The sequence below is a fragment of the Schistocerca cancellata genome, chromosome 8 (genome assembly GCF_023864275.1).
Source record: "Schistocerca cancellata isolate TAMUIC-IGC-003103 chromosome 8, iqSchCanc2.1, whole genome shotgun sequence".
Lineage (NCBI taxonomy): Eukaryota > Metazoa > Arthropoda > Insecta > Orthoptera > Acrididae > Schistocerca > Schistocerca cancellata.
The window spans coordinates 167,249,822-167,394,000 of NC_064633.1; positions in this window are offsets into that span (position 1 = coordinate 167,249,822).

Here is a 144,179-nt window from a genome sequence, read left to right on the forward strand (position 1 = left end):
GGGTCGTGAGTCGTGCTTGGATAGGTCAGTGATGCGAGCACAGTAGCTCAGCGTGTTCGGTCAGATGGTTAGCTACCCTTTGAAAAAAAAAGAACAACTGAGTGAATGGACCAACGGGTATAATGGATCATGGGACGTCTGCCCCGAAAAAATACAATGAACAATATAGAACAAAATGGGAACAGAGGAAAAGTAGTAGAGCACCTGTCCGCAAATGGCAAAGGTCTCGAGTTCGATTCTCGGTCCGGCACACAGTTTTAATCTGCCAGGAAGTTTCATATCAGCACACACTCTGCTGCAGAGTGAAAATTTCATACTTTCAAGACCCTTTATCTCTAATTACCCGTTGCTTCTAGATACCGAGGCAAGCAATAGGCAATCAGTATCAGCCCATTTTATTAAACTTCATAGAAACAAACACTGGCCGAACAGGAGTTGAAGACCCAACGGTACTGACCGGCCGCCGCGTCATCCTCAGTCCTTAGGCATCGCCGGATCGGATACGAAGGAGCATGTGATTGGCTCACCGATCCCGCAGCAGTTGTCAGTTTTCGTGACCGTTGTCGCTACTTCTCAGTCAAGCAGCTCCATAATTGGCCTCACATGGGGTGAGTGCACCCCCTACAGCACTCGGCAGACCCAGGCGGTGACGCATCCAAATGCTTATCAAGCCCGACAGCGCTAACTTCGGTGATCTGATGGAAACTGTAATTAAAATGAAAGGAGACAAGCCGTCGAGACTTGCAGTCTTTCAACGTCCACCCCCCCCACAACAGAACTGCTTACTCTGGTATTAATTACCGTGGTATCCACATACTTCAAACGCGTCTCGTCATTCTTCGGTACTTCACCATCCTTTCTCCTTCCACATTGATTCTTTCGGATGGTTCTTGTAAAGTTCAGTCTGCTCTGCATCATTACTAAATTGCGATGTGAGTCTATATCTGCACCTGGCGACAACTTACAATCCAGTATCTCATCTCTGATTTTCTGTCTGACAATGATGTAATCCAGTTGGAATCTTCCTGTGTATCACGGTCATTCCCAAGTGTAGCTCCTCCTCTTGTAATCCTAAATTGCATTGCAGAACTCAATTAGTCTTTCTCCTCTCTCATTTTTCTACTACCAAAGCCAAAATCGCCTGTAATCCTTTCTCATATTCCATCCCCTTCAACAGTGTTCCAGTCCCCCATGGTTTTTATATTTTTATCTCTTTCTACATATTGGATGAAACGTTCAGAATCCTCATGTACACTACCTTCACCCATGATAAAATCTATATACTTTATTTCATTATGCAAACACTTCGTACAAACTAAGTAGACTAATAAAATAAATATTTTTTCTCTGTATCATTACAGTATGGTTTCGATTTTAGCCTCTTCAGAGTAACACCTTTGCGCTTAGAACACTTGTACAAGCTCTTGACACTCTCCAGATGAGATTTTATAATGTTTCTGCAGATACAGCAGTCCAATACGTCTGCATATTTTCCACCGATCTCCAACATTATTAGACGACCACAATTTTCTGACCTCGCTATCACGTTCATCCATTAAGAGTCCAATGGGATAAAAGTCAGGTGTCTAACATAACCAAATCTCATTCTTCAATCCCCTACATTTCTATTTCCTAGTGAAATCAACTTTGCACAATTTAAAAGCGTGTATTGAATCACTGTGCCAATTCAGAACAAACCAACGACAAATGAACCTCTTGCTAGATGGAGCTTCATTTTCTCACAATGCAGTGCGATAACCTCCCTTCTTCAAAGTTTCAATAATTCTCGCCAGATCACCGACTTTATCATCCGCAAAACACTCCCACACCATGACCGACTCTCCATCCTGCTCCGCTATTGGCCTGACACACTGACTCTTCTACGTTCTCTACGATCTGGACGAACAAACATTCGACGATGGTTTCCAAATACTTGAACCGTAGATTCGTCGGTGAATAATACATTGGAACATTGCTGCACGCTCCAGCTTTTATGTTTCTGTGACCATTACACTCATTCCACCTTATTTTCTATGCGTAATAAAAGGTTTTTCACCGCTATGCACCCCTTTAAACCTTGTTCAGGCAGGCGGCGTTGCACTGTTGGGACCGGATGGGAGTTCAGGTACGCTGTTTAGACCCTCGCAAATATCAGGTGCAGTGCGAGTCCTCTGACGTTTACTTTGGACACATATGAACTGATCTTACCTGTAAGTTGTTACTGGGGTCTTCGAGGTGGGGAAACAGTCGCTGGGGCACGAATTTGCTCGACCATATACTGTGAATGCACCACTACACATTTGGATACGCATACTTCTGTTGGTAATTATCCTATTAGAAGAGCCTTTCTGATGCGGAGCTAGAAATACAGTTACTTCCGCCCTCTTTAGTATGTAATATTGAAACATATTGCAAGGCGCACCCAGTGTACTGTAAACTATTGTGAACTCATTGCTACTTGGTAGCTGAAAGACCGACATCTACTAGGCAGAAGCACCGTCAGTGTTGTTACAGGTACTCATCAGAGCCCATCTATGGAAACAGTCAGTGAGTTACACTACAGAGGTGATTATTTTTTCTTACATATTTATACTTGGTTTATCATTAGAACGGAGATACGATAGAATATTCGAAAGGAAATCCCTGTTTTAATCTCAAATCCTAAGACATGGTATGTGATGGAGATCTATTGACCTGTAGTGTACTTTCTGTATTTCTTCACCTGATGTGAAATATATGAAATATAGTTCTTGGAGTTGTTTGGCTGTCTATCCCGGTGAAAACAACCTTGTCACTGACATGTTCATAGCCGCACTATCTCTGCCCTATCTTCCGATTCATAACGAGTCCTGTCCAAGTTAAACCATTCTCTGCTGCTGTTCATATTACCTGCTATTATGTGACCAGAAATACTGTTCTTCTTTCCATTTTACTTCAGTGACCTAACTATATCTAGATTGAACCTATTCCTTTTCCTATTTTCTAGCTTTCCTATTAGTTCAGACTTACGACATTTCATGCTCCGACTACTGAAATGTTATCCCGTCGTTTATAATTCCATCTTTGTCTCATGGTCCCCTCCCCGTTCGAAGGCATCTCCAAGTCCTCCCAATGGAGGACTAATCTGCAATATTTTGCTAATGCAAAGATCATCATGACACTTTTTCAATTGCAGGTCTCGTTACGTGCGGATATCCGTTAGGTTTCTGTAATGTAGTGGTTCCCATTGCCGTCTGCGTCCTCACGCCATTGGTCACTGGTGATTCTTCCGCCTTCTAGGTGCAGTTTTCCACGCCACTGGGAATACAGTGCCCGGAAACTCTGTCAGTTTCTCAACCCTCTTTGAGAAGGGCGTCGGTAGAACGAGGGTGACTTATTATGCTGGATGAATTTTATTCATTATTTAAGCAGTAGTTGGGTTCTAAGCCGAGAAGGGAGAAGTTTTGATTAGCAGTCAAATCCAATTATTTTTTCTCGTCTACATTCGATCTCGGAATCCTTCCATTTGCCCGTTCCCGCTTTACCGGCTCCTTTTTTTAAAGCAGAATATGTACGAAAGCAAAACCCAAAAAAATAGAAAGCAGTTGGAGGCGAACCTATTATCTTTTCCTTCACAGCTCACGTCGCTAAGTTCTCAAGATAACTTTGGAATAACAACTAACGTTCATTAAAACGCACGTGCCTCTTCACTACACCATCCCCGAAATGCCATATATACAAAACATTACCACGTACACGAACGAACTGGAGTAGTGGTGAAAAAAATTTAAATAAAATAAATAAAAATAAAATAACGAGAACACACCACTAACCTCAACGTTAACCATTGTTTAAATTTCTTATTTTTTATTCGACTTCATTATTATTATTTGTTAAACTGAAACTATAGCAACAAACAGTTAAAGGCAAAACATGTCCCTAAAGACGTTTTTCCCGCCTATATATGAATAACAGAGAACACTGTCGGCTAAACCGTCTGCCAAAGAAAGATACTAGAAATGATAAGGATCATTTACCCCTAGAGGGCATCTCCATATCTCTATCAGATAAGGGCCACACCCACTTATTACTTCTACCAACACCTTATCTGGTAAACGTGAGATGAGGAAGCTTATCAAAACTGTTCCTATAATTGGGCAGCTGCAAATAGCATCTTCAGCGACTTGAGCTTCGATGTTGATGAAATGATGATGATTGTGACAACACAACACCCGGCCGTGAATCGAACCCAGGACCTTAGGACTGACAATCTGTCGCGCTGAACACTCAGCTACCGGGGACGGACATTAGTAGCTGATATATTACTGACAACTCCGTACCAAGAGGAGACTGACGTTTGTCCATAAAAACTTCCAAACAACACTTGATAACAGTTGAAAAGGACTGGGGTAGAGCACGCTATCCCCGCCATTGAGCAGGCATTGTAACGTGACCACTTGCCGACAATCACTGTCACGATTCGGACATACATAGGCACCTTGATTGTGACATCTGAGAGAGACAAGCCTCCTTCGGTACGCGGCCTCGCCAGAATCTCGGAATGTAATTATACGGCCTTTCCATATGAACCGACCTGGTAAGCAAGTGTCGTCATGTTAGAAAACGACCACTTCTTGCTTACCAAAAAAAAAAAAAAAAGGGTGTGAAATCTTATGGGACATAACTGCTAAGGTCATCAGTCCCTAAGCTTACACACTACGTAACCTAAATTATCCTAAGGACAAACACCAATGCCCGAGCGAGGACTCGAACCTCCGCCTCGATCAGCCGCTCAGTCCATTACTGTAGCGCCATAGACCGCTCGGCTAATCCCGCGTGGCTCTAACGTATCCCAACGGTGTTCCATTACGTTCAGGTCGGTGCTCTGGGCTATCCAGTCCATTTATGAATGTTATTGTTCGCGAAACACTCATTCGTTTAGTTGTGAGAGTTACTTCTAGTTTTATGTCCGTACGGTAGCTTCCTTTCACGCTTACTGATTTCGATTGAAACTGTCCATCGGCATGGGAGTAACAAGAAAGGAACGATGAAACGAGAATGCAAATGTAAGCTAATCATTTCTTTTTTATCACTCCATTTGTGCCTACTTTAATTACTACAACTGCATACACAAAAGACAATAGGGAAAGAATAAATGGGTTTGTGAATGTTTGAAAACAAGAACGACGTACTCCGTATTAATTTACTCTCTAAAAACATTAGTTAATAAAGTGTAGCGGGACAAAGTTCAAAGCATAACTGAAAATACGTTCACTAAATAGAGATAAGAACATCTATGATTGACATGTCATCTAAAGTCGACTTATAATTTTAAAAAGTTAGAAATAAGGAAATGAAGTATTACAGAATGCTTCGCTTGTAACGTACGTTGTTGTTCTACATTGTTTAGCTCTGGTATTTACAGGGTCACAGAGAAAGCATCTTAGGTTCTGGAGGGAAAAGCCGTTATTGTAATTATCTGCACTACAACAGAAACAAGAAGGACAACTTAAGGAAAAATAATGTAAGCTCACAATCGACTTTGAAGCAGATAGTTCCTGTGACTTAGTATGGGCAGAGGTTATATTCGACAACTGGAATAAATTAATAACTGGCTCCTTTTACCGACCCTCTGTCTTAGAAGAAACAGTTGCTGAACAGTTCAAAGATAAGAAAACTTGAGTCTCATCACAAACAGGTACCCGACTCATACAATTATAGTTGGCAGTTACTTCAATCTACCTTCCGCATGTTGACAAAAAATACATTTTCATACCCTATTGTAAATAAAAAAACAACTTCCGTAATTGTTCTAAATGCTTTTAAAAAATTATTTTTAACAATTAGTTGACGAGGCCATTCAAATTGTAAATGGTTACGAAAACACATTTGACCACTTAGCCACAAATAATCCTGAGCATCACGACGGATACAGGGAGTAGTGAACACGCAGTCGTAGAGACGCTCACTTCCGTAACAAAGAAATTCACCAAAACTAAATGCGAAATATATATATATATATTTATTTATAAAAGCAGCTAAAAATTCAGGTGACGTCTTTCTAAGAAACAGTCTCCAATCCTTCCAAATTATGTAAATGAAGACCATATGTGCCTTAAGTTTAAAGAAATAGTATCAACAGCACTCGAGATATTCATACCAAATAAAGTAATAAGAGACGGAACTGATCCTCCATCGTACACAAAACACAACAGAAAGCTGTTGCAGGAGCACCGCAAAAGGCACGTATAATTTAGACGAACGCAAAATCTCCAAGATTGGTGAGGTTTTACTGAGGCTCGAAATTTGTTGCGGATTTCAATGTGAGATGCATTTAATACTTTACACAAGAAAACTCGCTCTAGAAATGTGGCGGAAAATCCAAAGAGATACTGGTCTCATGTTAAGTAAACCAGCGGAAAGCTCAATAAGTACCTTTACTGCGCGACAGCGACGGTAATGTTGCTGATGACAGTGCCACTAAAGTGGAGTTAGTTAATGTATTTTCCGAAGTTGCTCCACCAAAGAAGACCAAGTAAATATTCCAGAATTAAAAATGAGAACAGCTGCAAACATAATTTAGAAGTAGATATCCCTGGTGTTGCGAAGCAACTGAAATTATACTGTCAGTGACAGAGGAAATGATCAAATATATTTTCAAAAAGTCTCTAATGTATAAGAAAAGTAGGTCTAATACATTTGTTTCTGATGTTCTTTAGTAACAATTAATTTTCAGTAGTAAGCTCCTTGCTCTTACTGACCTGTTTAAAGATAATCAACAATTTAGTAAGAAATTTTAATTTTTAAAGGACTATATCTAAATGTACTTAAGTAGATTTACATCTACTATAAATTTTTGCAGCTAAACTTAAATAAAAATATTTTGCGATGCCAAAATTGTCAACAACCTTAGCATCATATCAGTTTTGGGATGTCAATTTTAGGTGCAATTCAAAGGTTCAGTTCCCATTTTCTTTTACGAAAGCGGATACTATCAGTTAAACAAACCATAATATTTTAGGTGATAGTTGCGATTCTGAAGCTTCAGAAAATTATTTTAGAACTCACAATTATTTAATAGTATGGCCATAACATTGGAAGGTAGAAAAAAGTTATCTTAACGTGACAACAATAGGGATACTTTTGTGAGGCTTGAAACACTTTTTATTTTTTACATTAAAGGCTGATTCGCATCACACTTTGCTCAGGCTTTGGACCGTGAAAATGATAAATGATCATCTACCTTTCTGGCGTGTGTAAAATCAGCCGAAACACGCTGAACTAATGTACACTCTATTTACAATTACAGCTTAATATTAGCTCCGATAATGCTGCTTCAGTGTTTTAATAACTTTATCACAGTAACCTGCGAGGACTCAGTGGTCTTCATAGTTTTTAATACATTATTTGTAACGTAATTTAGTCCAGTTTCTGAATATTGGCAATGGATTTCAAGCAAAGCCTAATGTTGCCATTCTCTTCATAATTCTCTACGATTCTCTCTATCCTGTCGTCCAGTTTCAAGTACTTCTTCTTCCTCTTCTTACCTTCAAAATTCATTTCCAATTTCATGTACATGCAATTTGTGAGCTCTGCTTCCTTTCTCAAGCACTCCAGCAAATAGTTGATTTTAGGGCGAGGGTTTCCTATGATACTATTTATTTTCTTGTGCCACCCTTCAACAGCATTCGTCGCTCGGTGCATTTTTCCGTAACAGTTCCACATTTCTATTGCGATATCCTCATTGTCTAGCCAGTTATCCACAAAGTAGTCAAAAAATTGAGAGAACCTTCGGTTATCAGGAGCTTCTGCATGAATCTCAATCCGTCCATTGCTTACTTCCTACAGTTTTACAACTGCCAGCGCTGCGCACATGCTGACGTGAAGTCTTAAATCCCCGTTCTAGCGGTACTCGTCAGTTATACCGAGAACTCGAGTTCTTCTCCATGAACTCTTATTCATATGGAAATAGAATCCATTTATTTCAGTTGTGGGAAAAACTTGACGAATGGCCGATATCGCAGCTGCCTCGAAGTCCACCTTTACTTGTTTAGGACAACACTCAGAGACTGCCTGTTTTATCAGACGAAACAGACGAACATATGTGTCTTTCTTCTTATTAGGGAGCAGTGCAAATACAGTAGGAAGACTGTTTGTTTCTTTAATCGGGCCTCCTAAGTCTACGTGTATGGTGTAGATCTGTGCAAACTACTTGCTGCATCTCTTAAATTTTCCATCCATAAAAAAATGGGAACATCTTTTTAAACTTTCTTTTCCTTTGCTTCCACTAAAAATCATTATGCTTACCTCTAATCTATTGTCTTCCAGAAGAAAACTACTGACATCTCCCATTTTAATAGATCTTCATGAAGATCAATTTCATAAGAGTTCTTAGGCTGTTGTTGGTTCCCCCACTCTGGACTCCATCGACGACGCATGGTTCTCTTCATAGATTCTGAATTAGGCATCACTGTAACAAAGTCATAAACTTTATTATGTAGATTTCCCATTCCATCCGCGTATATCTCCGATAACTTAGTAGTTTCTTTTCGAGACCTTTTCTTCGCTCTTTCCACTTGCTTTCACACTTTCAGAGCTGCATCGTCAGGTGGTCCACAGAGATGTTCTAATACGCCCAACACTTCTCCGTTCCTCGAAAGCAGCTTTCCCTTGCAATGATCCGCTTTTCGGCGTAAGCACATCCATATAACAACACCATTTTTAGATTCCCTCTGTTTTAGATACGCGTGATATTTCTAATGAGCAGGAGGCCTACACTTGTTCGTTGTAATAACTTCCATACTGATGGTCATGTTAGGAACTTCGAAAACAAACTGGGCGGGTGGGTGAGGAGGGTGAGGATGAGGAGGGGTGGGGGGGAGGAGACAAGGGACCGAACACTTCGGAGCTGGTAAAACCGTGGCAAATGTCCGGCGTGGCAACTGTCCGGACACCTTCGTGTACTGCGGAGGTCCATCGTAGCTCATCGAACAATTCTTTATATAATATTGGGAGTCCCTCTCTAGCCCATTGCTTTGCCGTTTCGAGAGGTGTCAACATAGCGAGGATCAGTGTACGACAGTTACAGCCATTTAGTGGCTAGCGCTTTCCATTATCTTGGTAACAGCCTAGGGTAGTAATCAACGAACTACTCTCGATGTTTAGACTGCACTACCGCTATGTCTACGCAGCAAGATTCTGGCGCTGCAGATCGATATGCAGCGTAATAAGAGGTTTCGGCCGACCCCATTTACTGCTGACGTAAGCGTCACACGGTTCTTCTGTTATAGTGATAACCTTTATTTTATTTCTGTGTGCTATCTGAGGACTAGTCTTTATTCTGAAGACAGGTTTCTTGTACGAAATTGTGTACTTTCAACTTGTCCTACAGCTATTCTATAGCACGCCCAGCTGCTACAATCTGTGAGTGACCACTTACGGAAACTTGTGACGGGGCTACCTCTGTTTATGTATTTATTTTTGAATATATTTTTGATTATCGCGAAGTTTCATTGTCTGTAGTTTCCCTACTGACCCCTTTGTAAATCGATTCCTTACTAGGAGATTAAACACCTGCAGTAAGAAACGAAGTCGGGCGCTTGGTACAGGCCGGAAAGAACATATTCTTCTGAATGGAACCAATAACTCATCCACTCTGACATATTTGTAAGGAAGGAACTTTTTTGGCAACTGTCTCAGAAACATTTCAAAGAGAATCCTGATAGCAGTCAGTTTATCATGACGTCCTCTCGCCAGTCGATCATCATTGTTGTCAAATCTGAGATATCTGCTGACTATATGGGAACGCTGAACTGACATTGTTACTCGAAGACCTGGGCGACTATTCATGGTGTCCCACAGCTCTTTAACAGATAATCTAGCAGATCTGCACACAACATCTAATACTGGAAGTCCCAAATATGCCTTCAGCTGAGGAACAGTAGTGATTGTCGCATCTTTGACTTCCATACTCGTGTCATTTCTCTGATGGTCTCATCCAAAATCACTGTCAACATATCTTCAGTTATTAACAGTGTAAATGACGATAGTTTCGTTTCGTCACTCGGTTGAAGTGCAGATCGTATAAATCCTGGAGGAGGACAGGCAATGTTTGCAGTCCTAACATAAAAAATATATAAAATAAAGAAAAACCAACTAAACTAGAATTAAATACAGTGCAGTAAAATAAATTACAAAGAAATACAATGAAACCTATACCCCACAGTAAGTAAAAAGTAATGATATACTGCGTACAAGCACCAAGGAGTGATGTTTTCATCTTTCTAGACAGTCAGCACTGTGAGGACGTGTGCCTGAGAAAACCTGTCCCAACACCACATTCCCCACCAAAACAATTACCTATTGGTGGACCAAGTTTCGAACCCAGAACCAAACCGGTGACAGCACACTTGAAAATCAGAATCATTGGCAGGTTTTTCTATCACTTCATTATCCGACTCATTCGAAAGCCCTTTAAACTGATCATCGCTTAGAAAGAGACTACCCCTTTTGGCACACAAAATCGGACTAATGACGTCGTTGTTATATTATTACCTATTCTTGCAACAGTGTGAAATGCCTCTAAACCACTGTAGACCATACAGCAACAAATGCATTTATTTGAAATAAAATTTTGTTTGAATTCAAAGGAAATTACTGGCAGGGGCTAAACGACCCATTCACAATAAGTGTGTGAAAGCTGTGTGTCTCCCAACTTATTTTACATTTAGAAATAATAATTGAGAGCAACATAAATTATCACATTACTGATGTTTACCTAAGGTCCGGTTAGAGTATAAACATTAATTGCAGTTTTTTGTTAATTTTAGTAAACGAAGTTGGCCAGTTAGACACACTCACAATAGGAAGATTAACATCGCCAGATTTAACCAAACTACGAAGATCATCAGTGTCCCCTTACAACTCGCCTATGTTCATAGTGGCTAAGGCTCAAGGGCAAAGTTACCGACCGGTAGTGGACTATAGAGAGCTCAATAAAAAGGTGGTCTTTAAGTGTGTCCCGTTGCCCGGTTTGCGTAATTGTTTTGCTTGGTGTTCTGGGGCTAAGTATTTTTCCATCTTGGGCTTAAACCAGGCCTACCATCCAATTCCTTTGGCTGAATAATCTAAAGCGGTGACTGAATTACCGTATGAGTATAACCGAGTGCCTCTTGGTCTTTCCACAGGGGCGGCGGTGTTGTCTCGTTTATAAGATTCAGTTTTTGGAAACCTTAAATACAAATGTGTCTAGAACTATCTTGATGACAACGTGATCTATAGCCATACATTAGACGATCATTTTTTGCTTATTACCCATGTCCTGGAAAGCTTGTGTGGTACTGGGGTCACAGCTGAACTTTCCAAAGCCAATTTAGTGCTTAAGGAAATCTCCTTTTTGGGGCATATAGTTTCTGCCGAAGGTGTGTGTATCCACCAGTATCGTACTCAAACGGTACAGAAATTCCCAGTACCAAGAAGCAAGAAGGACATCGCTAGGTTTGTCAAGATGGCGCATTTCTTTCACAAGTTTGTGCCTTATTTTGCACGCACCTTAAGATACTGATCATCGGCGGCAATTTGAAAAGCTGCACATAGGTATATTCAATACCAGCACTAGGAAGGAGGAGAACTCTAACAGACCCATCCCTACGGCTGAAAGAATTTAATTGCCGTGCTTAGCCGTGAACTGTTCTAGTGGGGCGCTGGAGAACGCCAGGCGATATGAATACCATACATAGTATGTGAAAGGAACAACAGTTGGCGCCTGTGTTAATGGTAGTCCTCACTGAAGTGATACCGTTTAACGTGCAGTGTTGGATGTGGTGTTTCCGGTAAGATTTTGTGAGATAAAGAGAAAGAGGTCTCAGAATACCCCACATTAGTGTTAACGTAATTTCTTTTTCGTCATCTCAAATAGTGTTTTACGCGACTGAAGTCTTAGAGCACTTCGAAAAGAGCAAAATTTCAATGATAACGTAAATTCTTAAGGTTATGAGAGTATGAATGCATCATTTTTCAGAATGGCATCGTCGAAGTCATTAATAGGTGACGAGCTGGGAAGAACAGTTAATGACCCCGCGTTTTAGCAATCTAAGGAGAGCACAGCAGATAAGGGTGAGTTCATACTAAGTGATCATGATTCCACCTCTGAATTTACGTCGGAAAGTAGCTGTGAAGAATCACATGAAGAGGCGTGTATTACGCCTTCCACTGAAAAATATTTTTTTGGAAAAAGCAGTGCTACAACTGGTCAAAAGAAGCTTCTCCTAAAACTCGTACCCGTGCTAAGAATATACGGGGCTATTACAAATGATTGAAGCGATTTCATAAATTCACTGTAGCTCCATTCATTGACATATGGTCACGACACACTACAGATACGTAGAAAAACTCATAAAGTTTTGTTCGGCTGAAGCCGCACTTCAGGTTTCTGCCGTCAGAGCGCTCGAGAGCGCATTGAGACAAAATGGTGACAGGAGCCGAGAAAGCGTATGTCGTGCTTGAAATGCACTCACATCAGTCAGTCATAACAGTGCAACGAGACTTCAGGACGAAGTTCAACAAAGATCCACCAACTGATAACTCCATTCGGCGATGGTATGCGCAGTTTAAAGCTTCTGGATGCCTCTGTAAGGGGAAATCAACGGGTCGGCCTGCAGTGAGCGAAGAAACGGTTGAACGCGTGCGGGCAAGTTTAACGCGTAGCCCGCGGAAAATTGGCTCATTCCACAACTGGAGACCGACAGCGCCGACTTCATCTTTCAACAGGATGGTGCTCCACCGCACTTCCATCATGATGTTCGGCATTTCTTAAACAGGAGATTGGAAAACCGATGGATCGGTCGTGGTGGAGATCATGATCAGCAATTCATGTCATGGCCTCCACGCTCTCCCGACTTAACACCATGCGATTTCTTTCTGTGGAGTTATGTGAAAGATTCAGTGTTTAAACCTCCTCTACCAAGAAACGTGCCAGAACTGCGAGCTCGCTTCAACGATGCTTTCGAACTCATTGATGGGGACATGCTGCGCCGTGTGAGGGAGGAACTTGATTATCGGCTTGATGTCTGCCAAATCACTAAAGGGGCACATATCGAACATTTGTGAATGCCTAAAAAACTTTTTGAGTTTTTGTATGTGTGTGCAAAGCATTGTGAAAATATCTCAAATAATAAAGTTATTGTAGAGCTGTGAAATCGCTTCAATCATTTGTAATAACCCTGTAGTTAGTCGCCTGGAAGGCAAGCAAAAACGCTTGATTAAAGTGACATATTACCTGCTTGGAAATTTTTCATTACTGAAGATTTATTACAACTAATACTCCCCGATGCAAACTTCAAGATACATGACATGTCAACCAGAGCTCCGCAACCAGCATTCGTACAGCCTCCAGATATAATAGAAATGAGAGCATTTCTAGGTCTGCTTTATTTATCTGGAGTAATGAAGTTTAATCAGGAAAATGTTGTTGGAATTTTTGCTAATGATGAAACTGGTCGTGATGTGTTTCGAGCCACTATGAACGTTCATAGATTTTTACTAATTTTGTCTTATTTGCATTTCGATTTTGCTACTACCAGAGATGCTAGGAAGGCTTAAGACAGACTTGCCGCTATTAGAGATGTCTGGGAACACTTTATAGACGAATGTCAAAAGTATTATACTCCAGGAGCGAACGTGACCATCGATGATATGTTAGTACTCTTTAGTAGTAGGCACAAATTTCGCATGTATATGCCTCAAAGTTATGTCAATTTGTGATTCACGAACGTTTTATTTATGCAATGCATTTGTCTACACAGGAAAATGGACAAATAAAAGTAAATTATCAATCCCAATGCAGGATGTTTAGAAATTAGTAACATCAATTGAGGGAAGCAATAGAAATGTGACAGTAGACAATTGCTTCCTGTCAGTTGAACTCTGTGAACAACTGGAAGCCTAAAAGTTGACTGTCTTAGGGTCTCTAAAGCTAAATAAACCGCAGATCCCAGAAGAATTCGAACCAAACAGAAAGTGCCCAGTAGAATCTGCGTTATTTAGGCATAACGAAGGGAAGATAATTTTTTCTTAAATTCCTCTGAAATGTCGAGCTGTTATGTTACTTTCTTCTATGCACCAAGATCAGAAAATTAGTACTCAAAAGAGGAAACCTGAAATGATCATTGATCACAGTGCCACAAAAGGAGAAGTGGGCGCACTGGACCAAAGGTGCGCCAACTAGTCGGTATCACGGCGAAACACAGATGGCCAATGTCAGTATTTTATGACATTTTAAACATAGTAGGAGTCGATGCTGCTGTTTTACTTGAGGGCACCAAACTACTAGATCAAAGTGATGATTTAAAACGTAGAGAATTGCTACATAGGTCTGGAATGGATTTAGTAAAACCCCATATACAGCATTAAGATGTCCTACCCCTTTCTCGTGAACTGAAAGACGTTGTTGTTAAACTTGGTTGTACTCCTCTTGCCTCATCATCAAAGACAGAAACCACGAGGAAGATCCTACATGTGTGAAAGAAATGAGGACAAGAAAAGCAAAACAGTTTGTGAAAAATACTCAAAATCTGTTTGACCCGATCACAGATTTTCAGTGCGCCAAAATTGTTTGTAATCATATCTCAAATGCGTAAATAGTCCAAATGGCTCTAAGCACTATGGGACTTTACAACTGAGGTTATCAGTCCACTAGACTTACAACTACTTGAACCTAACTAACCTAAGGATATCACACACATCCATCCCCGAGGCAGGATTCGAACCTGTGACGGTAGCAGCAGCGCGGTTCCGGACTGAAGCGCCTAGAACCGCTCGGCCACAGAGGCCGGTTCAAATGCGTAAAAATGTTTATAATATTCAGTGATGAAAGTGCAATTCAAAATAAAATTACTTTAAATTACAGTTTCTTTAAACGTATTGTGTTACTCCGAGACCCTACTAGATTATTAGCGCATGAGCATTTCACTAGCGTAGTCAAGGGTTAAATAACAAGTTGTCTGTTTGGGGAGGATTTATGAATGTTTCACAGGAGACCTAAAGCTCAGTAGGAAAATACGCGGTTTGAATCGTGTCTGAAGTAATATAAAACGTTTCCACTAACCATTCACGGATGTCGAGGAACATGGCTGCACATCACGGGAGGACTTATCAAATGAGAAACTGACTGCACCTTTAAGCTGAATCATGCTGGACGCCATGGACATGGAAAAACACCACGTAAGGATTGACAAGACCGATTCGTTGACTCATGTACGCTCACAAACGAACACACACTAATGTAAGCGTTAATTGCTACATTCGATGCATTATGACGGAACTACGTAGTAAACAACTCCTACCGCTGTCTCTACACAAGCGAAGCTGCCTTCTACCCATTTAGTTTCTACTAATAACCAACACATGCACCCAATGTCCAACAAAAACATACTTTCTTCCTTCCACTACAACTCTTACTACACACTCCGCCTCTCCTAGTATTTTGGTGCATCGAATTTCAATGGGAACACCTTTAGGTAGATTCAGAGTTATTTCTTGTACATAACCTATCCATACCACCTCTTTGTCCGCCACTATGTGCGTTAACAAATTTCTGCTGTTGATGCCTTTCATTTCTTCTATATCACTGTGGATAGCGATATTGCTCTGTATTCGCCCTTTCTGCCCACGCCTGTAACAACACTTAGTGTTCACAGAAAACAGTCCCAAAATCTATCTCGTGCCCTAGTTGAAATATCAGTTGCTTCGCGCTGCACCACTCACCTAATAGCAGATACAGATCCTTTGGCGCATCTGTACACACCCTCCTTGATATGTTCGACGGCAGCCCCCACAGAAAAGAATCGAGCCCCCTTAGCTCGTCTTTCCGCAACAAATCTGGATTTCCTGCGTCATTGCGACCGAACCCGTACGTGTAATCATCACGTTCCTTTGTACTATCCGCAAAATTTTCTACAATTTCCTCGTGTTTCTTCACAGTATAGATCAACTGTCCCCACAAATACTTCGCACCATCTCATTTCTTAAATTTTTATAACAGTCCTTTTTCTAATTGCTCAAAGCTTGGTGCATTCCTTGATATTTCCACACATGTCATGTACATTCTTGCATCTCCCTCTAGTTGTATTGTTTCTCCCTCTAGACGCAATTTCGCTACCCGCACAACTGACTATCCGTCCAACCACGCATTTCCGGCACTTTTTAAGGTCATCAAGAGACGATCGGACATCCTTAGACGATCTTCTAGAAAAGGGAATCATCAGTACCTCGGCAGCTGGATCCACCTAATACTGTAGTACTTAATGCTCTGGTATCTGTTTGTGTGTAACTGCCAACTGCCCATGTAGCTGCGCTTCATTTGCTGATAGCTGTGCTATTTTTTCTAACGATATCCGTCATGCTAACAGCTCTGGTAAACATTTCGCATCTGACTCTGCAATTGAGGGACTATAAGTCACCATTACACACAATAATACAACAACAACAAAATAATTACAATTCCAAAAGATCACTACAAAATAGTCTGACTCGTACCATTAGTCCTCTAGATTCTCCAAAAAGCCTTGCCATTGACTATATTGATGACATGTATAACAGGTTAAATGCACTGACTCCATGCATGCCGTAAAATGCCCAATTGAGTGACACGGTGTATACCTTAAAGGCACCAAATACTGCTCTCTACCATTACCTTCAAACTATATCTGTCGGCTGCTCAGGCCTAAGCAACGTTACTTCCAAGTTAAACGACGGTCACACCTCGCCTCTACATCGGTTACTCCCTACAAAACATAAAAAATGGTTCAAATGGCTGTGAGCACTATGGGACTCAATATCTTAGGTCATAAGTCCCCTAGAACTTAGAACTACTTAAACCTAACTAACCTAAGGACATTACACACACCCATGCCCGAGGCCGGATTCGAACCTGCGACCGTAGCAGTCCCGCGGTTCCGGACTGCACCACCAGAACCGCTAGACCACCGCGGCCGGCTACAAAACATATCCAAATAGTTGATCATTCACCGCACCGTGTTAACACCGTAGGTCGTGGTCCATATTGCGTGAAAACGACGTCCCAAATTATGACAGCAAACGGTAGAGCCTCCTGGCGCAGGGTGGGGCAGCTACTAGCCAGGGTGTTTCAATCAGATGATGGAGGCGAGGTGTGAGCCCAGGTGCTAAAGAGAAAGACAGCTGCAAATATAATAATATATTTTACTGCCGAATCTGTACTGCTTGATATAATGGGCCAGTGGCCGACTGGCCGCAGCATTATGCTGGGCTGGCTGCCCACATACGCTGCATTGCTGACAGGGTGGTACTCCACGCCAGCGACATTGTCACGTAAGCCACCTGCGCAGCCACCGTGCAAGTAGTGTGTGAACTCGAGCTGCTGTGGCCGCTATGGCCCCTAGTGCCGTCGTGAAGTATCACTGCGGGGATTCCCTGAGTGCTGAGATGCCAGTAATTTATGGCCTCTGGTGTGCATGGGAAACTACTTGCTGCCTTCTGCCTGCTGGTGATGACTGGGCGTGCCTAGCTGCGCCATGGCAGTAAATCTGGGACGGACACAGTGCACAAAGTTGTTACGTTGTGGTAGTGGCAAACTGGTGGCCTCTACTGGAAGGTCCATGTGGCGTCCTCAAGAACGTGCTGTGCTGGTTGGGCTGGAAGACTCAAAGTCCTCAGTAGTGCGCTTGTTGTGTGTATATGCCACTACCAGTCACATATCTGAAAATACTATTGGCACTGTGAATGTGGATATCTGTCTTGCCCATTACTGCGCTAGTCTGTGCCGCATCCCTGAGTTCAGTGTTCCAACAAGCTAACCTGCCTCATAACAATGCACTGGCTCTGTTTAATTATTATATTAACAACATCCTGTGCTTTTCCACAATCAGTGCTATTGCAAAACAGTGCTCAAGCTCACAATATAATGTCCGTATCTGATCACTGTGCTACAAGATAGCGTACTTCGGTCAGATACTGGTGCAATAGTAAAATGTGGTACTTTGCTGAAAGTCGATGGTAACAGACCTATTGGGAGATCAAGGCAAAATTGGCTAATTACCATCCATATGGTTCGGAAGACAGTGCGTTTCCACTCTGACTGAACACCATTTCGTGTCAACTGGATACAGAGATCCAAAATAGCGGACGCATCTTCATTGGTGGAAAGAAGGTCAGAAGACGAATTCTACATTGTTGCACGAAGTCTCTCAAGAATTTTATAAATGTGGATAATATCTGAGTTGCTGCTATGTCACTTGGAGGTCGAAAAATTCTAGACATGTTGCAGATTTATATGCTGACTTGGGCATACAGCTTTCAAGGGTTACATTTTAGCTCGCGGGTTCTGCGTACAATTGTCACTAAAAGAGCGAATTTCAATTGGTTGACGCTTCACTCTAAGGTAAATAACTACATATATTGCTACTTCTTTGACACACCTTGTAAACTTCATTCTGATCTTGGAACTTATGGAAAAGGTTATGGCTACTACCGCGATCCCAGTTCCAAGGTGACACTCTCTAGTGATAAAACTACCGTCCAAGATCAGTTACATACGAATATGTCGTAGAATATTCGGACATATTCTGGGCTCTCTTAAGCCAACCACACCGATTCCTGGAACACCAGTAATGCAAAATCTTACTCCTGCATTTCTCACGTAACAATCGTAATCCCATGGGACGAGTCTTATCAGATGGGTGCAGTATTTCTAGATTTACGGGAAGTATTTCACTCAGTACCACACGACATATTACGAACGAAAGTGCTATCGTAAGGATTTAGAAAAGAAATTTGAATGTCCATATTTTAGTGGGGTACACGCCGAATATTATCTTCGAGGAACAGTCATCAGACTAACTAAAAACATCAGTCGTATTCCGGTAATGTATTTCAAGACTTTCCTTATTCATGTTGTACGTGACTGACCTGATGGACAATACGAATAGTACTTTAAGAGTATTTTTGACACATAATACAGTTCGTCATTACAATGTACTATACGGAGGAATCGACACAAGTAATCATTCAAACTTCCATCAGAATATGAAGTAGTGCAACGATTGGAAAATTGTTAATAAATGATGACACAGATTAAATCGGTGGTAAAGCATATGTCAGGCTGATTCATTGGTAGTATAGCAGAGAGAAGAAGCCTACAAATGACAATGCCTATAAAAACGTAGGGGCGCTAGAATGTTGCACTACTTTCTGAAACCCCTATCAATTAACAAGGGACAATGAACGTGCACAAAGAATGAGCGCCAGCATGATTACTTGGTTATTTGACTCATCCTAGAAACTACGGAAAACGTTGAAAGACATGAAGTGTCGAACAAATTATGTAAATTCGTTCTCGCAAGAAACTGTATTAAATGATAAATCTGGAAATTAATATGTTTTCATTTGCACATTGTGGTTCTTTAGTGGATACAGTATCGAGGAACAGATGTTGTTTATGAACAGAAAATTCAGATATTAATTTATTCCATATCTATTATCAAATAGTAAAAAAAAATAACTTTGTTGGTATATTTGCAGCGTCAGTTCTAAGAGTAGATTTTGGTGTAAAAATATATACAGATGCATAAGATTTATAAATCTGTCATTCGTCAACACAATGTCTGTTCAGAAGACGTCGAGCCCTGGTCACTATGAATGCCTGTAAATGTTATTCCACTGGTAGACATCCAAAAATGACGAAACTGCATGAATGTGTCAACTTAAGTACACCCACCCCTGGAGCTCCGAAGAGCGGAAGCTGGCATCATATTGGCAGGGACGTCATTATTCGTGGCAGAGACTTCGTGCACGGTGGCGGCTGTAGGACTCCCGGCGGCGAAACTGGCGACGAGCGTGTTTGAAAGTGTGGCCGACCAGATAACGGCCGATAGCGCACAAATATAGTACAGCACCCTATGCGATGATTACGGTAGGCTAACTATTGCACGCAAAAAACTATTAAGCAACTGATGCTGCGATGCATACATGAATATAATATGAAGAAACCCTGATATGTGTTAACAGTGTGTAGTTTCCTCTGCGATAGCAGTCAAAGCGATTTGCACAGTATACATGTTGACATATGTGTGGAATGTTCTCTTACATTAGGTTTGGTATATTAAACATTCAAGTCTTCGTAAATCACAGTGATAAGACATTAGTGAACTAATCTCTTTCTTTGTCTCCAGGCATAAGCGAATATGTTAGTACAACGATCTGCCTCTGAAGATTTGCGTGGATGGTTACGATTAACGCTGGCAGAATGAATGACCAGTTACTGGAATGAGTCTCATTACTAGTTATTCTGACAGACATAAATGTAATAAACACTTTTTTATGAAACTGATTTATTGACTAATTTTAATCCCGTCAGATCCTGAATATCACACGAATATTGTTAGAAAAACCTGACCACTGACTCTTCTAAAGCACTCTAGTGTAATAAGAAACCGGAAATTATGACGTCCTAATACATGTCTAAGCGTTAACGTATAAGACTGATTCGCATCACTGCGGTCATAAAATAACTCATGGCTGACGAGAGTTTCGCGCACAGAACAGTTGTATACTAAGCTGTTTCGTTGACATTATCCCTCGCGTTAACTAAAATCGATAATCCGCGTTAAATAGCAATTAGGAGGACGTGCACAGGGTGCTACAACATGCGAGGACAAAAAATTAAAATCTGAACTATGTATTAGCTCTCGATTGATCGTTACAAACTAGGTCACTGGTGTTTATCACACGCTCATACGGGCCATTCATATGTATGAGGTGGTGGGGTGTAAACACTGCCTCGAGCAAATAGTCTGCTTTCATTGTGAACACACGAACTGAAAAAAAAACAGCATTAGCATTTATTAATAAAAATATTGGTTTTATCGGTATGTTACAGGTTCACACTGATTTATTAGATGTAGCTATCGAATAACGAAATTTGGGTACTTAATTGTGAAGTCCACTGTGTTGTTATTGCAAATACAGGTGTCGACTAAACTGTGATGGTGAGCACCATATTTCATGATACATAGGCTGAAGGTTTATAACGGATAGTAATCTAGTTCATTTTAAGGCGCTAGTCTATATTAGATGAAATAGCTATTGGTAGAGTTATTCTCGTATCGACAATATTATTATTATTTTTATTATCTGCGATTAGACCCTGCTGGATCACACAACGCTTCTTACTTTTTTCCCTTTCTGTCCATAATGTTCTCATTTTTCTCTCTTCCTTTCCTCTTTCCTCTGCTCCTGCTCCCTTCGGAGCTTCGTTCTCTGCCTTAACTTCCCATCTGTCAACTTTCTGCTTAGATACCTTTCTATCCAAAATATCTGAATAATTTATCTGAGCTTTTCTATGGGTCCTTTTTGACCTCTTGTATCAAGGAAACAGTTTTAAGTCCTTCTATGTATTTAAGAATTTTGTGAGTAAGTCTTGTTTTGGGAAACCGAGAGACGTGCCCATAAAATTGTAATCTCCTTTTTCTAATGCCTGCTGGAAGGTTGGACGATTTCTTGGTTGTCCGATGAGATTGTAATCCTTATCCCTCTTCTGTTTGTCGGTCGGAGTGGCCGTGCGGTTCTAGGCACTACAGTCTGGAACCGAGCGACCGCTACGGTCGCAGGTTCGAATCCTGCCTCGGGCATGGATGTGTGTCATGTCCTTAGGTTAGTTAGGTTTAATTAGTTCTAAGTTCTAGGCGACTGATGACCTCAGAAGTTAAGTCACGTAGTGCTCAGAGCCATTTCAACCTCTTCTGTTTTCTTTGCACTGGTATCCTTCAGATGATTTTACGTACTTCCCTTAGTAAGTTTTCTAGGTCACCTTTCATGTGTGCGACAGTCCACAATTCATACAGGACTTCAGGTTTTTATACTGTATTATAGTGCCTAATCTTTAGCGTTTTTGGACAAGCATTTTTTATCATACACCGTGAAGGTTCTTCCATAGGCTCTCTTTAGATTTTGGAGGAGAATGTTTTGCGCTATTTTCTCTCACCCCGTAGGTTCAAGGACTTCACCTAAGTATTTGAATCACTGATTGTAGAAACAGCATCAGTCCATGCATGTTGATTTTGAGAAAAACGGAAAAATAAGTCTGTGGGCCTGGATACTCCATTTTCTTTGACAGCTCTATTTTACTTTGAACGGAACAGTTCCTGGTGATGTCCAGACACAATTTTCAATGATGTAATGATTAGATTACATAATGATTTAAGTATGCAAAGTTTGTGGACATGTGCTGTTTCTGAAATCAATCGGTTGCCAGAAATGTAAGTCTGTGTTATTCAGCAGTTTATTTGTAAATTTATTATGTTCAATACGAAAACTGTTATTATTAGGCTACATAACAGTTTCTGAAGATCAGGTATATTATTTTTCATTACCAAAATTCTTATTTTATGTGTACATAACAGATTCTGAACAACTACATTTAACTGCAAATTACAATCAAGTAAGTAGCAATCTTAGTGAAATATTGTTTGTACCTATGTCTATTATTCACTGTCAGGCCCTCTGCTGTCTACTGAAGGCCAGTTGTAGAGAGCTCTGTAAAAGGATAGGTACTCTTCAGGAATATACGGCTCCAATTTCTTGAGGTCAGGTCTTTTCGTCTCACTTAGTGGTACACGCTTTTCGTATGCTGGAGCCGTCGGTAGAGTTACTGTTGTTTGTAAATCAAGAAATAAACGAAAAGTGAGCGTCACCAGGCTTGCAATGTATGGTTTTGCAATGACTTTCCCACTACACTCACTGTTGTATTCAAATTCCATGAATTCTGAAACGGTGAAGGATTGTTTCTCATTCCTTGTGAGCACTTTATTGTTCGTTGTTTCCAAAGACAAGGTATTGCGTTTGTAAAATTTAGGCAACCATTGTTTGAAAGCCAGTACAAGCCCTGTTGAAACAACTTGAACCTGGTATTTGTTAAAGGTACTTGCAACAACAATACGTTCTGCAAACTGCATGGTGTTATAAATCCTATCGAATGCTCGAATTTTCCTCTTAATCACTGCAAAGTCCCTGTCACAGGGTAAGAATGACTGGTCTCTGAGCGAATGCTCGAATTTTCCTCTTAATCACTGCAAAGTCCCTGTCACAGGGTAAGAATGAATGGTCTCTGAGCGGGAAATAATGATAAACTCTCAGTAACCGCTGAGATACTGCAACTTCCATGAGGAACCTGACCATAGTATTATTCTTATTCTGCCCTGGGCAGCAATCTGAAAATAACAACAGGTATTTTATGTAATCCAGCAGAAACGTGCAGACTTCATCAGGACCCTTCTTGCCACACCATCTTGATAAATATAGAATGTGGCATATCCTGTCTTCAGGTTGTGTATATTGAATACTTTAACATTGAGTTGCCGAAGGTAGAAAACTTCCTGAAATGGAATGGTAGGAAGGGGCAGATTCTGCATAAAATCTATGGCAATACCTGCTACATCCTCGTCTTGTTGACACAATATTTGTACTTCATGAATACGAACAGATAACTTTGCGGCCCTGCGTTTATAAACCATCATTTCTGCAGCGGCAACCCCCTTGGCCGTTTCATTCAGTGTTTTGTTTCGTAATTTATTTTGAAGCGCTTCACAAGTACCACATGCGTCAACTTGTGATCGACCAAATATAAGTGAAAAACGTCATTTGAATATTTTTAAATAAAATTCGTACTTAATATTACTTGCTTGGGGATGTCGTAATCTGAACTGCTCGTGCATGATTTTGACATTAAGTTGGCTATTTAAATAACGCTGTTCTCTTGTGCCATAGTGAGTAACTTTTTGGGGATAGGAATTAATGTGATCAATTATCAAACTTATTTCTGCACCACCGATTTCATTTCCCGATGCATTTTTACCCCTCTGGTCACTAGGCGACTTTCCACAAGCAATCAGATTGCTTATCCTCCTTACCCTTTGATTTGTGACACCATGGATACTTAAGAAAACTTTCTTGCATACCTATGACCGTCCAGTGCTGGAATTAATAAAATACCGAAAATTGTGGCATCTTGGTTTGCTGTTGCCTCCTTCTGGTACTCTTCTTCATCTTCTGGAAATATTACCTACAGTAATGAGCCATTGGACATAAGAATCTTGTGTGTCCTTGGATGTCATGTTGTTGAAAAGTGAAAATACTTCATTTCTTTCCTCTTCAGGATATGTTCCACAGCAGTTTCTACGACATCTACAAAATTACACAAATATTTTAGTCAGCAATAAATCATTAGTTTACTATTTTACTGACGTATAAACTCCCGTATTAGAATATTACTTACTTGCAGTCCACAAGAATGCTTTTCTTTGAAACTAACTTTCCACTGTATTCTTGTCCTCTAAACCTTTAATTCGCGACCTTTTTAGGATTTCACGCTGATACTCAACATTCTTTACAACGTTTTTCCTCTTTCTAATTTCACCACCATCATGTACATCCATATCTTCCCTGTTCAACACTGCTGTGTTCCACAAAGAAAAACAATGCGAACACAGAGATGATATTACACAACAGGCTAGCCAACCTTGGCTGCAGAAATAGCACTAGTCCTGGACAAGTGTTCTTTCTCCTCTCGCTCATGACATTGAGATCTTGTTTGTCCCATTAAGAATGATGGATAAATGTTGTTTCTGCATTCATTCCATAGAGGGAGTGCCATAATATCTAAATCAGCTCTTAACTCAATTTTACCAAAAAGTGGACAAGTATTGTTTCAGCAATCAGCGATTCATTTGTAATATGGCACAATATTAATATGACCTTATTTTGTAGTAAAGTTTTGTTTGTCAGATTTTGTGGGTATAAATTCAGACTTTAGGGAAGGTATTTTCAAATTAACTTTCTCTGCAAATTCCTTAAGGGTGTCAACGTGTTCGATTGCCAAAGCTAAATGTGAAATTCTAATGTCATCCTTAACCAGAGGTTTCCAGCAGTTTTTGTTCTTCAGTTCCTTTTCTCATGCTCGGATGAACTTGTCCAGCACAAGACGGAATAGGAAAATAGACCATCACCTTGTCAGACGCCAGTTTTGATTAGGAGGGGCTCGGATATTTCGCCCATGCATTTCACATTGGAGGTTGTATCAGTCACTATTTCTTTGATGAGGTTAAGAGTTTCTGGATTTAACGCTTGTTCCTCAAACATATCAAAAAGCAACATTCTACTCACCATCCAAGAAGCAAGAAACATTGTGACAATGAACCCACAAGGACCTTGCCTTAGATCACAACCAAATAGCCACAAAAATGGGTCCACCATCGGGCCTATAATGAACGATAGGAACAGCCCAACATTCAAACTTAACAAAATGCTCTTCTCTCAAAGAAGCTTACACATTCAATAATGAGAGAACACAACAGAATTTACACAACATTTCAAACATACAGAAGTACCTGATGGAGCCAGACTTGCCTCATGAACCACATCCATCTGCATATTTTAAGGCATTAACCAATGTGTTTATTGTACTTAACGTTTGTAACATTTCATCTGATTATATAAACGAGTAGAAGTTTAAGCTGTTTTAACTTGTCAAAATCGGATTTATTTACCACCTGACATATTTATTCCAACACATGTATTCGACACCTCAAAACAAACATCTCCAAATCCTTTAAAATTTATTCTATAATAATGTTGTTACAATGTATATTCTTTGTGCTTTGTGATAATGTTTTCTCTTCTGATGAACGATTTTTGCACCCAATAGTATCCAGGCTCATTATTTGTTTACAAAATATGGCAATATAAATGTGATGTGTTAGGGCAATGAAAAGACCTGTGACCACTTGAGGTACCCTATTTTACTTAATTTATGTTTACCATTAGATATACGTTTAATTTTTTGTCAAAATAAATCCAAATCCATGTTCTGATATAGCGTTTTGTTTCTCCACTAGACAGCGCCACAAGTGCCAAAAATCGTAACACACACACACACACACACACACACACACAAATGTCATACTAACAACTATGAATCCACCTGATGATGGAGGTTTAAACCTTTGAAACACGTCGTGATGATTAATAAACACTGACTGGTAACAGTAAACTTGTTGTTTCATTTAATATCAAAATGTGCTTGACGGTCAGCTGAGTCTTATGCCTTTTTAAAGTTCTGTTTCTATTTCTGACTGCTTTGTATTTTATCACGGTCTTTAGATAGAAAATTTGTTCAGTGCGGTATTTACTGGTTCGAAAGCCACCTTGTTATTGATCAATTTTGTTTTCCAGTTGTTTTTGTGGTCTTTGAAGAAGACAGGCTGATAGAACAATGTATGCGACCTGCAGTACTGATATACCTCGATAATTGTTTACATCAGATTTGTCTTCTTTTTTGTGTAATGAATGAATTAGAGCACATTTACATTCCTGGGGTAATTTTTCTTTCTCCCAAATATCCACAATTATTTGGGGTAACTCTTTGAGTCTATTTCGTCCTAAAGTTTTCAGTACCTGATCAATAATCCCATATTCACCTGATGTTCTGTTGTTTTTAATTTAATAATGTGTTTGTGAATTTCTTCTTGTGTTGGTGGGGGTACTTCAGGGTGCGTGTAAGTAGGTCATTCTTTAGAGATTCTCAAAGGTGGTTCCGGACAATTAAGAAGTGGTGAAAAATAGTGTGCCAGTTACTTACAATTTTCCTGATTAGTGAGTGCAAATTTTCTGTCAGATTTCTTGAAACGTGATTTTGTGAGCTGTATCCGGGAAATTGTTTTTCAAAAGTTCTGAAAAAGTCTCGTCTATTGTAGCTGCGGAAGTTTTCTTCGATTAAGTTCAGTTGGTTTTTCGCCACTTCTTTCCTAGTTTCATAAATGTGTTGAAGATTTATGGTGTTTTCTTTCTGTCGTAGTTAAAAAAAAACTCTTTTCGTTTTTCCAAAGCTTTATCACACTCTGTATCCCACCATGAATTTTTGTGTTTTTCTTCTACGGGACTAAACATCTGCCTGGACTTTTTCCAGTTATTCTCCAAGCACGCTTTATTTTGCTCTTCTGGTGTCAAATTTCTGCTGGTGCACATTCTTGCCGTGGACTCTCTTTGGCATAAATTTCATTTTTATCCGTGTTAGATAGTGGTCAGAATCTATGTTTGCTCCTCTACGGGCATGTAACTCATGACCTTTCTTCTCCATAGGATACGAGATGGCAATATGATCAATCTAATATTCATAGAGCTCTTTTATTGGGGATCTCCAGGTCTTTTGTTTCCGGGGATTCTTCCACAATGTTGTTGACATACCATTAAGGTTTCGTTAGCACAGTTCGATAAAACTTTTTCTGTTTTTGTTAGTAAATTTGTGGGCGGGATATTTTCCTACAGTTTTCCAGAATTGTTTTTCTTTGCCTATATGAACATTAAAATCACCCAATATGATTTTGATGCCCTTCTTTGGAATTTTAGTCATTACTTTCTCAAGATCGGTCCTGAACTTCTCCACAGTCGCTGGATCCTTTGTTAGCAATCCTGGTGGACGCTTTATGATCAATGAAGGTATACTTCTTGTTAGTGCACTGAAAGCACATTGTCATAAGGCGTTGACTTATGGGACACCATCTCTAATGGAGTTTGTTATATTTTTATGTATGACAACAGCCATTCCCAGAAGCGGTGCGCCTTTAGCAATACGTTGTTCTGATTTACGCTTAAAGATTTCTATAATCCACTGTAGTTCGTTGGTAGAAGTCTAAAGTCTGATTTTTTTGTTGGTCTTACTCCTGTACTAGGTTGTGTAATTTTCACGCTTGAATTGGAGTGTTGACATTAAATGTGCCTATATAAGTGATAGTTTTGGAATGAAGTCTATCAGAAAACTCTTACTTTCTCTGTTTCCGTGACTGCTCTGGTCCTCAGACGGGTGCCACAAGTACCAGTGTAACTATTTTCACAAATGATGATATCTTATAACTGTTTGTCCAATGTTTCCAACGGGTTATGAGAACCAGGGATTGTTAGTTCCTGGAGCAATTACTGCAGTCACCCCTAACATGGGGAACAGACACTGCCGGCCGGGATGGCCGAGCGGTTCTAGGCGCTTCAATACGGAACCGCGCCACCGCTACGGTCGCATGGACGTGTACGATGTACTTAGATTAGTTAGGTTTAAGTAGTTCTAAGTTCTACTGGACTGATGAATCAGTCCTCAGCAGTTAAGTCCCATAGTGTTCAGAGCCATTTGAACATTTTTTTAACAGTCACTGAGCAGAGAGCTGCCGATTATGGGTTCAGACGCGTCTGGGTTTGCTATTGTCAGCTTTTGTATGAACCCTAAAAGCAGGGTCGCCTCTTCCGCCAGCTCCACCGTACTGATGACCTTCATCTCCGTCTTCACTACCATTGAGTTCTGCCTAGGAACCCTCACAACGTACTATTACCCAGACCAGGTGGACCAAGGTTTCCTTACGAGGTGTGACTCCTGCTACTCCACCTTTATCAACTTGTCTTGGGACCGGCTATGAAATTCGAAAAAAATATCTGATATCTGGCAGACAAGAAGCATAAAAGTGGTATCCACTATCTTACACTTAGGAAATCTGTACAAAGCAGCAAGGAAGCTGAGTAATCGGGGAAGAAACAGGGTGGCTATGCCGAAATGTTTTCTTTCTGTTGTCCAGTTAAGAGCGAAACTCTTAACTATCATGGTAATTTCGTAATACATAGCTGGATTAGTGGTGACTCGCTGTATGGTTCACATAAATATAGGTTTTTCTGTACCATATGTTCAAATAATTGCGTGATAGTGGAGAAATTTGAGTTTTCACAATTGGGTAGGCTGATTAACTGATCCTTGATACCGCGCTGTGTCGTTCTCGACCAATACGCTGACAGAAAAGCATTTTAAAATTCTTCTACTGAGTAACATTGTCTTGCGATCAGTCTCATTCGAATTCACCTTCTAAAATTCTGCAAATAAATTCTAGCTTGTGAGTTACAGGCCAAGTTAGTGGAAATGCAAAAGTAAGTTGCTGTATCCAGTCCAAGGGGTGAATTTGTGTTCTGTCATTCTTAAATGTCTTAAATTTCCTAACGGATAAAAAGTGCTTGTAGTCAAAATTATCGTCTCCAAATGTTTGACCAAGATCAGGGTTGTATAAGAACGTTTTTGTCTGCGTCTGTTCGGAATCTAAGTCACGTGCTCCCTTTAATCCACCTAAGTAGTATTGGCTATGGGAGTGTGACAAATATTCAGAATGTGGTGTATGCTGTGAGATATTATAGGCTGAAATATTTTCCATTTCTGTCACTTCATGCTGTAAAGATGGCAATTTTCGACGTAGCATATTACTGGATGTACCTAACTCACTGATTGTTTGCTGCATATTTCAAATTCAGCTGTCTGATTGAAGGAAACTGGTGACGTAACGTCTGATTTAATGTCATTATTGTTCTCCATTGCGTCAACTCTACTGGCTAATTGATCTAATTTTTCAGTTAGTGCTTTGCTTTTACCTGATTGTCATTTCTGGCGTCAGAAGCATCAATCTGTTTTTGTATTTTACACATGGTTTTGTTTAATTTCTTAACCTTTGCTTTAATTGATCGCGATCCTGTACTAATTCCAGTTGTTCAAGCCTTCTAGTAACTATGTGAAAGTCTTCTGTGTATTTGTTTTCTAAGGTGTGAATACTAGTGTCTGTTTTTATTTTCAGATCGGTAAGGTCTTCCTGTAGTTTTGTGTTCAATTGTTTGACCATGTTAATTTAATCCGATGCTGTAGCAATGCTGGTGGCAACGTATATTTTTGCTTTTGCGAACAACTTATGCTTATCTTCCTGTCTCTTTTAGTATTTGTTCGCATTAATTGTTTCTTGACTTTGTTCTGTTCTTGTATGAATTTGCGGTAGTGCGTTTCTCTGTTTTGTAGTTGGTAATTACAATGTTCGTCAATTTGGGTGTTCTGCTGTTCTAATTTCTCGTCAATTTTCGCATGCAAAGCGTGTGAAAGTTCTGATGATACAGCTTTAATCTCGTTATATAACTGTGTTGCGTTTACTAAACATTGTTCAGTTACTGCGTTGATTTCATATCTAAGTAATTTTGTAGTAGCTTCGTGTCTGTTGAGTATCTGTTGTCAAACGGATCTCATTTATTCACTGCTATTCCTGGCATAGGCCTTCGTTCCCTCACGTAATAGTTTTTTAGTTTCATTGCACGGGAATGGCTGTTATCTGTCCAGTAAGCTGTTCAATACAGGTGACAAGTTTTTCATTAATCTGCTTGAAATTTTCATTGCTTTGTTTAATCGACCTGTTGTGTTTTTCATCTGAATATCTGAAATTTTCGTTAAGCTGTTTGTTCGATTCATTAAGTTGTGGCAATATTGCCATAATTTGATAAACAACAAAATTAGCGACTCAGTTTATTATGCTGTGTGATAATGTATCTGCGTTTGATACATGTTTTGTAACTATTTGGTCATTGTCTGATTGATGAAAAGGTCTGCTGATCGGTTGTGCACTTTTGGTCACTACATCGGAATCAAATTAATCTGACGTAATTTGAGTAAATTGCTCGTTTTCATTCGTAACATTTAGCTGCTCGCTGTGTAAATTCTGCACATCCGATTTGTGAAACTGGGCAGCGTTCGTTGTAGTGGAACGCACCTCGTCATCAGTTATTATTACATTTACTGTGGACATAATTAAATCTATTTGCTCATCGTTTAAATTTGAAATGTTACTAGTTGTTGACATGCACTGATTGTATCAGGTTGGGGAATTAGAACTGTGAGACTGAATATTTCTAGTATTGTCAAATCATCGTTTTCATTCATTGCACTTCACGATGTACTGTTTGCAGTTTTTCGCGGCATTTTCATAAATTGAAGGTGGACTCAAAATGAAACAAAGACAAAACGGACACAAATTGGAGCAAGTACAATGACAACTAAGAGCAATAAATTGCCGGTGATCTAAGAAAATAATATGACAAATTAGCAAACGTGTTGCGCCAAATTCAAACTACACTTAACACTGGATACGTAAGAGCAAATATACAGCTGACTATTTCTCAAAAAATTCTCAAAATTATGATCCTGGCTGGATATCACCAAGAGTAACTTTCCCGCATAAAATTATAAAAATGATAATTTTTTTAATATATTAACTCACGAAGAGTGATAAATTTTGACGTTCGCAGCGCTACGCCATCACCCTACGATATCAGTCTGAATAAATTGAAAAATTCTTACCTCATGATGGTGTCGCCAGATAACGCAGTCTATATATCTGCTCGTCAATGGCACAGCGTAGTGCAATGCAGGCCTCTCTACTAATACTGGACAACATTTCTCTGAAATCTGTATCATTAGAAAAACTGTCTTTTCTTGTTGACACAGCTGTACGGCTGGTCGTCTGATGACTAAAGAACACATGACTATGATCTGAGAAAATTTTCGAAATACTTAAGTTTAAATAAATGACTGGATCGGGACTGGTAATGACTTAAGGCAAAATTATTCCTTCCTTTGTTTGTTGACTGGTAAAAATTATATTCTGAAAATCATTTACATTGTAGATAAAGACCTGCAATCTATTGTATAAAAAAACTGAATATTACAGATCTGTGTCAACTGGTGCCACGAATCACAAAAAGATTGAAACAGATTCATATTAATATCTCAGAGAAGTGACTAAACTAAAATAATAAAACTTACCTTACAATATAAACTGCGCTGTACCAGTGACAGACTAGAACTACACTGTAGCAGCGAGCGACTGCGACAACTGCCGAGACTTCTCTGACTTGTGATTCTATTGCAGCAAAGATATTTTCTGTCGCAGGTAGCTCGTGAGCAATGCATCAAAATTACGTTTGCTCCACCAGGGCGGTGAACCCCTTACAAGGTGTAGAAAGAGAGAGCAGAGAAAGACATGGTTCAGACACGGAGAAGGTGGACAGAGAGAGGGGGATGAGTAAATAGATACAGATAGGGGGAGGAGGGATGGGCTGGGACACTGGTTGAGGTGAAACACAGCGGTAAGGGGAGGGAGACGTAAAGGTGGTGGAGATTAACAGAGGGCACAAGAGGAGAAGGACAGAGAGAGGGGACGGAGGAGGAGGTGCTGGAGGCATATGGAAAAGGAAGAGTGGGCAGTGTGTACGACGAAGAGGTTATTCAGAGTCACGTGCAACAGGTGACTGTTTCAATGACGAGGAAGGAAAACATGTTGGCTCATGCCTGGAGCGTTTTAGGAATATCGCAGACAAAACAAATCTGAATGGCCAGACAGATGTGAACCGTCGTCCTCCTAACTGCGAATCTAGTGTGCCAAAAACTGCACCACTTCGCTCGGTGAAGATCAGACAGTAGATTTGTATTTTCCACGATTATTTTGATGAAATTATTTCAACAAAATATTGTATATAAGTAACTGATTTCTTTTCGTATAAAAGTAGTGTGGCAGTAAGATAGTGCTACTGCCCCTAGGGCTGGGATGCGGTTAAGGAGAAGATGCTGCATAAATGTTTTTAAAACTATATGTTTGTATTTCTGTCGTGTGTTTCGAAGAGTTTAACTGCTTTAAAAGAATGAATTCTAATTTTCTTTCTTACACAGTTTAGTTACATTAATTTGACGACCGCCTATGTTCAACGTCATAGTGCAGTAACTACTCACATACGGCACGTGGCAGCACCAGCAGTGGAGGGTGTATAAAGTGTAAGGCGACTAAAACGGGGTTGACATTGTGGTAACGCGGACCGGAACGGTTTGTTTGACTTCCTTAAAGGGTATGATGAGTGGTTTTCAGGCCAAGACTACAACCATTTTCCGAATTGCTAAATTTGCTAAGAGTAGCTTGCGTGGTGACATGACGCTATCCAAGACCGGGAAGGAGTGAAGTCTGGTGTACCCTGGGGCATAGATGACAAGAATGAACGACCGTTGCGGAGATGTGTACGGGCGATTAGACCTGTAACTGTTCAGAAACAGACTGCCAGTGCGAACCACGGGGATACCACTAGTATCTCCTCATCGTTGCTGCGTATGTGCCTCTGCAACAGGCGGCTGGTTCATGCACCCAGGCTGACTGCTGTTCATGGGCGACGGTGACTGGAATTTGCACAACATTACCGCAGCTAGTCGTTGACTGAGTGCCAAAAGGTGACTGTTTCAACTACGCCATGTATTATGCTCTATTGGTCAGATGGCTGTTGGTGTGTGTGGCGTGAAACATCTGAAAGTAAACACGCAGCAACAATCCTAAGAAATGTCCAGGCTGGAGGTGGGAGCGTTATGGTCAGGAGAATGTTCTCGCAGAAATTCCTGGGTCATGTCGCCTTTCTGAAAGACACGATGGATCAAGACAAGTACAGTCGCACCAAAAAGTATTGGCACAGTTACATTTTAGTGGTTGTAGGTTGCACGAAACATATATTTCAGAACAGAACCCGGACACGTGCCACCTTACATAACATAGGATATAAATATGTTCAAAGTACCTGTCCGTAAAGTAACATACAGTGTTATGGAAATATACATCGCTCTTATGCATCCAAAAAGTATTGGCACAAGCGCATAAACCGGAAAGTGTGTTAGTTTTTTTCATTGATGTTCACTTTCTAATAGCTACTGTGCATCTCTTTAGAAGCTATAACAGCACATAAACGCCTAGGAATGCTTTGTATTAAATTCCGGGTGATATCAGGGGTAATTTTCGACCATTCCTTCGGGAGCACTTTCTCCAAGTCGTTTTTACCGGACGGACGCCTTTCTCTGACATGCGTGTCAAGATGAGCCCATAGGTCCTCAGTAGGGATCAAGTCAGGGCTCTGAGGTGGTGTTAGAAACCTTCTGGGGGCATTGTACAGTAACCACTCCCGGGTTTTCATGGCGGTATGTTTTGGGTCGTTGTCTTGCTGGAAATGAAACACCCCAGTAAGGCCCAATGTCTGTGCACTAGCGTGTAAATTACCTCGCAACACGTCAATGTATCTCATATGATCCATCGTACCGTGGATTACAGCTAGCTTTCCAACGCCGTACGCTGCCATAAAGCTCCAGACCCTGATACCGGTCCCACCGTGTTTGACTCTGGGATGCATGTGTTTGATGTCGAGGTGCGTATTCGGCTTGCGCCAAACGAACTTCGATTCGTCGTTAAACCTCACAGTGTTCCAAAACTTCATCGGCTTGCTGTTGTAGACCTTAGCAAACTGCATGCGTTTCTGCCAGTTAATTTCCGATAATATGACTTTTTCCTGGGAGAACGTCCATGCATGTCAGCCTCATTCAACACATTTCGTATAGTTAGAACACTAATCGTCTTGTCGGACGTTGTGTGAACAACCTCAACAATATTTGCAGCACTTGTAGCAGGTTCCTTCCGAGCAAGTGCGATGATACGTGACGCTTTCGGGTTGTAAGCACTTTTGGACGTCCAGGGCGACACTTATTCACTGTTGATCCAGTCTCTTTATATTTATGAATGATGGCTCGTACCGTGATGTAGCTAGCAGACACCTCTGCTCCGATTTGTCGATAGCTTCTGCCTTGAGAATGAAACAATACCACTCTCTCACGCAACGCCACTGAATGTTCCTTCCTCTTCGGACCCATGCTGACCACTATCACGCAATACAGCAACATACTAGCGACTGGGCCGTCAACAACACGCAGTGTCTATTGCGTTAGCAGATGGCGTTCCGGTACCTGAAAACCCAGCAATATAACGAGAAGCCACGTTCTGTGCCAATACTTTTTGTGTGCAGAGGAGATACATGTTTGCTCTTAACCCTGCATTTCTTTGTTAATGGTAGGCACTGTGGGCAGAATTCTAATGTCTGGTATGTCAGGTAGCACGTACATGTGCTGTGTACCTACACTCATGGACTGCGCGGCTGATCCTGGCGGAGGTTCGAGTCCTCCTTTGGACATGGATTTGTGTGTGTTTGTCCTTAGGATAATTTAGGTTAAGTAGTGTGTAAGCTTAGGGACTGTTGACGTTAGCAGTTAAGTCCCATAAGATTTCACACACATTTTGCTGTGTAGCGGAAGGTGCGACGTTTGTAACCAGCATCGATATATACGCACGTGTGCCAATAATTTTTGGTGCCATTGTATACACTTATCCCTGGAGAGCGTGTTCACCTCTGATTTCAGTTTCTATTTCCTCAGCGCGATAGCATCTACCAGCAAGGTAATGCAACATGTCACTTTCTTCGTAGTGTATGTGCGTGGTTCGAATAGCAAGAGGATTAGCTTACCGTACTCCGCTGACCACCGAAGACCGCGATTAAACCCCAGAGCAGAATCTGTGGCACTCCCTCGATGGGACTGTTCGTTCCATAAATCCTCAACCGAGAAACTTTTAGCACCTGGCCGCGGCAACGGGGTCGGCTTGGCTCCACATCCCCGTCGATACCTCCTACAATCTCGCTGACTCTCTTCCTGCATGTCTCATAGCGGTTCGTTCTGCAGAAGATGATTCATCACGCATTTTACGTGTTAAACATGTTACAAAGAATTTTTTCAGTCTACATTTACACATTAATTTTATTAATTCTCATCATTAACTTTGTTTGTATTTAGTCTTCAGCCACTCCCGGACTCAATATTTTCCTGGATTACATATAGTAGAGGCATCGCCCGTTGCTTGACATAAGCCCCTGGAACGTATTTCAATCGGTCAAGTGTTGACAGTTCATCGTCATTTTAACACAGGTCAGTCCCGTTTTCGTCAGTTTTGCCACGTTATATGGGACTGCGCTCATCACTTTTTCACTTACCATGAGAAAAAGATTGAATAATCAACGAAAGGATAACGTTCTACGAGACGGGGCGTGGAATGTCAGAAGCTTGAACGTGGTAGGGAAACTAGAAAATCTGAGAAGGGAAATGCAAAGGCTCAAACTAGATACAGTAGGGGTCAGTGAAGTGAAGTGGAAGGAAGACAAGGATTTCTGGTCAGATGAGTATCGGGTAATATCAACAGCAGCAGAAAATGATATAACAGGTGTAGGATTCGTTATGAATAGGAAGGTAGGGCAGAGGGTGTGTTACTGTGAACAGTTCAGTGACCGGGTTGTTCTAATCAGAATCGACAGCAGACCAACACCGACAACGATAGTTCGGGTATACATGCCGACGTCGCAAGCTGAAGATGAACAGATAGAGCAAGTGTATGAGGATATTGAAAGGGTAATGCAGTATGTAAAGGGGGCCGAAAATCTAATAGTCATGGGCGACTGGAATGCAGTTGTATGGGAAGGAGTAGAAGAAAACGTTATAGGAGAATATGGATTTGGGACAAGGAATGAAAGAGGAGAAAGACTAATTGAGTTTTGTAACAAGTTTCAGCTGGTAATAGCGAATACCCTGTCCAAGAATCACAAGAGGAGGAGGTATACTTGGAAAAGGCCGGGAGATACGGGAAGATTTCAATTAGATTACATCATGGTCAGACATGGATTCCGAAATCAGATACTGGATTGTAAGGCGTACCCAGGAACTGATATAGACTCAGATCACAATATAGTAGTGATGAAGAGTAGGCTGAAGTTCAAGACATTAGTCAGGAAGAATCCATGCGCAAAGAAGTGGGATACGGAAGTACTAAGGAATGACGATATACGTTTGGAGTTCACTAACGCTATAGATACCGCAATAAGGAATAGTGCTGTAGGCAGTACAGTTGAAGAGGAATGGACATCTCTTAAAAGGGCCATCACAGAAGTTGGAAAGGAAAACATAGGTACAAAGAAGGTGGCTGCGAAGAAACCATGGGTAACAGAAGAAATACTTCAGTTGATTGATGAAAGGAGGAAGTACAAACATGTTCAGGGAAAATCAGGAATACTGAAATACAAGTCGCTGAGGAATGAAATAAATAGGAAGTGCAGGGAAGCTAAGACGAAATGGCTGCAGGAAAAATGTGAAGACATCGAAAAAGATATGATTGCCGGAAGGACAGACTCAGCATACAGGAAAGTCAAAACAACCTTTGGTGACATTAATAGCAACGGTGGTAACATTAAGAGTGCAACGGGAATTCCCCTGTTATTTGCAGAGGAGAGAGCAGATAGGTGGAAAGAATACATTGAAAGCCTCTATGAGGGTGAAGATTTGTCTGATGTGATAGAAAAAGAAACAGGAGTCGATTTAGAAGAGATAGGGGATCCAGTATTAGAATCGGAATTTAAAAGAGCTTTGGACGACTTACGGTCAAATAAGCCAGAAGGGATAGATAACATTCCATCAGAATTTCTAAAATCATGGGGGTAAGTGGCAACAAAACGACTATTCACGTTGGTGTGTAGAATATATGAGTCTGGCGAAATACCATTTGACTTTTGGAAAAGCATCATCCACACAATTCCGAAGACGGCAAGAGCTGACAAGTGCGAGAATTATCGCACAATCAGCTTAACAGCTCATGCATCGAAGCTGCTTACAAGAATAATATACACAAGAATGGAAAAGAAAATTGAGAATGCGCTAGGTGACGATCAGTTTGGCTTTAGGAAAAGTTAAGGGACGAGAGAGGCAAATCTGACGTTACGGCTAATAATGGAAGCAAGGCTAGAGAAAAATCAAGACACTTTCATAGGATTTGTCGACCTGGAAAAAGCGTTCGACAATATAAAATGGTGCAAGCTGTTCAAGATTCTGAAAAAAGTAGGGGTACGCTATAGGGAGAGACGGGTCAAATACAAAATGTACAATAACCAAGAGGGAATAATAAGAGTGGACGATCAAGAACGAAGTGCTCGTATTAAGAAGGGTGTAAGACAAGGCTGTAGCCTTTCGCCCCTACTCTTCAATCTGTACATCGAGGAAGCAATGATGGAAATAAAAGAAAGGTTCAGGAGTGGAATTAAAATACAAGGTGAAAGGATATCAATGATACGATTCGCTGATGACATTGCTATCCTGAGTGAAGAGAAGTAGAATTAAATTATTTGCTGAACGGAACGAACAGTCTAATGAGTACACAGTATGGTTTGAGAGTAAATCGGAGAGAGACGAAGGTAATGAGAAGTAGTAGAAATGAGAACACCGAGAAACTTAACATCAGGATTGATGGTCACGAAGTCAATGAAGTTAAGGAATTCTGCTACCTAGGCAGTAAAATAACCAATGACGGGCGGAGTAAGGAGGACATCAAAAGCTGACTCGCTATGGCATTTATGGCCAAGAGAAGTCTACTAGTATCAAATACCGGCCTTAATTTGAGGAAGAAATTTCTGAGGATGTACGTCTGGAGTACAGCATTGTATGGTAGTGAAACATGGGCTGTGGGAAAACCGGAACAGAAGAGAATCGAAGCATTTGAGATGTGGTGCTATAGACGAATGTTGAAAATTAGGTGGACTGAGAAGGTAAGGAATGAGGAGGTTCTACGCAGAATCGGAAAGGTATATATGGAAAATACTGATTAGGAGAAGGGACAGGATGATAGGACATCTGCAAAGACATGAGGGAATGACTTCCATGGTACTAGAGGGAGCTGTAGAGGGCAAAAACTGTAGAGGAAGACAGAGATTGGAATACGTTAAGCAAATAATTGAGGACGCAGGTTGCAAGTGCTACTCTGAGATGAAGAGGTTAGCGCAGGAAAGGAATTCGTGGCGGGCCGTATCAAACCAGTCAGTAGACTGATGACCAAAAAAAAAATGGGTCTGCGCTCATCTCTTTTCACTTTAGCTACTGTTCCTATAATTTTTAGTCAAGGATCAATTTCTGATTCCTAATACCATTCCTTCCCTTTTACAGACTGGTTTTGCACCATTAATGGTTTTACCAGTTGAAGAAGTCTGAGAAGTTGGACCAGCTAAGCTGTTACTGTGTGGCATTATGTAACAGCTCCCTGTTCGATATAACATAGCACTGTAAGTAACCATCTTTTGGAATAACCATTTTTGGTATGAAATTACAAATTTTATTTCTTATATACAAATAGGCCTGTTCTTTGGGTAGCTTATGTGAATTACACCTAGTTTCCTGCTAGATAAGTAATATTTTTGCCATTCTTAAAATCTATTCTGTCACTACTTCGAAAATAATGCAGATAACTTCATTTCCCTAATATAATGGTATGTAATTTCTATAAAGATATACATCAGAAGATGCAGCTTAAAAATTGTGAAGCCAGTTGTGTGACACTCTTAACGACTTCAACAAATACAGCTATTATTATAAAATGTTGCCTTTTCATTCAGTTTTATGTTTCAAATGTTTCAACACGTATATGCAAACACCTGTGTTATACTGTATGAATGGTCAATCAGTTGCTGCCCTGGTTTTATAATTATGTGTTTCATAGGTGGTCACAGGAATGTGAATGGATAGTATATTTATGTTGTCCAGCGTGTCAACAGGTCATGAGAATGAGCGCTGCAGTGACCTAATACTTCGGTGATGAGCTTGGGGGATAAAGATTATGCGACGGGATTGAACACTCCCTCTCTGGAGTCGTTGGAGTAGTACTGTGTAAAAACAGCGTATATACAGGGTGTCCCATTTGTCTTGACCACCCTAATTAACTGTTTGTTCAAATGCAAATTACAAAATGTTTCAAGCAAATGTTCTTTAGCCGCCAGGGGGGGTATCAATCAGTATGATTGCCTTTTTTGTAGCTTTGTTTTTTTACAAATATATCAGCAGCGGTATCTCTTTTTTAAATGGCGCTCTGTATTTTTTATTCGACAATTCATTTCCTCTCCTAAGGACCTATTAAAAATGTATCACAATGTACCATTCACTGAAAGATAAGTAACACAACAGTGACGTTGACGCTGCCAGCGCTCAGTGCAGGTACTCGAGGTAATGAAACACATCCACGTGCTGACGTTGACAGAGGACAAATGTAAACATAAGTAATGTGCACACCCGTCATTTCGTCAACCATCGTCAGTTGAAGAGTTGTGTGAGTAGAATGTACACCAACGAAGAGAAAGTAGAAATGCTACTCATCTATGGAGAATGTAAGTTAGCAGAACAGTAATTGCAATACTCTTTCCTTATGTACAGGTACATTTAGTGCAATAGTTTAGTCCTCTTAAATACTTTTATGTAGAGTAGGCATACAGTAAAGGCTGTCCTTTCTACAAACTGCATCGACATAACGTTTCTTTTATTGTTGTTGTTGTTGAAGGTAGTCGAAATGCTACGCAGGCGGCGGAACTATACAGAGAGCGATATCCTGACAAGAACCCACCTTCCCGGCGGATGTTTTATGGGCTTATATATATATATATATATATATATATATATATATATATATATATATATATATATATATATATATATATAAAGGGTGTTAAAAAAAGGTACGGCAAAACTTTCAGGAAACGTTCCTCACACACAAAGAAAGAAAATATGCTATGTGGACATGTGTCCGGAAACGCTTACTTTCCACGTTAGAGTTCATTTTATTACTTCTCTTAAAATCACATTAATCATGGAATGGAAACACACAGCAATAGAACGTACCAGGGTGACTTCAAACACTTTGTTACAGGAAATGTTCAAAATGTCCTCCGTTAGCGAGGATACATGCATCCACCCTCCGTCGTATGGAATCCCTGATGCGCTGATGCAGCCCTAGAGAATGGCGTATTATATCATAGCCGTCCACAATACGAGCACGAAGAGTATTTACATTTGGTACCGGGGCTGCGTAGACAAGAGCTTTCACATGCCCCCATAAATGAAAGTCAAGAGAGTTGAGGTCAGGACAGCGTGGAGGCCATGGAATTGGTCCGCCTCTACCAATCCATCGGTCACCGAATCTGTTGTTGAGAAGCGTACGAACACTTCGACTGAAATGTGCAGGAGCTCCATCGTGCATGAACCACATGTTGTGTCGTACTTGTAAAGGCACATGTTCTAGCAGCACAGGTAGAGTATCCCATATGAAATCATGGCAGTGAATCGAGGACATACAGTACATACTGACGAAACTAAAATGAGCTCTAACATGGAAATTAAGCGTTTCCTGACACATGTCCACATAACATCTTATCTTTATTTGTGTGTGAATATATATATATATATATATATATATATATATATATATATATATATATATATATATATATATAAGGCTCACCCGCCATTTCACCATCTTCTTTTGTACGGATGCACAAGCAGAGTTCGGGATAATAAGTTGCGAATGTGGATCTCACAAGAGGTTTGACAGAGATACGTCCCTGCAGTTGCACTATCCTCTGTGTCCTCGGAGGCTCAGATGGTAGAGCTTCTACCATGAAAGCAGGAGATCCCGGGTTCGAGTCCCGGTCGCGGCACTCGTTTTCAGCTGTCCCCGTTGACTTATATCAACGCCTGTATGCAGCTAAGGGTATTCATTTCATTGTAATTTTGCTCGTCTTGTTGCGACGTTTCAGGAAACGAAAGTTTCAACCCACAACAACGTAATCGCCGTCGCACTCGCACGGACGAAGCTGCCGAAGTTACTGTTCTCGCTTAAGTTGCTATGAATCCACATGTGAGCACAATGCAGCTTCAACACGAGATTTCCAAACTCAGTGTACATCGTATTCTCATACGTCACCGGTTCTATTCTTACCATGTACATCTACATCAAGAATTGCATGGGAATGATTTCCAGTACCGTGTACAGTTCTGTCAGTGGGCACTGCAGCAAATCCTCGCCTACCTGACCTTCTTCTCCTATGTACTATTTACCAACGAATATTCCTTCTCAAACAAAAGAACATGCATTATTGGTCCTGCGGCTACCCTTGATGGCTTAGACAGGTGGAACATCATCGTCAATGGAGAGTTGACGTCAGGTGTGGGATGCTTGGTACTACAACTATTATTCCATATTTCATCAATGGTAGTCTAAACGGCACAGCGTATGCCAACTTCCTCAGACGAATACTTCCTCCTCTTCTGGATGAAGTGCCGCTGAGAACCAGAATGCTTATGCGGTATCAACAAGATGGGTGCCCCGCACATAATGCGTTGATTGCACGTCGTGTTCGGAACCGAAGGTATCCTGCTACATCGATAGGTCGAGGAGGAACAGTTACTTGGCCTGCTAGGTCTGATTTAAAACCTCTGGAATTTTGTCTTTGAGGATGCATTAAAGACGTTGTCTAACGGGATATTCCTACAACTCCAGAGGACATGCAGGAATGTAACGAGCTTGCTTGTAAATCTCTTCAACAGGCAACACTGGAAACAGTAAATTATTCTTTCATTCAACGAGTGTACCGGTGTATCGGTGTTCAGGGTCACCACATTCAGCGCCTTTGGATGTTCTACTCCTGGACAATGGTACAGGAGAGTCAAAGTCAATTTTATGTTATTTTTTTACTTAGTTTTCATTTGTTTTCTGGCAACACCAGCAGCTGGACGAGTTTTGATCCCGGGCTTAAAGTCAGAGTTGTGTTATGTAATTAATAACGTTGTGTTTCAGTGAATGGTACACTGTGATACATTTTTAATAGGTCTTTAGAGCAGGAAATGAATTACGTTGTGTTATGTAATTAATAACGTTGTGTTTCAGTGAATGGTATATTGTGATACATTTTTAATAGGTCTTTAGAGCAGGAAATGAATTACCGCATACAAAATACAGGGTGCCATTTAAAAAAGTCATACCGCTGTTCATATCTTTGTAAAAAAACAAATATAAAGCGAAGGAAATCATCCTGATTGGTACCCCTCCTGACGGCTAAAGAGCATTTCCTTGAAACATTTTGTAATTTGCATCTGGACAAACAGTTACTTAGGGTGGTGGTGGTGATGGTGGTGGTGGTGGTGGTGGTGGTGTGTGTGTGTGTGTGTGTGTGTGTGTGTGTGTGTGTTTCTGCATGTGTAATGTAAGTGGCATACGTGTACATGAGTGATGGCACCGGTAGCTAGCTGGGTAGCTAGTTCCTTACAGTTTTGCATTTGCGTGTGGCAAGCTTTTCGCTTACTGTCTTATTTATTTGGAAGCTATACGACAATTTTAACTCTATGTAGCAGAAGCTAGCACTGAGGCAACTCGCTTTTAAACTGTGTGAAAATGACTGGGACAATTACAAGATAGAATTAAAAAGTTTCCCTTTGAAGGCCGTATAGTCCAGAATCGGGATAAAGGTGAGCATTTAAGTAGTCACGCCACCGACGCCCCATACTGGAGTTACCCTTAGTTAAACACCAAGTCCGTAACTGCATACTGCACGTTATCATCCGCAAAGACTTGTCGACCTTTTAAGACCTTTGTTTTTAACTTGAAAAGATTGGCTTATTAATCGCCAAAGAGTGAAAAGCGCTACTAAGATGACAAATAATGTGTGTAAACTAATACATTCAGTAGCATAGTACACGTGGGAGACAGTATAACAAGTATTTACACACTTTCAATAATCTATCAACAATGAGTATTTTTTCATATTCTATACGAACTATATACACTCCTGGAAATGGAAAAAAGAACACATTGACACCGGTGTGTCAGACCCACCATACTTGCTCCGGACATTGCGAGAGGGCTGTACAGGCAATGATCACACGCACGGCACAGCGGACACACCAGGAACCGCAGTGTTGGCCGTCGAATGGCGCTAGCTGCGCAGCATTTGTGCACCGCCGCCGTCAGTGTCAGCCAGTTTGCCGTGGCATACGGAGCTCCATCGCAGTCTTTAACACTGGTAGCATGCCGCGACAGCGTGGACGTGAACCGTATGTGCAGTTGACGGACTTTGAGCGAGGGCGTATAATGGGCATGCGGGAGGCCGGGTGGACGTACCACCGAATTGCTCAACACGTGGGGCGTGAGGTGTCCACAGTCATCGATGTTGTCGCCAGTGGTCGGCGGAAGGTGCACGTGCCCGTCGACCTGGGACCGGACCGCAGGGACGCACGGATGCACGCCAAGACCGTAGGATCCTACGCAGTGCCATAGGGGACCGCACCGCCACTTCCCAGCAAATTAGGGACACTGTTGCTCCTGGGTTATCGGCGAGGACCATTCGCAACCGTCTCCATGAAGCTGGGCTACGGTCCCGCACACCGTTAGGCCGTCTTCCGCTCACGCCCCAACATCGTGCAGCCCGCCTCCAGTGGTGTCGCGACAGGCGTGAATGGAGGGACGAATGGAGACGTGTCGTCTTCAGCGATGAGAGTCGCTTCTGCCTTGGTGCCAATGATGGTCGTATGCGTGTTTGGCGCCGTGCAGGTGAGCGCCACAATCAAGACAGCATACGACCGAGGCACACAGGGCCGACACCCGGCATCATGGTGTGGGGAGTGATCTCCTACACTGGCCGTACACCACTGGTGATCGTCGAGGGGACACTGAATAGTGCACGGTACATCCAAACCGTCATCGAACCCATCGTTCTACCATTCCTAGACCGGCAAGGGAACGTGCTGTTCCAACAGGACAATGCACGTCCGCATGTATCCCGTGCCACCCAACGTGCTCTAGAAGGTGTAAGTCAACTACCCTGGCCAACAAGATCTCCGGATCTGTCCCCCATTGAGCATGTTTGAGACTGGATGAAGCGTCGTCTCACGCGGTCTGCACGTCCAGCACGAACGCTGGTCCAATTGAGGCGCCGGGTGCAAATGGCATGGCAAGCCGTTCCACAGGACTACATCCAGCATCTCTACGATCGTCTCCATGGGACAATAGCAGCCTGCATTGCTGCGAAAGGTGGATATACACTGTACTAGTGCCGACATTGTGCATGCTCTGTTGCCTGTGTCTATGTGCTTGTGGTTCTGTCAGTGTGATCATGTGATGTATCTGACCCCAGGAATGTGTCAATAAAGTTTCCCCTTCCTGGGACAATGAATTCACGGTGTTCTTATTTCAGTTTCCAGGAGTGTACATTTTATACACCAGAACCGTTATAAGATGATAAGCCTGGATGATGGAAGGTATTTGTGATGACTGTAAAAACAAAATGCGTTAAGGTAGGTGACGAGTGATTATGCCATTATCGTATATACAGGTCACGTAATTCCGCCATTAGTTTCAAGTTGTAAGGCGTTAAGAAAGTTACTGCAAATAGTGATGATAAGAAATAATGAACATTAAGTGTGCTGGTAAGCACTCCACAATTTCTATAGTTACATTTAAAGTTCCACCTAAGAATATAAATATATAACTTCATAATAATTGCACGAAGAAACACATAGATGAGGATACTGTAACGTACATCATAGTTCCAAGGTGACTAAACTGATGTAGAGAAATTGGATTACATTATTTGACAACAAAGTTGACTCAACATTTATGAAAATATGAATCACTAATCACTGCTTGACATGATTTTGGAGTAGTACTTCTTATTGATTAAGTCAGAAATTCACAGTATTGAATTATGCGAATCACAAGCAAGTGTCTAATGCAGATTCGTAAGGGTACAAAGGTGAGTTACAGAAGCTTTGAAATCTGCATGCTATGCACCTAATATGCAGGACATATTACTCTACTAACGACGTTCGGTGCATAGAAAACTTTCAGAAAAGATGAAGAGCACTGGTGTTTTAAAAATGCATATATTCTCATACAGCACATAAACGCAAATTCTGCGTTTTGCAGGAGCTCTTGCACGTGTAGAAAGGATAATACTATTAAGGGGACATTGTACGTGAAATCTGACATTTTCTATTTTCTACTGCATAATGTACTTCGTACTTTTCCGACCTTTTTGGTATATAATACATTAAAATCAGACTACTGTGAGACCTTGAAATAAGATTTTTAATGTTGACGTGTGACTGTCAAGTTTCGCAGCTACGCATATACTGCCACAGTTGACCAGTCATATCATGGCAACTACACAGTCTAGAAGGCTTTGACTTGCTTTGCTTTGTGCCTAATGCTACATCTCAGAAGGTGGCATTACGAATAAACAAATCAGTCCTTCTCTCTGATACTATTTTTTGTTGAAATTAGTGTGATTATCGGGTTTTTTGTAGTAGCTAACTTCTACTGCTCTTTACACGTAAATAAAAGGACTAAGAGTAAAAGTGGTGCCGTGTGCCTATTTTTTGGCTCTATGACTGTAAAGTTAGCAGTGTCTGACGTTGTAATAACTTTTAATGGTGGCTACTATGAATAACTTAAGGTCCTGGAGAAGCTAGGGGTATGATTTGGACGGAACACAGCTAAAGGACTATGGGAACTGGATGATCTTCGTGTACGTGAAGCAGAGTTAGCTGCTCACCAAATAACATAAGAGGTAAGAAAGAAAAGGAGGAGGCAGGCACTGGGCTCTTGTGACACTGAAGAAGACACAGACTATGGGTCAGGACATTTCTTGTGCATAAAAGAGGCAGAAATGTAAGGCTGTTTAAGAATTTGTGATGAAATAATTTTAAACCTCAATATCTCTGAACTACATTTCTTTGCAGTAAATGACCTGTTTTCTAAAAAAGTGCTGATGGTAGAGACATGAAATTTTCACACCATGCCAAGTGTGAGGTTCAACAAATATGGAACTAGAATAATTAAAATCTCCAGAGTTGTTTGGTTTTAATGTTCGTTTATTTACAGAATTCTGTCAAAAAGTGGAGCATTTGAAAAAAGAAGATAGCATGCCCCACAGTACAATTTTAGTAATAATTCTAGTTCAGCGTATCTAGAAAGGTGCATTAATAATTATTGAGATTTGCAAGTTTGTGTCTTAAAACGTTTCCAAGATAATGGGTCACAAAATTCGATAATTTAACATTGGCGGCATAGGACATACTATGCCCCTTAAATCAAAATGTAACTCCCATATCTATTTTTAATATTGCATATCAAAAATATATAGGTTATCTGAAAATGAGCACCGATTGAAAGAAAACGCCACTGACTTACTTCCACGAAAATGCCATGAGTACACATAGACAAAGTAACATCTGGGTGCGGGAGGGGGTGGGTGGGGGGTGGGAGTGGAGGTTTCTTAGACCACGAATAGTTCTCTAACTATGGAGGAGATAAACGAGGAAAAAATTCAGCTTAATAAGAGACAGGTAGTGCTACCGAAAATGTAGGGATATGTATGTGATGAAGAACTTAGTAAGGATGCTTTGTGAATATGGAAGATTATGAGGGAAGCGCAGGATCAGTGTGAGGCTGAAGATACTCTAAAGTCGCAGACAGCATGTTCTGCGATTGCTCGTGAAAACACACAGGATCTGTTGACCCCAATTCTGGCGGAAATGCTGAATTCGGCGCACAACTCGCGGTGCTGAGAATTTATGGGGAAATTTGGTGTGGAAAGACGTACACAGTTGGTCACTGAAGTGTGTACCGAGTTCAAGTGGAAGTGCATGACTCAGAAGCAGAACTAATGTTCAACATTCGGAAATGATTGGCAAAGTGATACGCATATAGTGTAATAAAAGAAATAATCCTGTAATTATCGTCTATAGATACTTTTGTGGTGGTTATGTGATAATTTGTGTTTTTTTGTTCTTGCAGTTTTGAGACCTTGCATCATCATTTGTCATGCTAGTGATATTCCTATTACTTCTTTATTTCATGGCGTTCATATTTCGTGTGTAAATCAGATCATAATGTATGATTCTAAGAGTACTGGGTGGGATAAGGAGAATTTATTAATTAATTGTACTTGCTCATCGAATTTTTGGAAGCTATGTTCAAGTATCTTCGTTATAGTTTTGTCACATAATGTGTTCTGTGTGACTGCCCTGTGGTTATCGGAAAAGGTTCTGGCGTCTTGTTGTACCTGTTTCATTTTAAGGTTAATTATGGTGCCTTGCTGAATACAATGGCTACGTTGCATTTTGTTTCCTCTGACTAAAAAGGTTGACTGTCTCATTGCATCTGTGTGAACAAACTGATCGGCGGAGTGGATAACTAGTGAGTGTCAGAGTGCTTAGGGCCCCAAGGATAGGTAAACGTTGTGGTACTTGAGGAATTTTTGGCAGTGAAATATTTTTTGTGGGATGGTTTCACGAAGAATGAGAGCCACGATGGTGATATCAGGAACTGCAAAAACATACTAAGGAGGCGTGTTATTTGAATTCATCACAATCATTTCTTTCTACATCTATTTCGATGTGAAATAAGTGTCCAGTCTTTTGTATTGCGCTTTCCTTGTAAGAGCAGTGGCTGTAGGTAAATGTATTTTTGTGTCGTATGTGTTGTGTACCCATCATCTGTGGTGCCCTTGAAATCATTGTTGAGAAGGTTGATGAGTTTTTCAAAAGTGGATGAGCACATTGAAGGCGACATTTATTTCAAACAAAAGTTAAAAAGTAAAATACTAAAACTCAAAAGGAGCACTGATATGAGAAGCAAGCTAAGGTCTTAGAAAATCAAGCGGCTTCGGCACAGTTCAGAAGAGAAGAATATTTCGTGAATGCAACAGCCACTAATGAAACTAATGTTCGTGTACTATATATCGTTTAAGCATTAAAACTGCGTACATAGTCCTGGCTCTTGCACCACTCTGTGTACAGGAGATAGCATGGGAAGGATGAGAACTGGAAGGAGGGAAGGAAGACCATGATGTGGGTTAGCAAGAAAAAGAAACTGCAGAGGATCGCGAGGGACATTTATTGCAACTGGAACGAACGTGGCAGGAATGAATCTAACGTATCACCAATTTCCCTTGTGCGTGTAACAGGTAGTCACAAAATACCAAATATGAATGAGATATAATGACGTTACACTTCGAGGGTTATTTGTTAGATGTAAGAATCATAGCTGACTTCGTTTAGGATAATAATCAACATTTAACAACAGTGATAAAAATAAGCTTCTATTTTTCACTGGACTTGCGAAATAAACTGTTCTTTCTTCCTTTTTTATTTTTTTTCCGTTTATTAAATAAAAAACAAGCATATTGTAATATCCATAGACTGAGACTAAGCAGGATAGATGTAGTTTTCTTTTTTTTCGTTTTCGTATTGATCATTGCATGCGAGGTGATAATTAGCAGGAGAAATAGTTGCTCAACAATAGGAAACAAGTATATACTGAGTAATCTGAGGAAGTACTGATACATGTTTTGACTACCAACTATTATATTCCCTTCATCCTTGTTTTTAGATACACTTTGCAACTAGTGAATGTTTTTTCTTGTAGGAACGTATATCATGGAAACAGCATTGAATTTATATGCTTCCAAACTGATTTCAGAACATTTGTGTATGTAAAATTCTTTGTCACTTCATTAGCAGGAGGAAGACTTAAACTCTTAAAATATTCCATAACTACGTGGGTGCTCCTATAAGTTCTTTATTGTGCTGAAATTATGTACTTGGCTAAATGTGTATGCAGACAACGCGAGATAACTGGCAGCTGTAACAATTCTGATACAAAACTGTCACTAAATGTAACTGGGTTTTCTCTTTTGATGCTGTCAATTGTTAGGATGAGCATTCTAAAGCATTCTGTCAGGGTGAAAATATTAGATAAATTAATTTTTCTCTCTTAACAACATGTGGGCAGGGTGGGTTCTTCCTTGGCTCTGGTATGAGGTAGAATGAAACAGCATTTTTACATAAGATAACTTTTATTGGAAGTTTCGTACAACTGTATCTTACTGGGACGTTCTGGTTCGGAGAACGGCAGCCGTGTTGTTTGCGTAGCCTTCTGCTGCGGCAGCGGCGGCGGCGGCGGTGTCTGATTACGCGTAGCGGTGTGTATCTCGTGTGGCCGTCTCGCCCAGCTGACCGGAGACGCGCAGCGCGAGGTGGCCCGTTTAATTATTGCGAGCGACGTCGTGCATCGGATGGTGATACCTTGAATGTGGCGTCCCAGTGTTTCTCTTCTCTAAGCGGCCGCGTGTGTTGTGCGTCGACCAGCGGAGCGGCGCGGCGGCGGAAGGCCAGTGTCCCGGACTCGAACCACGGACTCCCGCTTGCCAGTCTTCGGCTGTCAGGTCTTCATCCCAGCTCACAGGTGACTGCTGATGTGAGGCCGTCTCCTTCCCGTCCTCACGAGTCACCCGGGTGCGTAAAATCAGACTTCAAATACCTTTAAATTCTGTCTTCTGGCGCTGAGGCTGCTGCTTGCTATTCCATTACAGCGGCGGACTTGGTGCGTCTGTGCATGATGTAGTATCTTCTTGCATGACGGTCTTCAGCACCGAAACTGACTTAAAACAACTGCTACGCTTCTTCACTTCTTCGTTTTCTTCGTCGCTCGTCTCCGTCTTCGTCTCCGTCTCCGTCTTCGTCTTCCGTCTTCGTCTTCATCTCTCGGGCCCACTGCGTCTCGCGTATTTATTCACTTCAGTTTACTGGAGGTGAACGACTTCACGGCCATTGCCTCTCCTGTCACGTTGAAAAGATTCTCGAAGAATCTTCTTAACGTCGGTCATTGGCTCTTGGAATGTAAGCGAGGGCCTTTGCTCACATGCGACAACTGAGAAACACGTGAGCCGGTCATTGCCTCTTCTGTCACGTTGAAAAGCTTCTCGAAGAATCTTCTTAACGTGCCCGCTGAATGCCAGTATGCAACTCTCTAAACTAAACCAAGTTTTTCATTTATATTCTAATTTCTACTTCACTTTGATTTCACTAATTTATTTACTGAAGTACCACTCAACACAGCATAAGAATCAACTACGCAAAGGGACTGGGAGGTGGAGAAAAAGATGTGCATGGCCGGTTTGGCCACGTGACGGGAGACCTTCGCTTGGAGCGCCAGAATGCCAGCAGCTAATGCCTTTCGAGGATCCCCTGCTGACCTCAGAAGTTGTGGTACCTGCCACCAGTTGCTGTTGAATGCTCTTAGGCGGATGACCCAACATCGTGTGATGGGTCGGCGGGGCGGGGGGGGGGGGAGGGGGTCAGACGATAAACCGGTAACTGCATGGAGCCAAGCTGCATTCCTGAGGGGACTTTCGCCTCCATGGATTGCTCACTCCACCCCCAAGCATGCCCCATAGTTCGAGTCGGTCGACACCTTCAGACATGATGATGATGGGCGAACCAACCAGATTGCTAGTGAAAGCCTGCGTGTTGAGCAGTGAACGAGTAGTCTCTCAACAATCCTGGGTAATCAACAGGGCTGACATTATAACACCACTGAACTCGAATGTCTTTATGTCAGTGCAAATGAACTTCGCCAAACATCAGGAAACGAATGATGTGCGCATCTTACCTTAAATATCTATTGGAACACTTGCTTTTGTATCTCACAGAATTATTACTACGACATCGACCAACATTTTGTGACCATTGTACCTCCATAATGACTGGTATTTACTCCCCATCCCAGTGTATAAATTAGCAAAACCTTTAATTCCCAGGTTATGAACGTGATTCGCCTAAAATCTCTGATAATTGGTTTCTCCACATGGGGTATCTGCAGCGACCTTAACTGTGTTACCACTGCTCGAATAATGAACTACAAAATCCAATGTAGTCCAATGCCACAGCAAAATCCTGCCTACAGTATATGGTGTTTGCATTATCCTACACTAATAACTTGACATGTATTAACCTGCTTGAATGCACTAAGACCTAGGTTACTCTCTACAAAGAAAACAAATTAAGATCTTTCATTAAGTTTTTTCTATTGCTTAACAATGTGTACATAAATAAAAGGTGAGGTTTTATCTTGAGACAACGAGATATCTCAAAAATTATGCAGATTAAAAAACGAAACAAGTGCGTGCTCTATCCTGATATAGAAATATTGACACCCTGTCTCGCTCTCAGGAGGTAGAGCGAGTGGTAACATTGATATCTTAAATAGAGACATTACATTTTTAATTCAGATTGGGAGACTATGGGAATTAAATAGTAACTTTTGAACATAACACTTTTATTGTTGGGTGATAGATGGCGCTGTAATTGCTAAATAGCTCAACATAATTCCAAAACTGTATTATTTGGAGAACAATGAACTCAATCAAATAAAGTAAACCAGATGTTTTTAGCAATTGTAGAGGAGTCTAGTTTGAGGTTAATCACTGAGCTCTCACCAGTGGGGTGCTTGTTTGAGTTGCCTCCTCTCACCCCTCAGCAATGTGGTGTTTGTTTCTAAGAATTATTTCATTATTTCACAGCAAGTACTCAAAAATTTCACTGCACAATTCGATGCACTCACTTATCCACACTTGGAATGTTTCGACAAATCTGAGAAGTGTTTCTTATTTAATCAATCGAAATGCATTACTGATACGCTGTATCCTGTTCTGCGAGTTGGCAGCAAGACATTATAAACTTCATCTCTCAGGTAGCCCCACCAAAAACAAGTCAGGCAAAGTAAGACCTGGCTATCGAGTAGGCCAAGACGCTGAATTGCCTTTTTACATCCACTGATGATTATACACAAGGTAGAATACTTCCAAAGCTGCTACAAAATAATGTGCTGGACAAGGGTCATACTGAAACCTCTCTGAACATCAAAAGTCACAAGGAAGATCTGTAAGCAACACTGAAAGAGCGTAGTCTAAGGATGTTCAGTATTTATCACCACTGAATGTGCTATCAGTAAGTTATGAAACGTCGAGCCTTCACTAATAATTCGAAATTGAAAATTCATATTCAGTGGATGATGATCTTCAGCTTGGCGTAACAGATGCGAGTTTTCCACGTTCTCTAATGCGTGATGTGAACCTTTCCATGGTATTGGAAGGTCCACTCATCAGACAACAATACTTGATCGAAGTATCTAGGGTCTTGCTGTGTTAGCTGAATTGGCCACTGGGAAAATGTTACTTGGTTCTGGAAATTTTTGACACAAACTAGTTGGTTGAAGATTTTATATCCCCAGAAGATAGCAGGGACCAAGTGCAATTAAATGATGGCTTCCACACTTGCATTTACAACACCTTTACTAATAACATGCATAGTTGTGGATGACAACGGTGAGATTCTTCATGATTACTAGTTACGACATAAGTAAAGTCTTCTGAGGAAATACCAAGCCCTGATGCACATCAGAATGACGTTGAAAATAATAGTGCTGAGCAGCATATTGGGCTTTCAGAACAGTGCATTGAAGAGCCCCATTCTCTATGCATGGAAACTTTTTGGTGGAAAACCAGAGAACCATGGAGATGGAGCACGACGGAGCAGCATCTGTAGGGCAGCGCATAAGACCTAAGGGCTTGCAGTGCAGTGTGATGAGTCACATACGACTCTGGGATGCATATATGGCGTATTGTAGGGATACCTTGAAGTGGAGGTTTCCACAGAGGCGACTTGGCTCAGAGGCAGTGCAGTGCTCAACACGCATATCGCACAATGTGGAGAAAGTGTCGTGGTTTCTTAGCATAGTGTGTTGCAGATGTGCAGACATGAGGCTGGTCTCCGGGTTGCTTAGACTGATGGACTGCTGGTGCTGCCTGTGGCTGGCCACGAACTGAGTAAGCCAGTGAGCATTAAGGGATGGGAGCAGATGATCACATGACCTGTTAATGACAGGTCCAAATAGCAGCTCCTCTGTTTTTGATGTGTGCACTGCTTTGCCACACGGTGGCTGAAACAGTCAGTCTGTAAAACGGCTATATTGTGTCTATATCGGAAGATGCTCATTTATATCTGCAAATAGCCTTGGTTCAGAGACACCTGTAGCCCAAAGGTGACCCAGTTTGCTGGACACATTCATTGTGCGGGAAATAGTCTGCAGGCAGGTGAATGTAATGTCCCTTCCCCTTAAGATGTCATTACTGCCTTGAGAAAGGGCAAAGAACCCGACCGACTGGAGGAGACATTGTCCACCATTGGGAAGCAGTGTACACCATCCTTAGAAGAAGCAGTGGAGGCACTGTAAGGCCAACTTGATCACTGTGGGTACCTGAAGAGCGATGGCACCAACAACAGAGGCAGTATGTGTGAATTATGGCAGCAATTCAATCCCAAACATGGTGAATGTTGGCACCAGTAGCACAGGCAATATGAAAGCAGCTACTGCATTGGCGAAACCTTTGAGAAGTGGGCTAGCCATGAGAGTGTGGCAAATTGGGTGGGCTGCAGGGTGGGCCACTGGGCAGCTGGAATACATCGTGGCAGTCAGTGTCAGAAATATGAAAAGCATTGACCGATGGACATTATGGGATGGCAGGAGAGACATTGCCTTGGCATTCAAAGGGAGCATGCATCAGAGAAGTAGGCCATGCTCTAAAAGGCGTCACTACTGGCGAGTGTAGGCAGGAGGGACATCACAGTGGATTGCATAGAAAACATGTGGAAGGATCTACCTTGGTTACAGGATGAGTGTTTCCCTGACAGGAAAGAGTCGACCATGACTGTGACAGTGCCAAGTAGCAGGCTGGTTTGGTGATGACCATTGAGGGAGAACGGATGGCAGTGGTGGCTGCCCGAGGGAGGACAAGGGAGGGTACTGGGATGGTGGGATTTGGCAGCTGATGGGAATGTGGCTCGACCAATAGCAGCTGATAGTAGGATGACTGGGTCTCCAGAAACTCCAGGCATTGGCAGCTGGTGGGAGCAAGGCTGAATCAACAGCAGGCACTTGTGGGACAGCTGTGTCTCTCAAATGTCTGTTATCAGCAATTGATGACTATGAGGTGTTAACATGGTGGCTGCTCATTGTACCCTGTGATACTGTCTGGCGAGACAATCACTCACCCTGAGGCAAAGGTGATTCTTTGTTTTCAGGCCACACACCAAAGTGTCTGTGCCAGAAGGAGAGGGTGCCACATGACATCAGGAGGCAAGTTGAAGCCATGTCACTCATAAGTTGAGTGTGTGGTGTTGGATCTGGACCAATTCATTGCTAACTGTCACGTGGTTTCAGTCGTAAGAGGCACATGAATTAGAAGACAGACTCATCATCAATATAAATGCGCAGATGAGCTGAGGCAAGTGCAGTTTGCCTCATGGTCAGTTTTATGTTGCAGACACAATGAGGAGCGTAGATTCAGTAACAACCTCAACACCATTCTTCCACTATAGCAGCTGAGTACATTTTCATTAACAGCACACATAACTCTGGATATCAACATAATGACCAGCCATGTGTACTAGAAGCAACATAGATGAAGTCTGCTGAGGTGGTACCAGTCCCTGATAGATACTGGATTGACATCCCAAATGCAGCTCACTGTAGCATCTTTAGTTTACAGAATGGTACGATGAGTAGTGCCATGACATCATTGTACAGAAACAGTGTGCCAGGAAAATGGTTTAGCTTTGTGGCAGCGCTGTGATGTGGAAACGCTGTCTTATGGATTGGCTCAATGTGAAATGGGTTTGATGCCGAGGCAATGCGGCATATAAGAAATATGGCGCAGTATCAGCAGAGTAATAGCGCAATTGGAAGTTGGCTCGGCACAGAGACAGCATGATGTGATAGTGGCACAGCATGGTGGCAGCTTGACACAAGTGTGATGCAGCATTGTTAATTTGAGACACAGGGCTGGTGCATGTGGCATTGAAATGATTGAGTCAGTGAATGCTTCTTGCTGGAGTACTGCCACACTTTAAGTACCCAGCAGGTATAAAGATACAAGCTGATGTAGATTGTCACATGACCAGCTTAAGACTTGTTCCAATAGCAGCGCCACAGTGCTGATGAAGGTGCTGCTCAGGGACGTGGTGGTATCTGTTACAATCAGAGTGTAAGTATCTTATTTGCAAGTAATAGCATGTCTACAGCACGTAATGCGCATATGCTATTGTAAATAAACTCTCCAGAGAGGCCGTCAGGCCAAGGGTAAGACAGTCCACAGGTAGATATAATAGAGAAATATGTGAAACGGGTAAGATTTTCGGCATTTCAAAATTCGGCAAACAGTAATCAACTGCAACATCAGAGTGTTAATGTGGGGGCTATAATTCATTGGAGATAATATCATAGTTTCATTGTCCTGTCCGGAGCCTTCTTTGAAGGTTCGTTTTTTATGGTTGCATAGAGAAAAAGATGAGTGACCCTATGTAGATAAAAGTTGAGCATAAAGGGTTACAGCATTATCGACAGTCCTGCATCTTTCTCCATAAGTGCAAACAATTTTTATTTACTCTTCTGTCGTAATAATCTTACATTCTGACTAATAATACAGTAGCGGTGTGAAGACATATTTAATAAATGAGGGAAGACCTGCATGGAATGATATCAAGTCAAATATAGAATGAATGAATGTTTCAAATAACACTTTTTATGGATTTAAACGGTTGTATATATCTCGAGACAATATCGTTTTGAAACGAAACTGTTATTTGACGAATATAACGTCATCTATTTTTGCAGCGACAAGAAAAAGTGCATACAAAATTTCCTATTTTCCCCGTTGAGTCCTATTCTATTATAAAAATGAAATGTTCCTATTCAACATTTGAATGTTGCAACACGCCCCTCTCCCTGGATGTGGGGCAGATGGGTCAGTATTACTACCATGGAAAACACAAATACTTTCCTGTTCTTTTTTATGCATAGCTTTTGATTTATCTTATTGTCTCAAAGTAGAAAACTCACCCAGTATGTACTCGGAGCTTTGTAAGGTCAAGTAGAATACTACTGTAAAAATTTCAAGATATACCCATAACATACCTTGCCATCATATGGCATAAGGAATCTTCATAGTATTTCTAATGATAATTCTATTTCTTGTTCTCTTCTTATATGTATGACTTAATTACTTTGTTCTTGAATAAAAATAAGATATACATGATTCCACGAGGTTTCCCATACTTTAATAGTGTTTTCGTCATTGCACTATTATTCATGTAGTGTAGTTCATATCTCGTTAGGCTAATACTCTTACTACAATAGGTTAAACATTTTAAAGTCAGAGATCAATGTTTTCTTAAAACAGTTTCTTTTCCATTAGTCTCCCTTTTGACTTTAGGTACAGTAGTTGACATTATATGTATGTGCAGTTACTTCTGTAAAGACCTTTAAAGACCTTTTGGCATTGTGTGGACAGAATAATATATTTTTATTAAAATATATGCCCAGATTAAAACATTGAGAAATGTCAGCATACTTGATACATTTTTTGTATTTGTCAACTTTTAGTACTGTTATTGACATTTTTGTTACAGATGTTCAATGAAAACAAATTCTGTAGAGCATGTAAAGATGTTTGAGTGTATATTATTCATTTCTTCTTCTATCATAACCATGGTTTCTATGAGCGATGTCTTTATTTCATGAATTAATTTAATTTTATACTTTCAGATTGGATGAGCGTAGTAGCTATGAGATGGCTGCATGACAATGTATATAATTTCTGCGCCAGCAAATATTCTTTGGGCACATGATTGAATGAATACCCAACTGTAAAACAAAAGAAATTAATAGGGGTTGTGTTCTGGCGTAGAATTGATTTATTGCACCAAACTTCCATGCCACCAGAATTTGAATGCATGTGAATGTTGATGCAGGCTATGCATGACGACATATGTGATATAAAATGCTAATTAATAATACATATTATGTGGGCCACCCCTTTCCCATCAATTATCTATTCCTGCGTCAATGGATAAGCAGGATGAAGAAGAAACGATTGTGAATGCCTCCCTTAATTCTTATTATGTCATTTCCTGATCATTTTTTTAAGTCGTCTGAATTGATGAAGTACGTTTGCCGAGATTTGAACTGACTACTTTCGGTAGGTAAAACAGTTTGTGTGTACAAAAACAAATGATTGATATCCGTCAGTGAATAAATGTTTTCCTGACTTTTTTCTGACATTAAGGTATAAAAATTGAATTGCCTTCAGTTCACAGCCTTCAAAATCTCGCCAATTAGCTTAGCGCTTACAAAATGAGGCGACTTAGGTTCTATGGGTTGGTTTGCGTCACAAGATTCAGAGGGCATCAGGAGTACTGGCACTCACTGGATGCATGGGTACCGCATGTTACATGTAAATGGAGACTCTCTCATGATAACTGATCACAGGCGGATGGAACTGCATAGTTGTCAGTGTCCACTAGCATGCCGAATGTTAGGATATGAAGTCAGGTATGTGTGGCTGACAGTTACTCAGTGTAACTTCCATTACGAGAACATTGGTTCAAAGGTTGGTTTAAGTTAATTTCTGCCCTTCGGCGGTTTTTTGTGACTTCGCAACTACACGACGTGTCTTGGTGATAGTGACTTCGTGGTGCTCGTCAATGTTTCCTGCAACACGTAATGTTAAACCAACGTCTTCTACATTCATGATCATTTCTCAATGATGCACGTACCTAATTTTTTATAGTTAGATGACTCCTATGTGCTAGCCACGCGGAGATGTATTTGGAAGCTGCTAGCTGGACTGTTGCTTGTAGTGGACTGTTATATCTCCTGTAGGTCTCCATTATCGATTCAGTGAAATCTGAATAGTCATTTATTTATAAAACTCTAAGTAATTCAGCCTGCTACGGTCTTCCACAATGCACGAATAAATGGTCCAGGCTTTGGAATGAATACAAAGTATCGTTGTGCAGCAAGCATAGGGTTCAGAAATAATAACCCTGATAACGAGATTAGTAGGTGTTTTATTCATTTAAATCAATTTTGAAGTGCTTGGTCCTCCATCTTTCATTGCAAGATAACATACAAACGAATGTGTTGAAACTGCATAGTGCCAACCCAACTTGCACAACAGGGCCTATTATAAAGCTATCATATACATGAATAATGGGGTAGTGGTTAGTCTCGGATATGTCCGGAACCTTCCAATGCAGTCTACTGAAATACGACTAATGCAAGCAGTAACAGACGTACTGTATTCAGTCACACAAAAATATTCGGTTAGAATTCTTTTAACAAATATTTTTATAGGCGATGTTCAACAGATCTAGTAAAGGTTACATATTGCCCCACGCCATACACAGCTGCACTTATTGTGAGCTGAATCATGTACCAAATGCAGAAATATGTACAGCTGTGTATTCCGTGATACAGTTCCGAACCATCTTTTAATAAGTTTTCACCCTGTCACCTATCGATATATGTTGTTTTAACGTCACAATTTGTCAACGGCAGGACCAGAGAATGTACGGAGAGGCAACGCCAGTGTCTGACCGGGTAATAAATATTACTAGTATTCTTCAATGAAACACTGAGTAGTGCTCCAGTGCTTCTTAGGTTACAGAAAATAACCAACTGATAATTATACATACATGCATACATAGAATATGTGGAGTTGCTAAAAGATCGGCCTCTCATTTTCGATAAGTCAACTCTGGTGATTCTAGCAGATACAAGCTCTTTGGCTAGGACCGTTTTGTTGTTACAAATAATACAGTTCCTTTCGTACAGCACTTTTCAGGGTGTAGATTTGGGTCTACACTCTAGGAGAAAAACTTGTAGATGTATAAACACACTAACCATCGTATCACATAAATCCTTGGAAATTTAATTTCTGTATCATTCGGACTAACTGAGCGTTGTACGTGAGTTTGTCCTAACAAACAGGTAATCGAATCGCTGCCTTCACTTCTCATACTTTAACGCCAATCATCCAGCCACTTTACTGGCGCTGAGAGGTTAATAAACTGTAATGTGGTTCCGCCATCACGTACGTCAGCGCCGTTATTAAATTTATACATCCACAAGGATGAGCTAATTTACTTCGTCTATTGATTTTCCTCCCACCAACGGCCGTTAATGAAGTTTTGTCCAATAGAGTGCCCCTACCCGAACGCTAATGCATGGGCCGCTTTAACAGATATTGTCAGTATATTAATGTTAACAGTGAATGGTACTCAATGGATTAAGAAATCATGTTCGTTGAAAATTGTATTGGGACGGTAGCAACCGGCCAATTCCAAAAGTAAATATGTGATCATCTTGGATAACAAGTCAAGCACGTGGCAGATTTTCATAACTGCGTATGTATGTTTAGTAAAGAAAGAAATCACTGTAACGGATAAACTGGTTGTGAACTACCATTCTGTAAATTAAAAAGTACAAAAAAATTTTAAACAACGATGGGAGAGTGCTGTACCTGGAAGACAGTGTACCGAGGAACAAATAATGTTTCTTGGTCGGTACTTCAATCAAGTGACTGATTTTCGTATCAGATAGAGGAGTACGCAGTACCGAACACCATAATCAGTTTGTGACATTGTCTATAATTTTTGTTGTTGTTAGACATGAGACTGTGTGTTGCGCACTATTTGAAAATATTTTGCGTTCTACACATTCATGTTCTGTGTACTGTGTTGAAGCCATTGGGAATAATTGTTAATTCCTTGGTTACAGAATTTTATGGTAAGTAAAATGCTATGTATTTGTAGAACTGTTCATATAACATGTGGACAGTTAAGTCATACTTCGTCAATTGAGCACCGTCTTGCACCTTGAACCAGAAGAAGGCCAGTCACCGTGAAATAAGTAATACCAGCAAATGAACGTAGCTTCTTCAATGTATTAACAAATTTACCTGTCTTGAAAATGAAAAATTATTAACCAGTGGAAACAATTTCAAAAGCTATTTAACTGGTAACTGATTTTTATAGTATTTCTGCTTAATCTGGTTTCACTTGTTATTCGTGTATGGTAGAGTAATAATGTAACATAGAGAAGATTAAATACGGTATGAACAAGAAGTTCGAGATTGCAACGATTTAAATTTCAGTGCACTATTCATTGAGGGTACTATATTGAAAAGTATCCAAACTAACCCACTTGCATTCCGCCTCATTGACGTACAGCCCAGGTAACATACAACTTCCTTGCAGGTTCTTTTATCGTACGACTACGTAAAATGATTGCGACAAGTGATCGCTAGAGAACACACCTCTGTACGGCTGTAGCCATAGATGTAAATTAACACCTCCGCACTACAAATACCAGGGAACGCTTTATTACAGAGGAGACAGTCTTCTAGGCTTCTGAAGTTAATTGTATTGCAATGAGTGATGTTTCTAAAATGGTAACACGCTAATTACTATCTGAAGCAAGGAAAAGAATGATACCGCAATAGTTACCCAAGACTACTTTCTTTTTAAAAAAGGAAAGAGAGAGTGAGAGGGAGAAATCTTTCAGGAATCTGTACGCCTAAGGTTCTATGATGATTCTATGTATTCTTGATCTATGAAATGCCTTCCAGCCATCCATTAGCTGTCGATCACTGAGCGAGGCGTTCTGTATAAACTGCACAACGAACTAAGCGAGCAGAAAAATCTTAATTAAAAGTGTCAAGAGCCCTATACAAATCTCAGCATAAGTAACATATGATTGAAAATATAATAGCATTCCTGATGGTACGTGGATCTACGTGTGGTTCCTATCGCTCTTGTTATCTAACACAAAGTGACAGCCATCCATGGTGGCCGAGCGGTTCTAGGCGTTTCACTCCGCACCCACGGGGCTGCTACGGTCGCAGGTTCGAATCCTGCCTCTGGCATGGAAGTGTGTGATGTCCTTAGGTTAGTTAGGTTTAAGCAGTTCTAAGTCTAGGGGACTGATGACCTCAGATGCTAAGTCCCATAGCGCTCAGAGCCCTTCTTTGAACCAAGTGAGATTAAAAACGTAGGTAGTTCACTAGCAGTTGGATATGCACAAGTCTGAACTTTAAATGACATCACGAATTGTTTTTCTCTGTATGTCAACTGAAACCCAACATCTTTAGGAAATTGGAAATAAGCGATGTATTCCTGCCTGATAGAGATTCTAACACAGGTGACCCCGGTGATTAGGCATAAAGAGACTTGGCATACTTAGTATTTAGCTAGTATCAGCAAGCGTATCTTAGCTTCAAATTACAGGAAGAAAATGTTTTTACGGGAAAGCAACTCCTATCCAACATATTGTCTCTTAACTACAACGGAAAAAGATAAAAATGGTTTCCTTCACAAATAATAAATTTAAATAATGAGTAGAAGTTTTGTATTGGATGAGGATTCGAACTCAGTACCTAATCGGGTTATCAACTAAGCACAATCAGATGGCAGACATGGAATTCCCTCTGCAGTAACGAGATGTTTGAACATGAAGTGAGGTGAAGAATGAATAATTACTGCCTTCCCTAGTCACGAACTCCACACCTGTTTCAGTTGTTTTCTAGTCCGAATAGACACAAAATATAGATTTTTGACCTATGTAGCGAGAAGGGCAGCGGTTTGAACTGGAAAGAACGTGACGAGTTCAGTGCTGACGGGGTACCGAACCTCACACATATCGTTGTTGGATACGCACGATGAGATGTTGCCTATCTAAATCTTCCTCATAATTGTATGGGATTGGCATTTTTGAGCTTTAAGTGATGTGACTCACTTGGAGTCGAAACCCTCATATCACGCTGTTTTTCAGAGAAATGAAGGACCGTTAAGAATCAAAATAAATTTCCGCATGCAGCTACGTGTGTTCATCCTAGAGCTTCAAAATTCATTATGATGATTTTTCTGCTCGATCAGGATTCGTACTAAGACACACACTTTCCGTGGAGTGCTTGTGCAATTCAGCATCTTATGCAAACAACGAAATGGTGCAACTGCATCCTCACGAAACTATGAAATCCCACGAAAGGGAAGATCTGGGTTCAGATCTCAGGTCAGAACCAATATATTCATCATATCAAACTGAAATAAAATATAGTGTAGGTGCCCTTTGGCCTTCTTGTAGATGTAATGTAGATGCAATATCAAAGCCTTGGAATAACATTTCCGTGACAGATATCATGGCACGCTGTCATCATTTGAACTACATATGTTCCACTGTCCAACCATCAGTTTCCGTTAATCTCTGTATAAAGTTTTGTGTGCTTCACCAATTTCGTAATCGTACTAAAATGAGAGGTAAGCTGTTTCACCTGACATTTGAACGTCAGCTCTAAACTGTGTTGTCATAAACTAAATTGTTTCATGCTATAAGAAAATAGTGTTTCGCTGTATTATTAGAAATGTGAAATCAACTGCTCTAGATTATAATTACAGTGTCGCCAATCTGCAGTGTGCTAAATTAGCCATTGCTGTACTGCTTTCAAATATGTATATTAACTACGTAAATTTCAGTTACTGTGTATTGTAGAAATTACTTTAAATTAAACCTGACAAACTGTAAACGAAACTGAATATAAGAATACACAGAATGGCTTCCTCCTTAAACAGTCACAACAAAGTGGCTTAATACAACACTCTGAATCTGTCTTCTTGAGAAAAAAAAAATAAAGGAAAAAGAAGAAGAAGAAGCACAAGTGAATTAAACGAAAAATTCACCACAGCTGCATATTCCGGTAAGACATCACGGCGTTGCAGATAGACTTAGAATTTATTTATAGATCATCTGCCAAATGCATTATTTTGTAACAAAAAAATGCAGATGGACGTCCCAGCAATACTGCAAGACGTGACAGCATAGTTGCCTCAAGGTTTATTTTGAAACACTGAGGAGAAAATTAGTCTAATATTGGCAAATGAAGAAAAGATTGCTGTAAACTGAAACTGTGTTGCGATTTTTTAATAACAGAGAAACGGATCACGTAAACTTGAAAACTGTGCCCTTCATTTGACATTTTCATAAACTATGAAAATTGAATGAAGGGAACTCTACTTAAATTACTATATTTACCCTTTGCTTTTCTCATTAAATACTTATAACTAAAAGGGAGAGTGGAAGAACAATTATCAAAGCACAGAATACATGGCCGATAATTTTCCAATGGATACCAAGTGATCGGAAACTTTGAATTACAACACTATGCGGATCTTAAATGTGTAATACGTGCGCACAGCAGATGAGAACGATTCCTACGTTATCTCTTCCCAGATGTACAGTCACTCCGTGGAAGCGCCTCAGAAACCGTCCTCTATCTTCCATTACACCGGAGAGAATGTCAAAGTAAAATCACCCTCTGTTCGCCATGTCAGCAATCGGGGATCCTCACTCAACTACCTCTCGACACACAGTCTCGCAGTAGAAACACAGCGCCGTCGTACGCTCTTAGCACAATGTGTGGTCGCCAAAGAGTAACAAACAAATGGTTCAAATGGCTCTGAGCGCTATGGGACTTAACTTCTGAGGTCATCAGTCCCCTAGAACTTAGAACTCACTTAAGGGGCTCCGGAAAGGCTCAAAATCATGAAAAGTTCAATTTTTACTTTTTTGCGTTTTCTAAATCTGCAGACTATTACCTTTTAATAGATATATAATTTATTCAATTCCGAAGACTACAACTATTTTTAAATTTTTTTTGAAATGTGTTCTACATGGGCGTGACGCACTGTGGCGCTGTTAAACTGCTGTCAAATGGTGTTATTATTAACGTCCGTGTTCATCAGGTACATTCTAGTGATGTGAGATAAAGTATGTGTTGTGGCTAACCTATTTTCAGAGACTTAGCAGCACCTGAACTGTTGAAAAAGTGTATTCACGGAAAAACTCAAAACCCCAATGAAAGTGTAAATAGTGTTATATGGCCGAGAATCCCCAAGACTGTATTTGTTGGAATAGAAACACTTCACTTTGGTGTGTATGATGCTGTTGCGACTTTCAATGATGGCAACATTGTAAAGTGCAAGGTATTTAGAAATATGGGAATGAAGATAGGTTCTAACATGGTACGAGCGATGCTTGCTTTAGACAAGGAATGCCTTCGGGCTGCAGACATGGCTGTAAAGAGTCTAGAAATACAAGCAAGAGTAAACAGGAGGAGGAACAAGAGGAAGCTGGAGGAGAAGTTTGCAGAGGATGAAGATAATCCATCCTATGGACCTGGAATGCACTAAAAAGTTAATCCAATCTTTGTCGCTCGATTCCCAAAACTTTTATTTTCTCATACTAATTACATGTTTTCTAAGGATCTCCCAAACATATTTGTTTCAAACTTTCAGTAAATGTTACACAATACCTTCTGCATAATTTAACACAGCCTTTTTCCAAAAAACTGTATATTTTTGAATATATAAATAAAAAATTGCAAAAAAATGTTGTGAATTTTCATTACAATTGAAAAAAAAATCATCTTTAATAACTGAACTAAAATTTTGTAAAATCCCTGTGTTAAGTTGTAGCCCATATTCCAATAAATAATCTGTAAAAAGTCCAACTTCCTACCTCAAATACTTTGTGAGGAAAGATGTAATTTATAAGCGTTATTTTAACATTGCAAGTATAGGGCGTTCCGGAGCCCCTTAAACCTAACTAACCTAAGGACATCACACACATCGATGCCCGAAGCAGGATTCGAACCTGCAACCGTAGCGGTGGCGCGGTTTCAGACTGTGGCGCCTAGAACCGCTCGGCCATAAAAGCCGGCAAAGAATAACAAATGGCTCTGAGCACTATGGGACTTAACATCTGAACTTAGAACTATTTAAACCTAACTAACCTAAGGACAGCACACAACACCCAGTCATCACGAGGCAGAGAAAATCCCTGACCCCGCCGGGAATCGAACCCGGGAACCCGGGCGTGGGAGGCGAGAACGCTACCGCACGGCCACGAGCTGCGGTCATTCGTGTGTTCACGTATCAAAATACGCTCATACTGGCAAACATTCCAAGCAAAACTGTCATTCATCATATTGTACAAAGGTTTCAATAGTATAGTACTTGCGACGATATTTTGAGCGTTGCAGATTTGAAGTTTCTGAGTAGCGTTGTTTACAGGTCGGAAAATGGAGCTTTAAATGGAAATTTTATCCGTTGGGAATTAACAGAGGGGTGAAGGCAGTTGAGGAAGCTGAAACGTTTTTGCCGTTATTGGTTTTCTCGCTATATATATATATATATATATATATATATATATATATATATATATATATATATATATATATCATTATTTTGACAAGAATTATTCGCCACATTCAGGAAGCACATCTGCAGGTCTGTCAGGTAAGAGATGAAACGCTTGTCTGTTGGGAGACTGGAACCTAGAACCGACACAGTATTGGCTTTACTGCGTGACGAAGTTTCAACATACATAATCACCATCTGTGATTTTCGGTGCCTCCTCATTGTTCTTGTGATGGTTAAGACAGATAATTCGCAACGAACAAAGTGAAAGTAGTTTTAGTTTTCCCGGGAAATTACACACGGGTAGTGGAAATCGTTCGGAATACATTCCTGGAATACGAAGAAAATAAGAAGTGAATTCAGCAGAATAATTCTGTCACCCCGGGAAGTAAGGGGAATATCGAAGGGTTCCCATACATATTCTACAATGTTGCCAAGTCCCAATCATCTTTGCTGCAGGATGGAATACATTTCCACAACCGATGTATTCCTTAAATGGGCTATCACTCTTAGTGTAAAGCTTGGACCCTGAAGACGATGCGAAAGTTGCCGCCCAACTGACAGATGCTTGAAATATGACATGTATAAGCAAATTTGTGTTAGCCGCTCGAAACGCCGTAAATTAAGTGCCTAGGATATTGATTGTAGACCCTTGTTGTTACAGCTACATTATTTTACTTTAGATGTATTCACTAATATTACAGAATACTCATAAGAGAGCTACTAGCAGTAATAATTAGAACAGACTAATACGCTAAGTGTAAATAAGAAAACCACTTATTTCTCAGTGTGACGATTAGCTCAATGACAGCAGGCCCTTAAGTAAAAACGTAACTTGGAGTTGAGTGTACACACAGCAACACACAGTAAGATATAGGGATAAAAGTGCGATGATATAGATGGACACACGATACTGATGGGTATGGAGACACTCAAGGTGCTGTAGATTTATCATGTTAAACTACGTCCATTGTCAACTACATTATAACTCAAACTCGATCTACAGTATGTGAACAGTAACACAACTCTTGTAACCCACGCACAACACAGTCACATATTATGGCAGTTAATGAAGAACATGTCTCCTTTAACTGTTTCTTGTTTTAATAAAACGTAATACTAACAGTATGCTTATTGGTAAAAATCTGTTACGTGTTATGTCCATAGTCTGTCATTGCAACGTCACATGATGGAAATAGACGAAATGACGTAATAAACAAGAAGTATATTAAACAATCTAGATGGTTTTATTCATGAAGAATAGTATCAAGGCACGTGATCTCAGTCTTAGCGGAACACTATTGTTAGGATTGGAATCAGGTGACATGATACTATGCACACACATCAAAAAAAGTTTTGCATCACCTCGGTTCCGAGAATGACGGAACCTGTACAGAAAATTGGAATTGAGATCCGCCCGTTTTATTTCTCATGTAAACCACATATTGCTTGTTGTACCACGAAACAGTGAGACCTTCAGAGGTGGTGGTCCAGATTGCTTTAAGCACCGGTACCTCTAATACTCAGTAACGCGTATTGATGCATGCCTGTATTCATCGTGGCATACTATCCACAAATTCATCAAGGCATTGTTAGCCCAGATTCACCCACTCCTCAATGGAGATTCAGGGGAGATCCTTCAGAGTGGTTGGGGGAACACGTCGTCCATAAACAGCCCTTTTCAAACTATTCCATGCTTGTTCCAAAGGGATCATTACTGGAGAACATGCTGGCCACTCTAGTCCCGCGATGTTTTTATTCTGGGGGCAGTCATCCACAAGATGTACACGATGGGGGCGCGAATTGTCCATGAACACGAATGCGTCGCCAATATGCTGCTGATATGGTTGGACTATCGGTCGGAGGATGGTATTCACGCATCGTACAACTGTTACGGTGCAGTCCATGACCACCAGTGGCGTACGTCGGCCCCACATAATGCCACCCCAAAACAGGAGGGAACCTCCACCTTGCTGCACTCGCTGGACAGTGTCTCTAGGGCGTTCAGCCTAACGGGGTTGCCTCCAAACACGTCTCCGACGATTGTCCTGTTGAAGACATATGCGACGCTCATCGGTAAAAAGAACTTGATGCCAATCCTGAGTGGTCCATGCAGCATGCTGTTGGACCCATCTGTACCTCACTGCATGGTGTCGTGATTGCGAAGATGGACCTCGCAATGGATGTCGGGAGTGACGTTGCGCAACATGCAGCCTAATGCCCACAGTTTTAGTAGTAACACGACGTCCTGTGGCTGCACGAAAAGCATAATTCAACATTGTGGCATTGCTGTCAGGGTTTCTCCGAGCAATAATCCCTAGGTAGTGGTCATTCACTGCAGTAGTACCCCTTGGGCGGCCTGAGAGGGACACGTCATCGTTAGTTCCTGTCTCTCTGAATCTCCTCCATGTCCGAATAACATCGCTTTGCTTCACTCCGAGACCCTGTACACTCCTCTTGTCGAGAGACCTTCTTGGCACAAAGTAACAATGCGGACAAGATCGAACCGCGATATTGACCGTCTAGGTTGAGCTACAGAGAACACGAGCCATGTACCACTTTCCTGGAGCAATGACTGGAACTGATCGGCTATCGGACCCTCTCCGTCTAATATGCGATGCTCATGCAAAGCTGTTTACATCTTTGGGCGGGTTCAGTGACATCTCTGAACAGTCAATGGACTGTGTCACATTATAATGTCATGTAAATAACAAGGACACATCGTCCAGTTCAGGTGCCTTAGAAGACTATCCACCATCCTTTCAAAAGTTGCTCGTTCATTACACAAACCAAATGGCATTACCTTAAACTCATATAAGCCCTCAGGGGTGGTGAATTCAGTTTTCTCACGATCAGCCTCATCTACTTCTATTTGTCAGTATCCTGAGTATAAGTTAATGGTTGAGAAAAACTTGGCCGCCTTCAGACAATTTTGTGTATCGTCAATTCGTGGAAGAGGGTGAACATCCTTTTTAGTTATCACATTAAGCAGCCTGTAATCAACGCAAAAGCGCCAAGTGCCATCCTTCTTCCTGACGAGGAACACTCGTGACGACCTTGGGCTCTGCGAAGGCTGAATGATGACATTCTTCGTCACTTTCTCTACCTCATCGGGAATTATTCGACGCTCCGTTGCTGACACACGGTATGCTCTCTGGCCTATTTGTCGATGGTTTCCAGTGCTAATCAGGTGCTCCACCGTCGATTTGTCTAATTTGCTCTTCACCTGTGGATTGAAGCATTCAGAGTACTGTTGAAGAATGGCAAGTAAATTCTTCTGTTCCCAGAATGAGATTTTCACTCTGCAGCGGAGTGTGCGCTGATATGAAACTTCCTGGCAGATTGAAACTGTGTGCCCGACCGAGACTCGAACTCGGGACCTTTGCCTTTCGCGGGCAAGTGCTCTACCATCTGAGCTACCGAAGCACGACTCACGCCCGGTACTCACAGCTTTACTTCTGGCAGTATCTCGTCTCCTACCTTCCAAACTTTACAGAAGCTCTCCTGCGAACCTTGCAGAACTAGCACTCCTGAAAGAAAGGATATAGCGGAGACATGGCTTAGCCACAGCCTGGGGGATGTTTCCAGAATGAGATTTTCACTCTGCAGCGGAGTGTGCGCTGATATAAAACTTCCTGGCAGATTAAAACTGTGTGCCCGACCGAGACTCGAAATCGGGACCTTTGCCTTTCGCGGGAAAGTGCTCTACCATCTGAGCTACCGAAGCACGACTCACGCCTGGTACTCACAGCTTTACTTCTGCCAGTATCTCGTCTTCTACCTTCCAAACTTTACAGAAGCTCTCCTGCGAATTCCTCTGTTGTTCCTTGTTGATATCTGGTGACAGTCGAGCTACAAGATCTTGTCTCGTAGTGGTAGTGCTAATTTCGCTCACCGACTCAGCATGGGAGGTTTCTATGATGCTCAACTCTTCTTCAGTTAACGGCTCAGCGTTTGCTATGCACATGCTTTATAGAAGGATGTGCGGCGCTTGGCGACAGTTAACTATCCACAATTCACCGAATCCATTCTTAAATGAGACGTCTGAGGCTGCGATGACCAAGTTATTCTTCAGTGGTATGCTGCTATTATATTCCACTACAAGATCCGTAGGTTGATGCATGGCATATCACATGACAGTTACTTTTCTAGCGCTGACTGTAGGAATGATCACTTCATCCAGCACGCATAGTCTCCGCACACTTGGATGCGCATCTTCTTGTCCACAGTATCTCATCTCGTCTAGCATAATCTTCGACCGACCACAATCTCTAATTGCCTGAGAAGCTTTGAAAAAGTCCCATCCGAGAATGATGTCATGACTACACTCTCGTAAGACGATGAATTCTAAGGGCTGTGTATGGCCACTTATACCCACATGAATAGTATATATTCGTGTAGGTTTTACATATTTCTCATTAGCCACCTTCAGAAGAGATCTTTTGCTGTCGACGAATACGGTTGACCGCAACTGGCGACAGTACTTCTCAGAAATGACTGAATATGATGCTCCAGAGTCCACAATAGCGTGGGCTGGTGTGCCATAAATGAGGATATCGATGTAGTTTCCTATCATTTTTGTAGTGATCGGTGACGGAGGATTTTTCTCTTCGGCTGCCTCACCTCCAAGGAATGTCGCACCCTTTAAGAACTAAAGCTGTGGGTACCGGGCGTGAGTCGTGCTTCGGTAGCTCAGTTGGTAGAGCACTTGCCCGCGAAAGGCAAAGGTCCCGAGTTCGAGTCTCGGTCGGGCACACAGTTTTAATCTGCCAGGAAGTTTCATATCAGCGCACACTCCGCTGCAGAGTGAAAATCTCATTCTGGATTTCATAATTGTTCTTCGTCAGATAGTGAGAGAGGAAGTTCAAAAGGCACCTGGATTTAACAGTGAGCAAAAAACCGATACGCTTCAAAAGGTTATCAGGGAGGAAGTGGAACAGACATTGAACCCAATCTCTCGTCCTTCATTTCCCTTTAAGACGGTGAAAAATTCGAGACCCAGGAGGAGTTACGTTCCTACAACGTCGCATGAGGAACCTGTTTTGGCACCAAGGAAGACTGACGTCTGCACGACCTAGGATAACCGAACAGTATGTTTCCACTGCAGACGACCGGGACATGTGGTACGCTATTGTCAAGAAATGTGGCGGATATTTGATGACGCCCGCGCCAGAAGACAGCAGATCGATCTCAGCCGACGCCAACTGCGGGACGACGAAAATGAACAAGAAGATGTGGGTGCAGGACGACATAGGTCTCCATCGCCGCAAGCTAGACGCTGGAGCGGACGCTCCCCAACACACTGATCAAGGTCTCCATCGCTGTTTACAAGTTCCACCCAATCACCTAGCCGCCGCAACCTGAAAAATTAAAGGGTGCGACATTCCTTGGAGGTGAGGCAGCCGAAGAGAAAAATCCTCCGTCACCGATCACTACAAAAATGATAGGAAACTACATCGATATCCTCATTTATGGCACACCAGCCCACGCTATTGTGGACTCTGGAGCATCATATTCAGTCATTTCTGAGAAGTACTGTCGCCAGTTGCGGTCAACCGTATTCGTCGAAAGCAAAAGATCTCTTCTGAAGGTGGCTAATGAGAAATATGTAAAACCTATACGAATATATACTATTCATGTGGGTATAAGTGGCCATACACAGCCCTTAGAATTCATCGTCTTACGAGAGTGTAGTCATGACATCATTCTCGGATGGGACTTTTTCAAAGCTTCTCAGGCAATTAGAGATTGTGGTCGGTCGAAGATTATGCTAGACGAGATGAGATACTGTGGACAAGAAGATGCGCATCCAAGTGTGCGGAGACTATGCGTGCTGGATGAAGTGATCATTCCTACAGTCAGCGCTAGAAAAGTAACTGTCATGTGATATGCCATGCATCAACCTACGGATCTTGTAGTGGAATATAATAGCAGCATACCACTGAAGAATAACTTGGTCATCGCAGCCTCAGACGTCTCATTTAAGAATGGATTCGGTGAATTGTGGATAGTTAACTGTCGCCAAGCGCCGCACATCCTTCTATAAAGCATGTGCATAGCAAACGCTGAGCCGTTAACTGAAGAAGAGTTGAGCATCATAGAAACCTCCCATGCTGAGTCGGTGAGCGAAATTAGCACTACCACTACGAGACAAGATCTTGTAGCTCGACTGTCACCAGATATCAACAAGGAACAACAGAGGAATTCGCAGGAGAGCTTCTGTAAAGTTTGGAAGGTAGAAGACGAGATACTGGCAGAAGTAAAGCTGTGAGTACCAGGCGTGAGTCGTGCTTCGGTAGCTCAGATGGTAGAGCACTTGCCCGCGAAAGGCAAAGGTCCCGAGTGCGAGTCTCGGTCGGGCACACAGTTTTAATCTGCCAGGAAGTTTCAATTATGAAATCAGTTGCTTCCTCCATCACATACATCGATACGACGTTTGGAAGCGTTCTAACGTCTTGCGTGTAATTCTCTTTTGATACAAACTCTCAACATACTGACACCATTTTATGAAGTCGTCTGCTGTCGAAATCCTCCTTCAGGAGTAGAGGTTGATAAATGTACTCAGCAACACCATTCAGGAGATGTGCAACCTTATCTTCCACCTTCATTCTAGGATCTACTATTTTACACAGCTCCAAGACGTCTTGAATGTAGGATGCTGTAGTTTTTCCTGCACTTTCATTTATCTTCAGCCTTGCGGTTCTGTCGTTTTGTGTCGCAAAATACTTGCGCAGCTCCGCCTGGAATACTTCCCAGCTCGTGAACTTCTCCTCATTGTTCTCATACCATTGCTTGCCCCCCAAGTAGAAAAATACCTTAGCCAAACACACGGTGATATCCCATTTGTTAAATTTGGCTATACGCACATATACCTTCAGCCACTTGTTTGAATCTTGGATATTGTCGTCAGGGAACCAGGAGGGATGTCTCATGTGGTGGCACAAAGTTGCTGTCATCGTAACGTCCTCTTCTTCTTCTGTCTCCGATAGATTGCGATCTGTTGAATATGGCTCGAAATCGGGTTTCTCGCCACGTAAATGGCGGCTCTCACGTGGCTTCATGGGAGCAACTGTGTCGTCGATAATGTGTACATCACAATTTTCAATACTCAGCGCCTCCACCAGAATAATGTCATGTAGAAGAAGGTGTAATTAGATGAATCACGAGCACTAACTTCACTTAACGACAGTTTATTCAGCACTTGCACATACAAGAGCGCAGAGCAATCTGCCTCTGGCCAGAACACATAGGTAGTGGAACAAAGTGGGTGCTTCCCCCCATTTCATTGTTGCCAGGTGTATCCAAGATGGTGGCGATGAGGTCATCCAAGATGACAGCGTGCAGACTTGGCAACAATGCATGATGTCATTCAAGATGGTGGATTTCTCTGGGAAGTTTTAATTTTGGCGGGAAGATGGGTCAATAGGGCTACCTCCACTAACCTAACACCCCCACCCCTACCACAGAAAAATGTCGGGAACGTCAAATTCAAACAGGATAATGAGTCACACCTGAGGAAAATTGTGGGAAGATATGTCACTTGGGCTACCTCCACTAACCTAAGTCGCCAGAGCACTGCCTCTTCTTAGGAATTGGTGAGAAAAGGACTTGACCAGTCCTGGACATAAGTCCTTAATTTTCATCCACCAGTCCTTATTTAAACAATTTGATGCAGTACAGTCATCCAGTGTGTTTACCACAAGGTCCAGACTCCAACTGACCTAGTACACAGCACCACCACCAGAGGGAACTGTCGTCCATGACGTCAGCTGATTAAACAAGTACAGTTATCCAAATGATGGCAATCTTTCTTCTCCATTCAGATGACCGGAATTGGTGGTGCTTATTCAGTCTTTACTGAGCTGTCGTTGTGAAACCATCATCATGTGTTCGATAATCGATATGAATGTGAAGGATAGAGCAGCTTTCAATAGCTGACTTACATGTACACAGTCGAAGGAGGCCTGTAGCCACAGTTCACTTCATGGGGTATGGAAGAGTATGAAAATGGAGGTGTAGGAGGAATAAGCACAAGAATTCAGTTTAGCAAATTGCGACAATGCTGAGGGATGGAGCCAGGTTGCATCTCGTAACCAACACATGCTCATGTGCATGCTCCCACTACTGAGATATTCATCATGAATCATTCACTCTCCCCAAAACGGAAGAGACATGAAGCTGATGTCAATTCGCTTCTGTGTAAGTGTATTCGTATATGCGATATATACTATTGAAGAGCAGCTGCTTACCCCTATCCTTGTGGTCATGCCAAATGTGTTCAACTGATGAGTTGCTGGTATTTAACTGGGACAAGTTTGACAGCTACATTGTTTGTAAGCATACAACCGAGCACTGCCCTCATAGCCTCCTACATGTAGAACAGAAGTGGCCATTAATGCTCGAACATATGAAGAGAAAGAATATGATCTTGCAAATAAATGCTTTGCATAAAGATGCTTTAAATACGCATTACCCAACTCAGGGAAACATCTGCTCCTGTAGGAACTGTCAGCCTTTTCTAAGGCCAACTTGAAAGCTCCCTGCCCACAAGAGATGACAGCCTCCGATCCTGCAGACCTAAGAACTGAGATAGCTCATGGGCTCGCCACTAAGAGGGCACTTCAATAGGTCACATGATCATGCAATTCAGCCAAAAGTAACATGGTATCGTGATGATGTAGCTGTATGGTATATAAGGGGGACTCAGCAGCTGCTTGATCTCTGTCCCAGTCAGTCAGTCAAGATGAAGTGTCAGTCACCACAGCAGCACCAGCCACAAAATAGGAGGAGGAAGCATCAGGAAAGTAAGTATCTATTTCACAATATTATTGTTGTTATTTCTGTATCAGCAACGTATGATGCTTATGAATATCCTTTGTCGTCTGGTAGCTGCACCTGTGACGTCAGCAACTGGTTCTAGCATGTCAGGACCTGCACCCGTGATGTCAGTACCAGCAGGCTCCAACCTGTCAGGGTCTTCACACATGGCGGCCTTGGACTCTTCCATGCAGGATCCTGTAGTGCAGCTTCTCAACATGCTGGAGCAGGACAGCGAGGTGCTAACGTCAGTGCCAGAGACAGTACTTGAGGGGGCTTCACAGTATGGGACTCCTTCATACACGCCATCCATTGATCATCACACAAATGATGCACAATTATCAGTGCAAGAGCACGAGACTAACTGCACTGGTGTGGATGTTGTGGATGAGAAGATACCAAACCCCAGTGTACCACAACCTTTACTATTCGCCTCATGCTCTGTGTTAACAGTTAGTGGGTCCAAACGTCTTCATGTAGGACTTGAGTCGGCCATTGTGGCCAAGCAGTTCTAGGCGCTTCAGTTCAGAAATGCGCTGCTGCTACGGTCTTACGTTCGAATCCTGCCTTGAGAATGGATATGTGTGATGTCCTTAGGTTAGTTAGGTTTAAGTAGTTCTAATTCTAGGGGACTGATAACCTCAGATGTTAAGTCCCACAGTGCTCAGAGCCATATTTACTGTAGGACTTGAAGTTTCACAAGACAGTAGCCTGTCAACTATGTTAGTACTCGAAAATTTACTGAAAAATATTAACCCTTAACTGGTCTGGTGAAAAAAAAATTGCATTAAAACTCTAGTGGGGTCTAAGAAATCCCAATGATTGAAAATAAGATGTTATCACAAATAATTGCATTTACTTACAAATAAGATACATATTATTACATGTAATTGTGTAATACATGAACTATGTGTATATACAAAAATTATGTGTGATTACATAAATTTTGCATGTAAAATAAGCCATGTTATGTTGCTTAGTCTGTGTTCCAAACAAAGCAACATATGACACATTACACAAGAAAATATTGTCTTCCTGTCTTTTTCTGGAGGGCACAATTGATAACGCCCCTTTCTGACACGTGGCTCAGGATTCCCCGCTCCTTCGTCTCCATCTCTATTTTTTGCAACAACCTGCTCCAGCTCCCTTGGAAGATATCTGGTTTCACGTCTATTCATATACTCTTTGATAAGTGCAATGCCAAATGAAGTGAAAAATTTCCTTCGTGGCATCTTCTGTGCTGTTGAATTCGGCTTGCAGTATGGCACAATAGCACTATTTACGACAGCAATGTCCAAGATTGCGAAGAAAGTAGCCATAGGCCATCTCCTTGTGCGTCTCGAAGTAGTGTATGTACCACACAGCTGGTCTAGGGTATCCACCCCACCCTTTGTCTCATTGTAGTTTGTTATCATTTCAGGTTTTCCAGATTCTGTTATCTTCTGGTCGTGATGCACGCTAGACAATAAAATAACTGCTTTTTCTTCTTCAGAACATATGAACAAAGCGTGATGTCTGCAGTATGTCCATCGAGGGTAGATCCAATTTGTCTAGGCCGGCTAGCTTTGAATTGTTGTTGGCTCTCACTGTTCCCAGGATGGTGAGCTTCTGTGTTTTCAATGTCTCAGCAAGTTCAATGAGGGTGAACCAATTGTCAACAGTTACACTTTGATTTGACCCTTTGATGGGTTCAATTAATCGCAGCATTGTTTGAGTTGGCACTGACATGTTTCTGGGAACTTCACTTTCTGAACCAATATGAATGAAAGCATTATTCTGCTAGGCATAGAACTTTTATTCCATATATGTTAGGTTTTTAATGCATGTACATTTTAAAAGGGCATTGTCCCTGAAATCGTACCAGTATTTCGTCAACAGTCACAAAGCTCCCAACAACAAAATACTGAATACAATTATGGATGAATGCATACCAAATTTCAGGAATTGGAGCAAGTTTATCTGTTTCCCTTCGCTCTGCTCATGTCTAGGCAGTCAAACCGCAAGGCAGCAAGAATGGACAAGAAGCTCTTGACACTCATAGTGGTCTGGAAGATCTCTCTGCTTGTACCATGTGAAGCAAAAAGGCTATAAACTTCTTCGTTTCCTGATTTCAATACACCTGCCAGGTATAACAGTCCTACCGTTGCTTTGATTTCAATCTTATCAACGTCACCCAAAAATGACGGCAGAGGATGTTTATACCTGCTTCTCATTTGATGGATTTTTTCATTTGAATGATTCACTATAATTTGTAGCATGGTGTCAGTTAAGTATAGTTGCCATTTACTTAAAACATCATTGTCACAGACATCCTTTCCAGCTCCACGAACACCTGGCAATCTGATAACGATGTTATGCCCAAATGTACGTCCAAGTGCATGGGGATTATTGCTCCACTTGAAACATTTATTCTTCCCATAGAAATAGTTGGAATCACAAGTGGGCACACAATCTTCTTCTTCGCTGACATCAGTTTATCTCAAGACGATATGTCACCAGGCTCCACTACACCATCTGATATTTCCGAGGAAGATGATAACTCATTCTCACTGATATCACTGAGAGTTGGGTCATCCAGTAGACGCTGTATTTCTCCGCCTGTCAAACGCTTCCTTCGAGCAATGTCACCGTTTACGAAAGTTTAGAGCAAAAAATGGGAGAAAGTTACCTAGAAAATGTTCACCTTAATGGAAAAAACACTAACGTTAACGCTCTAGTGGGGTCTCACACACCTCGGACTGATCCCAATTGACAAACCGTTAGGAATGAATTCAATGTAATGGCGCGCACATAGTCTCTACAGACCCTTAGAGAATACCAAAACCGCCAGCGTCATCTGTTGCATAGATGTAGAGGTACGTGTAGAAAAAGAAGTCCTGGGGTCTGTCAGACGCCACTAGACTAGTTTAGGGCTAAAGTGCCATTTTCAGATTACGAGTGGGATGAACTTCGTCACGTAAAAACGTATATCAAGAAGTATATGACTAACGATTACAATCCATCCCACACCTACCAGAATACGTACTGCGGCTGTCTAACTGAATATTCTATCAATGTATGACGATACTACACTAAGAATTAAAAGTGGTGAAGGTCAGAGTATTTTCGTGCAGCACTCGACTGTTGATAACTTGTGCAATCTATACATGGTGGTAACTAGTACGATAGAGAGATTGAATAGATGGCGCCCATATGTTCAAGCTGTATACAGTAACGTAATTAACTGGCTTCGCACATGTAGCATTCACATAGAAGATATAGATCGTGGTTTTAGTACCTGTATAAGTGCAGTGCCGAAGTCTTGTGTTATTTCTCGAATAGGTTTTGAAGATGTTAAACTCAAATTTGCTAATGGAATACCAGACTATTGCAATGCGCCGATAACATTATGAGATATACGTGCTGAATTTAAGGGATACAAGAATCAGCTATTTTCCAAATACTGTACTGCTGCTGCCTCGATTAAAAAAGAATCAAGTGGGTTTTTTCGATGTTGATGATAATTGTAGATTGTGAATAAATAAATATATTTACAGTCCTAAATTTGTGTTTGCATTTTTATTTCTCTAGACAAAATGTCATATACGTTAAGGCACGTTAGTACAAATTAGTACACGTTTATGTACGTTAATGTATGTGACACTCTTCCCTTGAAATATACCACTTGGAGTTCATTCCATCGTGTAACCGTTGTAACTCAGATGGTAAGGTGACTGCGCTATAGTGGCTACACACATATTGTTTATCATATAAAAGCTTAATGCAAGCCAGTACCTAACACAGTAGGTATTATGGCAGGCTGGGTGAAGCACCCTCGCCACAAGGACTTGGTTGTTGGTGACTGGCCCTGTGAAGTTGCAAATGAAGACCTGAAGAAGAAGAACTTGAAGAACGGAATTCTACTTCCTGATAATATAAGAGCAATTATTGTAGGTCCTTCCAATTGTGGGAAGCCGAATGTCCTCATGACTCTTCTAACACATATAGATGAGGTCCGATGTAAGCATGTTTGTGTATTCTCAAAAACACAATTTAAACCCAAGTATTAGCTATTTCAGTGAAAGTAGTGATATCCCTCCGCCTGAAAAAGCAAAACCAAACACCGTCTTCATATTTGACGATGTTGCTGTGGAAAACCAAGACCAATTTCGAAAATATTTCTCTTTCGGCCGTCATATAGGTGCTGATGTATTTTATCTAAGTGAAACATATTCCAGAATCACCAAACAGCTGGTTGGGGATAACGCAAACCTCATTATAGCCTTCAAACAAGACAACCAGAATTTAAAACCCATTTACCAGGCACATGTCGGAGCGGACATGTCGTTCAATGATTTTGTAAAGATATGTGAAGATTGCTGGAATCATTCACTGTATGGGTTTCTCGTTATTGATAAAACAAGAAAACTGACTGATTGTAGGTACAGGTGAAATTTTCAAAAGTTTTTTCATATATAGCACTGTAAGAGAGGTTAGTACACCAGTATACGCTACACCGTGGACAAATTCACGCGTATGTCTAACTCTCAACCCGAGAGGGTGGGGGTTTGCACGGACAGAACATTCGCCTGTACATAGATGCGAAAATTCAGGCTATGTCGCATGAAGTTGCCGGTATGTGCTGGGAACTAGAGATGAAGACAATGACGGGATACATAAATCCTCACGCTGTGGAGATTTCTGATTAGTAAACAGCGATATGTCGACAAAGCAGAAATTGATTCAGGTGCGTAAAGCATTTCGTGAGAAATTGCGGCTGCTGAGGTTAGGGCATATGGATCGACAGCAAACACTAAGAGAGACCTTTAAGCCGATTACTGAATCTCTCCGATAGCTCTCAGCTAAAACAAAACACACGATAATGATTGTGTTGCCATTGATGAACTCATTATTCGTCACACCCCCGGTCAGATAAATCTAATATTGGGCGTTAGCAGGGGAAGACCGTACATGTTGGGCACGCATCCTATAACCGTAACTGATGACACAATACAGATCGGCGATAAGCGGTTTGAGAGAACACCCGGCTTAATGAATCTCATTTTCCTAAGACCTAGCAAAATACCTATAAATTATTCAGAAATGATCGGCAAACATACCGTGAAATACTGCACATGACAGCTGTACACAAGATCACGAAAAGCCTGAGCAACAAGAAATATAAAACCAATACTTGAAGGTGAAAACAACAGCACCAGTGGTGATTGTATTAACGTTAAGCATAAAGCAGTGAACAATCGAATCCCGCAGCATATTTATTATGACGACTCCAGCGAACTAATAGATCAACTACGGCTGCTCATGGCATCAGCTGTCGCAGGTAATACAGCTCATTCGAATGAGGTTGTTTCAATAATCTCGGAGATTAGAGAGAGAGGTATCATCGAATAAGTATGGAGACAGTAATTCGAGAACTGCACAAACCAGCACGCAAAACATACCCTCACAGGCTTGTTATGATTAAAGGTTTGGACGAATTGTGGCAAGCTGATGTTGTAGATATAAGGAAATACTCACATGAGAATAAGGATTCATATGGTTGAGCACTATGGGACTTAACATTTGAGGTCATCAGTCCCCTAGAACTTAGAACTACTTAAACCTAACTAACCAAAGGACAGCACACAACACCCAGTGATCACGAGGCAGAGAACCTGACCCCACCGGGAATCGAACACGGGAACCCGGGCGTGGGAAGCGAGAACGCTACCGCACGACCACGAGCGGCGGACTGAGAATAAGGGATTCAAATATATTTTAATGGTTATTGATACGTACTCCAAATTTGCCTGGTCATTAACTGTCAAAACACAAACGGGTCGAAATGTTTGCGATGTTTTTGCGCGTTTTCTACAGACAGGGACGAATCGATGCCCAGAAAACCTCCAAACCGATCACGGTGGGAAGTTCTACAAGAGGTACATCAAGACAGTCATGCAGCGGTACGGAATACATCACTACTCAACAATCACTCACCTGAAGGCAAGTATCTTGGAGTGTCTGAACGGAAGGTCGAATGTGGATGTGTTTTAACCTTCGCGTCTCATACAACTGGACAGATATCCTTCCAGAAATAATTGCTCAGTATAATCGAACCAAACATATCACAATGAAAATGAGAGCAATCGATGTTCGTGGTAAAGGATTCATGGAGACGGTGTACTATCGGATTAAATGCTGGATCCCACAAGTAGAAATTTATGTACGTGATTTGGTGCGTATCTCAAAACGCAAGACGGCATTTGAGAAATCATACCTACCTAACTGGTCAACTGAGATATTTACAGTTTCAGATGTGCAACGACCGAATCCTAGAACTTATATATTGAAGGATAGTAAAGGTGATGAAATTGCAGGCTGCTTCTACACCGTGGAGTTGAGAAAAGCTCAGAACCGAATTTTTTTGTCGTGCAGAGAGTCATAAGACATCGTGGAAATAAAGCACTAGTCAAATGGCTTGGTTTTCCTGCTACATAAAACAGCTGGATTGATGCCATTTGCTATATAATCTGCGTGCATAGTCCACAACCACCGCAGTAGCATAACTTGTGTGCTAGAAGACGCATTAGAGGAGGTGGTGGTATTCTACTGCCAGTGGAATTACACATCCCTGGGAATGACTACTGTGGACCTGTGGCAAACCTTAAAAACCGCTTGGCGCGAGGTGATAAGGGGGTTAATCTGCTCGATGAAGCGTGTATGGAACACGATATTGCATATGCTGCAAATAATGATCTATCAAGTCATCACATTGGAGATAGGATTTTAGCTGACAAGGCTAAGGCGATATGGAGAAGAAAGGACATTGCTATAAGTCAACGCATTGCAGCATTTGCACTTCATAAAACCATGCGTGGAAGAATTGTGTTGGGGTTTAGGAGTGAGGAATATCAAGCGAGTTAAAAATGCTGCACGTTTCGCACTAAACAAGAAGAAGAAGGACAAGGGCGGGAGGGAGAGCTGATTGAAGAACTATATTCTGACAGCGATGTATGCGGCTAAAAACGCACTAAATCAGAAAAATGCGGGAAGAAGAAGAAGAAGAAGAAGAAGAAAATCGGTTAAAGCACCTCGTGTTCTACAAATACCCAAGACATTTGGCGGTTTTATTCCATTTCTCACTCCGGCCCTCTCTCCCCTCTCGTCAGTAAGTCACATAGCTGGTGCTGCTGCAGCTATTACTCGAACGGTCAACAATGCGCAAAACTCCCAAGCACGGTTAGAAGAGTGCAGAAGACATAACCGCATGATGGAAGTCACATGCATCGGAAAAGGACTATACTTGAAAGCGTACAGGAAAAGTCTTGGTCTATTTATAAATTTAAAAAAGCCCATTAGGGGTCCTACCAGATCAATCCTCACAAATACAGATCTTAAGGTTTTTTGAGCCAAGTTGAAGATACCAACGTTCTGTGGTTTGTTTGTGCGGTATACATTACCGAAGATTATGTGGAAACCTGGTAAAGACGGTATTGTGAATTTAGATGTCGCTGGAGGGCACGGCACCCACTGGATATCATATGTTATGAATAATGCGGATACAGTTTACTCTTTCGACCCATTTGGTGACCTGCAAGCACCAGAAGAATTACAATACTTCACTCAATGAAGACGTGTGCTCTACAATTATTGACGCTATCAAGACTTTAATACACACCTCTGTGGACATCTTTGCATCATGTTTCTCTTGACGTTCACAAAGAAGAAGAAGAAAAACCAAGCTATATAAGAAGGGGGTTTAAATATTCATTCATCAGTTGGGGTTCAGATGCAATGTCGTATTTGACGTTAAAAGAACTATCATCTGTATTGCATGCAAGTTACTTCCCGCCAATTCAGTTGAGCATTGGTGAATGTAGTATGGAATTGATTGGACTGGTGACGTACAACAGCATCCCAAGTATCACAGAGACTAACAATAAACTGCATCTGGATATTAATGGTGAAAAAGATAAGGTGGAAATACAACCGGGAGCATATGATATCGACGGTTTAAACGAAGTCTTAAAACAGTCTGGAAAAGGTATAGAACTATGTGCAAACATCAATAAACTTAAATCTGAAATAAGGACTGTAAATGCAACGACTGACTTTAACCAGAAAGGTTCACTAGGACGCCTGCTGGTCTTCACAAAAGGACAGATTTTGAAAAAGGATCCAAGTAAATTTTACAAGTCAGATCAGATAGTGGACATACACCATCCACGTCAAGTGTAACATTGCTACAAACTCCTATCCCAACGATAGTCTTATTCACTCGATTGACGGATTTTTCCCCTCAGTTGCCACAGGGTATAAGATTGTTGAGACCCCTGCCAGTGCAATATACCTTCCAGTGATAGCTCAGACATTGAACTATTTGGAGCTGCATATTGTGGAGCAGAATAATCAACTTGCTGACTTTCGTGGTGAGGAAGTCATTGTACGATTACATCTAAGGCAGGATGGGCGTACGGTATAAAACAAGTGCATGCAGTCCACAGCATGCCACTTCGCTAGCAAACAGAAAAGTGATAACATGTGCGAACTACCAGTTCCTTAAAACAGTTGGCATGAAGCCGTGCAATGACATCCTCACCCAATGCAACCAGTCCAGTATAGTATGATGAGAGAATTATATGTCAGGATTACTTCTCTCATAAGTCTTACGCTTCAAACACGTTTAACAAGAACGATGAAATCAGGATTTTCATACAACACCAAGACGCACTCAAGGTTCCATGCAAGAGTTTCATATATCTAGAGGGGTCATTCAAGAAAACTGATGGCAGCGATAAGGTAGGATCCAAGCTGACACGTAATGCTTCAGCATTCCTGTTCCAAGAGATACGCTATGAACTCAACAGGTCTGAGATCGACCGCACACGCAATGTCGGCATAACGTCAACCCTTAAAACATACGTCTCGGCATCACCAGCAGATTCGCATAGTTAAGCAAAATACAGGATAGTTCTTAGACGATCCAGAGGATAGAGCAGTTGCAGAGTACAAGCGATTTACAGCCTGCATACCTCTAAAAATGCTTATGGGGTACTGTGAGGACATGAGATGGGTTATTAAAAAAGCTAAACAGGAACTCATTCTTGTGCAGAGGGTGACGGACAATAACTCATACGTTCAAGGAGCTCAAGAGGAGGGTATGATCACCATCATTAAGATAATATGGTAAATGCCTCACATCAGTGTATCAGCCGACGAGCGTTTGAAGCTTTAAAAGTCCTGAATTCAGGTTTATTTCTGTCACTGACATGGGAGATTTTCGAGTACCCATTGTTACCGACTGCGAGCAGACAAACATGGGCTATTAAAACCTCCAGCCATCGAGAGACACCTACAGTCATCATACTTGCATTTCACACTGATAGAAGAGGCCATATAGCAAATAATTCCACTGTGTGCGATAACTGAAAGTTAACTAATGCCAAAGTCTACCACAATTCAGAATTCTACCCATATGGCAATCTACATCTGCAGTGGAATCAAAATGTATACAGTCTAGCGTATGACATGTACGCAAGGTTTCACGCTTCTTACTACGAAATTACTGAAGGAAAGGGAGGAGGGTGTCTACTCAGTCCACGTTAAATCCAAAGAGCTTTTACCAATCATTGTAATAGATTGCTCGAAATAGAATGAGATAATTGTGCGAATTAAATTTGAATCATCGACAAATTTCCCAGAACGCACTGCCATGTGTGGTCTAGTTCTAGATGACTGTGTGATCAATTACTGACTGGTCGCAGGTGTTGTGCAGCGAGCTGTATAAATGAATAGGTACTGCTATGTACCTAGAGCATTTCACGATGACGTGTCATGGTGTGAACATCATTGGGGATGCTCAGGGTTTTTATGTCAGTGAGTGTAGACAGTTCATATTTAAAGATGTTGTGTTTGTAGCATACACAGAGTATTCTGGAATAATAGAGACATTCTCTGCAAACACTGCATCACCAAGATCTTTCAAGCAAGTGAGGTGTGCTAAGACAAGGAAGAGCACAAAGAATTTAACACATATCTACCATGGAATCACTGGGATGATCCTCGCATACCTTAAAAAGATATTCTAACATTCTGCGTGGTGTCTGTTTGTTCTATATCGTGTCTCCCTACCACTTTCGCGCAACGACGCTCTGAGCGTGTTATTTAGGGAATTGACTAGTTTGAACCTGGGACCTGTTGCTGGTAAGGAGACGTCAGATCACACATGACATGTAGAATTCAGAAGAGTTCAGTGAGACTAGCGATGATATAACCAAATACTTAATGATTTCAGCGTCAGCTCGACTGCACTCCCTGTAAAAGAATCTTAATACTAACTAAATTTAGTGGAAGGGGTTCAAGGCTTCCCTATTTTTAGTTAGCTGGTAAAATAACGCCGAAAAGGCAGTTAATTTTACCTCTGGAAATTTTATTCTACTCACAAAACATTGTTTATAAATTGCACTATTGATAAAACGAAATATTTTAATACAGGATGGTAAAAACCAACAGCGTTCAACAAAAATGTGAACGAATATTCCCTGAATGGGTTTCCAAGTTCTACAATTGATCGAAGGATGACCTATGCCGTATCACATCTATAATCTAGGTTTAAATTAAGTTTCACAAAAGAGAAAACTATCAAAATGGTCTACAGTGACCCTCAATTATCTTCAATTACTTATATAACTTGTCGTAAATTACAATGGCTGATGTGGCTTCTCAATAACTATATGACAGAAAAATCATCGCGTTTCAGATTTTTACTTCAAGTGGCAAATGTGAACACCATGAGCTTTAAGTGACGATCGACACTAGTATTACGCAAAAAGGGGGTGTAACAGATGAGACTTCTGCAGTTCTTAGTGAAGCTTTATGCGCTGCTATGCGGCATCACGTGCGTTCATTACCTTGTCGGTGTTAGTCAGGGGGCGGCGGACATAACAGCTTCGTTCACCTCGCTGTCTCGGAAGGAACTCCTTCCTAACTTCTCCTTACTACAATTTACCGAAATTGGTTTAAAAAAAAAACTATCTGGCTGTGTTTTCATCTGACCAATCAGGGTCTCAATGTTAACCTTAAGCTCTGCCTACAAAAATTCTGTCTATCCAATGAGAAACATTATACTTTTCGTGGTGGGGCAATGTTTTTAAAGTTTGCAACGTAACAGAGACGCGAAAAAGTCTCACGCTAAAACTTGCAGCTGGTGTGGTCCTTTTAGTGTTATCGTAAGATCTATACTGTTCTTCTGGAGGGCTCTATCTTTTAACACGGGCTGGAGGTGGTCGTGACATAACAGAGACGCAAAAAAGTCTTACGCTAAAACTTGCGGCTTGGTGGCCCTTTTAGTGTTATCGTAAGATATATACTGTTCTTCTGGAGGGCTCTATCTTTTAACATGGGCTGGGGGGTGGTCCTGACGTAACAGAGACGCGAGAAAAATCTCACGCTAAAACTTGCGGCTTGTGTAGCCCTTTTTGTGTTATCGTATGATCTATACTGTTCTTCTGGAGGGCTCTAGCTTTTAACATCGGCTGGGGGGTGGTCCTAGCGGTTAGCTGGTAACGTGGGTGTCCGTCCCTTATCGTAGGGCCTTCTAACTTAACATGGTTCTGCTCTCGGCATCTGTTCTCGTTTCTCACCTCGGAACTGCGTCTGTCTCACGGTGGGAAGGTATGACATGCATTTAGGCACTCTTGTGTTAGTCTGTGGTATTCCATTTGCTCACTCGTTACTCGTATTACTTTGGTTAATTTAGTGTCACGATTTATTCGGAGCTATGTGACATACTACTGGATTTGCTTATCATGTCAGGGTTTTCATGGAAGGTGTTGGATTTGCCTGACACCTTACAATAAGGTGATTACACTTAAATTATTCGATCACATGGACACCATCATCTACTTGGAGGGGAAGGGGAAGATTTCTTGGAAGTGTCGAAAGTTTAAATTTGCTTCTATTCAAGACCTGGAATTCTACGGCTGTCAGTCCATCCATCGGCTCAAGAACATGTATAAGAAATATGCTACTGTATCTGCTTATGAAAATGTAACTCTAGTTTTAAAGTTGGGTGAGAAATAAATAGTTTTTCTTCCCTAACAATCCTGGTATACTTTTCCTTTTTGACACCTGCGTCCTTATCATTTAAGTTTTAACGATGATAGTATACCTGTATTCCACTGGAACTGTGTGACTCACGTACCACAGCCTTTTAGCACTTTCACCTCACCCACAGTGAATTCACTTTCTCTCTCTGAAATTGTATCTTAAAGGCAGCAAGTCTTTTAGATGTGAGCAGTGTAGATCTGAATGCAGTCAGTTCTCTTAAATTGTGTGTGTTAAATGTGCCAAGTCTTGTAGACTTGCACTCTGCAATGCAGATGTAACTGCAGAATGTTCAAACATATATATTTTTTAACAAAAACATTATGATTAGGGTTTTTTTAAAATAAGAACAGTGATGTAGGGTAATGAATTTTTTATCGTTTATTCATTTCAATTCAGTTCTTGAGTTTACAATTCGGTTCGTAATGTGGAGCGTATATATATATATATATATATATATATATATATATATATATATATATATATATATTTCTTGACATGCATTTTCAGTTCAATGAAGTGATACTCTTAACTTATTATTATTATTGTTACTAGAATCCAGCACATGTTGGAGATTCCTTGAACGGAATACATTTTTTCCTTATGGAGCCATACTTAAATCTTAAATCAAAAGCAGAGGTATTGACTAACTTACTTACACCGCTAAATACTATTACTAAAGAAATTCCATCCAAACGGATTACATTGTAAAGAGCTGCTCTTTGAATTAACGTTCTCCTTCTTAACCTTTTAAGTGAGCATGACGGATATATCCGTCCATGCTCTTCTATTGCACAGTGGGTTTGACGGATATATCCATCCACTGCGTTCTGGCACACTGGACTCGCATTCGGGAGGACGACGGTTCAATCCCGTCTCCAGCCATCCTGATTTAGGTTTTCCGTGATTTCCCTAAATCTTTCAGGCAATTGCCGGGATGGTTCCTTTGAAGGCACGGCCGATTTACTTCCCAATCCCTCCCTAACCTGAGCTTGCGCTCCGTCTCTACTGACCTCGTTGTCGACGGGACGTTAAACACTAACCACCACCACCACTGCGTTCTGTGGCTAGTAGCTAGTGGGAAAGACGAGTTATCGGCCTGCCGTTGACACTGTGGTATTAGTTGAGCTTCGTCCACTAGATGGCAGTCCTTGCACCCTACACAGAGTGTTCTAGGCTAGTTATGACATTGTCCACCCGAGCGCGTGTCGAGAAAATGCGACCTGTGAAGCAGCCGTAAAAGCGCGCCTTTGTCGTCTGTGTTTACCGCAGCGTTAGTGAGTGATCTTATCCAATGGCGAAAAGAAGTCGTTTATAAGATTCGAAGATTGAGAAGCTGCTTTTAGAAAATGACGATAATTTCAGTGACACTTCTGAAAGTTTTCAAGATACAGATATTGAGGCTAGTGAAAGTCACTTCGATACAGAGACATGTGACGACGACACACTACTGCAGCAGACGGTACCTAGTGAATTAGTGCGTGCTAGTTCAGTTCATATTCAATATTTGTTCAGTGGTAATAGTGGTACAGTTGTGCGTCTAAAACAAAACGATGTCATGAGTTGTTTTACGTGTTTTGTGGATGATGCTTTGTGCACAATGATAGCTGAACAGACGAACTTACATGCAGAACAGTTCATAGCTTCTCATCCCAATTTAGCAGCACGCTCCAGGATTTACAGTTGGCAGAATACTACACGCGACGAGGTAAAATCACTTACTGGAATGGTTGTACTTCAAGGAATTCTTCACAAACCAGACCACAAAATGTACTTTTCAAAGAGGGAATCAGTTGACACACCTTTCTTCAGGAAAGTGATGAGTGAAAAGCGGTTTCATCTTCTATTGAAATGTCTCCACTTCGCTGACAATACCTCGTATGATCCACTAGGCACTATCAGAAAAAACTATTCAAAATTCACCCAATTATGGAGCATCAGCTGCGTAAATTCAGATCAGTGTACATGTCAGATAGGAACATCACCGTTGACGATTCGTTGTTGCTCTGGAAAGGACAGCTTGGATGGAAGCAATATATTCCATCAAAGCGTTGCAAATTTGGCATCAAATTGTACGAACTGTTTGAAAGAAGTTCCGGGTATGTATGGGACTTTACTGTTTACACTGGAAAGGACACTAATTATGGTAGCCACTATCCAGACGAAAAAATTACCTCTCGAATTGTTTTGGAGCTTGCACACGATCTACTCGGGAAAGGCCACTGTATTTATCATCACAACTGGTACACCAGTACAGATTTGGTGGACAAACAATCCAGCAATAACACCGATGTTGTCGGCACAATGCGGCAAGACAGGAAGGGGTTCCCTGACTTCGTAAAAAAGAAATAACTGAAGAAAGAGGAGTACATAACAGGGTACAAAGGTAATCAGATGGTAATGAAATGGAAAGACAAAAGAGATGTTGTTATGGTCAGCACCTTCCATGACGATAGATTTGTAAAAGTAAACTCGAAGAAGGGAATCGTTCAAAAGCCACAAGTTGTCGTTGACTACAACAAGGATATGGGGAGCGAGGATAGGTGCGATTCTCAGTTACAAATCTACCAGATGGCCAGAAGCAGGCTGAAAAAATACTATCAGAAGCTTTTCCGCCACTTGTTGGACACTGCATGCTACAATGTATACATTCTGTACAAGAAGAATGGTGGCGAACAAAGTAGAATGAGCTTCCTGATTAGTCTTGGTGACCAGTTGACCATATCTTCACCACATCAAGGGACATCAATAGGACGCCCACCTCGAACACCAAAAGCAACATGCCATACAGCCAGGCATTTTCCGGACCTTCTGCCACCCACAACGAAGAAAAGACCAACAAGGAGGTGTGTGGTGTGTACGAGAAAAGGCCTTCGCAAAGAGACTTCATACTGGTGCGCAGAATGCGAAGTTTCCTTGTGTGCAGCACCTTGTTTTAAAATGTTTCACACTGAAAACTATATGTAATCTTGTGAAAATACAGTTTGTTAACGTCTCCAATAATTTTATTCATTTACACCCAGTATCAATTTAAATTCAACAATGAAAACGCGAAGGAAAACGTGAGAACAGTGCGCAGCACCACCGCGAACGGGCGCGCTGGCGTATATTAACCACTGTGGCGTGCGCGGGCAAACTAACCACTTAACAGGTTAACTAGATGGCTGTAAATACTTTCTTTTCTTTCACATGCATGGAGTGCATATATAAACATAAAATCTTGTTTTTTTTCTGTTCTACCCTTTCTCTTCCACACACATTATCTCTATGATACACATGTACGCAGCTCTCTCTCTCTCTTTCTCTCTCTCTCTCTCTCTCTCTCTCTCTCTCTCTCTCTCTATATATATATATATATATATATATATATAGAGAGAGAGAGAGAGAGAGAGAGAGAGAGAGAGAATGTGAGGAATATGACCCTTTTATCATAGTGTAATTATTGTATATATATATATATATATATATATATATAGAGAGAGAGAGAGAGAGAGAGAGAGAGAATGTGAGGAATATGACCCTTTTATCATAGTGTAATTATTGTATATATATATATATATATATATATATATATATATATATATATATATACTACGATAAAAGGGTCATATTACTACTTGGCAGAAACTCTCTCCGTCTCTCTCTCTTTCCCTCCCTCTCTCTCTCTCTCGCTCAATCAGCGTCCCCTACCCCTTCTCATTACAAGTGAGTAGTGTGAGTACGCCCGAGTTTCAATCCCGTCATCACAAATGACACTTTAATCGTCATGAAGCGACAGACCGATTTTAGACCGTAGTACAGTGTACACCTCGTGTCATATCGATCGAATACTGGTCTGCCGTACCATATGCGGTGGCTGCGATGCAGCACCTCGAACAAAACTACGCAGGGATTTTGAATGGTCTTTCATACATAGGGCTTTCGATGCCATGTGATGCACAATCTTAGCCCGCCTCTGGGTGTCATATTCCAATGTGCGATATGCATACATTTTGGACGATAGACCTACAAACTCCACAATCGACAATCCATTCGACTCGTCCTTCCTATGACCGATAACCTTTTTGTTCTGTGGAATAACAGCATAAGCATTATCAGCAGCATATGAGGACATGTCGAATTCATTACCATGGCGCCTAATTACTTCATGTGGTTTGTAGTTCTTCACCTAATAGATGAAGCTATCTGTATCAATATAAAGTAATTTAGGATCTGCGAAATGATTTTTCGCAAACTCATAATGAAAGTGGTGTATGTGGAGTTTGCATAGGTCTAGTATGAAACTCCCCCACCCGCCCCCCACATAGATAAGTTTCGTAAACTCAACTGCAGTCTTCGCCATATCCACAGCAACAAATAGAGACCTGCTTAAAATTTGGTCTGGCAAAGCGTTTTCTTACGCCATAACGCCCATCCCACGCGGTTCTAACAAAAATTCTCATCGCCCCTCAACTTCTCCATAGTTTTACCGAAAATTTAATTATTTATTAATTTACAAAAACCTTTCTCGAAGTCACACGTAGCAGAAGCTCTCCGTCTCGTATTCAAATCAATATACTCCTTCAATCAGGGGGACTGCATCAAGGAGATAGCCTGGGTTATTTGTACCAGCTCCATACCCAAGCTGAGGCATTGCTGGTGGTTACGATAATGAATAATATACCTCTGCTTACCCCATCATCAGTTTTGGTGCAGAGCCTCCTTGAGGAAAATCGGTATGCCCCTCATGCAAACTAATAGCGTATGACAGTTCTGCCCGTACCACATACGCTACATCAGAATCAGCTACCATACTCACCATGATTTTTCCCCCTAATCCCTTTCATTCCTCTTCAGACAGCCATAGAAATTCGCCAATCGGCAGTGATTGCTGCATGGCTAAGTTATTCACGACGAGATACATTATATAACTTGAATCAGTGGATGTATTGAACCTGTCACCTATCCGTGGGTTTTATACCATCACGTGCCTATGGACACAATGGCAAAGTCCCCCATGGATCCCTCTCTCAAACGAAAGAAGCTTGTCAGCATCAAACAGTAATTCGATGCTGCACTTCGTTTTCTTGGGCACTGCGTCCCAAGACAACCCAGGTGCCATGTAATTAAAGGATGTGGTCATACATAGACTCCAGAACTTCATGAAAACGTCAACAAGCAAGCACGTCTGTGCCCATGAAAGGCTGTGAGTTCTCTCGTAAAGTGGGAATATTGAATTCCTGCCAGACATTCACGGCATGCTCATACTCTGCATTTGTTATGGCTTCGCCTGTGAGATTGCTGGAGAATGCATTTATGTTGGGTAGCCTGGTTTCGTTGAGTATCGCTGTACTATCCTCATACTCATATGGGAAAACCACCATCCTATTCGCAAATTGAAACTTTTCCTCGTCGGGAAATACAGCTCGAGTGATAATGCATATCCCCCCGAAGTAGAGTTTCAACAAGTTTCAGGAGTGGTGCCTGCATAAAACGTAGCATATCAAGGAAGTGGAGCGTAAATCTTAGCGTCATTCGTTTCGAGAATGAAGTATACTTCTCGACACTCTCAGGTAGGACACTCACCTGATCTTTCCCCAAACCGAAATCAGCCAAGTGCTGAACTAGAAAGTGAGCGTCATACCCACTTAAATTGTTGAAGAAAACGGGTATATGTCTAGGTAACTGGTACTTCAAATGCATTGTGAGTTGTGTCACGGTACTTACTCATAAGATTACAGTGGTCCCTACGAGGAGTTTCCGCTTTTCTGTCTAAAGTCAGCCTACAAATATGACAATCAGTGGCGTTATTATACAAATCGTCATTCTCCTTCGAGTTGTTCATAGGAACGTTGTCACTGTAAAGCTTGTCAACCTCCCATGAAAATGTTTCAAGCTCAGAGAGCAACCAAACAGCATGATGTTTCCCGACGCAACATTTGTATCAGGTAAGGTTGTAGTCATATGATGATACAATCTGGTATGCTGCCGTATATGGTACGTGTATCTCTGTAAAGGTGGTGTGTGAGTACGTAGGGTCGCCTTCACAGTGGGTCACAGGAGCGAGGAGGCATTCAAAGTCGGCGTACAATACCAAAGGCCATCGCTCCTACTGGTGAGCATTTACTTTACTCATTAAACTTTATGAATTTGTTTTCCTCTGTGGGCATAATAACATGTACCAGGTCCTTGGATGCACAATCTAAGAGATGTATAGCTAATAACTCTAGTGACGAAAAAAAATTCAGACATCTTCAACGCATATGCCTTTTACACCGTTTGCCGCTTAATGGGGACTATAGGGGGAGGGGCATGTCTTTGATCCAAACGTAGTGATAATTTCACCTTCAGAGAAGCGCAGCATGTTTACATGCAGCTCGCGCTCACCGGAAAATTTTGAGAAATGGAGGGGCCCGACGGCGATATGCTTGTCCTACTCATCTGACTTGCTTTTCTTCTCCAGGCCATAAACGTGAATCGATATACCGGTATTCTGGGCCTCAAATTTAGGTATGTTCTGGATCTTGACGGGGAACTCTATACCATCAAAGTTATAACACGAATGAATATTATCACCTACATAGTATATACTGCGATGCTCAGGATGATCTCTGTAATTGTACTTTCTTTCGCAAGCCAGGACTGACCACGCGAAACAAGACTGATCTTTTGTATTTTCGACATTAATGCGTGCATGCTTATTAGCCGTATCTTTAGGGAGCTTGATATAGCTAAATCCTCCATTTACCGGATCGCAGACATGTATATGGACATCCAGGTGTAGAATTCTGCTGAGTGGTTTAGCTGAGCCTGTCACATCCATCTCTGAAAACCGGCCCAATATAGCGCTCAAGGTGGATTTACGAAAGCACTCGGCGTTATCATGCCAATTTCTCCCCAAATATAACGAATACCCGTCTCTCCAACGCCAGACTCAACTTTGGGAGGGCAGGGCGATAATTCAATGCAAAGCACTGCACCGAATTTAATCGCGGGATACCGCGGATCATTGACCGCCCTGAGGAGCTCTGTTTCCACGTCAGGAAAGCGTGCGCTTAGAAATTCATAAAGGTCGCGGTACCCTCCTGCCAGGAGAGATGAGCATAAGACCCCAGACCTATCAGATCCGACGATGTACAGGAAACTAAGCGCAGATCCTACACTGCGTACCACACGCAATACGAATCCGTTAATCAAGGCGTCTTCTCTGCCGGCGGACATACAGAGAAACCTGCGCAACACAGAAGCCCTACCACCTCGGCTGTAAGGATTACCCAAGATCCATAAGAACAATGTTCCACTATCTAATATAATCTATTATCGAGTCGAGGTAGCAGTTGTCGTTATACTGGTTATCACTGTTAGCATTCAACCGCGATTCTTGTACATATATTTTAACAACGCGTTTCAAGAGACAATGCTCCCATCATCAGGTTGTAAAATCTATGTCATGAAATGAAACGGACTAAGAAGACAAAATACCATCACAAATAGTTGGGAAGTCCATAGAATAAAACATAATTAAAAGTATATTGGACTGTGGGTCCTTGTCTTACATTGAAGTTGATGGCACCAGTCGATGGCCGTCCCATAGCTACCAAATATGCTGTCGCACTGCGCCGGCTCGGGAGCTGTTGTGGACTGACGTGCCTAGGTGTTGTGGCGTGGTTACAGCCGTGTGCTTGACGGTAACGCTATGCTATTGGGCGCCTGATTTCCTTATTGCATTGGTCTGCTATTGTTAGCCTCTCGCCACTCCGTCAGTGACATGCTACAAGTTTAAAGTCGCATACCTACCCTAAAATAATTCTAAAAACCCGCTAAAAAATCTCATTTCTTTAAAATTATCTTGTGCATTTAGAATATTGCTTTGTTTCTTTTCATGGATAGCTATCTAGAGGAATCTCTAGTAAATCAAGTTTCCTCCCTTTCTTTTCTACATGCAATATTTCTACGTTGTCTTCTATGCTCTTAAGGGGATGGCCTGTTTCATATACATGGTTCGCAACAGCTGATTTGTCATAATTTCCTAACCTGAGCGCATCTTTATGTTCTTTATACCGGATCGCGAATGATCTTCCTGTCTGCCCTATATATTTTGCATCACAAGTTCTGCACTGAATCTTATTAACTCCCGATCTTTCAAACTTATTTCTCTTCTCGCCCATATCGTGCTTAAGGCTATACCTCACTAGGTTATTAGTCTGAAAAGCTATTTTAACATCGTATGGCTTAAAAATATTTGCTATCTTTTGTGAGACTGTTCCGTAGTATGGCATCGTTCCACTAATACCGATTGTTATCGTTCCTGGCTCACCGACGTATAAACTAGCGAAACACTTGGCCTCTCTGCTCCAACTGCACATGGGGAAGACCGCCACTTACATAAAGGACTCAGGACATTTCATTGAGAAGCTGAAGAAACTAAAACTTGCACCAAACGACATCTTGGTCACATTTGATATTGTTTCTTTGTTTACGAAAGTGCCACTCAGTGACGCTCAGGAGCACATCGGTTCCATTTTTCCAGCAAGCATCACAAAGCTCTCCCATGCATGTCTCACCACGAGCTATTTCACGTGGAATGGCAATTTCTAACAACAGCTGGAAGGCGTTGCCATGGGTAGTCCACTTAGTCAAATGGTGGCCAACTTCTTCATGAAACATTTGGAAGCACAGGCACTGGACTCGGCGACTTGTAAGCCTAAGGTGTGGTAAAGATACGTCGATGATACTTTCGTGTGTGGAGCCATGGTGAAGAACAGGTGGCTGACTTCCCAAGACACTTGAACAGCCTTCTCGTCAACATAAAATTTACCATGGAAGTGGAAAAGGACAAAAATACTACCATTTCTAGATGAACTGGCCACAAGGGAGGGCGAAAACCTGCTACATAGCGTTTACCGAAAACCGACACACGGGGAACGATACCTGCACAAACTATCAAACCACCACCCGAGTCATAAAAGAGGCATTTATATGCTCGTAACGCGAGCAGAACGAATACGTGAGCCGCAGCACCTCAAATGCGGAATGCAACACCTAGAAAGTGTTCTGAGGAGCAATGGGTACTCCACAAATTATAAGTGTAACAGAGCTAAACCCTCAGCGAAGTAATAAATCAGTTAAAGAAATGTCGGGTAAGGCCTTTCTGTCATACATTCGCAGATTGACGGACGGAATCGGCTGTATGTTGCACAAACACGGCGTAAAGATAGTTTTCCGACAGACAAGGTTGATCAAAGAACGTCAGATCGGAAAAAGATAAATGGACCCACTTGCAATGTGGGGAACATACCGCAAACCATGCACATGCGGAAACGTTTATGTCGGAATAACTGGACGATCAATCAACACCAAGATCAAAGAAAATAAGCGACATTGCAGGTTGTGGCAAGTGGAGAAATCGGCCGTGACAGAACACGCGCTGAATGAGACCGACCATGAAATAAAATTCACAGACACATGAAGTGCTGCCTGTAGAGAAGCACTATCACACCCTCTTGTTCAGAGAAGCTGTAGAAATACACAAACACGGGAATAGCTTCAACAAGAAAGCATTCCGACCCCGGCTTCCCGTACTGCAGCAAACGACCGTCGTAGGTAGTAAGAGGCGAACCCCACCGTAATGACCGCGGAGAAGCTCTAGGACTTTCCGCGCGCTAGGCACATATAGTAGGTGGCAGCGAGCTCGGCTCCAGTTCACCACCGGCAATGGAAGGTGAAGCTTTGAGAATGTCAGCCACTCGTGCTGGCGAAACGTCAGTAAAATCATCAGACGAACGTCAGTCGAAGAACTCGAGACAGAAGCAAATAAGCAGTTTGTCAATGTAATTTTTCTTTTATCTCAGGCACAGTGAGTCGCTATAAGGCAAACTGCATAATGGAAATTGAATAAGTGGGAAATGAGTAAAATTTCAAGGCTTCTTCTGCTACTGAGGGTGAAGCGAATGAGACCATTGACATTACTAGTCTCTCTCCAGTTCACGTAGTCAGTGTCTGACTGATGATATCGGCGGAAATCTTTTGGGTATTAGACTTCCAGTAAATGTAATATATTCCTTGGAAGTTCATACTTACGGAAAAAGGTAGGACAAGGAAAATGCAGCCCATCGCAAGAAGAACAATAACACCTATCTCACTCTAACAGAAACTTGCAAGTTTCGCAGGAGAGCTTCATCGAAGTTTGGAAGGTAAGACACGTGGTACTGGCTGGAGTAAAGCTGTGAGGACGGGGCGTGAGTCGTGCTTGGGTAGCTCAGATGGTAGAGCACTTGCCAACGAAAGGCAAAGATCCCGAGTTCGAGTCTCGGTCCGGCACACAGATTTAATCTGTCAGGAAGTTTCAATATGTCGTTGTTGTGGCCTTTAGCCCGAAGAATTGTTTGATTCAGCTAAGCATGCTACTCTAAGCATGCAAGCCACTTCATCAAAGCAAAACCTCTGCAACCTACGTCCTTATAAACCTGCCTACTGTATTCATCTCTTGGTCCCCCTAGACGATTTTTACCCCTTACCTTATTTTTCTTTGGTGTCTTTTACTGCTTGCTGAATGTACCAAATGAATAACATCGGGGATAAGCTACAAACCCGTGTCACTCTCTTCTCAACTACTCCTATCGTTTTATTCCCCTCGACTCGTGTAGCTACCGTCTGGTTTCTGCACAAGTTGGAAAGAGCTTTTCGCTTCCTGTATTTTACCCTTGCTATCTTCACAATTTCATAGAGAGTGTCCCAATCAACGTCGTCAAGAGCTCTCCTTAAGTCTACAAATTCTATAAACGTACGTTTGTCTTTCCTTAGTCTATCTTCTATGATGAGTCAGTATTGCCTCGGGTTTTCCTACATTTCTCCGCCATCTACAATAAATTGGCCCAGAGGTTGGCTTCCACCAGCTTTTTCATTCATCTGTGAATAACTCATGTCGGTATTTTACACCCATGATTTATTAAACTGATAGCTGAGTAACAATCACACCTGTAAGCACTTGTTTCTTTGAAAATGCTATTATTATATTCTTCTTGATGCCTGAGGGTATTTTCACTGTCTTATCCAGACGGGAGGGCCTTGCCATGGCTGGCTCTTCCAAAGCTATCAGTAGTTCTGACCGAATGTCGTCTACTTCCGGGGCATTGTTTTGACTTACGTATTTCACTGGTCTGGCAAATTCATCTAGCAATATCGTACCTCCCATCTGTTCTTAATCTATGTACGTCCTCTTCCAGGTCTATAAAATTGTCTTCAAGTTCTTCTCCATTGTTTCAACGCTCTGTGTACTCTTTCTTTGTTTTAGCTTGTCCTTCTTTGTTTAGTTCTGGTTTTCCAACAGAGGTCTTGATATTCAAACACCTGCCTCTCTACTTTCCAAAGGCCTCTTTAATTTCCCTGTAGGTGGTATCTATCTTTCCCAAATTAATGTATGTTTCTAAATGCCTACATTCGTCCTCTAGCAATATCTGCCTAGCCATTTTGCGCCTTCTGTCAAACTTAATATTTCATAACTTATGTATTTCCTTTCTCCTACTTCATTTGCTGCGTGCAGCTCTAACGCATTGTTAAATGATGACGGCATCCTTTTCGGAGGAAAACTAGTTCCCCAATCGGAACTCCGTGCAGGGACTACTCTGGAGAAAGTCGACACAAAAGGAAACAAAACTGGCATTCTACGATCGGAGCATGGAAAGTTAGATTCCTCAATCGGGCAAGTAGCTTAGAATATTTTTAAAAGGGAAATGGATACGTTCAAGTGAGATATAGTGTGAACTAGTGAACTTCAATGGCAAAAGGAACAGGACTTCTGATAGACTGAATAAACGCCTACAAACACAAAACGAAAAAGAGATAATGTAGGAACAGGTTTATTAATGAATAAGAAAATAGAAATGCAGGTAAGCTACTATGAACAGCATAGAGAGCGCAGTATCCTATCCAAATAGACACGAAACCCACACCCAGCACAGCAGTGCAAGTTGAGATGTCAACTTGCTTCGTAAATGATGACGAGATTCAAGAAATGTATGATGAGATAACAGAAATTATTCGTATACACACATCAAAAAAAGTTTTGCATCACGCCGATGCTGAGAGTTTCGGAACCTGTAAAGAAAATTCAAATAGAGATCAACATAAATATAATTTCCGCCCGTTTTATTGCTCATGAAAATCACGCATGTTGTACCACCATACAGCGAAATCTTCAGACATGATGGTGAAGATTTCTTTAATACCCTGTGGCACGTCCTCTTGCATTGATGCCTGTATTCGTCGTGGCATACTATCCAAAAGTTCAGCAAGAATCTATTCGTCCAGAATGTCCCACTCCTCAACGGCGATTCGGCGTAGTTCCCTCAGAGTGGTTGGAGGGCCACATCGTCCATAACTGCCGTCTTCAGCCTGTTCCAGGCATGTTCCATAGGGTTCATGTTTGAAAAACATGTTGGCCACACTAGTCGAGTGATGTCGTTATCATGAAGGAAGTCATTCACAAGATGTACACAATAGTGGCGCGAATTGTCGTCCAAGAAGACGAATGCCTCGCCAATATGCTGCCGGTGTGGTTGCCATTACGGCGCCTTCCATGACCAACAGCGACGTACGTCGGCCCCACATAATGCCACCTCAGAACAGCAGGGAACCTCCACCTTGCTACACTAGCTGGCTGGTGTGTCTAAGGCGTCCAGCCCGACCGAGTTGCCTCCAAACACGTCCCCGACGATTGTCTGGTTGAAGCCATATGCGACACTCATCGGTGAAGCGTGTGAGATGCCTGTCCATTTGGAATGTTGTTGGGCGCATCTGTACCTCGCTGCAGGGTGTCGTGGTTGCAAAGATGGACCTCCCCATTGATGTCGGGAGTGAAGTTGGACATCATGCAGCCAATTGCGCATAGTTTGAGTCGTAACAAGACATCACTACGCTGCACGAACAGCATTATTCGACATGGTGGCGTTGCTGTGAGGGTTCCTCCGAGCCATAATCCGTAGATAGCGGTCATCCACTGGGTAGCCTGAGCGAGGCATGTGATCGACAGTTCCTGTCTCTTTGTATGTCCTCCATTTCCGAACAACATCGCTTTGGTTCACTCCGAGACGCCTGGACACTTCCATTGTTGAGAGCCCTTTCTGGAACAAAGTAACAATGCGAACGCGATCGAACCGCGGTATTGACCATCTAGGCATGGTTGAACTACAGACAACACGAGCCATGGAATGATTGAAACTGATCGACTGTCGGACCCCCTCCGTCTAATAGGCGCTGCTCATGCATATCTCAACAGTCAAAGGGTCTGTGTATGTGATGCAATATCCACAGTCAACGTCTATCTTCTGCAGTTCTGATGCAAAACTTTTTTTGATGTGTGTTGTTAAGGGAGACGAATATTTAACCATGGTGGGGAACTGGAATTCGATAGTAGAAAAAGGAAGAGAAGGAATAATAGTAGGTTTATATTGACTAGGGGCTAAGGAGTAAAAGAAGAAGCAGACTGGTACAATTTTGCACAGAGCATAATTTAATCAGGGTAACATTTGGTTTATGAACATGAAACACTTTTATATACATGGAAGAGTCCTGGTGGTACAGGAAAATTTCAGGGTGATTCTACAATGTTCAGACAGAGATTTCGGGAACAGATTTTAAGTTGTGAAACATTTTCAGGGGCAAATGTGGTCTCTGACCACAATTTGTTTGTTACGAACTGTAGACTAAACTGAAAGAATTGCAAAACCGTAGGATGGGACCTAGATACGCTGAAGGAATTAGAGGTTGATACGAGTCCTAGAGACATAATTATGCAATGGTGATATTTGTGAGACGAAATAGTGAAGACAGCGGAGGAGCAGACAGATAAAAAGAGAAGGCCTAATAGATACCTTCGAATAACACGAAAACTGTTCGGAATTCAGACGTGATCTTTTTTTTATTTTTCTTTAAACATTTCCTATTTTTAGTCATTTAATTGTAGCCAACTTCGTTACTACCAATTTAAAAAAAAAATTATTCCTACACTGAAGTAAATAGATCCTCTGAGTTGGCAAAAGTATACCTGACAAAGTAAATAATTTAATAATTGGTTTCTTTTAGCGAATACACTGCCTTTCCCCCTCTGCTCAACAATAAATATGATACAGTTTCAGTAAGATTCAAGGAATATTTGAGCGACATTTGAATTAAAATGTTTGATGAAACTTTCATTTCAAGGAAAATACGTAGATGAAATTACGTGTTAAAAGGCAATGGTACGCGTAAAACATCATCCAAAATAATACAAAATGCTTTCTGTGAAAATCTTCGAGACCTCTCAGTGACAAATAATGTTTGGCAAATAGGAGCGTCACGACAGCTACAAGAATTAGGACTAAAAGGTCGACTTAACGAGATAGGACACCGTAACATCAATATCCGTCTAAGTTACATCCATTTAAGAAAACAGATAATAATTCGCTTGACACTTACGTAATTCCTTACATACTTACTGTGTAATCGTCGACCAAATGTGGCTCATATTCACAGAAACAGTGTTAACGACATTTCAGAGGTTTATACCAATCAAATGAATAACGGAAGGAACAGATCCCTCACGGCATACAATGTAGGTAAGGACATCGTAGCAGAATCAGCTAAAGAACCCATGCTAGATTTAAGGCAACGCCAAATCTTCAAGACTTGTTACGACAGACAGATATTAGAAAGTTTCCTTACTATAGACATTAAAGCAGGATGGTTCTAATAGCTTCCATGACGAAAGTCTGTCAACGATTTTGGCAGAGGATCACATGAAATTCTGTACGTATTTCAGCTATAGCTGCAGCAACTCACAGTCAATACCCCCACTGAGGTATAACAACAAAAATACGAAGAATATTCGAAAGTAATATCCGGTCGGTCACGAAATTGAAAGCATAGTGGAAAACAAGAAAGCTTTACTGGCAACAGTTTCCTACACCTTGCAGTTACTTCTCTTCATAGTCTCCACTCCGATATACCCATTTGTCATAGTGTTGTACCAATTTTCCTATACCCTCGTCATAGAAGACGACTTCTCTACGCCGGTTTGCAGTTCGTTGTCTGTTCCAAAATGTTTTCATATTCAGATGTCCGTGTGAGCAGAGATGAACATCAGAAGGAGCCAAGTACGAGCTTTATGGTGGTTTATGAAACACTTTGAAGAAGGAAACTCATGACAAGTGTGTTATGTGTGCTGCATGAAATCACACAAAATCTCTCACCGAATGCCCAGACTTGGCGGGAGAAACCATTGTTGTTGGCATCATAACGTGCACACTCTGTACTCAGAACTGCCCAACACATATGTGCTCTACTTCGTCGGACTTTTACATTAGTTTCCATTTCGCCCCTTATCGGACCTTACTTTCCGAATAACCGGCCTGTGTGACCGTGCGGTTCTAGGCGCTACAGTCTGGAACCGCGTGACTGTTACGGTCGCAGGTTCGAATCCTGTCTCGTGCATGGATGTGTGTGGTCTCCTTAGGTTAGTTAGGTTTAAGTAGTTCTAAGTTCTAGGGGCCTGATGACCACAGATGGTAAATCCCATAGTGCTCAGAGCCATTTGAACCATTTTTTTACTTTCCGAATAGCTCTCGTTTCACCTATGGGAACGGACTATATTGGAGTTAATAAACACGGTTTTTCGAAATTCCCTCAGCAAGAAGGTTCATTAAATAAAACAAGAAAAGCTTCGGTCTTAAGACGAACTATAAGTAAAGTGCTTCATACTAAAGTGAAAAATGGTTGAAATGGCTGTGAGCACTATGGGACTTAACATCTGAGGTCATCAGTCCTCTAGAACTTAGAACTACTTAAACCTAACTAACCTAAGGACATCACACAAATCCATGCGCGAGGCAGGATTCGAACCTGCGCCCGTTGCGTTCGCACGGTTCCAGACTGATGAGCCTAGAATCGTTCGGTCATCCCGGCCGACACTAAAGTCATTTGGTAATTCCTGCGTGGGGCGTGTCGGATGTGTTATGAGATGCACTGCTACAAGTCCACATGCACGAACGACCACCCAACTGTTGTAAATTGCACTGGTGGAGAAACGGAACGCCTCACCACAAGAACTCCTTCAAACTTTTGTTGCCACCATTGGAGAAGGTAGCAGAGGATGCCGTCTGTGGTGATCACAAACCCTATTGAGGACCATGTACCGCCTTTTGTAATGTCCAGGGGACTATAATAAATCGCAGTGACTATAGAGTAATTATTGACTTTGAATGAGAGTGAAAGTGTCATTTCTGTTCTCCTCATTGCTTATTTCTTTCAGTTACTTGCTGGACAAGTTCATGAAAAACGCAGTACGCTGCACTCAATCCTTAGATATCTCTACTATACCCTGCTATCGGGTGAATTTTTCACAATTTGTGTAATATGATTCTTGCTTAGTCGGGCGTCATCTCCGCTCGTGACAATGTTATGGACAATTCGTTTGCCGTTAATTCCGTAATTCAAGAAGAAAGAAGGAATGTAATTTCTCTTTCTGTGGATTGTACGACTTGCTCATTAGAGTTCTGCGTATCCTGTATTCAACCCGGATGTAATACACTAGACTCAACCCACACGGCGCATGGACTCAACCCACATGGCGCGGGAGTATCTACAATTATGCTGAAGCGTGTCCCGCTTCGTCTGCGATAACGTGGGGCCTCTGTAGTTCATAGTTTGAATAATGTCAGAGGAGCAGCGCACACAGGAGTGGGCGCGAATGACCGCTTCCCACTCGTTATGCGTCCGTAAACTCCCGCTATTTGCCTTCCCCGTGGAAAGCAGCGACCCAGCTGGTGAAACAGCTGGCGACCAAGCAACAGGTGCTCCACCTGCGGATCCAGCCTCCGTCCACAGAGTATACACGACGCCCACATGCCGTAAGATCAATAGCAGGAAACTCAATCGTGCGTTTATGAAATTTTGACGTTTTAGCAAGCCAACAAGAAATTACGCTTCGTACACTTCTGTGAGAAACTTAACGACCGGATACATAAAGTAACACAAGATTTTTGCAGCTCGTTGGAAATACTTGAAGGTGGGGAAGCATATTATCAGAGATCTCTCAGCAGTGTTCAGAAAACTGGATGTCATATGGCTTGGTGTTAGAATGACTGTAGCGACAGACAGGGATGACCCTGCAACGGAGGTAGTTGAAGGAACAGGAAACGACAGTATGTGTCAATTAGCGAGCAGTTATGCTCCACTGAGCTGTTCTTCATTACAACATGGCCCAGAGAAATCATGTGGATGACTTCACACTGGGAAGAATAATGCCCGCAGCTCGTGGTCGTGCGGTAGCGTTCTCGCTTTCCACGCCCGGGTTCCCGGGTTCGATTCCCGGCGGGGTCAGGGATTTTCTCTGCCTCGTGATGGCTGGGTGTTGTGTGCTGTCCTTAGGTAAGTTAGGTTTAAGTAGTTCTAAGTTCTAGGGGACTGATGACCATAGATGTTAAGTCCCATAGTGCTCAGAACCATTTTTGAAGCATTATTGGGAAACTGGAAGAAGGTCGAAGTGTGGCACATGTAGCCCAGGAGTTTGGTATTACCCAGAAGTTTGGTATTGCCCAGCAGTTGACCGCTATATTGTGCGACAGGCAAGAAGGAACAACGTGAAACAGTGCAATTACGACCTCACTTAGCGCGACTGCGAGGCACGTAATCTTGCGCTCCAAAGTGGCACAAGGACTCTTGCCCGATGACCAGTACATTGTGATCCGATGGCACTAGTATATCATTGGCACTATCCGCAGTGGTGCCAAGAGCATAGGGAGCCTATCAACAAGGGGTAAGGTCTTTTGGTCTTCTCAGATGAAAGCAGAGACTCCGAGTAGCGATCCTGGAGGTAACCTCATACGGCGAGAGGTAAACAAACATGATCGTTTTTGTGGCCCAGCACAGTACAGTTTGAAATCAACGTTATTTCGTCACTGAACTCCTCCCGCACGTATGTCTTTTCAGGAATGCATTCGGCCATGGATCCATATTTATGGGTACCAATGCCCGACCGCATCGAACAGAGCAGGCAGAGGAGCTTTTGGTATGAGAGTATATTCGCCGAATGGACTTTCCAACCCGTTCCATCGATTTAATCCCATCGGGGTGTCGGATGTGTTATGAGATGCACTGCTACAAGTCCACATGCACGAACGACCACCCAACTGTTGTAAATTGCACTGGTGGAGAAACGGAACGCCTCACCACAAGAACTCCTTCAAAATTTTGTTGCCACCATTGGAGAAGGTTGCAGAGGATGCCATCTGTGGTGATCACAAACCCTATCGAGGACCATTTACCGCCTTTTGTAATGTCCAGGGGACTATAATAAATCGCAGTGACTATAGAGTAATTATTGACTTTGAATGAGAGTGAAAGTGTCATTTCTGTTCTCCTCATTGCTTATTTCTTTCAGTTACTTGCTAGACTACACTGCAGCGGTCTTTTCTGCGTATGGTCCAAGTTTCATCGAGCTATGTTGACAGTGACATTTTAATGTTCGGATAACAAGTTGCCGTCTCTTTAATGTAAGAGTAGATGATCAATGCAGCAAGCCGCTATCTCTGTGTAATGTCTTGTCTGTATAGACGTGTATCTGTTGTCTTTAAGATCCCTTCACTTTCACACATGTCTATACCGTAAAGTAAGCCCCCCCCCCCAGTTCTTGGCTGATCCGTGATAAGACAGGCGAAAAATTAGACTAATGGAGGATTATTAGTATTATCTCTATTTTCATTCTTGATGGCATTAGCAATGCTAAAGTTCTATGTTTACCCAAACACAGGTGAAGCCTATCTCCACTATCTTCTTTACAGCACTCGATAGTTATAGTTATTCACTATTTCTACAATCTGTGTTACTGATTAATTATTTTAGTTTAAAGTTTTCTAACACTAAACACACAGTTTATCGTTATGTTTTTACGAGCGTTGATCTCTGTCACTCGCAACGCCATTCATCCCTATCTTCTAATCTTCATTAATTTTTTTCAAGTCGTTATGGGAAAACTGCCCTTTAATGTTGTTAGATCCCGTGTATGCTAACAGATAAGCCCCAGGGTTCGGAATTTGTAGAATGATGTATGGGCCAGTATATAATAACTCCCATTTCTTTATACTCTTCTTTATTAAGGATGATTTGGTATGTCTTTTGACTAGTACCTTCTCTCCTAATGAAATTTTTTAAATCCCCAGATGACCGCAAGGGCCTCTAATTCTGTCGTCGTGTAAGATCGTTCACAGTTGGACAAAACACGACTAGCAAACGCAATAGGACAGAAGGTGAATTGTCCATTTATCTTGCGTACTTGGGAAAGGCACGCTCCAATACACACATTCGAAGAATCTGTTGACAAGTCAAATTCTTCTTGCATGTCCGGATGGTACAAAAGCGGTGCATTTACTAATTGCTTCTTTATCTCTTCGAATGCTTCTTGACACTCTAATGTCCAGAGCCAGGGCACATCCTTCTTCAACAGACTATTTAGAGCTGCTACGTTCATCGCCTGATTTGTTATGAATCTTCTAAAAAATGAGGCAAGGCCCATAAACCCTTTTAATTGCCTCCTATTCCTGGGTGTTGGAAACTTACTAATTGCAATTAGCTTCTCCTTGGTTGGTAAACTTCCCTTTGCGTCAATTATATTCCCCAGAAACTTGATTCTGTTTACTGCAAAATGGGATTTCTCTAGGTTAGCAGTTATTCCCGTGGTTTTGAACACGTCCAACACTCGGTTCAGTAAGGTAATATGCTCCTCCCAAGTTTTCGATGCAATAAGCAAATCATCAACAAACACTGTTATCCTGTTTCAGAGTTCTGGGCCTAGTGCATAATCTAGAGCTGCTATAAAGATTCCCGCACTAATGTTGAGTCCGAAAGGAAGTACGGTAAATTGGTAACTTCTCTCGGAATAAATGAAAGCCGCATACTTCCTGGATGATTCATCCAGCTTGACTTGCCAATAAGAGCTCCGCAAATCAATGCTCGTCAGCTCGTCAAATATTTGACATCCTGGAATCGTTGTATAAGTTCATCTATGTTTTCCGGATGTGTTCTCACTGGAATTATGATTTTATTTATTTCTCTGGCGTCGAGTACCAGTCTAACAGTCCCATTTGCTTTTGGCACGACTAACAATGGGGAGCAGTATGGGCTTGTACAGGGTTGGATCAAACCCCATTTCAACATGCGATAAATTTCCTTTTGAACTTGAGCCTTTAACCTCCAGAGAACAGGATAGAAAGTTCTGCAATACGTTTCGTGCGACTTAATGTAGAGATGGCATATGTATCCCTTAATAACTCCTGGCCTTTCATCAAAAACGTTTTCATACGTTAATAATAATTCATTGAGCTGCTTCTTCTGATCTTCGATAATGCAGTCGGATTCATTTAACATTTCAAACACTAACAGACCGAAATCTTCTTTGACTTGGAACTCATTACGTGCTGTTTAGAATTTTGGGCCGTCCTGATTACTTGCACGCTGATCCCACAATTATATTTTCTCGTAAGGCTTATTTTTTTTTTTTCAACATCTCCAACTCAATTTCTTGTTTATTAACATTCAACCAAATTTGTCCTGTTTTGATATCTATTCTGCATCCGTATTGACGTAGGCTGTCGACTCCGATAACGCAATCTACCACCAAATATTTCACAACAAGGAATGTGCTTAATATTGCTACATTTCCGAATTCTACACCAAGTTGTGACTGCACCTTTACATTAGCCGATGTAGCCCCAACAGGCCTATTATTCTGCAATTTTGAACTGGAAAAACTGGTACTCGTCTTATATTTCTGATCCTGTTGAATAGTGCCTCCGAAATAACATTTGTGGTTGCAGCTGTGTCTAAAACCGCCGCTATAGGTACGATCTCCATAATGACTTGTACTTCGGCTGCTGCTACCTGTACCTTATCCTCATCTTGTGGTTCTAAGTCCTCGGTCAGTTCATCTGCCAATAATCGTGCATCATTATACGTTAGCATGGGTACACATATCCTGTTGCCCCTCAACCAATTGTTGACCGCTCCTCCGGGGCACGAGTCGGTCCTTACGAGTTTGTTGGATTTTGATTTGTCTGCTGGTTGACATCATCCGTCACTTCGGTAATTACCGGTTGATTCGGAGATGTCCGTCCCCACAGATGTTGGCTATTTGAATTCATTCCTCCCGGTTGATTCCAATTTCTATTACTGTTATTATTCCATGCTTAGGGTCTGAAATTTCTTTCTTTCCCCCACACGAGGCTGTATCTTTTCCCGTTCCTGATGTTCCTTGAATAGCCCCTCGCAAGACCATTGCCGGGATTACTACTGAGATTTTGAGGGGTTCCTCCATTATTTAACGATCTCTGTTCATTCCGTCTAAGTGTCGATTGATCGCCATTGGTATAACCCATACTTCCACGTGGCCTACCGTTTGGCGGAGGTTCTATGGCCCTATATTGGAATCTGTTATTAAGGGCTTTCTGGTCGTTCTCTTCGATAATATCTATATGGTCTAACGTCGTGAGGAACGACTCCAAGGCTTTGTCGTTGCCGTAAAACAATTGATTCCGGATGCTAGTTGGTAGTCTTGCCTTTATTATGTCTGGCAAGGGCATAGGTCTGTCACAGTACCTCGTTTTATTTATATATTTTTCGAAATACCTTCTATGGCTTCCTTTCGAAAAGGAGAAAGGCTCTGGGTAGAGCACCTCCAGCCTTAGGCGTTCCTGTACCCCTTCTGACCAGAACTTTGCTAAAAACGCCTTCTCAAAATCGTCATACGTTGGGCAAACAGAAGTCATTTCCGATGCCCATAACGCCCTCGAACCTTGTTAAATCCAGTAACAGAATTGATCTTCTACCACTCCGACAAATTTCTGGGTAGCACTCCTCTGAAACATCGAATAAAAACAATTGGATGGACCCCCCTTTAGTCAGGGTTAAAAATCTGGAAATGCCGATGCTTTATCATTTTTTCTTCGGCATGCCAAAGGCTTTCGTAATCTCCGGTAGATAAGAATTCACGCGAGCAACCAGCTTGTGGCAATTTAATGTTTGAATTACTTACACAAGTCGGTATTGTGTGCGAATGGGCAGTAACTGGCTCTATAGTCGTTGCGAACTTCTGCTGCTGCCCTGTATTCATTTGTTGTGAGCTTTGTTGTGAAGCGCGCATCGACTCATCTATCGTTTGTTTCCAATGCTCAAAATCAGCACCTAACTGCTGTCGCACCTCCTCAAGTCCTTTCGCAAACAAATTCTCTTCCTGTTTGCCACATAAATTCTGGAATGCTGGCTTAACATTTTGCTCAAATGTTTTCCACATTAGCCATTTGTTTTCTAATGTGATTTCGGGTAATTTACCCGTTAATACGTTAATTTGGTGGTCTATAACGTCTTCACGCTCTGTCAGATGTTCAACGCTTTCCTTTAGGTTAGTCTGTGTACGTGCCAATTCAGGAAGTTGCGCAATTGCACATGCCATGGCGTCTTGCTTTTGTACTAATTGCGGAACCATTTCCACTTGTTCCCGTACGGTATCTATCTCAATAGCCACATACTCCTTCATTTCGACACGTACGCGCTGAGTAGATTCCTCACATTGTGCTTTCACCAAATCTATTTGTGCAGTTAATTTTCGTTCCGTCTCTTCTTTGAGTTCCTTGGTCTTCGCCTCTATCCGCTGCTCTAATTCGGAAAAACTTATAACTGCTGCTTAATCTCAGTCTGGACTAATTTCATCTCTTCTTGAGTTTGAGTGACTGTCGCTAATTGTGCTTTAATATCGGTTTTCAGATTTTCCTGCCCTTCAGTAACTGAGGCTAATTTCGTATTCAAATCATTTTGCCCTTCAGTAACTGAGTCAAATTTCGCATTAATGTCGGTTTTCAAAGTATTCATGCTCTCGGATAACATCTGGATCTGTCTTATGATAATTACCAATGGATCTAATCCCTGCTGCGTACTTGCTGTTACACCCGCAGCCGTCTCTACAGGGCGTTCTGTTGCGCTATCTGCAGCCATCGGTCCTACAACACTTCTTACTGCTTCATTATTATCAGTGCTAACAACTGAATGCTGCTTTGCTCTGCTTGACTCATCCTAAACATTGCCCTAGTTAAAGCCATATAAATGTTCTACTGTCACTATTTGTAACCTCCTTCTTACGAGAGTACTTCTGTGTCTAATTTCTTAACGTACATATACAGATAAATGGAACTGGGACAGGTCAACCAAAACACTTCCTATATCTAACATGAACAGAAATAAACAATACCCAAATATCAAAGAACACTAAACAGAAAAGCGTATACTCCAACTGTACAAGCCAACTTTAAAATATATAGATCTCGGTATTCCCATGCACCCACTGTTCTGTCTTTCGCATTTATTTATGGATCTAATTATATCACCTGCGAGTCTTTCCTCTCTTTTCCAAGCGTCAGTTAGGTTAGCTCGTCGTAGTTGACATGAATCAGAGAACAAAATTATTTTAGCAACGTCGAAAACCGTGTCCTGTCACGGATTGGCCAATTTACATTTTAATGTTCGAATAATAAGTTGCCGTCTCTTTAATTTAAGAGTAGATGATCAATGCAGCTAGCCGCTATCTCTGTGTAATGTCTTGTCTGTATAGACGTGTATCTGTTTTCTTTAAGACCCCTTCACTTTCACACATAAGTCTATACAGTAAAGTAAGCCCCTCCCCCCAGTTCTTGGCTGACCCGTGATAAGACAGGCGAAAAATTAGACTAATGGAGGATTATTAGTATTATCTCTATTTTCATTCGCTCTCTCTCTTTCTCTCCTTTATCTATGTATAGTTTTTAAAATAAGATTTCATTACGTGATAAATGATAAAAGAAATCAGCCAAATAGAATCTTTGGTGGAGTCCTTCGTCTCGGTAATCAGCGGCTGGCTTGCTGTAAGAGATCTTTACATTTATTGTTACTGTTAAACACTGCAGTCAGTCGGGAGAATCAATCGTTTGGATGATTCGTTCCTTTTACGAAAGATTGCGAATTCGAGATGTGTACGATGCCTTTTTGGACGATTTAACACAGACTCAGTGACTGCAGGCACTCTACGACACAGCTGAAACTTCCCCACTAATTACAGGGCCAACGTGATCAACAAACGATTCAGAAAAATACTCATTCGTTCATTCACTCCAGAACAAAAAAGTCACAAACCTTATTTATGGAGGAAATCGTGTATTAAATCCATCTCCATTACATGTCCACATCTCCGGTGATTCCACGCCTTAATTATTTCCCTTTTACAATCTCTTTCTCTTCAAAACAAACCGCTAGCGGCACAAATGTTAATTCGCTCGCTTTAGCGAGAAGAAAAGCACAATTTGTATCTCTCAGAAACACGTCAATTCCTCAACGGATACTCCAGAAGCTGCCCTAGTTACCACTCTAACAACCATGGAGAATGCATATATGCATCTTCTTTGGCGTCGACGAGCTATCGCCGCATGTATTACAAAAAAATCAGATCAGATAACTTTTCCAAAGTGAATGAGTGTGGATGGATTGATTGAAAATGATTTATTGGTGCGTGGTATAGGGTATTTGCTGTGGGGACATTACAACACGTCAGTCGAAAGTTACTTTCTTCCTTACTATTTCCATACCAGTGTTCTTTACCACTATTTTTTTGATACAGAAGATCTACAGAGACTTCCCGATCTTGCAGTCAAGAACCACTCGCTTACAAGGGGATCGCATGAAATTCCCCTCATCGATTGTATTCATATTGAAATGGTCTGTACGGACGATTAGGAAGTTAACATATGCCAACAGGAAGGCGCCACTCTTCAACGTTTCTAAAAAAATCGATTTTGAAAACAGTTGGTGTGGTTATATACTTCGTGTGGCCACTAATACACTCCTGGAAATTGAAATAAGAACACCGTGAATTCATTGTCCCAGGAAGGGGAAACTTTATTGACACATTCCTGGGGTCAGATACATCACATGATCACACTGACAGAACCACAGGCACATAGACACAGGCAACAGAGCATGCACAATGTCGGCACTAGTACAGTGTATATCCACCTTTCGCAGCAATGCAGGCTGCTATTCTCCCATGGAGACGATCGTAGAGATGCTGGATGTAGTCCTGTGGAACGGCTTGCCATGCCATTTCCACCTGGCGCCTCAGTTGGACCAGCGTTCGTGCTGGACGTGCAGACCGCGTGAGACGACGCTTCATCCAGTCCCAAACATGCTCAATGGGGGACAGATCCGGAGATCTTGCTGGCCAGGGTAGTTGACTTACACCTTCTAGAGCACGTTGGGTGGCACGGGATACATGCGGACGTGCATTGTCCTGTTGGAACAGCAAGTTCCCTTGCCGGTCTAGGAATGGTAGAACGATGGGTTCGATGACGGTTTGGATGTACCGTGCACTATTCAGTGTCCCCTCGACGATCACCAGTGGTGTACGGCCAGTGTAGGAGATCGCTCCCCACACCATGATGCCGGGTGTTGGCCCTGTGTGCCTCGGTCGTATGCAGTCCTGATTGTGGCGCTCACCTGCACTGCGCCAAACACGCATACGACCATCATTGGCACCAAGGCAGAAGCGACTCTCATCGCTGAAGACGACACGTCTCCATTCGTCCCTCCATTCACGCCTGTCGCGACACCACTGGAGGCGGGCTGCACGATGTTGGGGCGTGAGCGGAAGACGGCCTAACGGTGTGCGGAACCGTAGCCCAGCTTCATGGAGACGGTTGCGAATGGTCCTCGCCGATACCCCAGGAGCAACAGTGTCCCTAATTTGCTGGGAAGTGGCGGTGCGGTCCCCTACGGCACTGCGTAGGATCCTACGGTCTTGGCGTGCATCCGTGCGTCGCTGCGGTCCGGTCCCAGGTCGACGGGCACGTGCACCTTCCGCCGACCACTGGCGACAACATCGATGTACTGTGGAGACCTCACGCCCCACGTGTTGAGCAATTCGGCGGTACATCCACCCGGCCTCCCGCATGCCCACTATACGCCCTCGCTCAAAGTCCGTCAACTGCACATACGGTTCACGTCCACGCTGTCGCGGCATGCTACCAGTGTTAAAGACTGCGATGGAGCTCCGCATGCCACGGCAGACTGGCTGACACTGACGGCGGCGGTGCACAAATGCTGCGCAGCTAGCGTCATTCGAAGGCCAACACCGCGGTTCCTGGTGTGTCCGCTGTGCCGTGCGTGTGATCATTGCTTGTACTGCCCTCCCGCAGTGTCCGGAGCAAGTATGGTGGGTCTGACACACCGGTGTCAATGTGTTCTTTTTTCCATTTCCAGGAGCGTATTTAAGGAGCCCGCAGGCGAGCGAGTAAGCGCGTAGTTACGTAGGCGTGTGGTCTGTGGAGCGGCAGTTTTATTTCACCTGCACGTAATTCCAACGACAGTTTTATTATGACCGAACAAATTATCAGCATTTAATGGCTCTGAGCACTATGGGACTTAACATCTATGGTCATCAGTCCCCTAGAACTTAGAACTACTTAAACCTAACTAACCTAAGGACAGCACACAACACCCAGCCATCACGAGGCAGAGAAAATCCCTGACCCCGCCGGGAATCGAACCCGGGAACCCGGGCGTGGGAAGCGAGAACGCTACCGCACGACCACGAGATGCGGGCCAGCATTTAATAATTAATTTATTATCTTCCCTAGTTATTATCTTGAAACAGGGAAATAAGCTTTTTTCTTCAGGAGACTGAAAAAAAAGAAAGAAACCATACACGAGAAATTTCAATCGAATCAGTAGAGCCTTTCGTTTCTACTATAGCATCTATATGTGTGACAAGTGTAACGCGTAAACTTTGAAGTAATGCACGAATCAGAATGGTACTGATCGTAGAAAGATGGAAAACAATACTATTGCGACATACAACACATGCAATGAACGCCGAATTTTTGCATATGCATGGTATTTTTTGTGTCTGTTGCGGAACCAATTTAATTTATATTCGTAAATGATTCTCAGTCGTCACACAATTCCTTGGCCTACCACGCATATCGAGGCATATCACCGGATGCTGGTGCACATAGCTCAAAGGAAAAGTAGCACTGGCAGCGGGATTCAATCGAGAGATCTCAACGTTAATAGATTCAGCACTTAGTTACAAGGATGAGAAGTCTTTGCATATTAGCGACCATATAAATGTATAAGCTTTTCTCTAAAACAAGTTAAGAGTCACATGTTCCTGTTTATATACAGGGTGGTCCATTGATAGTGACCAGGTCAAATATCTCACGAAATAAGCATCAAACGAAAAAGACTAGAAAGAACGAAACTCGTCTAGGTTGACGGGGGAAACCAGATGGCGCTATGGTTGGCCCGCTAGCTGGTGCTGCCATAGGTGAAACGGATATAAACTGCGTTTTTTAAAATAGGAACCCCCATTTTTATTACATATTCGTGTAGTACGCAAAGAAATATGAATGTTTTAGTTGGACTACATTTTTCGCTTTGTGATAGATGGCTCTCTAATAGTCCCAAACGTATAAGTACATGGTATCACGCAACATTCCGCCAGTGCGGACGGTATTTGCTTCGTGACATATTACCTGTGTTAAAATGGACCGTTTACCAATTACGGAGAAAGTCGATATCGTATTGATGTACGGCTATTGTGATCAAAATGCCTAACTGGCATGTGCTATGTATGCTGCTCGGTATCCTGGACGACATCATCCAAGTGTCCGGACCGTTCGCCGGATAGTTACGTCATTGAAGGAAACAGGAATCGTTCAGCCATATGTGAAATGTCAACCACGACCTGCCGGCAGGAGTGGCCGTGCGGTTCTAGGCGCTACAGTCTGGAGCCGAGCGACTCCTACGTTCACAGGTTCGAGTCCTGCCTTGGGCATGGATGTGTGTGATGTCCTTTGATTAGTTAGGTTTAATTGGTTCTAAGTTCTAGGCGACTGATGACCTTAGAATTTAGGTCGCATAACGCTCAGAGCCATTTGAACCATTTCAGCCACGACCTGCAACAAATGATGATGCCCAAGTAGATGTTTTAGCTGCTGTCGCGGCTAATCCTCACATCAGTAGCAGACAAATTGCGCGAGAATAGGGAATCTCAAAAACATCGGTGTGGAGATTGCTACATCAACATCGATTGCTCCCGTACCATATTTCTATGCACCAGGAATTGCATGGCGACGACTTCGAACGTCGTGTACAGTTCTGTCACTGGGCATAAAAGAAATTACGGGACGATGACCGATTTTTGCACGTGTTCTATTTAGCGACGAAGCGTCATTCACCAACAGCGGTAACGTAAACCGGCATAATATGCACTGTAGGGCAACGGGAAATCCACGATGGCTGCGACAAGTGGAACATCAGCGACCTTGGCTGGTTCATGTATGGAGCGGCACTATGGGAGGAAGGATAATTGGACCCATTTTATCGATGGCAATCTAAACGGTGCAATGTATGCTGATTTCCTACGTAATATTCTACCGATGTACTACAACATCTTTCACTGCATGACAGAAAGGCGATGTACTACCAACATGATAAATGTCCACCACATAGCATATTTCATGTCAGGTGGATTGGTCGTCAAAGCACCATACCATGGCCCGCACGTTCACCGGACCTGACGTCCCTGGATTTCTTTCTGTGGGGAAACTTGAAGGATATCTGTTATCGTGATCCACCAACAACGCCAAGCGCATTGTCAATGCATGTGCGAACATTACGGAAGGCGAACTACTTGCTGTTGTCAGGAATATCTTTACACGTATTGCCAAATGCACTGAGGTTGACGGACATCATTTTGAGCATTTATTGCATTAATGTGGTATTTATAGGTAATCACGCTGTAACAGCATTCGTTCTCGGAAATGATAAATTCACAAAGGTACATGTGTCACATTGGGACAACCGAAAAAAAAATGTTCAAACGTTCCTACGTTCTGTATTTTAATTTAAAAAACCTACCTGTAACCAACTGTTTGTCAAAAATTGTGAGCCATATGTTTGTGACCATTAGAGCGCCATCTATCACTAAATGTAAGAAGTGGTCCATCTAAAACATACTACACGAATACGTAATAAAAAATGGGGGTCCCTATTTAAAAAAAAAAAAAGCATTTCATATTCGTTTGACCTACGGCAGCGCCATCTAGCGGGCCAACTATAGCGCCATCTGGTTTCCCCCTTCAAGCTAGACAAGTTTCGTTCTTTGTGGTTTTTCCGTTTCACGCTTAATTCTTGAGATATTTGGCCTGGTCACGATCTATGGAACACCCTTATTTCTGCCCTACTGTGTGGTTAAATGATGATGGAGTTCTTTTGGGTAAAATATTCCGGAGGTAAAATAGAGCCCCATTCGGATCTCCGTTCTGGGACTACTCAAGAGGACGTCGTTATCAGGAGAGAGAAAACTGGCGTTCTACAGATCGGAGCGTGGAATGTCAGATCCCTTAATCTGGCTGGTAGGTTAGAAAATTTAAAAAGGGAAATGGATAGGTTAAAGTTAGATATAGTGGGAATTAATGAAGTTCGATGGCAGGAGGAACAAGACATTTGGTCAGGCGAATACAGGGTTATAAATACAAAATCAAATAGACGTAACGTAGGAGTAGAATAAAAAAATTGGAATGCGGGTAAGCTACTACAAACAGCATAGTGAACGCATTATTGTGGCCAAGATAGACACGAAGGCCACGCATACTACAGTAGTACATGTTTATATGCCAATTAGCTCTGCAGATGACAAAGAAATTGAAGAAATGTATAAAGAAATAAAAGAAATTATTCACATAGTGAAGGGAGAGGAACATTTAATGGTCATGGGTGACGGGAATTCGGTAGTAGGAAAAGGGAGAGAAGGAAACGTAGTAGTTTAATATGGATTGGTGGGATGAAATGAAAGAGGAAGCCACCTGGTAGAATTTTGCACAGAGCACAACTTAATCATAGCTAACACTTGGTTCAAGAATCATAAATGAAGGTTGTATACATGGAAGAAGCCTGGAGATACTGACATGTTTCAGACAGATTATATAATGGCAAGACAGAGGTTTAGTAACCAGGTTTAAAATTGTAAGACATTTCCAGGGGCAAATGTGGACTCTGACCACAATCTATTGGTTATGAACAGTAGGTTAAAACTGAAGAAACTGAAAAAGGGTGGGAATTTAAGAAGATGGGACCTGGTTAAACTGACTAAACCAGAAGCTGTACTGAGTTTCAGGGAGAGCATGAGGGAACAACTGACACGAATGGGGCAAAGAAATACAGTAGAAGAAGAATGGGTAGCTTTGAGGGATGAAATAGTACAGGCAGCACAGGATAAAGTGGGTAAAAAGGCGAGGGCTACTAGAAAGCCTTGGGTAAAAGAAGAAATATTGAACTTAACTGCTGAAAGGAGAAAATATAAAAATGCATTAAATGAAGCAGGCAAAAAGGAATACAAACGTCTCAAAACTGATATCGACCGGAAGTGCAAAATGGCTAATAAGGGGTGGCTAGAGGACAAATGTAAGGATGTACAGGCTTATCTCACTATAGGTAAGATAGATACTGCCTACAGGAAAATTAAAGAGACCTTTGGAGGAAAGAGAACTACTTGCATGAACTACAAGAGCTCAGATAGAAACCCAGTTCTAAGCAAAGAAGGGAAAGCATAAAGGCGGGAGTAGCATATAGAGGGTCTATACAAGGGCGATGTACTTGAGGACAATATTATGGAAGTGGAAGAGGATGTAGATGAAGATGAAAGGAAGATATGACACTGCGTGAAGAGTTTGACAGAGCACTGAAAGACCTGAGTCGAAACAAGGCCCCTGGAGTAGACAACATTCCATTAGAACTACTGACAGCCTTGGGAGAGCCAGTCCTGACAAAATCCTACCATCTGGTGAGCAAGATATATGAGAGAGGCGAAATACCCTCGACTTCAAGAAGAATATAATAATTCCAATCCCAGAGAAAGGAGATGTTGACAGATGCGAAAATTACTGAACTATCAGTTTAATAAGTCACGGCTGCAAAATACTAACGCGAATTCTTTACAGACGAATGGAAAAACTAGTAGAAGCCGACCTCTGGGAAGATGAGGTTGGATTCCGTAGAAATATTGGCAATACTGACCCTACGATTTATCTTAGAAGAGAGATTAAGTAAAGGCAAACCTATGTTTCTAGCATTTGTAGACTTAGAGAAAGCTTTTGACAGTATTGACTGGAATACTCTCTTTCAAATTCTGAAGGTGGCAGGGGTAAAATACAGGTAGCGAAGGGCTATTTACAATTTGTACAGAAACCAGATGGTAGTTATAAGAGTCGTGGGGCATGAAAGGGAAACAGTGGTTGGGAAGGGAGTGAGACAGGGTTGTGGCCTCTCCCCGATGTTATTCAATCTGTATATTGAGCAAGCAGTGAAGGAAACAAAAGAAAATTTCGGAGTAGATATTAAAATGCATAGAGAAGAAATAAAAACTTTGAGGTTCGCCGATGACATTGTAATTCTGTCAGAGACAGCAAAGGACTTGGAAGAGCAGTTGAATGGAATGGATAGTGTCTTGAAAGGAGGATATAAGATGAACATCAACAAAAGCAAAACGAGAATAATTGAATGTATTCGAATTAAGTCGGGTGATGCTGAGGGAATTAGATTAGGAAATGAGACACTTAAAGTAGTAAAGGAGTATTGCTATTTGGGGAGCAAAATAACTGATGATGGTCGAAGTAGAGAGGATATTACATGTAGATTAGCAATGGCAAGGAAAGCGTTTCTGAAGAAAGGAAATTTGTTAACATCGAGTATAGATTTAAGTGTCCGGAAGTCGTTTCTGAAAGTATTTGTATGGAGTTTAGCCATGTAAGGAAGTGAAACATGGACGATAAACAGTTTGGACAAGAAGAGAATAGAAGCTTTTGAAATGTGGTGCTACAGAAGAATGCTGAAGATTGGATTGGTATATCACATAGCTAATGAGGGGGTATTGAATAGGATTGGAGAGAAGAGAAGTTCGTGGCACAACTTGACTAGAAGAAGGGATCGGTTGATAGGACATGTTGTGAGGCATCAAGGGATCACCAATATAGTACTGGAGGGCAGCGTGGAGGGTAAAAATCGTAGAGGGAGACCACGAGATGAATACATTAAGCAGATTCAGAAAGATGTAGGTTGCAGTAGTTACTGGGAGATGAAGAAGCTTGCACAGGATAGAGTAGCATGGAGAGCTGTATCAAAGCAGTCTCTGGACTGAAGACCACAACACCAACAACAACGTGTAATTCTTTGTTACTGCGTTTTATTGCTATACAAGACGATTCTCTTAGTGACTTCTGTTTTTTTTTCTGTTTCGGAGTCTTAATTTGCTGCGAAATCTTAAATCATTTGTACACCAATAAGAATATTGTTCTGTGAGTAAATTGTTTGATCACATGGATTCATTCGCCAGAAAAATATAATTTTAGATCGTGTAACTATAGTGCTTGCCCTTATTTTCTTATTTTCAATATCAAAACACGAAGTACTCAAGGTAGCCAAGGTAACCTCCGCACACACCGTCAGGTGGGTTGCGGAGTATAGATGTAGATGTAGATGAAGATGTAGAAGTTAGGACATAATAATTAAATATGCTCCCCAGTTAGGCATGTAAATCCTCTACTTTACAAAAAATATTGTAAAATAGAGTTTTTTGGTGAACTCAATCAGATATAGAAAAACAATTACAATTTTAGTATGTTACCCCATCTTGAAAAAGTTTCTTCCGGCCGCCCATTCGAATTACACTAACGCGTGAAGACAGTCTTGGAATCTTAGTCAGTCGATTACATTGTCCTAACGCCACCCAGTTTCCCGAGTAACTTCATGTACAACAATCGATTCACTAACAGACCTGCTAGTGACTTCGTCACTGGTTGACGTGAGCGCCTTCACACGGGGCCACTTTGCAAATCTGCTCAGTGGTTCGCAAGAGGAGCTTCCGCCGGTGTTAGTGGCGCAGCTACCAAGCATGGGTGGCGCTCTAAACGCGCATTAGTGGCGGTAAAAAGGGACGTTAGTGGTGTTGCAAGCTCTGCTCACCTTCTGTAAAATACTGAGCAATAACAGGGGGATATCTCGTTGAACGCTCAACAATATTTCGCAGAAATTACAACAGAAACTTACTGTGTTCTGCATACCTTCGTCCGGGAAGACATGGGTGTAAGTCTGAGGGGCAATTTGTGTTGCTGGAATACAGGATGAGCTACCTGGAAACTCTACTAAATGCGTCTCAACAGCATCTGCTGATTACTTCACGAATGAAGGGTTGGGAAAATGACCTAAATGTACTGCATATCCATTCTGGATTATCATGCGGCTGTGTGATATGCATGAAATCCAACTTTGAATGAACTGAATTTATTAAGTATTTTTGCTAGTACACTATTTTTTGTATTGCTGACACTTATAGGAAATAAATATTAATAACCGCTTGACTTTTCTCTGTTAATGACGTGTAAGATGTATTTCTCATTAGCTTATGATGGACTACTACGCATTCTTCTTTGCGGGCTCGTTGCTATAACCGTCGTGTTGAGGATCTTATATGGCAGGCCACTATTCAATCTCAATGGCAAAACTGCTCTACTGGTGTTTGGTCCATGTGCTCCTATCCAACACCACTGTCTACGACAGGGCAAACCAACGACTGCCCTTGCGGTCGCGCATTTGAAATAGGGGGGGGGGGGGGGACGTCCTTGTCGCAGCCTGAGCGCTACAGTTTCGTCCATTGCGTAGTCACGGGTGGAACCATTTCTGTGGACACTAGTTTCACTGAAGCAGGCCGCAGAGACGGCTGGCAGAGCCGCCGTTCAGTGCCTTTGGCTACTTGCGAAACTCTTCTTATGCATGCACCGTTCGCCATTGGCAGTTCTGCTACGTGGCAACGCCTGAACGGGCACTAAGTCTCCAGGAATGTTTTTAAACCTTGGTATCAGTAATAACGTTCGTCACTGTTCAGGGATATATTGATGATTATTTACCAGGCCAACATGACTACTGTGATCGAACCTCTGACGTTCAAAGTGTTTCGCTTACAGAAGGTGTGAAAACTATTCCAGTAAATAAACAGCAGGTTTCCAAATAAATACTCTGCTAGCAATTTGAAGGAGTTAAATGGAGGAAACTTGCTCAGTACACTTTCACATTTACCTCTTCAATCTTTCAGGTGTGTAATATTGTTTTGGTAAGCGATCAAAGACTTTGGGTGTAGCTTAATTCACCATAAATATGGTATTTCACTGACCACACTTATTTTCGAACTATAATGTAACATAATCTATTCACTTTACAAAAAGTGTAGCTTGTGGTGGAAAACGTCTTCATTATATGCTTCTTTTTTATATTTAAGGTCGATTGTTGGAGACTGTATCTAAATCAGCCATTTAGTTCATAAGACATTTGAATTTTGATTGAGCAGCATATGAGAATTCTGGGAAACCATATTTGACCTTTATCACTTTGGTGGATGACTCCGCCAGATAGAATTCTTAAGGTGGACAGAATTGAGGTGCCGAAGAGCAGCAATAGTGAGTGTCTCGAATGTTCTGGAAGCTTAGCGCGACAATGCTTCCGCCAGAACTATGAGGTAACATTCAGTTTTAATGGGAATACACATCTCTGCAACAGCTGAGTGGAGTCGACGCTGGACCTGAAGGGTGGGAGAAACAAACAATTCCTTTCACAGAAACACGTTGTGCAGTAGACAGAGCAATCACAAAATTATTACGAGAAGTATTCTGAGTGAAGTTCAGGCGTAATGTGCAAGTGCGGAGCACCATAGCGTCAGTTTATGTTTATTAGGTAAAGTGACGTATCTGACGGCACAGTCTGCTAGAAATTAATATGCATCGGTTGCATCCCCATGTTCTCAGCAGATCAGGATGGATGTAGAATGAGGAAAGACCTGTAGCTAATGTCAGCTCAATATAACTGACAAAATGAGCCTCTCGTTATTTCGTCTCATGTTGCTTAAGAATACCTATGGGTGGTCATATAGGAAGTGACTTTATCTGTTGTATAAAAATGACACTCTTGACTATGACACTAACTAATGATTTAGATACGTTACAACAGATGAATAAAAAGCTAGTGTCGTGTATTAACGTCATTTCTCACGTATACCCTTGTAAGTAAGACTACGCTTATTGTCTTACTTTGTATGTACTCATAGATGTGGTACGTAATCGCATTAATGCTAGTGGTATTTTAATGATAGTAGTGAATCTTCGGGTTTACGTGATAAGAAATACTACAACTTAAAGAAAATTCACTCCAGCTGCCTTTTTTAGATTTTTATTAAGTTCTCACTATAGGTTTCAGCGTTTATATTAGGCCATTATTAAGCGCGTCCGAAATTGTCACATGTTGATACATAATATGATCGGCACATGGATATTTTTGCTAGAATATAGGAGATGAGAGACAACGCTTATGTTTGTTCAGCACAAGTGAATAAATAATATACAACTTGCATTATGTTGTACAGAAGCAACATTAGATGATAAAAACAGTAGAACACAAATAAAGTAAAAACCTTTTCACGCTTAACGGAGTCATTAGAAAAATACGCGAATTAGAATTATAAAAATGGTACAATCAGGTACATTAAAACTCTTAATATGATTTAGCATAAAAACAGTTCTGTGATGTGTTTCATAATTACATTGCGTATTTTTTCAGATAAAATGATTAAAGTAGACTATAAAACAACGAAGTGAAACATATTTATAATTGTTTTGCTCCCGTTGACGTCATGAGAAATTGGGCGTGTCGTAATTATAAAAACGTACAGTTCGATAAATCTGTTAACATGCTTTAGCTTAAAAGAGTTTTGTTCCAACCTGTGGCAGAATAAAAATGTTGTGGCCTTAAAAGTAAAAGCTGAAAGTAATTATTTCGAATTCATAAAAGTGTAAAACACCTACAGTGGACGCGGTCCAAGAATATAGTAAAGGTAAGACCTCGAACGAATATTATTAGAACTACTGCATAGCTTGGACGCTTAGAAATGAAATGAAACGATCTTATGACATTGATGGCCGGGACTTCACACCTGGTGCATTTTGGCAGTCGAGTTGCAAGTCGTTCTAGGTGACGCCACACTGAGCAACTTGCGTGTCGAAGATGATTAAATGATGATGAGGACAATAAAACATCCGGTCTCAGAGCGAAGAAAATCTCCGACCCGGCGAGGAAACGAACGGTGGTCCGCTGCATGGCAGTCAGGCTAGCTAACTATTCAGCTAACGGGGCAGATGGTTGCATGCGTTGTCGACTACTTACAGAATTACGTTTACAACTACTGCCTACAGCTGTTGCCTAGCAAAAAGGCTTCAAAGGAAGTTATCACAATCTTAATCGCAGATACCCAAGAAATTTGTGCCTCTAAATATGAATTGCTCATTAAGTGTCTTTCTTCGGCTTTTTTCAGGTGAGCGGAAATTTCAGCTATCTATAAAACAGCCGTCGTTGTGTGAAATACTGATGGAAATACATCTACAAGAATGGGAATGGTACGCGAACGGGTATTTTATCTCGTCGCTTATGTGTTTTGCTCCGTACTCAACTGACTCCGTGAATGTAAACTGTCAATAACTTTAATCCAAACCAAAACACCATGAATTTACGTAACGCAAAAACTGAATCTGATGCAACAATATTGACTTGAATCTGGCTGTGGTAATAAAACAAAACTTATTCAATTTCAAAATAATGGTCCCTGAGCTTAATGAATGCTGTCCCTCAAATAATATTTCTTACATTGATCTGCGCAATAGCACACTCTTCGCAGTGCCCTGTTAGTACTTCAGATTCTAAAGTTAGCACACAGCTAATTTTCAATCCTGTTTAATTAAATCGAATATGACCGAGACTATAACTTCTTGAACAAAACAGTTAATCAAAAACGACATGTATCGGAGAACTGGTATTGACTTGGAGTGGGCAACCAATGGCAGTAACTTTAAAACTTGCTTTTTTTTCGTGTGTTGTGCGTTGGCAAGGGCACTACCTCCGGAGGAGGTTGGTCCCTCAAGTGTGCGGGGTAGGTTTCCTTACTGGGGACACCATTTATTTGAGAAAAAATGGGACACCTTGTATTCATTTGAGAGCCTTTGGGCACAGTTTATTGATCCTTGAGGCCCACAGTCTTGGTATTTTTATATATTTATTGTTGCTTCGTTGTTCTGTTGTGACCTTTTCTATTGATTTGCATCTTGGTTCTTAGCTGTATTGTAATATGGATAGCGGAACTCTAATTTTTTGCCAAGGGGCTGGTTCTACAGTTGCTAATTCTGGTAATTGCTGTCTGTTAGGTCTGAGCCTTTCTATTTTTTCGATGAGTCTTCTTGTAGAGGTGATGATTTGGTTGTCCACTGTCGGCATGTTTAGTTCTTCCTGTATTCGATTTGTACTCGTCCACCATGGTGCGTTAAGAATGAGCTTTAGGCATCTGTTTTGAAGTGTTTGAAGTGATTTCCTGTTGGTTTTACTGGTTATGCCCCACGACGAGCAGCCGTAGAGCATCATAGGTAGGACTATAGCTTTGTATATGTTTAGTTTTGTTCTTTGAAACATTTCCTTGCTGGTCAGAAGAGGGTAAACTGCGTGGATGGTTCTTCATATGCGTTGTCGTTTTTGTTCTATGTGTTGCTTGAATAACATTTTATTGTCTATTGTTACGCCAAGGTATTTTACTGATGTTGTCCATGGTATTTGCGTTTCGTTTAACTCGATGTGGTCGTGGATTTGTTGTCGATGGCGTGTAAATATTATGGCGACTGTCTTCTCTGGGTTTATTTTGATCTTGTTTATTTTGGCCCTTTTTTCTGTGTGATCCACTTGTTTTTGTAGTCTATTTATTGTAGTTGATAGTCGTCGGTGCGTTTCTATAAGTGCTGTATCGTCTGCGAATTGCGCTATTGTCGAGGTTTCTGTTTTCGGGATGTCATTTACATATACGGTGAATAGGGTTGACGAAAGTACGGAACCCAGCGGTATTCCTACCTGTAGTACTTTGTGTGCTGATCGTTTGCTATCTATCTGCACAAAGCATCTCCGGTCGTGTAAAAAACTGTCAATCATTTTGATGTAGCATTCAGGTATGTCGGTCTGGTCTTTTAGATTCGTGACTAGGTTGTCCTTCCATACTTTATCGTATGCCTTCTTGACGTCTAGAAAAATTGCGGCTGTGTACTTGGAGAGATTCATGTTTTTGGTAATATGTTCTGCAATACGGAGGATCTGGAGTTCTGCTGACAGTTTTTTTGGAATGCAAATTGTTCTTGTCTGATGATGTTGCCGTCAAGTAATGGTTGTCGAATTCTTGGGAGCAGGAACTTTGACATCGTTGGGAGTAGGCATATCGGTCTGTAATTTTGTGGTTGTTTCAGGTCTTTTCCAGGTTTTGGGATAGGTACTATTTTGGAGATCTTCCATGCCTGTGGGAAATAGTGGTTGATTAGACAGGCGTTGATGATTCTGGTCAGAAGGACTAAAGGCTTTCTAGGCAGGTTCTGGAGATGAATGTTGGAGATGAGGTCCGGTCAAGGAGCGGAGTTTGTGCCGAGTCGGTTGATAATTGTTTTCATTTCAGCAGGAGTGGTTAATTCTGGTAGATCGCGAGGTGGTGTCTGACGTATATTCTGGGCTGTAGCTGTCACATGTTGTTGACATTGCAGTATGTCAGGTTGTTGGTTTCCTTGAGGTTCTATTGTATTTTGTTGTTCATAGGTGGCTGCAAATAGTTCTGCCTGGCTGAAGGCGTCGAAGATGAGGTTGTTATTGTGCAGTAATGCCGGTTTGTGTGTTTTTGTGCGTCGCAGGTTTTTGATTAGTTTCCAATCGTCTTTGTTTCGGAGTTTCAGGGTGCTCATACGGTCTGCCCAGACTTCGGCTCTCCATTCTTGTACACGGTGATGTATTTGTTTTTTGAGTCTGTTTAATTGTCTTCTATCTTCCGGATTGCGTGTTTGGAGCCATCGGCGTCTAGCTGCGTTTTTGAGGTACTTAGGATCTTGTATAAGTGGTGGCAGAGTGTGAACGTTTGTTTCAGGAAATATTGTAGTTGTAGATGCTTTCTTATAGGCTGTTTTAATTTTGTCTGTTAAGGAGCCGATGGCTTCTTCTATTATTTATGTAGTAGTTAGGTCTAGTGTGGGACGAATGTTATTATTTAGCCATCTCTGGAATTGGTCCCAATTTATTATGGTTTCGTGTCGTGGGTGAGGCAGTTCTATTGCGTTACCGATGTGGCCGATTGCAGGTACATGGTCGGTGGTGAGATCTTGAAAAGTTCGGAGATGCAGGTCGGGATCGAGGTTCTTGGTTGTGAAGATATCTAGGACGTCCGGTTGGTTGCGGTGATTGAATGGAATGTGGGTAATATTTTCAGGAGCGGAAATTACAGCATTCAGTCGTCCTTGTAAGTTATATAGTGTGTTTCCGCGTGCATTGTTCCGTCGTGCATTCCACGTGGTGTGTTTTGCATTTAAGTCGGCGGCCAGTAAGATTTTGTTGTTGTTATCAAATATTTGTAGCAAGTCGTTTTCTTCGAATATTGCTCTGGGGCTGAGGTATGCAGCCACCAGGGTTATTTTTCTTTCTGCTGTTTCTATTTTAACTATTGTGGCTTCTAATGATGTCATTTGTGGCGTAATTTCAAGATTGTGCCGTATATGTGATCAAATGAAGATGGCCGTTCCGCCTCCCTGTCGGTTGGTTCGGTCTGTTCGGTGGCATACCATATTCCTGAGTTTAAAAGATTGTGTTGGACGTAACAGTAGTAACAAATAGTATGTCGATCTTGTTTTCTTCTATCAATTCATTTAAAAGGTCTTTTTTGTTGTGTAGTCCTGGTTTTGTTTCCTGGTAGGTCTAATTTCCATTGTCGGTACCAAGGAATTTCATTACTCCACCGACAATTACCATTATTTCTGATAGTATGTCTGGTGCAGTCATGAATTGCTTAAATGTGGTGGTGATGATTGAAATGATGTTCGTCCACTGTGTATCTTTCCAGAAGTTTTTCATGTGGTTCAGGAAGTCGAGGAAGGAAGTAGGTCCGGTTGTTTGGTTTGAGGTTGGATTTGGTGCCAGATGTGTCTGGGTAGTTGAGGGTGATTTCTGATTTGTCTGGAGATTTTCCCGTGTTTTGCGTCCTCTGCGGCTGGCTTCGGCTGGAGTTGGCATTGGCGTGTTCTGTATGGCTGGTTGAATTGTTGCTACTGCTGGAGTGGTGATTCTTGGTCGTTGGGCTTGGTAAGTAACTATTGCTTTCTGGAATTCTTCGCAGCCGCGAAAGGATGCGGGATGGCCATCTTGATTGCAGTTTACGCAGTGTGATGTACCATTTACTGGGAGGCTGCAATCTCTTGCTCTATCGGCGCCACCGAAGCGGACACAGCGAGTAGGCATAGAACAATAGTTTGGGGTGTGAAAGAAACCCTGGCACTTTTTACATTGTGGTGGACCGTCTTTGTTTTGATAAGATTCTAGTGTTACTTTCGTGTCAAGTATGTAGTGGACGTGGTAGATGGCGTCGTTTTCAGGTTTTCTGTCAAGTGTTACGCAGAAGACATCCATGGGTCTTAATTGCTTTGCATTATTGTCTCTTTTCTTGTATTGGTGAACGTTTCTCGGCTTGAAGTTGAAGTCTCGTAAGTCCTTGTCTACTTCTGCTTCTGTGACTGTTTCTGGTAAACCTTTAATCACTACTTTCAGGTGTCTTTCATTTTGCGGCTGATGAGTAAAGTTGGAAATGTTGTGGTGATGAAAGAAGTCGAGTGCTGTCCGTTGGTCTTTCATTGAGTCAAAGTGATATTTGATAGCGTCTCCCTTATAGATAGCCTGTATTGGTCCTTCCATGTGCTTTTTCAATGCTGCGTTGAGCGTTAGGTAGTGGCCTTTATATTGGATAGTAATGAGTGGGATCCTTGGTTTCTTTGGGATGGCTTGAGGAGCGTTTGATGATGCTGGAGTTGGTGGGGTTGCAGTTGCTGGATTTATGGTACTATTGCTTCGTTGACGTGGAGGTGAGAGAGGTTCAGATCGGTTTTCTGTTTGAATGGAGAACTGTTGGTGTGGTGCAGTGTCGTCTTCAGTGTTTTTCTGTTTTGCTGTTTTCCGTGGGGGATGGGTTTGAAATACCCCTTCCCCATCGTCTTGTTCCATCTCTTCTTGCTCACATATCTCAGATTCTGAAGAGCGGTAATATTGTGAAATGTTGTCTTCGTCGTATGTTTGATTTGTTTCTCCATTTGTCGAGTTTTTCTCTGTGTCCTGTCGTGGTGCATCGTGATTGGTTGGTTAGTTTCTTCGGGAAGTCGCCATGTTGCTGTCTTGTTGTGCCTGTTGTAGCTTCTGAATTTGTTGTCTGAGCGCGTGTTCAGCGTCTGTTTCTTTTGTGTTGGTGGTATTTGGCTCAGACCTACTCGCGCGATCTACCTCAGCCCTACTGCTAATTCACAGCCTGGAAGACCGCGGACATACAGCTGGCCGGCCTGCTCCTGGTCGGGCCCCTGCGCCTGAGGCCCTGGGTCTTCATCGTTCCCTTCGCTATCCGTTCCATCCCCAGCTATTCCATGGAGGCTCTCCTGATTCCTATTTCGCCCTGTCAACCTATCGACACGACAATTCCGCAATATGTTCACAACGGTGCGATGTAAAAACGCCGCCCCTTTGTGAACGCCACACAGCTTGCGCTGCTCGGCGCCCGATGTTTAAAATTTGTATTTTGACTCTTTGAAAATTTATAATGCTCACAGTCAATACACAACAGACTGATTATACATTAACAATTAGCTCGTCAATGATTTCGCTTGCTGAAAAAGTATGCATATTGCTGGTACACGTCGTACACATTTTTCCATATTCGGAAATTAACAATTCTGTCTGAGAGTGAGGAAACACTCTCGTGAACCATAATGTGTTTAACTTAAGTGCGTGCCCCAAATTAAATTGTCAACAATAGCTTCAAATCTACATAATACCCAGTTGTCACTGTGTGGATGTGTACGTCGAAAGAGAATATTATTACGTACTAAGTAGTGACGTCTGATTATAGAATTGATCTTGTTATACCAAAGCTGCTTAATATTTTTCCAGATACTGTCATAATGCTGTTCTTTGAAACTGCTTTTAACAGATGAAGAAATAAAGTTTTCAACAGCTACTTGCTGTATGAACAGTATACTGTAATTAGTGTGGCAAAATTATATGGCGATATCTTGTTGTCTGGTGGTAAGAGGCATAAAGCATCAGCTTCCACACTTTGAGAACGGGAACATGGTTTACATAAAGTCAAATACTTGTAAATACAACTTCAATCGTCCAGGACGGTAGTGAGAAAATTTTGTGGAAAGCAGAAATTGAATAGCACGGTGGTTAGTATAAAGAGTGGTAGGTCTTCCTTACAGAAAGTGTCTAAATGTTATAAAGGCCCAAACGACAGATAAGGTTTTCAACTCTGTAATCGAGTAGTTACGTTCTGCAGCAGACAGAATACGGCACGTAAAAGCAATGCTTTTTAAAAACAATGATGCCATCTTCTTCTGTCTCTTGGGAAATATACAGGGTAATTTTCGAAGATAAGCAAATATTTTAATACTTTATGCTAGAAGTAAAACTAAAGAAAAAGTCCGTATTAACATAGGTCCGCAAACATTTAGTTACGGAGTTATGGCTAATAACAGATTTTGCCTGAAATTTAGCAACTTCGCTAATATGAAGCTATCACAAAAATGTACGACGTTAATGTAAAGCACGATTTCCATTTGCTTTGTTGTTATTGGTCTGATGACTATTCTAAAACATGTCCCAGATGTGTATCGTCGGTAGTCTTCGAGATCGTCCAGAGAAGCAAGGATTATGATATATGTAAGGATTTAAACTTTCCATTAACAATGTAGAAATGTTTATGTCATTATTGACAACCATTAGTGAGTTTTTCTAGGCGAAACCTAACATTGAAGCGAGTTAGTTTCAGTACTGTTCAGTGAAAGAACATAATAATAAGAGTCTATTTAAGTGAAAGCACATAGTAACATTTGTAGTTTGTAGATTATTTATGAAATAGGGATGCCTTCCAAATTTCCGGCAGAGGAATAAGCCGATATGGTGTTTATATATGATGTTAATGCTACGGCTGCAGTTAACGAATATCGCGTACATTATCCACCTCGGAGGATTCAGAATGTACGAACCATTATCGTAGTATTTCGAATGTTATGGAAGACAGGTTTTCTACCTAGCGTTCATAATCAGTACGAGAACTCGATACATGAAGACGATGATGAGGATATTATGTATGCTGTTCAACATAGTCAGTGTACCAGTACACGACATATCTCTCAATGATTATGAATTTCACAATCTAAGGTATGGGGTACATAGAAGTACAATAATCTGTATCCTTGCCATAAGCAAAAAGTGCATCATTTACATTCGAGATATCCGGCCCTTCACCTGGAGTTGTGGAGCTGATTAAATACTAATGGGCCGTTAGACAAATACATTTTATTTACTGATGACGCTCAGTTTTCTCTGGATGTTCTGGAAAACTGCAAGATACGCGTCTGGGACACGTTTTATTAGATTCACCAGATCAGTACCAAGAAAAAAATGGAAATCGTGCTTTACTTTAACCTCGTACAGTTTTACGATGGATTCATACTAGCGAAGTTTCTAAATTTCATGCAAAATCTTCTATTAGTCTTAACTCCGTAACTAAACATTTTCGGACCTATGTACGTGAACGTTTTTTTTTTTTTCAGTTTTACTTGGAGACAAACATATGAAATTATTTGCATATCTTCATGATTACCCTGTACACGCCGAGCACTGTTTTGGAACTTAGAACTTTTACCATAGCTGCTAAGGTTCAGTGACAGTGTCAGAATTATATTGTAACAAATAAGCCCTCGGTCACAAAAATTAAGTCAAAATTGAGCTGGTTTCGACGCTACTATGAGCGTCGTCTTCAGAATTAGAGTAACTGTTCTAAAACATATTAGGTATATAATACATTAATAAAATTAAAGTTTTTACTGACTGGAAAAGATGCAGTACTTACAAGTCACATATTAAAAAAGATCTAAGTCGGAAAAGCGACGTCATGAACAGTTGTGAGGAGGCGAGCCGCTAAGGATTTTAGAACAGTTAGTCTAATTCTGAAGACGACGCTCATAGTAGCGTCTAAACCAGGTCAATTTTGACTTAATATTTGTGACCGAGGGCTTATTTGTTCCAATATAATGTTTTGGAACTGTCAGTGGCAATCGAAAAGTTCGTAGTGAGATCAGGGTGTGGCAGTATCGGTACATTTAAGAGTGCGTATTTAAGGTTCAAGAATTCGGCAAGAGCGTATTCATCCCATGTCCTGTTAATACTTTTACCTGTTAATTAATATAGTCTCGGGAGAACTAGCGCAGAATAGTCAATGAAGCGACGAAAAAACTTCATGAGTCCTAGGGGGCTACGAAGCTACTGTTTTGAAGTAGGAATCGTAATATCTCGAATTCCTTGAAGTTTCTATGGATCGGACGCTATGCTGTCGGCAGAAATGAAGCAGTCTAGGAATTTATTAGAAGCTTTGCTAAAGTGGGATTTACTTAGATTAACTGTGAGGACTTCCTGAGAAAATATCTGAAGTAAAGCTTGAAGAGTATTCTTATGGGCAACTCAAGTAGGTTCCACAATTTATATGTCACCAACATAAGTGGTTAGTCTGTCTTTCAATTCAATCGGTATTACTGTATTTATACCTCGTATGAATGCAGCAGAAGATACTGCCAAACCAAATGGAAGTTTAGAAAATTGATAGCAACCGCCAGATCAGGAATATGCCGTGTATTTTCCACAGTTATGGAGAAGTTCAATCTGCCGTAACCTGGATTTTAGATCTAGTGTTGAATAAACAGATGTACCATGAAATTTCTGTAAAAGTTCGTCTAAAGTCTGTGGTCGATCATTGTCCATTACTTCAATGTCACTGATCTGGTGTGAATCGAGAACAAGGCATAATGATCCACCCCTTCAATAAAAATATGTAGTAGACCTATGTACAGACTAACAGCTGGTTCTCTAATTCCTTAGTCAAACAAGGCTTGAAGTTCCTTTCTAACCCTACAAATAAATGGTGTGGAATACTACACTCCTGGAAATGGAAAAAAGAACACATTGACACCGGTGTGTCAGACCCACCATACTTGCTCCGGTCACTGCGAGAGGGCTGTACAAGCAATCATCACACGCACGGCACAGCGGACACACCAGGAACCGCGGTGTTGGCCGTCGAATGGCGCTAGCTGCGCAGCATTTGTGCACCGCCGCCGTCAGTGTCAACCAGTTTGCCGTGGCATACGGAGCTCCATCGCAGTCTTTAACACTGGTAGCATGCCACGACAGCGTGGACGTGAACCGTATGTGCAGTTGACGGACTTTGAGCGAGGGCGTACAGTGGGCATGCGGGAGGCCGGGTGGACGTACCGCCGAATTGCTCAACACGTGGGGCGTGAGGTCTCCACAGTACATCGATGTTGTCGCCAGTGGTCGGCGGAAGGTGCACGTGCCCGTCGACCTGGGACCGGACCGCAGCGAAGCACGGATGCACGCCAATACCGTAGGATCCTACGCAGTGCCGTAGGGGACCGCACCGCCACTTCCCAGCAAATTAGGGACACTGTTGCTCCTGGGGTATCGGCGAGGACCATTCGCAACCGTCTCCATGAAGCTGGGCTACGGTCCCGCACACCGTTAGGCCGTCTTCCGCTCACGCCCCAACATCGTGCAGCCCGCCTCCAGTGGTGTCGCGACAGGCGTGAATGGAGGGACGAATGGAGACGTGTCGTCTTCAGCGATGAGAGTCGCTTCTGCCTTGGTGCCAATGATGGTCGTATGCGTGTTTGGCGCCGTGCAGGTGAGCGCCACAATCAGGACTGCATACGACAGAGGCACATAGGGCCAACACCCGGCATCATGGTGTGGGGAGCGATCTCCTACACTGGCCGTACACCACTGGTGATCGTCGAGGGGACACTGAATAGTGCACGGTACATCCAAACCGTCATCGAACCCATCGTTCTACCATTCCTAGACCGGCAAGGGAACTTGCTGTTCCAACAGGACAATGCACGTCCGCATGTATCCCGTGCCACCCAACGTGCTCTAGAAGGTGTAAGTCAACTACCCTGGCCAGCAAGATCTCCGGATCTGGCCCCCATTGAGCATGTTTGGGACTGGATGAAGCGTCGTCTCACGCGGTCTGCACGTCCAGCACGAACGCTGGTCCAACTGAGGCGCCAGGTGGAAATGGCATGGCAAGCCGTTCCACAGGACTACATCCAGCATTCTACGATCGTCTCCATGGGAGAATAGCAGCCTGCATTGCTGCGAAAGGTGGATATACACTGTACTAGTGCCGACATTGTGCATGCTCTGTTACCTGTGTCTATGTGCCTGTGGTTCTGTCAGTGTGATCATGTGATGTATCTGACCCCAGGAATGTGTCAATAAAGTTTCCCCTTCCTGGGTCAATGAATTCACGGTGTTCTTATTTCAATTTCCAGGAGTGTATTTAGATTTGAAAGAATCGTAAGGTTTGACTTGAAATTCCGATAAGAAACCCATCATAGTATCTGGAATGGTATCAAAGACTCGTGAATGCTGCAGTAAAATATTCTGTAGTTGTCGCCGTTGGTCATGAGTTGTAGCTTGGCTTTTGCTAGCCTTGTTGGTAGTTGTTTGTTCAACATCGTACTCCATTACGTCTTGTACATTAGTACAGTGAAAATAAGTGTCAGTGTAAAAAGATCTACAGAAAAGTGTATTTTTGGGAACAGAAATAAGTTCAGTTTTATTGGCGTTTTGTTTCTCATATGATAAAATTTGGTTAAATTCCAGAGAAACCTGATTGTCATTTCCATTTAATATGAGGTAATAGATTTTGAAATTCAAATTAGCTTTATGTTGGATCAAAAAGTCCATACCAAACATTATGTCGGTGGTCAGTAAGAGAACAATCCAAAAATTATAATAAAATGTGTGGCCATGTACAGAGGAAGGTAAAGATATTTGAAGGTTTACATCGACCCCTTTGTTAGAAATGTGCCATGTTCTTTTGTTTTGCTTAGTGGAACAGTCGGACAGGAATTATCATCGTTACACTTATTGAATGCATCATCACTTATCACAGTAACAGTCGAACCTGAACCCATCACAGCAATAAATTTACGTGAACCTATTTGTATATCAATGATGGGGTATGAAGCTTTCTTCTTAGTCTGATTCTTTTCTTATAAAAGCGTTTCTCAAATGTCACCGAAAGTGATTACATTTTCAGTTACTGTTTCGTGAGGCTCTAATTGCCGATCATCGTTACAACCTAAAGCAACAGGACTGTTCTCTAGTCTTACAGTATTTGGAATTTGATTACATGTCCAAGCTCGTTGTCGCATCTCAGTAATTTGTACAGTTCTGCTAGTGTGGTCGTTAGGGTTTTGAGGTGGCTGTAAACGTACGTCGAGTTCATTCAGAGTAAGTGGACGTTGTTGCTGGAATTGAACGTGATTTTGCAATAAATGGTTATTCTCATAATTAAGCTGAAAATTTTGATTATGACCTCTTCGTTTGTTGCTGTGATTAGTCGGATACGGATTATTGTCTTGTGATGTACTATTATTACTATGCTGTTGCTTGTTCACGAAGGTTTGCGGCGAATCATTGAAGTTGAGTTCACCTTGTGGAGAATACTGTAGTCTGGAGTTTTGACCTTGCTGATTTTATTGTTGAAAATTGTTGTTGTTGCTACCAAACTGTTGGTTCTGTTGTTGGTTTTGTTAATACTGATTATTAAAATTTCGTTTCCATTCCTCAACCTATTGTTATGTCTGTCATTAGAATTTCTTGATGGGTTTCGATATCCATACGTGCTATTCTGTTGTTTTGGAGAAAATTTTATCAACAAAGGAATAGTCAGATTGGTGTACTTAAAAAAGTCGTAAAAGATGGCGCAATGCAGTACTGACTTTGTTTTGTTGTCCCGTTAACAGGTAGACTCATAATGAATGCGGTAATTTAGAGAGGCATTGCTGTATTAATTCTGATTGATTATATGGCTTTGTAAGTTGCTGATTTATTGGAACCAAGAGTTCAAAAAATTTCTTAGAGATTTGGAAGTCAGAATTTTCAAAGGGCGGCAAGCTATGTAGTTTCCGGCCGATAAGCTGACAAAAAGGCATTCTGAAATTCTTTTAATGAGTAGCAGTGTCTTGCAATGGGGTACATCCTGATGGCGGCCTCGCCCTCCAAAAAGCTGTAAATGAATCCTAATTTACAGGTAATAGGTCAATTAGGTGCCAACGAGAATGAAAACTGTTGTACTAAGTCTAAGAGATGGACGTCTGTTTCGTTATTTCGGAATGCTTTGAACTTACGTACGTATAAGAAATACTTGAAATCGAGACCATCGTGTCGGATATCTGATTTTGGTTCATTATCGTCGAAAAAAATGTTTTGGAGACGTTGTTGCGCGCCTAATTCTCTCACACGTTGTAATCTGCCAAGATTGTGCTCCAGTGGTATAGTGTCAACTTGTTCTGCCTGATTATAGTGAAGGTTACTATGTATTAGATTGTATGATGTCTAATCTTTGAACGTGGCAATCTCAGGGTCCAAACTATTAACTTTACGAGTCAGTGCACTGCTGCGTTCAGCTCATTAATAGCACTGTTCATAGATTGAAACTGTTCAGACTAAATGAAAGGAGAAGGCAATGTGTCTGCAGATTTAGTATCGGTATTACTTTCTACAATTTCTACTCTGTTCGAAAGGTCATAAAGATTTCTGTAAGTGATGAAATTTGAGCAGTTTTTTGGTGTCATTTTCGTCGATCAGATTCTGCATTTTCTTTGTACGCTTATTAAGTTCGTGTATGTCAGATTTGACTACGGAAGAATCAATATCAAGCTCTAATTGTTCAAGTCTACTGGTGACAATGTCTTCTTCGTGTTTTTTGTGTTGCATTGTCGCATAGATTCCACGAAACCAAGGACCCTAGTTGGTGATGCAGGCTGGTTAAACGTAGAATGGCCTGATCCTCTGGTTCCACTTAACCGATAATTGAATGGAAATGTTTATGTTCGGCTATTTGGAGATCTTTTGCACCCATTGAAAAACTTCATGTTTCCAAACAAGAATGGAATTTTTATCGTTGAGAATGCGCTATGTCAACTGGCCCCAATTGTTCGCGAAATTGTAGGCTTCTTGGGCAAATCATTTGGGCACCGAGATCGTCCGACGTGAATTCCGTCGAGCATTTGCGGGACATAATCGAGAGGTCAGTTCGTGGACAAAATCCTGCACCGGCGACACTTTCGCAATTGTCTATGGGTATAGTGGCAAAGAGGCTCAGTATTTTTCAGGGAACTTCCAAATGCTGCATCACGCCGGCCAAAAGGAGGTGCGGCTCTGCATTAGGAGGCGTCCGACGACTTTTATCGCCTCAGTGTACGGGAGGCTTGTAGTAGCGAACTGATTTTTAAAATTCGTGTAGTTTTCAAACCATTTCTGGAAGCGCTAAATGACAGTGATATGCTACACTGACCATCCTCAATTCTTAAAGATAACATTACACAAACTATTAAGTGGAGGAGAACAATCACTTGTCGTGGAATATATCCTGGATCTCGTATGCTATGTGTATTTGCCAAATAATCTGTGCAGACCACAACTAAATCCGAAACTTAACAACTGTACCAGAATTCGTATGATGCGTGGCAGCCAGAAAAAGCCATAGCCATGCTGGTGGACAAGGTGTGCCTGTTGAAGACACAAGTCAACCAAGTGGGGGAAGCAACAGCGGCGATAGCCAGTTGGCTGGAACATTATGCAAGACTGGTGAAGAAATACTACCCTCAAAACTGAAGAGTACGACACACTTTTAGTGTGACGGTACCCACCAGCAACAGGTGAGTACATGGGATATTAATGAACGCAAAAGGGTAGTGAGTATATTTGCATCTTTCTCCTTTTATCTAATGTTTCCCTCGGATCTCTGCTGTTACAAAGATTGCAAATCAAACAGTCGCCCACATGGAAATAAATTATAGCGTGATTGTGAGGGCTTTATTTGGTATTTAGGCAATCATTTACCGTTAAACTGTTAAAAAGAGACCATATTTCCACGTTTGCTAGCTATGTTACAGTTGCGCTTTGCTTGCATCCGCCCTTCAGATGTAAAAGGAAAGGTCTCAGCGAAGGCTGTTGATTAGTGCCGATAAACTGTAGTGCCAACCCGGCGGGCCGTTGGTACTATATCTGTCCAACAAGGAGACCCTTCATCCCAAATCACAAATCGGTTGGATTGTTCTGTAATGGCTCGATCTGTATGGTGAGCCGACAACTCACTTAAAACGTTTGGCTATCTTGCACATGGAATGAAGCGTGAAGGGAATAAGGCGCTTTCGCAAGTGACATCTGTGCCTGTACCGCTGGGATTTCTGTACTGCATTTTCAAAATTGTCATAGTGTCTTCGCCAACGGAGCACAGTTTGTAAGTCTGCACCACCGGCTGTTCCATAATCTGAGATATGTGGTGAAATTTCTGAAGTTTTGATAGTAAATACAAACTGCGTAAATGATAATATTTCAACGTTATTTATAATTTACAGTGGGTATCCACGATGACGATACCAAAGCTGCTTTTGGGTAGTACTTCTTTACAGTGTGTGTCCGCGATGATGCACGTTTTATTGGATAATGGAGAGAGGTAAATGTTTATGTGTTGTTGTATTGGCCTGGTAGTCATTTCCTCTACACAGCAGATAGGCCTTGTGGGCTGCTGTCACGCCAGGAGTGCGTGCGTAAACGGCTCTCGTAAACACCGAGTGGCTTGGACTGTTTACCACACGTCGCTTACACAGCATCTTGGGGCGCCCATTTGGCCGACGGGTGGCGTGCCTGCCGCAACAGAGAGCGCTGTCGACAGAGCCGTATTTTGCTGTACCAGGTCACACGCCTCGAAGTGCCACGCGGATATCCATCAGCGCCCGGGTATATAGGTCACCGCCTGACCGTGCCAAGTCAGTTACGTCCGACGCATCAAGTCGGCATTATCAACAGTACCGTGCAGCCATATCATCAGTTCAGTTTCAGCGCTACGAGTTGGTAGTATAAGCAGTTTCATTTCAATTCCTCACGCCGGCAGAGTCCGGCCAGTTTCGTTCAGTTTATTCACCGACAGCACGCCAAGTCTTAATGCGTCACCAGTACCGGCCCAATAATATCACAGATCTTCACTCCGCTGCCTATCGAAACTGTAGAGCTTGTCGTGTATTTTAGGTAGTTGTGTACGTATTCGTCCAAGGATACTATAACTGAGTTTTCGGTTTGTTAATGAAATGTATTTCTTTAAAGGGTCTTTCATCACTCCTTTGTACGATGGTAATTGATTTAAGAGGTTCTGAACCCCGATATTTCCGAACGAATAGGTTTATAGTTATTACCAAATCAAGAAAAATTTCAATTTGCTATCGATATGCTGACGGTAAGAATCAACTCAGGGACGTTAATGTAATGATTTTGTCTGTGTACACAACACAGGTCAGTGACTGGTACACAAATAACTGGCGAACACCTCCAAATAACTCAAGTGTTGTTCGAAAAATGCCACATGTAGCGAAAATTTTTGCTAGTCGATCCTAAATCGCAGCACATTTCATAAGTATTCTCTAGAAAAAGTAAAGTTAGCCTAAACAAAACGGACTATCTGGCTACGAAATATGAGCTCCTCTTCCTATCTACATTCCAGGCAACGACACACATACGTCGTCACAAGATAGATGGTCAAAATTAACCAGAGGACCACAAAAGTGCGTGAAGATCGAATATCTGCCAACCCTTTGTGAAGTATCTCTTACAGAGACAGTGACCTCTGATATAAATAGTCGTAGAAGAAGCACATTTACAAAAGTGGAATTTGAATTATCATAGACCCATGTATAACCTTCGATCTCTCTGTTTCTGGAGAAACTGGTGTCATCAGTGGGAAGTATACACTCAGGGATGTGAGAGTAGATGATAAGCGCGGCTATATTCATCGGAAAAATATGACGCATAGACCGTAGTGGACAGGAATAATGGGTGGATCGGGGAAACACAGTGGTAAGCGCCAAAATCGTAGTTTTCAGATACAGCGGATTTGAGGATAGAATTGACCTGCAAATCTGAATAATTTTTTTCGAACATTGATTTTATTCTGCAGTGCTTTTAACATCTATATTCAACGGTGCAGACATAAATAAAACTTAGGACTGTGTGTGTGTGAGATCTTATGGGACTTAACTGCTAAGGTCATCAGTCCCTAAGCTTACACACCACTTAACCTAAACTATCCTAAGGACAAACACACACACCCATGCCCGAGGGAGGACTCGAACCTCCCCCGTGACCAGCCGCACAGTCCATGACTGCAGCGCCCTAGACCGCTCGGCTAATCCCGCGCGGCAAAACTTATGACTGACTAATACAAACGAAATATAAAGAAAGGATTACATTATGATCGTATAGACACGATTACGTTTCACCAACCTCACGACATTAAAAATACATGGTGATAGAAAATTACTTATGAAAATTTACAATTCTGTTCAACACTTTACTCAGACTACATTGTCATTCGTCATCGACGTGTTCTCTGCTCGAAACCGGTGGCTTTAGCGACAGGAAAAACCCATGATGAACTAGAGGTATGTAATCTACGAGCAACAGGATCTCTGCATCTTTCTTCTTTTCAGTCTTGGCCCGTTTTATTTAAGTCGAAGGTTAGCAACAAGGCATTGACATCCACGTTTTCTGGAACATATTTCGTGCCGGATTTCATGACAGAATGTCTCTGTAATGAATAAAGATGACGGAAACTCTGACGTCCCCTTCCACCTCCATAAATTCCTTAGGTTGATATCTCGACCATCAACTGTCTTCTTTTTTAAGACAAATGTTTCTTTCGAGTGCCCTATTTGAATGAAATGCTCTCTTTTCATATTGTACACAGGATTCTTCTTAGCTGACTTCTGGATGATATCCAGCCGCTGACCTGAACTGTACACATCTTGTATTTGCTGGTGAACTTAAAAAATGGTTCAAATGGCTCTGAGCACTATGGGACTTATGTTCATTGGTCATCAGTCCCCTAGAACTTAGAACTACTTAAACCTAACTAACCTAAGGACACCACACACATCCATACCAGAGGCAGGATTCGAACCTGTGACCGTAGCGGTCGCGCGGTTCCAGACTGTAGCGTCTAGAACCGCTCGGCCACTACGGCCGGCCTGGCGAACTTAATTTTCAATTGTCGCGAAATCTGTATCAGAGGGCAACATCGTGTGCCTACTAATGGGGAAGTCGTGTTCAATCACACGAAATATTCCAGTTCAATTAGATACTTCCAAAACAGAACCATATTCCATTTCTTAATTTGGTTACAGCAGTTATCAGATACCGTGATGAGAGTCTCTCCTTCTATGTCATTTTCATTAAAGTAACGTAAAAGGCAGCTTAAAAATTCCTCTGATCCACGGGCAGCAGTAGTCTCATTCGACAAGAAGCAATGCCCATTGTTCTTGCCACAGTCTTAAATATTCAGATAATTTAACAACATTTTCTGATGTGTCGGCAGAAGTGCCAACACTGTTTTGATTGAGGATACCGAAATGCACGCTATAAGCTCACGCAGGCTGGCGTGAGGTCTGAAACAGGATACGTAATGAATGCTATAAAGAAAAGTACGTAGCTTCTGGAATACTTAACTTTAATCAACATTTGTAGAACATCGTTCTTGATGATACAAGTGAGACTCTCTCTAGAAATGGTTAATGGCGCCTTGCTAGGTCGTAGCAACTGTAGCTGAAGGCTATGCTAACTATCGTCTCGGCAAATGAGAGCGTAATTCTCAGTGAACCATGGCTAGCAACGTCGGCTGTACAACTGGGGCGAGTACTAGTACGTCTCTCTAGACCTGCCGTGTGGTGCCGCTCGGTCTGCAATTACTGACAGTGGTGACACGCGGGTCCGTCGTATACTAGCGGACCGCGGCCGATTTAAAAGCTACCACCTAGCAAGTGTGGTGTCTCGCGGTGACACCACATTCCTCCCCCGCAAATCGGCGAACGGTTGTATGATAAGGCTTCCGCCCGCCGTGGGGAGGACCCCATGTTGACGTATGCGACGAGGTGGGGAGCAAAATGGAAGGCAGCGTCGGTAACACCTGGGGATGAGGCGAGCCAGTAGATGGGTCCCCAGGTCGCTGACCGGACGACACCGTCGGTGAAAGCAGACGGGGAGCGGCAGAACCCCGGCGACGACAGAGGCGCAGCTGATTGAGATGCCGACGCACCTCACCAGAGGCCCCCAAAACCAAATACATCGCGCAGCCGAGGCAGCGAAGAATGCGCCCTGCGAGCCAACGCCGTAAACCGCGATGGTTGCGATAGTATACAACGTCGCCGGGAGCAAAAGCAAGTGTCTGCCGCTGCACAGGAACCTGATGCAGCGGATGCAGCAAAGACATCAAGGTTCGATGAGGACGACCGTGAAGCAATTCAGCCGGCGAGCGACCATCGTGGGGCTGAGAGCGATACGAGGACAAAAAGAGCAACAACGCGTCCTCCCGAGAATGCGACTCTTTCAACTTCAACATCTGTGACTTGAAAGTCCAGACCAAACGTTCAGCGGCACCGTCTTAGTGTGGCGAAAACGGCGCGGACGTCAGATGTTGAACACCATTTGCCTTGCAGAAGGACTGAAATTCTGCGGACATGAAATGTGGGCCATTGTCGGAAACAATAGTCTGCGGAAGACTTTCAATGCAAAAGATAGCGGACAACGCTTGGATTGTGGCAGAAGACGTCGTGGAAGACAACCGGACAACAAAAGGAAAATTACTGAATGAATCGACCACAACCTACCATCGAGTATTCCAGAATGGACCAGCAAAATCGATGTGTAAGCGTTGCCAAGGGGAAGTGGCTTTCGGCCATGCAAAGAATTTCCGCGGAGGTGCGGATTGTTGTTCGGCACACGCCATGCAAGAAGAGCACATAGTCGTAATCGCAGCATCGATTCCGAACCAAGTACAGTTCGAACAAGTTGTTTCATTCGCACTATACCCCAATGGCCTTGGTGTAGAAGCTTTAAGACAGAGGACTGTAACGAACGTGGGACCACAACCCTGGACTGATCATTATCAGGACGCAACAGCAAAACACCACGTCGTACAAAAAGTCTCTCCTTGTGAGCAAGAAAATGGCGAACCAACGGATCCTCGATCCGTGACTTTGACAAAGGCCATTGCGTAGCAACAAAACGCAAAACGGTAGCAATGACAGGGTCAGAAGCTGTGGCTGTAGCTACACGACGAAAATCAATCGGAAACGATTCGACCACGTCATCGGTTTCCGCATCAATGAACATGCAAGCAAGTTCGGAAGAAACGATTGCTCTATCCTCGGCAACAGGCAACTGGGACAACGCATCGGCGTTGCCGTGCTTAGCAGTGGACCGATACAAGTTATTGTAGCGGTACTGCGAGAGGAAAATAGACCAGCGAATGAATTTCTGCGCTGTACGTGGAGGTACAGGCTTGGACAGATGAAAAAGCGATGTCAAAGGTTTGTGGTCTGTGAAGATGGTAAAGTGACGAACATACAAGAAATCGTCAAAATTTGTAACACCAAACACGAGAGCCAAAGCTTCTTTCTCTATCTGTGAATAATTTCTGTGCGCTGACGAGAGCAATTTGGACGCAAAGGCAATAGGGCGATCATGCGAGCCATCTTTGAGCGCAAGCACAGCACCAATCCCGAAATCCGATGCATCTACCATCAACAAAAGGTGTTTCTGGGGATCGAATGGCGTAAGGCAAGTATTAGAAAGCAACGCCGATTTCAACTGGCGAAAGGCGCGTTCGCATTCCGTCGACCAGACGAACGCAACACCTTTACGGCGTAAATGATGAAGCGGAGCTGAAATGGAAGAGGCATTGGGGATATATTTGTTGTAATAGTTAATTTTACCTAGCACACTCTGTAGCTGCTTCAAATTCTGCGGCGAAGGCAAGTCTTGTATGGCACGAAGGTGCTCTGGACTGGGATGTATGCCTTGGGCATTGAGTACATGTCCCAGATATGGCAAATCACGAGCAAAAAACACGCATTTGTCCTTCCGCAAGCGAAGACCATTTTGTCACAAGACCTGAAATAATGTTCGGAGATTGTCTAAATGTTCGTCTTCCGTCTTTCCGGAGATCACAGTATCGTCCAGATAGTTTGCTGCAGTAGGGACCGACGCACAAACAGTTTGTAGATATTGCTGACACAATGCAGGGGCGGATGCACACCCGAATGGCAGTCTTTTGAAGCAGTACAAACCAAGATGCGTGTTAACCACCAATACGTGCTGGGATTCTTCGTCCACCGGTATTTGCAAGTACGCATCTGCGAGGTCCAACTTCGAAAAATATTTACCCGGGCACAGTTTGTCAAAACGATCTTCCGGGCGGGGTAAAGGAAAAGTAGCAGTCACAAGTTGTGGATTCACTGTTGCCTTGAAGTCCACACAAAATCTCAACTTTCAAGAAGGTTTTTGCAAAATGACTAAGGGAGAAGCCCAGAGAGAGGCCTGCACACGTTCAATTACTCCTTGTGATTCTAAATCGTTTAATGTTCTTGCGACCTCATCACGCAATGCGTGGGGAACATTGCGCACTCTGAAAAATTTCGGTTGCGTGTTTACTTTCAGTTCCAAATGTGCGTGATAGTTCTTAGCGCAACCAAGGCCCGGTGCAAAAATGTCTGCAAATTCTTCACATAGACGAGAAACACCGGCTGAAGGCACAGTCTGGTTCACAGATAGAACCTGATTGACTATACACAAGTTAAACAACTGAAATAAATCTAAACCAAACAAGTTCACAGCAGAAGAAGAACGAATGACGTAAAAAGACACAAGTTTTGTTTGTCCCTTGTATGTTGCAAGAAGGCTGCACTGTCCTAACACAGGGATAAGCTGTCCTGAATAACTATGTAACTTAACATTTGCGGCATGCAACGGAGGTTTGCCCAGTTGTTTGTACATGTCTTTATTGAGCAAGGAAACTGCAGCTCCGGTATTGAGCTGGAACGGGATCACTTTTCCGTCAAAGTCCAAATCTACAAAAAGTTTAGTGTCCTGCTGACGACAAGAACGACTGTTCTGTGCAACATGAACAGACACTGCTACAGAATCACTTGCGACTTGACGTGATTTCCGTCGATGTCGACGCACACATTTGTGGGACGAACACAGTCACTGTTAGAGAGATGAGCACTGGGCAGAGTGGCATTAACTACATGAATGTCCATGGGCTAAGGTTCACGAGCCTGAGTATTCGTGGTTCGATTCCGGCGCGAAGCAAAGGGCCTGGAAGGAGTGTGAGTGTCCGATCTAAGCTTTTTCTGGCAAACACTTTGAACATGACCTTTCTTATTACAGAAAAAGCAAATAGCTTGGCGTGACGAGCAATTCTCACGCGAATGTCCAGTAGCACACCGCGGGCATGATTTCACTGCATTTGCGTGCTTGTGCGGCACACGTGGCTGCGCGGACGTGCGCGAGGGCTGTTTACAGTTCCGTGCAGCTCGCCCGGCGGGCCAGTTAACGTGACACACAGCTGGCGAAGTATCAAATGATTCCTGAGCAAAGTCTAGTGTGTCTT